The following is a 142715-nucleotide window of genomic DNA, read 5'->3' on the forward strand; positions in this document are numbered from 1 at the left end:
TTTATTCAAAAATTTGCTACTAGAACTAGAACTAACAGCAGGAACTAACTTGACAATCTTATCCGACGGATGCCCCATACGACGATGCCATAACTCAAATGTCGAAACCGCCGAACTTGACACCGCACATACTTTAGGAAGTCGCCGGAAATAGTAGAGTCCATCTATCCGTTCACCGCCTCCAATCAGGCTCCCCGAGAGTTGGTCCTGTATAGCACATAAAGAGTTAGTGAATTGTACATAACATGTAGAGTCATCAATCATTTTAGAGACGGAAATTAAATTGCAATTTAATTTGGGAACGTATAACACGTTTTCAAGAATTATTCCATCATCTAAAACCACTCGGCCCTCCTTTGTTGCTATGGCTTGACTACCATCCGGAAGACCGACAGGGCAAGGAGAGATGTATTTGACATCCATTAAACTAGATTCGGCCCCGGTAACATGATGTGAAGCGCCGGTGTCGATGATCCAAGACAATGAAGGATACTCACCCGTCATCGTATCTTGTTGACGATTATTAGCCATGGTTAGAAGAAGACGAACTTGTTCCGGTTGAAGCTCTGCCAATGCCGAGAGAGTATCTTGCGAGGGAAGAGGAGCACCAGTATCTAGAGCACCCACGACATTAGCCTTAGCCGTGGGTTTGGAAGAAGCAGCAGCAGCAGCGGAGAAGGGAGCAGCAGAGTGAGGTTGGGCAGCAGCCCTGCTGGGCGTAGAGCCCTGCTGACCAGACGCGGCAGCCCTCCCTTTCTTGCCATACTTTTCAATCCACCAATCGGGATACCCATGGAGCATGAAGCACCCAGCATTCTCGTGTCCAGCACGTTTACAGTGAGTACAATAAAGCGTTGTCTTGTCAACACGAGGAGCAGCTTGGTAAGGACGACGATCTTGAGGCAGAGCAAACACATGTGCCTCTGTTTTATCAGAGGAGGCACGTTCCCTAGCAATATTTCGAGAACGTTCCTCCTGTAGAAAAGCTTGATAGGCACGTTCAAGATTCGTAGGGGGCTGCTGTGAAAGGAGGTTCGTACGGACCAAGGCATATTTATCATCATCAATTCCAATCAAGAACTGATGCAATTTTTCCTCTGCCCGATCCGATTCGTATTTCGCAGCAACATCACAGGTACAATTGCCGCAAGTACACCCATGTGGTGGTTTGAGACGAAGGAGATCATCAAAATACCCCATCAAAGTAGTATAATAATCCTCTACTGTCATAGTTTTTGATTGTTTGCAATTAGCAATCGTAGTCCGCAATTGTTGGAGGCGAAGACCACTAGCCTCACAAAATCGCTTCTCCAAATAGTCCCAAAGTTTCTTTGCCTCCTCAAAGTAAGGGATTGAAGCCGCAAGTTTGGGGTCAATAGAACGCAAAATCCAAGACACAAGCATAGAGTTTACGGTATCCCAGTCAAGGAGTTTCTTCTTCTCTGGTGGTTTATTAATCGTGCCATCAAGGAAGCCGTATTTTCTTCGGGATTTCAGGGACAGAGTAATCGCCCTAGACTACGCAAGGTAGTTGTCGGGCTTCAAAACCACATGGGTAATGAGGTTACCAGGTTGGTCTCCGGCGCCAAGGTAGAAGGGGGAAGATGGATCAATTTTGCCGTCCTCCATAGTAGTCGATCAAGTAAGCAGTGATATAGAAAAGAGAAAAAAAAATAAAAAATTTCAGAGTTTAGAAATTAGAGATTAAAGTAGTGATCAGTAGAGATGATTAGAGATTAGAGAATAGAGATTAGAGAGAAATTTAGGGTTTAGGGTTTTAGATTGATTTTAGCTCCGATACCATGTCAATTTAGAGAGAATAGAGAGAATAGAGAGTTCTATTATGTATTTAGCGTATACACATATATATACAACCTAAGGGATTAGGGCGGAACATTACACCGGCCCATTAGCTATACATAGAATATAGTCCAACATAACTTTTTAACTGTGAATCGGTTTTTTTTTTTTTTCTTTTTTTTTTTTTACTAAAAACTCATTTACTTCTATTCCAAATTACTCATAATTGTAATGCTTTTCTTAATAAGGTACACTATTATTTATTGCCGTTGTAAGGGCCTGTTCACATTTACTTAACAGAGTTGTACTGAACTGAACTGAATTGATTGGAGCTGAACTGAACTGAATGGAGCTAAAATGAATATTTTTATGAGAAAAGAAAATTAGGAGCTGAACTGAACTAAACTGATTGGAGCTGAACTGAACAAAACTGATTATAGTTGAAATGAACTGAAATTAAGCTGAAGTGAACATGCCCTAAGTCTTGTAACACTTCAATAATATTATGTGCAAAGAAAATCTTCTTTTTACTAACTCGATACGGAGTATTAAACACAACATATAGAATTACAAAACTAACTAAATGATTGACGTGATTAACGAGAATAAATGCTTTATCCAACTTTAATGAAATTACACCAAACACGGCCTTATTTGAAAGAGTAACGAGTGGCTATAAACAAAAGAGGAGCTCGCTTGTTAACATTACTGATAGCAACGTTTTCAACCATGGGCCCATGGCTACCGTCACACAGGCTAATCCAACAAGCAACTTCCATCGAACTTACAGACATGATTCGCAACGACAAGCTCAACATTAATCACGGCAAATGACATCCAAGGGTGTAACTTTTGTATATATACATCCGATGTACAGTAATTTACTGTACATCGGGGGTCACTTTTTTCAAATTTAGGGTCACTTTTACAATTTTTGGGTAACTTTTATAAATAAAACATAAATAATTTGTAATATATGTGAGGATAACTTTTATTCATACGGAGTACTAGGGTAACTTTTTTCAAAAACTTTTGTATACATTCGGTTTACACTAATATTAGTATACATCGAGCACTATAGGGGTAACTTTAAGCCAATTTAGTGTAACTTTTTGCCTTTTTTTGGGTAACTTGGAACATAATATGATTTTTTTTATAAATCGAACAAGAAAAGTTTTATAAGGGTGATAAAATTACTTTCAATCACTAATAATTGAATTTTAGTCATTTAAAATGTGATTCTTTACCTATAAAACGTAGATTATTTTTATTTGTATTGGGTTACTTTTATACATATTAGGGTAACTTTTATTCATTTTAGGGGTAACTTTTGATCACTTTAAGAGATATTTAAAATGGATGTGTACACCCGATTTTTTTAAAAGTTTGTGAACTTTTTTTACTCATTTTAAGATTACTTTGTAACGGATGTACAATATTTATTGTACATCCGATTTATTTAAAAGTTTGTGCAACGTCCCCTTCAAATTGAATATGAGTAGTTAATGTTCGAAAATCTTGTTCCTTGTAGTACTATATATCTAGGAATCTATTAGGACGAAACTCTTCAGGTTCATCCCGAGTAATCGTATCCATATCATCCTCACATATACCGCACAACTGCCATTGCATCCAACAATTTTTCGAACCACTTGTTAGTTGCAGTATTTCATAACTCTAGGATGCCTAATTTACTCAATTATTATCGGCCATTCTACGAGTGAAGGTTGTGTCAATCCTGTATGTGTCAAAATTAGTACCATTGGATGTAGTATGTAATTTAGCAAACCATTTAATATAATTTACCAAACTTTGGTATTGTCCATTGGAAGAGCATCATTGTTCTCTTGCTGATATTCAAGCAAATTTTCTACTAAGTTTTGAGTGATTTTACTTCATAAATGATTTTAACCATGTAATATGTCATTTTTTTAGGATTATTGACCAACCTTTAGGTTTACGTTGCATAAATTACTCGAGCAAGAGCTAATCAAAAGCAGCCAGAGTTTTGCATACGTTTGGATAGATTTTTTTGGCACAAATTTCAGGCTTACTTTTTCCAGATTTAAATTTTACAACAATTTTTGCCCGGCCTAAAATAGCCCCAAAAACATGCTATTTTAGCCCAATGCCAATAAGTGGATTGATTTGTAACAATTAGCACTGTCAAAACGGTTTGACAGTTCGGTTTCGGTTCGGTTTGAAATCGGTTCGGTAGTTAATCGGGTCGGTTTGGAATCGGTTTAATTGTCTCACGGGTCGGTTTTGGTTCGGTTTAAATAGTTATCGGTTCGATTCGGTTTCGGTTTATTCTTAAGCGGTTTTAATTCGGTTCGGGTTGTAAACAGTTCGGGTAGTAAACGGTTCGGTGCAGGCGGGTTGCGGTTTGTTAACGGTGCGGTGTAAACGGTTTTTATCCCGGTTCAAACAGTTTCGGGTTAGAAACAGTTCGGTTCTTTTTTGGTTCAGTTTATAACGGGTTCGGTTCTTTTTCGGTTCAGTTTATAACTGGTTCGGTTCTTCGATAGTTTAACCACTTTAACGTTATTCATATCGGTTCCATTTCAAGTTTACTAAATTACGGTTCGGGTCGGTTTTCGGTTTCAAAAAATAAATTGTTATCGAGTTGTTTGGATTCGGGCAGTTAAATGGTTTTGGTTTGAAATTTGATAGTACTTGCTAACCTTTTGCGTTCACAAGTTTTATATAAAGTCGGTAAGTCGCGAGTCATTTCTTATTTAGACATCATATTATAAACAAATTCTCATTGATTTTATAAATACATATTATGTTCTGTTTCAAGTTTAGTCATACTGATTTTACTAGTTTATTACGAAGTAGATTATAAGAGTTAGTGTATTAATGTATTATTGTTTTACAATTAGGTTATTATATGCTTCTTATTTAATCATTTATATACTACGCATAGTATCATAATCATGATTTGATAAGTTCTTGACTTCTTGTGAAATGGAAATTTGCAATTTGGTAATTCGATACTTGATTAGTCAACAAGACTGATAATTATGACTCGTTTATCATTATATATTTTCATGAAATTATGAAGATATTACAAAGTGCTTTGATTTGTATAATGAAAGAAAATACTAATGACTAATTAACAAGGTAATATTGATTAGTTCAATCGATCATATGTACACATTATTAACACATGGCATCTAACCATCTCATAGTTAAATATTCGTATCATCGTTATTCGTATGTATTAGTACAAAGTTATAGACTCATTATTAGTGATCTTTTTAAATTTATCTATTTATACATTTTATTAATATAACGTTTTTATAATTTTTACGTGTATGAAAATAAAGATATACTAGTAGATGTTTTAATACGTGTCTTGGGCACTGATCCCGATCAAATGGGGCAAAAAAATACTAAAGAATTTAGGGAATAATATTTTTGTAGATGAATGTACAACACAAAAACACACACGGATCACCACTCTCAACCATAGATTAAAAAATCAATGGTTAGATTTTTTCTCCCACAACACACATGGATCACCACTCTCAACCATAGATTAAAAAAATCAATGGTTAGATTCTTTCTCCCTCAACACACACAGATCACCAATCTAAACCATAGATTAAAAAATCAATGGTTAGATTTACATGAAACCCTTTCTCTTTCATCTTCTTCTTCTTCTCGCCTCTCTCTTCTCTCATCTTCCTTATCTTCTTTCCCCCCCCCCCCCTCTTTTGATTTACCACGACCACCGCCAATACTATCAACCACCAGATGCCACAACACCGTCGTGAACAACACAAACACAGACTCTACATCAACATCAATGGTGCAAAACGACGGTTTTAAGGTCAAATTCGACCATAAAAACTCTAGATCTAGAGTTTTCATGGTCGAATTTGGCCTTGTAAACCCAATTCCGAGGTTTTGAGTGATCAAATTCAAGTATGTATCTATTTTTTTTTTAATTTTTATTTTAACTGTCCTTTTCGAATTTTTTAGAAATCTATGGTGGTCACTGTTGAAGTTTGGGTTTTGGGGATTTTTTTTGATGTTTTGTGTTTTATTTTTTTTTTTGGTCGGAATTTTTGTGATATTTTAGTACGTTAGGAATCAATTAGGTTTTGGTTTAGTTGGGTAGATCTGGGTTGGGGTTTAGGTTTGGGTTAGGTGGGTGGGTTACGGTTTGGGTTAGGTGGGTGGGTTACAGTTTGGGTTAGGTTTAGGTTGGTGGATCTGGCTTTGGGTTAGGGTTAGGTAGGTGGATCTGGGTTGGTTATGGGTTGTGGTGGTGGGTCTTTGTAAGTCGGGTTGTGGAGAATTGCGGTGGTGGGTAGGGTGGATTACGGTGGTGGTTTTAGTGGAGGGCAGGGTTTGTAAAAAATTAAAAAAAAAAAAAACAACCCCAGCCCCGTCCCACCTATGGCCTGAACGACCAATTAACCACCCCTTACGCCGCCCCGGAAATGAATTGATCAACTACAGTTGTTCGGTTCTCATTCTACCGATTTCCGTCAGCAGTTTCGAAAGTGATTATTATTTTGATGCTAGGGTTTTGATCGGAATCCCATTCATTGAGGTTATTTGCTGTAACTACACTTTGTTCTTTGCTTATGATTGATTTCTTTGATTTTTATCATGCTCGATCAATGTATGTCTGTGTTTCCAAATTGCCTTTTCAAGTTAGCAATTAGGTTTATGATTATGCGAATTGTTTTGCGGATGATTGTACTGAGTTAAGTCATTTCAATTTCTGTTCAATTTAGTTGTTGCTGCCTCTGTGTTTTCATCCATGTGGTATACAGTATACTAGAATTTGTGTGTTTTTTTTTTCTTCAGTATTTTAAGCTGTCTTTTTTGGTGGTGAGTGTTTATTTGTGTGGTTGGGGTGAGTGGTATTTTGTTGAGCTTGAAAATCTATTCCGACGAACCCTTTTCCGTCGGAATAGTGTTTCCGACGGAAATTCCATCGGAAAAGGCTGATTTTCCGGCAAAGGGTATTGCGACAATCGACTACGACGGAATTCCGTCGGAAATCCGTCGTTATTTGCCTGATTTCTTGTAGTGGTAAACGGTTCGATTTAGAAGCGGTTTGGTTCATAAACGGTTCGGTTTATAACCAGTTCGGTTTACAATTAGTTCGGTTTTTAAATGGTTCGGTGCAAGATTTGCTAACGGTCCGGTGTAAACGGTTTTTTTGCCAGTTTAAACGGTTTCGGGTTGGAATCGGTTTCGGGTTAGATACGGTTCGGTTCTTTTTCGGTTCGGTTTTCTTTCAGTTCGGTTTATATTTGGTTCGGTTTGTTAACAGGTTCGGTTCTTATACGGTTTAACATTATTCGGGTCGATTCGGTTTCGGGTTTACTAAAATACGGTTCGGGTCGGTTTTCGGTTTCAAAAAAATCGGTTTTTAATCGGTTCGGTTCTCATTTGGGTCGGTCGGTTTCGGGCAGTTAAACGGTTTCGGTTTGAAATTTGACAGCACTAGTAACAATGGTACTCCCTTCGTTTTTTTTTTTTTTTTTTTGCATTACTTTTCTTTTTGGAGTGTTTTTTTAAAATGCATCATTTTTATTTGATAACTTTATACTACTTCCTCCGTTTTCTTTTACTTGCAACACTTCCTTAAAAAAGAAATGTCACAATACTTGCAACACACTATAAAAAGAAAGTTACTTTAGGGAAAAACTATACTATTTCCCTTATTTAAAGCACATGACCCACTAAATTACACTCCTAACAACCACTCATCCTATTTTAAAGTTTATTATATCATGTAAACCCCACGCACCTTTCTTAATTACCGCGCTAAAGGGTGTGTTGCATCTAAAAGAAAACGGAGGAACAAAGTATATTATATCATTTCTCTCTCTTACATTAAACCCCAATCAATTTGTTTTATCATTTCTTTCTCTTCTAAGGTCCCACTAAAATAATAAAAATATCTATCCTCAATCACATACTTTCTCTTTCATGGTCTCCATCTTACTTTTACTATAATAATTTATTCACCCACTCACAATATTATATTACTCTCCTAAAACTTTGTGCAATCCAAAGAGATGCAAATAAAAAAAAAAAAAAAAAGGTGGAGTAGTATGAAAAACCAAAAGCCAACATCTCGGAGTCTATAACAAGGTTTCATCCTAAAATCAAAAATCAATTGTCTATAAAAGGAATATCCCACTTAGATTATAAACTAAAAGAGCTTTGCTTCTTTTTCAATTTGAAACAAACACTACTCACACTTACACGTACTAACTGGCCATTAGGGTCCTATTTGTGTTAACACTTTCCTCATTCTCTGTTGTATAAACGCAAACGTAAAATAACCCGCCTGCAGCATAGTATACCTTCAAAATCTCATCGGCAATAATGACATTATCCATAACAAATGTATCTCATCCGTTCTTAAGAATCATATATTGGTCGACTAGATAGAACCGTATGTCCAAGAATAGTTACATCCCACGAACGACCGCAATTACCTCACATAACTCTTACAGTCTCGACAATTCGATTCAATAATGGTCTCCATTCTGCGGGAAGTTGCTATACAATGACAACCATAAGTTAAACACATGCAAGTACTCTTCACTACTAAAAATTGGCCAAATTGCGACCGGCGCAAACGGTCGCAAAAAGTAGTGAAAACGGTCGCAATACATAATTGCGACCGTCAACGGTCGCAATACATAATTGCGACCGTCAACGGTCGCAACAAGGCGGTCGTAATTATGATGGTCGCAAAAAAATAATATTACGACCGTTTGACGGTCGCAGATTTTTAACGGCCGTTTTACCTATTTTCAACGACCGTTAAAAAAACGGTCGCAAATATTAAAAATTGCGACCGCCTTATGAAACGGTCGCAAATATTGAATTTAGCGACCGCCATAAGCCGTCGCTAAAAGTATTAAAAAAAACAAAAAATAAAAGAAAAAGACCCACCCACCCACCCTTAACCCAGATCCACCGTACCCAAACCAGAACCCACCTAAACCACGCACCACCACTACCCTTCTTAAACAACCACTACCCGCCTCCGCCACCCTCTACCCACCATCACCTTCGCCCACCTTCAACCACCAATACCCACCACCACCTACCCAACTTTAACCCAGAAAAACAGAAAAAGAAAAAAAAATCACCTACATAATTTTGAACAAAACAAAAATGAAATAAAACATCATCAAACAATCTATGAAATTCGAACAAATTCGAACAAATTCGAACAAATAAAATGCACAAAAATTATATAAAAAAAAATCGAACAAAAATTAAATAAAAAAAATCGCCCAAAAATGCACAAAAATTAAACCAAAAAACGAACAAAAATTAAGTAAAAAAATCGCCCAAAATTTATACCCAAAAAAAAAATTAAACCCACAACAATTAAACCCACAATTCGAACAAAAAATTCGACAAAAAAATCAAACAAAAAATCTATGAAATTCGAACAAATATAGAACAAATTCGAACAAAATTATGAAAAACTCGAAATAAAACAAAAATCAAAGGAATTCGAACAGAAATGCAATTAAAAATCGATAACAAAATCAAACAAACATGGAAATTCGAACGAAAAACGAATTTCAACCAAAAAATTCAAAAATAAACAAAATTTTCAGAAAAATAAACATACCTTTCATAATATATCTTCCTCTTTAGGTTTATATGGTCAAATTCGACCAAGAAAACTCCAATTCTGAAATTTTTAAGGTCGAATTTGACCATGAAAAACCATAACTCGTTTGTTGAAGAAATCCGAATACCATAATTTGTTTGTCAAAGAAAATACGTACACCAAAACTACAACTCTGAAAAAAATGAAGAAGAAAAAAAGAATGAAGATGGAGGGGCGTGAGAGTGAACAAAAATGGAGAAAGAGAAGAAAGAGATAGAGGAGCGTGAGAAAGAGAAGTAAGAAAGAAAGAGCAGGAGAGAGAAAAGAAAGAGGAGGGGTGAGCGGCGTGTGGGAGTTTGAAGTAGATTAGGGTTTGTGAATAAGGTATGCTTTTATACCGTATTTTTTTAATTAAAAAAAAGGATCTTTTACGACCGTCTCTTTGACATTTACGACCGTCTCAGAGACGGTCGCAAATTTTGACGTTTACGACCGTCTCTTTGACGGTCGCAAATTATGACGTTTACGACCGTCAGAGACGGTCGCAGATTATGACGTTTACGACCGTCAGAGACGGTCGCAGATTTTGACATTTATGACCGTCTCTTTGACGGTCGCAGATTATGACATTTTACGACCGTCTTTGACGGTCGCAAACGATTTATTTTAATTTGGAATTATTTTTAATTGTTCAAACATCCTAGCGACCGTCTAAAAGGCTAAAAACGGTCGTAAAACGGTCGCAAATTTGCGACCGTTGTCAAAGCAGTCGTAATATTGCGACCGCATAAAAAACGGTCGCAAAATATGAATTTTGCGACCGTTTTTCGGTCGATCGTAAAAAAACGGTCGCAATTTAGCTGAATTTTAGTAGTGCTTTTTAATTGACTCTTAAACGACATGTTAGTGTAGGAATGATTGACATTATAACTTACTTGGTCATGTGATTCTTGAATGTTATGGTAGTGCATAGACAATCATCGTATGTTGGTATTTATAACAGGCCATGAGTTGTTCTTGTTGGGAAAAATATGCCACAAATAGTAAATGCATGTGTTTGAACAAGAGATATTCCACACATTATTGTAGGACATGCAAATTTTAGTGTAGGACATTGAACCATAATATTAATAATAAACCTACAAAGCACCTATGATAGTAAATTAGTAACAAACCATTCCAACATCACTTAAAACTATTGATTAAACAGCATGCAATTAATTAACATAATTTAGCTTATGAGCTTGAATAAGGAGTTGCAATAACCATGAGGGGATCGCGCTTGTGAACTGCAATTCCCACAGTCTCAGTCATGTCAAGCTCCCCACATTCAGCTGCCACTTTCCAATCGAATTCGTAGACGAGATTTGCAAGCATAAGCTCAGCATTAACCATAGCAAAATCTATCCCAGGACAAATTCTTCTACCACCTCCAAAAGGAATGTACTTGAAATCATCTTGTCTTTTGAAAGAGAACGTACTTGTGTATAAGAACCTTTCGGGGCGAAACTCCATTGGTTCGTCCCAATAAGTCGGGTCCCTATGTATAGCCCATGCGTTTATGTACACATGAGTGTCTGCACCGATGTCGAAACTGTTGGAAGTTCTTGATATAAAACAAGAGTGTTGGGAAAAATAAGAGAGAAAGAGAGAGAGAAATAAATGGAAGGGGAAAAGTCCCACATTGATTGGGGAGGAAGGTTTTTCCTTGTTTTTATAATGTATTGCTTTAGCACTACTTAGTTGAGTGAGTTGGAGGTGTGTGTTACTCCACACACACACACGCGCGCGCGCGCGCCGAGCCGAGCCGGGTCGGGTCGGGCTCGGGCTCGGGCCTCGGGACTTGGGGTCTTGGGGAATGCGATGCGCGGGCGTGGGTCCTTGTTATCTTTTTGGAGAAATTTTATTTCCCTTTTCTTTGTCAAACAGAATATTCCTTTTTTGTCTGTTGGGTTTATTCTTTTCTGACTGTTGTGAGAATTAATCAGCCATTAATTCCTTGATTGTAGCTGACTGATTAATTCCTTGTTTCTTGCCTCAGTTGTTGACTGACCAGATTAATCTGGTCGTTTTCTTGGCCAGATTCTTCCCACCTTTCATGCTTTCTGTTTTTTCTCTTCACCCTATAAATATTCGGTGGTTTTCTTAGCCAAAACACACAACACAATCAGTCTTCTCTTTTCTCTAAACTTATCTAAATACATGTTCTTTCTGTTCTGTTTTCTGGGCGAGTATTCTGAGTTCCAGTCGGGTTTGTGAGTGCACATAAACTCCGGCGCCGTGCTTATCCTGGAGGGCGACCGCAATTGTCTACTGCACCGGGAGGTAGCGCGAAATCGTCTTTTAGGTCAGTGGTTCTCCACGACGCGGCTATTGTCAGTTTGGTTCACGCATCAAGAGATAAGTTATTTCTGGTTTATTGCTTATTAGTATAACAATCTAAAAGACGATTATGGCTTCCAAATTCCTTGTTCCTGATATGTCTAAACTAGAACCTCTTGATGGAAAGAATTATAAACGTTGGGCTGTTAGGATGCATTTTTATTTGGAGCAGATTGATGTTGCATATGTTCTTGATGATATTGTTGAACCTGTTGATAAAGATGATTTGTCTGAATCTGAGATTAAGTTTTCTAAGGATGATAGAACTTGTAAGGGCATGTTGTTGCATTATATGTCGAATAGTCTGTTGGATATTTATATGGGTTTCTATCATGCTAAGGATATTTGGGATGCTTTAGAGAAAAAATATGGAACTGATGATGCTGGTACTAAACGTTATTGTGTTAGTAAGTGGTTAAGTTTTCAAGTTGTTGATGATAAGCCTATTATTGATCAGATTCATGCTTATGAGAGTATTTGTATTAATATGGCTGCTGAAGGTCTGTCTATTTGTGATACTACCCTTGCTATTGTTCTTATTGAGAAACTCCCTCCCTCTTGGAAGGATTTTCGTAACCAACTCATGCACAAAAAGAAAGACCTAACCTTAGAGGAACTTGCTGCCCACCTCAAAATTGAGGAGGAAAACCGTATCAAAGACAAAACCCCTTCTGTTTTCCCTTCCTCTTCTTCTGCCAAAGCCAACCTTGTTGAACCCAAATCAAACAACCAGTCCAAAGCCAAAAACAGTAACCTTAAGCCTAATGGGAAAATTCAGAAGTACAAGTTTAAGGGAATCTGTTATGAGTGTGGTTTGACTGGTCACAGGGCTAGAGATTGCAGGGTCAAGAAGAAGAATGGGCAAAGTCAAGCAAATCTTATTGAGGATTCTGACGTTATTGTTGCTGTTGTTTTAGAAGCTAACTTTACAGGTAATGCTGCTGAGTGGATTGTTGACACTGGAGCTACCAGGCACATCTGCGCCAACAAGGACATGTTCACTACCTATGACAAGGTTGAAGGTGAAAATGTCTTCATGGGCAACTCAGCTTCTGCTTCTATCCAAGGCAAAGGGAAGATCGTTCTCGCTCTCACTTCTGGAAAATTGCTTACTCTCACTAATGTTTTGCATGTTCCAGAAATGCGCAGGAATTTAATTTCTGGCAGTTTGCTCATGAAAGCTGGACTGAAGCTCTCCTTTGATTCTGATAGATTAGTTCTTACTCGCAATGGGGAATTTGTGGGGAAGGGCTTTTGTAATGGGGGGCTTTTTACTCTTGATGTTAAAATTGACACTATGAATAAGAATGCTAGTACTTCTTCTGCTTATATTGCTGAGTCTATTGATTTATGGCATGCTAGATTAGGTCACGTTAATTTTGATTCTGTTAAAAGGCTTAAACACTTAAATTTGATTCCAAGTTTTTCTAAAACTGATTTTTCGAAATGTCAAGTTTGTGTTGAAGCCAAATTTACTAAGAAGCCATTTAAATCAGTAGATAGACAGACTGAAGTACTAGAACTTGTTCATAGTGACTTAGGTGATTTTAATAATCACGAAAGTAGAGGGGGTAAAAAGTATTATATTACTTTTGTTGATGATTGTTCACGTTTTTGTATGGTTTATCTTCTCAGGTCTAAGGACGAAGCTGAGGAAATGTTCCTCAAATATAAAGCTGAGGTAGAAAACCAGTTGGACAAAAAGATCAAGAGGGTTAGGAGTGACAGGGGTGGGGAGTACAGCCCTGACACTCTTAAGGCATTTTGTGAGCAACTTGGCATTGTTCATGAGACGACGGCTCCCTATTCACCCGAACAAAACGGTATAGCTGAAAGGAAAAATAGAACTTTAAAGAATATGATGAATTCTATGCTTATTAGTTCTGGGCTTCCTAATAACATGTGGGGGGAGGCTATTCTTTCTGCTTGTCATGTTTTGAACAGGGTTCCTCACAAGAAGCTTGACAAGACTCCATACGAAATATGGAAAGGTCGAGCGCCAAACCTGAAATACTTGAAAGTGTGGGGGTGCCTAGCAAAAGTAGGCATACCTAGCTTCAAGAGGGATAAGATTGGTCCCAAAACTGTTGATGCTATTTTTATTGGCTATGCTTATCAAAGTGCAGCTTATCGTTTCTTTGTTAAAGGTGCTAACAATTCTTATGCAGGTGGTCATATCATTGAAGCAAGAGATGCTGAGTTCTTTGAGAACATTTTTCCTTTGAAAATGTCTCCTTCTAATGATAGTGAATTGCATGCTAGTAGTTCTGTTAGTTTACCTATTGCTAATGCTCCTATTACTAACGATGATTCTGTTTTGGAGCCAAGGAGAAGCAAAAGGGCAAGAAAGGAAAATAGTTTTGGTCCTGATTTTATTACTTCTTATTTATCTGAATCTTCCTTAATTGATGATGATTTTGTGCATATTTTTGTTTTGGAAGATGATCCAAGAACCTATGATGAGGCAATGAGGTCAGTTGATGCTGTATTTTGGAAAGAAGCAATTGATAGTGAATTACAATCAATTCTCAATAATAACACTTGGGAATTGGTTGAACTTCCTAGAGGTTGTAAGCCCATTACTTGTAAATGGATCTTTCGGAAAAAATTAAAGGCCGATGGATCCATAGACAAGTATAAGGCAAGGATAGTGGTAAGGGGTTTTACTCAAAAGTTTGGCATTGATTATTTTGATACTTACTCCCCTGTTACTAAAATTGCAACCATTAGGACTTTAATTGCTCTTGCTTGCATTTTTGGTCTTGTTGTTCATCAAATGGATGTCAAAACTGCATTTTTGAATGGTGACTTGGATGAGGAGATTTACATGGTCCAACCTGAAGGGTTCGTTGTTCCAGGACAAGAGGAGAAGGTTTGTAAGTTAGTCAAGTCATTGTATGGGCTTAAACAAGCTCCAAAGCAATGGCATGACAAATTCGATAAGACTATGACTGGTAATGGTTTTCATGTTAATGAAGGTGACTCTTGTGTTTATTTTAAGCATGATAGTCATGGGTGTGTAATTATTTGTCTTTATGTGGATGATATGTTGATTTTTGGGACTAACTTGGATCGTGTAAATGAGACAAAACAGTTTTTGAGTTCGAATTTTGAAATGAAAGACATGGGTGAGGTAGATGTGATTTTGGGAGTAAAAATCAAGAGGACTCCAAATGGCATCTGTCTTAATCAGTCACACTATGTTGAAAAACTTCTTAAAAAGTTTGACTCATTTAATGTCGATCCAGTTAAGACTCCCTATGACCCAAGTTTCCACTTAAGGAAAAATAATGGTAATCCAGTTAATCAGTCTGAATATGCTAGAATTATTGGTAGTGTTATGTTTCTTATGAACTACACTAGACCTGACATTGCTTATTCTGTTAGTAGGTTGAGCAGGTACACTCATAATCCAAGCAGTGATCATTGGATTGCTCTAAGGAGGTTGCTTAGGTACCTTAAGGGTACTATGGATTGGGGTTTGCACTACTCCAAATTTCCTGGAGTTTTGGAGGGTTTTTGTGATGCCAACTGGGTATCCGATAATGATGAAGTTAACTCCACTAGTGGCTATGTCTTCACCCTTGGGGGTGGAGCCGTATCCTGGAAATCTTGTAAGCAATCTTGTACTGCTATGTCTACTATGGAATCTGAGTTTATTGCTCTTGAATTAGCAGGTCATGAGGCAGAATGGTTGAGGAACATGCTTGCAGATATTCCACTGTGGGGGAAGCCAGCTCCTTCAGTTGCACTTCATTGTGATTCGCAAGCTGCTATTGCTGTTGCACACAACCATGCCTATAATGGGAAGAAGAGACACATCCGTCTGAGGCATAAAGCCGTCAGAAATTTGTTGTCTGAAGGGGTGATATCACTGGACTATGTTAAGTCCGAAAAGAACATTGCGGATCCGTTAACTAAAGGCCTATGTAAAAAACTAGTTTTGGAAACATCGGAAGAGATGGGGCTAAAGCCCGTTGTATGAATTGTGAAATAATGAACTCCTACTCACTATGAGTTCAAAGGGGAACGTTATGTAATAATTCGGAAGCACATTTTCATTTTATTTGTCCATCTCTAGATGTTTGTTTTGTGCTTAGCTACATATGAGAAGGAGGTTGAGCATACGGCTCTTAATGAACCCATATCCATATTTTTGGAGGTGTGTTGTAGCTCACACTTGATGGAGTTCACCTACTTAGGTGTGGAAGTGTGGCCGCTTCCTATGAGTATTTCGTGGGCTTATACTCTAGAGCACCTATGAGCATCCAGGCTGGACGTATGGCCAGTATAATGCGTCATCTTTATTCGCGGAATTTCAGAATATTATACATGTTCAATTGTGTGGCTCAAAGTGACGGGTCCCTAACTCCCTATTGAGTTCAAGACGAAGGTCACTTGTTAGGTGAGGGATCATAGCTTGATGTCCACTATGTGTTAATTCAAGTCGCGAGACATTGACACTTATGCAATTGTTTTGTTTTGCCCAGAATTCATTTTTCCTTTCTTTCTTTTTCATATCTTCGAACCTGTGGGGGATTGTTGGAAGTTCTTGATATAAAACAAGAGTGTTGGGAAAAATAAGAGAGAAAGAGAGAGAGAAATAAATGGAAGGGGAAAAGTCCCACATTGATTGGGGAGGAAGGTTTTTCCTTGTTTTTATAATGTATTGCTTTAGCACTACTTAGTTGAGTGAGTTGGAGGTGTGTGTTACTCCACACACACACACGCGCGCGCGCGCGCCGAGCCGAGCCGGGTCGGGTCGGGCTCGGGCTCGGGCCTCGGGACTTGGGGTCTTGGGGAATGCGATGCGCGGGCGTGGGTCCTTGTTATCTTTTTGGAGAAATTTTATTTCCCTTTTCTTTGTCAAACAGAATATTCCTTTTTTGTCTGTTGGGTTTATTCTTTTCTGACTGTTGTGAGAATTAATCAGCCATTAATTCCTTGATTGTAGCTGACTGATTAATTCCTTGTTTCTTGCCTCAGTTGTTGACTGACCAGATTAATCTGGTCGTTTTCTTGGCCAGATTCTTCCCACCTTTCATGCTTTCCGTTTTTTCTCTTCACCCTATAAATATTCGGTGGTTTTCTTAGCCAAAACACACAACACAATCAGTCTTCTCTTTTCTCTAAACTTATCTAAATACATGTTCTTTCTGTTCTGTTTTCTGGGCGAGTATTCTGAGTTCCAGTCGGGTTTGTGAGTGCACATAAACTCCGGCGCCGTGCTTATCCTGGAGGGCGACCGCAATTGTCTACTGCACCGGGAGGTAGCGCGGAATCGTCTTTTAGGTCAGTGGTTCTCCACGACGCGGCTATTGTCAGTTTGGTTCACGCATCAAGAGATAAGTTATTTCTGGTTTATTGCTTATTAGTATAACAGAAACCGTTGATTTTGGCATCCTGCATTGGCTGTCGAAACACCAACAATGGAACTGGAGGGTGTAGTCTAAGTGATTCCTTAATCACTGCTTTTAGATATGGTAACTTTTCCAAATCATCTTCATTTACCTTTAAATTTGTGCTTTTGTCTCCAACAATTGTTCTTAATTCTTCTTGTAATTTTTTCATGACTTTGGGATGTCTAAGTAACTCAGATATTGTCCATTCTAGTAATGTACGAGTTGTGTCGTTGCCAGCAGCAAACAAATCCTGCATAATACAATCACATTGATAAATTGTTACATTGCTACGTAATGGCGTAGGCCTTGTTTGGTTGTAGGAAATATAAATTTATGAGAAATGTATTTATGGGATTGAAATTTTTACAAAACATGAGAATTAATTAAAGACTTGTTCTTTTCAACTTATTTTAGATACTTATAACTTTATTCTTGATAAATTCAGATCAGATCAGACCAGATCAGAAAGATTCATATCAGACCAAATCAGAACTTTTGATCATCATTTACTTTTCGTTAATTGCGTATTAAAAAAAATTTATAAAAATTACATACTACCTCCGTTAAACATTATTTGCAACGATTTGACATAAAGTAGAGAGGGAAAATGTCTAATCGTTGCAAATAATATGTAACGGAGGTAGTATTTAAAAAGTTCATGATGAGACGAATCTAACAAGATCCATTTTGATAAAATTTTTCTTTATAGATTAGTATAAAATGCGGTCAAAGTTTAGTCAAATTGGTAAATCAGATCAGATCAGATCATACCTTAAAAAATTCAGACCAAATTTACTTGTTTTAGGTGAAGAGAACAAGTCCTATCACTCCGCCCTACCTTAAATCACTCAAAATTTTTTTTGGATGAAATTACATATTTGCCCTCAAAATGTTTAAAAAAAATTGAAAGTTGTAATAGATGGAAGTTACATAAACTTAACCAAAAAAAAAAAATGTTTTTTTTTTTGTTTTTAATTTTATTTTGAAAAATACAAAAGAAGTTAATTATTTAAAAAAAACAATTTCTTATGTATCAACCAAATATGATCTTTGTATTTCCTACGATTTGTAACTTCATTCTCATACATTGTAACTTCATATGCAATCAAATGAGGCCAGTTTATAACCAATATTTCTATAAGAGGGATATTTTTATTTAGGAAAAGTCATGGGCATTTTGGAGATTTTGTGATATTAGTACATACTTTAATTACAAAATTGTTACAAATCGTCCTAAATTCATAAACTAGGAAATTTTGTAAAAAAAAAAAAAACTAGGAATTTGCATATACAAAAGTTAAATAAAATAATCCTTACCAATATATTGGCTTTAACATCGTCCATTGTGACAGCATTCTCATTCTCCATGTGAATCTCCAGCAAACTCTCAATACAGTTTTTAGCAACATCCTTTCTTTGTTGGTCATCAGAAGCATTTTTCTTAGTACTTACAAGATTTTGATGTTCTTGTATTAGCATGTCAAACGACTCATTAAACTCTTTTGCAACCCTTTCAACTCGACCATCTAAACCCGTCACTCTGTCCACCCAACTAAGCCAAGGAATGTAGTCCCCCACGGTAAAAACTCCGAGTAACACAATTGTTTCATCCAACAATTTCTTAAAATTGAAACCTCCTAAATTATCATTACTACTATACTTCCTTCCAAATGTTACCCTACATATTAAACCATATGTTTGTTTACTAATAATCTCACTCAACTTCACAAATGAAGATTGTGATGATTTCTTTATCTCTTCGACGATTAAAGCAACTTCTTCTTCTCTCATCTTTCTATATGATCGGACTTTTTTGTTACACAAGAGATGTGTAATGCAAAGACTCTTCATCCTACGCCAATGTTCGCCGTAAGGAGCAAAACCCACATCCCTGCACCCGTAGAATAATCTACTAGGAATGCGTAATTCAGGCCTATTGCAAAAGATCAAATCTTGAGTTTTCATGATCTCGCAGGCAGCTTCTGGTGTCGATACCACGAGGATTGGCTTGCTCCCGAAATGAAGCAACATGATCTTGCCATATTTCTTAGACAATGATGCAAATGACTGGTGTGGTAACTCTCCTATTTGGTGGAGGTTACCTATTATTGGTAGCCTTGGCGGCGAGGGTGGTTGAAGTTTTGCATTGACATATCTTGCAGAGAGACTCTTGTACAAAAAAAGTACAAAGATTAAACAAGGGAACAGGAATGTTGAAGGGTAAAAATAGAGTTTTTGCAAGAATTGTAGAATCAAAGTAAGCATTGTTGAATTGGAGATTTGAAGATTTTGAAATAAGAAAAAATTATCAAATGAACAAAAGTAGGCTTGAGTGCACCTACTATATAATTTTTTTGGTGAAGTTATATAAGAGATACTAGGTTGTATGTAAATTGTAAAAGTTCTTAAATGGCAAAATTACATTGAATGACGCAAGTTTTTTTTTTTTTTTTTTTTTTTTTGGTGTTTAGAGAGCCATAAGGGCGGGGGTGAGAATCGATCCCAGGATTTCCTGGAATTGGGAGGGAGCTCTAACCACTTGAGCTATCCCTCACTCTCATGACGCAAGTTAAATGTATACTACATTTATTGACACAACCTTGTCTCTAATTAAAATGACGCTAACTTGGTATTATACAGTAGTTAACATTTCAGTGTCTAGAATAAATAATTTTAATCACCAGAATTCAATAAAAGAATTTTAAAATTACTTTTAAAAAGCTAAAAAATGTAGTTTATTTATAATAGCAGTAATGCAAAAAAAAAGCTTGATTTTATAAGTAATACTCGGTATCAAAAATTCGAGCAATTAAAACCCTCTTAGTCATCGGAATGTCGTTGATAGTATCAATTTAGTTCCAAATACAAGATTGTGTTAATGATCGTAGTCGTGTTAAGTTAATTTACATTGAGTATTATATTGCCTTTTTAAATTTGAAAGATACTAGCTATAATAAGAACACATTATGAAAAGTGTGATATTGACTAAAAACAACTAACAATTGGAGGAAGTATTATATTTTAAATTTCTCTACGTATAGTAACTTTAGAAGGAGATAAAAAGTGAGCAAAAGAGGTCCATCCATTGATAGCTAAATGTATGCATGCATGCATGCGTGGATATTGTTTTGTTAATTGACTTTTTATTAAAAACAGGTTGTTGTTGTAACAAATTAAACTTCACATAATTTTTATTGAATGATGACTGAGAGTGATTGTCAATTATTAACATTAACAATCTAATTCAGTCCTAATTGGTTTCACTAATACTTTAATATACACATATATTTCTATAACTAATACTAAAGCAAAAATCACTATTAATTTCTTTTCCCTCCTAAACCCATTTAATTTCCCTCCTCTTTAATGTTTTATTTAATTTCCTCCCTTAATATTAGGTAGGTTCTCCTTAATTATTTATTTTAGATGATATTCTTTCTTTATTTTAAAATAATAAAACTTACCTCAGCTCATCTATTTTACACTCATTTGTATGACATTATAAAACTATGGATATTTTTCTAAAGGAAACTCTTAGTGAATTCAAAAATACTTTTTAATACACGGGTTAGTTAAATCAATACATAAGTTAATATTTTAATAAGGTTTTTTATGGGTATTTTAATTTTCCTCAAAAAATTTAGTTTTGATTTATTCATGCATGGGATCTTTTTTTTTTTTTTTTTTTTTTTTTTCTGTTGAATTAACGACAATTTTCAAAACTATAAAATAGAGTTGGCGATAATCACTATGTTTTCCAGCTTTTTTCGGATTTTTACTATGGTGGGACTCTTCCTATAATTGGTCTTGGTCTTGATGAATCAAACGCTTTAAAATCTGGCAAAATATGACATACTTACATTAATGTTTTACCTGATTTTGGGGAGTTATGCTACGAGTACATTGTTAATTGTTTATACTAATTTTTCTTAAATGAACCTGGTCCACAATAACATTATTGTGGACCAAAGTTGTCACGTGACTTTACTCAGCTGGCTGAGTTTACTCTCCTCTCTGCCTCTCCTCTCCTTTCCTATTTTCTTACATATTAATTGCTCCAAATTACCAATTTAATTCTTTCCTTTATTTTGCCAATTACTCTGACATTTTCTCTCTCTTCCCTTCTTCCATTTTCTCTCTCCTCAGCTCGAGCTCATCAATGGCGAGAACCAGAGGAGGTGGTACATTTCAACGAAAACGCGGCCTCCGTTCTTCTGCTACAAAAGTCGACGAACCACAACCTTCAGGTAATCTTCGTTTATTTCTTTTTTACTGCAATATTTAGTTGATTAATTGTTGTTTTCTTTAACTGAAATTATTTGGATCAATTTTGTATGAATTTTCGTTCAATTTTGATTGTTTTTTGTTTTGTGATTCAATTTTATTGATAATGTGTTGTTGTCGATGATTATTTGTGTTAATTTGAACTGGTTATTTGTTGTTTTTCTCTAATTTCAACTATTTGTATGAATTTTTGTTTTAATTTTGTTTTGTGGTGAAGATCTAGGGTTTTGCTATTTTCGATTTTTATTTTCTTTCAATTTTATTGTTTCCTGTTTTTCATTCAATTTTATTGTTAATGTGTTGTTCTCGATTAATATTTGTGTAAATTTGAGTTGATTAATTATTGTTTTTGTTTAATTGAACTATTGTTAATGTGTTGTTCTCGATCTAGTTTTTTGTGAGGTTTGAATGTAATTTTGATAGCAATATGTTTCATGTATGATTTGTTAATTGTGCTTTATATAATAATTATAAAAATTGTTAAAGGTTACTATAATATACATTTTGATTTCTTTTGTATACAAATGTTGTCAAAGGATTGAAGAAGAAAACTAGAGCTAAAAAGAAAAAGAATGCTCCTGAACAAGATGTTTCCAGAGAGCTTCATGAGCATCAGGCAACTGGTTCACCTTCGTCTCGGCAAAAGAGAACTCGAGAAGATGAACCTGAATCTAGCGTTCGCGCTACTGCTCTTGTACGTGTTAAGAGGCAAAGGACAAGAACAAATGCAGTTGAAGCTGGTGGTGATGTACCTATGTAAGTAACTTTGTTTACTTTGTAGTGTTCTGAAAAAATTAGATTCAACGTGCATGTTTGTGTGACTTTGCGTTATTATTTCTATTTTGCAGATTGCGACCATTTAAAACTAAATGTAGGCCTTTGCAATTGGTTGACTTGATGTCTAACTTTACTGATGCTCAAAAACTTTCTGTGAATGAAATCGGCTTTGGAGGGTTATTATCATTGAAATTGAAAAGGAATCCTACTAGTATGTATAGGTGGCTAATTGACTGTTTTGACTATGGTAGCTGCATGTTTTCAATAGACAATAGTAAGGAGTTTGTGGTCACTGAATATGATGTTTATGACGTATTTTGCCTTCCTTTGAACCCTAATAATGTTGAGGAGATACCTCGATCTGCTAATAAAAGTAATCCTGACTTTGTTTTCAAACATAATTGGAGGTTGAATTTTGGGTTGGCAGATGAAAATGACCAAATTCCACTTAATTTGTTAGAGGATAGGATACCTACTTTAGATCAAGGTGGTGATGAGTTTAAGCAACTCTTTGTTATGCATGCAGTATCCTCTTTTCTGGCTCCTACTTCTAACCGAACTGCTGATCTTAGGATTGCTAAGGCAATTGATGATGTTGAACAAATTAAAAATTTGAATTGGTGTAAATATGTTCTTGAAAAACTGTGTGAAGGTGTTAAAAGTTACCAAAAAGGAGAAATTCAAAACTGTTGTGGTTGTATTTTGATGTTGGAGATTATTTACTTTCATAGGTTGAGATTTAGGAATGTTGAATTAAGTACTTCTTTACCCTTAATTCAACATTGGAATGATGAGTTGATTAGGGACAGAATTAAGAAGGAAAAGTTGTCGAAAAGTTTTGGTTCAGGGATTTTGCTCTGTGATGTGTATCCTGTTAGTCGTAAGCTGAATTTACAGGATGCTCCCGTATGTACTACAGCAGGAAGTGTGGGAAATGTTGAACATGTTAGGGAGGGTAATGATGGTACAATACAGTTTAATCTCCCACCGGGTTCTATGTCAGATCAGGAGATTCATTCATCTGCTATTGATGTAAGGAATTTCTGACTTTTATTCCTTTTTTTTTTTTTTTGAATTATTGGATTTGATTTCAATATTTATACATGATTTTTTAATCTCTTTGCAGCCTGTTCATGAACAATTTTTGTTCATGAAAAGAGATATGAATGTGATATCTTGTTTTTACAATGACAAGATAAAGGAGATTCTTCTTTCACGCCACAATGAGATTCAAAATGCTACCGGTGTTAATGATTCTCAGGATGATCGTTTTTTTTTGGATCCTCAAGTTCAATCTGTGATTGATGAGATCTCTGAACTTGCTATTTGGGTGACAAAAATGCCCGAGGTGTTGGATCAAGTTTCTGCATTTGAGCAAAACAAGACAAATGAAGGAAGGGAGGAAATTAGGGAGGAAAATAGGGGAACTTTACCTGTGATTGGCTTTGAAAATATTATTACAAATGGAGGGTCTAGGTGTTCGATTTCTTTAAATTGGAAATCTGATGAAAGGCTTATTGTTATTTCACACTTTTTGAAGTCAAATAACAAGGAAATGAAGCTATTGGATCCATTAGTCTTAGAGATTGTTGACTATTGCATTATCAATGATTCTTGTTTGCCTCCTAAGTAAGTAAGCTTTTACTTGATTACATTGTTTTTCTTTTATTTTTTTATTTATTTACGAAACACTTTTTTAATTCTTATTTTATATTCTTTGACACAGTGAACTATTGGTATGCTTTCATGAAAATCATTTGATTCAAAGGCAAGAGTTTTACACATTAGGAGAGCCTTCTGAAATCATGAGCAGTAGTATTTTGGATTGCTGGGCGTTGCTTCTCAATGAAAATCAGAAATTTGTTAAGGATGGACCTCGAAAATTGTACTTTGGTTCTTCAATTAGTGTGAGTTTTTTTATTATTTCAATGTTTATACATGTGTTTACTTTTCACTTATTTTTGTATTTGTTTAAATGTTATGAAGGTTACAATAGTAGAAGCTGCCTGCAGTGATGACAATTCACAACTAGTGGACAATGTATATCAAGAATTGGAGGAGTGGATGAAAATAGCTCATGATTTTGATTTGTCAGAAGTGGAGCTGGTAATACTTTCTTTTTTTGATGCTATGATAATATAGTTCCTTTTTTTTATGTTGTAGTTACCTTTATTTAAATGAGAGTGCATATTGTAAAATACTCTTAGAAAGTCTACATTATAAATTTTTTGTGACCTTAATTATCAGTTGATAAAGGGTGCCATTTTTAGTTTGACATTTTCAGAATGAATGAATGGTTTTGAATTGAAGAGTATCAGTGGGTGCCATCACTGGCATACTTTATGACTTTCAGATATATTCTCTATGAATAGAAGGGGACGATTTTAGAAATGCACTTATCCAACTCTTCGCCCTTTAGCTATTGATTTGATTTTGGCTGATCTTGTAAACAGTTGCAAGCTTGGTTTGTGACCTTAATTATGTGTGTTTTGGTATGTATTAACTCCTATATGTAACACTTAACTACTCAAAGAACCCGTGTACAGAAAAATAATTTCAAATAAGAGAATTTGAGGGAAGAAAAATAATTTTGCTAATTATGATATCTTTGTTGCAGATATTTTTACCTTGTCTAAGTGGCAATCATTATTGCTTATTTGTGGTGAATTTGACTCAAGGAAAAATTCAGTTTATTGATAATCTGAATTATGATGAGAATGGTCGTAACTTCTTCAAAAAGTTATCTAGTTTCTTGGTATTACTTTCTCACTCTTCCATATTTTTACTATATTCTTGTCTAAAGGTTTTTACAGTGAGTTTTAGTAATTAGGATTTGGACAAATGTGACTGTGATCTGATTATATGATTTTTTGGTAGTGTGATATGATCAGTACCTTCTTTGATCAAAGACTTACTCAATCTGGAGCTATGGTTGACTATGCTTTGGAGTTTCCTACTTTGAATTGGAGATCTAGCAAAGATAATTCAGATTCTGGTGTTTATACTATGATGAGTATGCTTTTATTCAATGGAGCTGATGAGTTTAAATGTGAAATTTTAAAAACAGTTATGATTCTATTCCTTTTAACTTATTTCTTTTATTTCTTTTAATTAATATCACAATATCTTATATCGATTATATATTTTTTTTAGGCTTCAAATAGGAAGATTCTCCGGGTTCAAATTGCTGCATCTTTACTGTTATCTGATATGAATGAAGCTAGATCAAATGTAATTGGTAAGGTGGCTGAATTCAAACCTGATAGGCAGCATCTTTCAAAAGAGGTTGAAGAAAGAAGGAAGAAAGAGATTGAGCAGAGGAAGAATAAGAAGAAGCAGACTGTAGACAAGAAGAAGAAAGGAAAGGCTTAAGATATCATAATTTTCTGAAACTAACCAAGGAAAGGCTTAACATTGTGAAACTGATTTTTAAACTTAGTTGTTATCATAATTTTTTAAACTAAGCAAAGTACTTTGAAGAATGTATAGCTAATTAGTATTCATTCAACTTTTGTGTAGGTTATTGAATGAAGAATGGAAAAATATTCATTTTGTGTAAACAAGCTTTTGCCAATATATTATGAAAATGGTATATTGTTTGTTTAATTCAATTATTAAAGATCTCTGTTATCTTATGTCACTATATGTTAAAATAAAGTCACTATATTATTTATAAGGTCATTGTTTGGTTCAAAAAGGTCACATTTACCATAGATCACTATATGTTAAAATAAAGTCACTATATCATTTATAAGGTCTTTAGTTGGTTTAATATGTCACTTCATTACCATAGGTCACTATATGTTAAAATAAAACCACTATATTATTTACAAGGTCTTTGTTTGGTAATAAAAGGCTACTTCCTTTTCAATATTTTATAGTGTCAAAGGTATAAGGACTATGTTTTAAATTAATGGTAATTATCATAGGTCACTATATGTTAAAATAAAGTCACTATTTTATTAATAAGGTTACTATTCTAAATATAAAGGTAACTAAGTCAAAATTATGGACTATGTTAACTAATGGTAATAAACTAACAATATATATAAGGGTATTATATAAAGATTACTATATTAAAATAAAGATCACTATATTGTAAAAAAAGATTACTATTCCAAGAAGTATATACCTCAAAATTAAAGGTTACTATGTTAATCATAAAAGATACTATAATAATCAGTATTTAAGATTTAAGCATTTCAATTTCTTGATTTGTTATCTGTTGATCACAGGAAACATTGAAACAGCTATAACAACTAAAAGGAGCCTTCTGTGTAGGACCACAAACTACCAATTAACAACAAGTTTAGAGAAAAAAGGTTTGTGTATAAGGTATTACAGTACTCATGTGCTTTATTCCTTGTTTCTTTGAAAAGCAATAATTACAATTAAGATCAAATCAAAAGACATAATACTATAACAAAGGACACTATGTCAATCATAAAAGACACTATATCATAAAAAAAGACACTATATCTTAAAAAAAAAGAAACTATATAAGTATTTAAAAGATATAAAGTTTCCAAGAATGAAATTACAAATAAAAGGTAACCATGTAACAATTCAGGTTACTATGATAAAAAATATTAATATTTGGTGTCTTAAAACTATCAAAGCATATACTTATTATTAAAATTTGGTGTTTTGGCACCAAATTCTCTATGTTTCCTCCTCTTCCCCTTTTTCATGTAGTCATAGCTTCCTGGAATCCTTTTATTTGATTGGCCTCCTTTAGTTTTTGCACGATCTGGGTCTAGTACTTGAACCACATTAGACGAAGTTGCTTCTGAATTTTCTTCTACACCTGTAGTGTTCTCAGAATGGTTGTCAGTTGACTTCATAGCAGAAATAATCTCATCAATTGCACTTGAATCTTTTGCATAGCTTTCTTCTAACACTTTCCTTGCTTTTTCAAACTTGTGGCTCTGAAGGATTAAACTATAATACTTCCTCACCATGTGTAGCCGCCAGGGTGTGAAGTTGTTTAATGTCCCCTTCTTCCTTTGCTCTGCCTCAATACTCTCCCAAACTTTATCCTTAGCCACTTTAGTCCACCTGATAGATATGTATTGCTCTGGGATTTTTTCAACAGAATGCATGTGTAAGATTCTAAGGCTATGGAAGCATAACCAACCTGACTCTTCAAAATTCTTGCATGGACATTGAATTGTTTGGTTAACAGGATCATAAGTTACTGCTTGAGTTGTGCCATCTCTGCCTTCAAGGTACACTTGGTAAACCATTTTGTCTCCATTAATGAATAGCAGTTTAGTTTGTGATCCAATGGCTAGGTTGAATTCTTCTTCAAAGTCCCTGAATAATGTATGTGTATAAACCTCAGCAGCATGTTTTAGTAAGGCAGACATTGGATAGCTTGAAGTAGGAATTGATTTTATGCTATTGAACTCATAAAAATCCTCATTCCTTCTCCAAGTCTTCACTGTGTTCTGAAATATGTTGTAGAATTCTGTCAAACTTGTTTTCTTGTTTGCTTTGAATCCCACTGCATGATTTGTGCTCTCACTTCTCTGTGATGACAAGATTCCCGCGGAGAAAAAGTCCTTACTTAGAGCTGTTGACCACTTGTGCTTCAGTGAGTATAACCTTTTGAACCAACTATTGTTTTTCAGTTTGTACTTTGTCATCATTGAATCCCAACATACTTCAAACTGAGCTTCATTAATACAACCACTCAAACATTTCATGAAAGCAGCTTTGAATGTATCATCACTCTTCAAAACTCCAAATCTTGTTACAGCATTTTGAATCAAGTGCCATAGACATAATCTATGTCTAGTATTTGGAAATACCTGCACATTTTTATACAGTTACTAGAGTTTTAAAAATGGTTACTGCATTTAAAATAGAGGTAACTAAATATAATTTCAGTATAAACATATTTATATGTAGTGGTATTCAAAAAGTTCCTTCAAAAATAGAAATTACCTTTGGTATTGCTTTTGCCATGGCTGCATCTTGGTCCGTAAACAGTGAGACAGGACATTTACCACCCATTGCCTTTTTGAAGGTCTCAAATAGCCACACAAATGAATCCGTGGTCTCATCACCAATAAAAGAACAAGCAAACATAGTGTTCTTCCAGTGGTTATTTATTCCTACAAAGGGTGCGCAAATGAGGTTGTAACGATTCGTCCTATAAGTGGTGTCAAATACAGTGACATCCCCATATATTTTGTAATCTTCAAGCATCATGGAATCCCTCCAAAACAAGTTACAAACCCTTCCTTCTGTATCCAACCTTACTCTGAAAAAGAAGTTAGGGTCCTCAGAATAAGCTTCTTGTAATTTATCACAAACTACTTGAGAATCTCCTCCTTCAATAGCCTTTATTTTCAGTTTATAACAATAATTCATGTGGTCTTTCACTGTATGACCAATAGCATCTTCTCCTCCAGCTTCATTTGACATGTAATTAAAGGATTCCATAGGTCTTAGTCCAGATTCTTGCATGGCCTCAATCGCTTGCCCTTTAATTCCAGTCATTGCACGCTCTGAACGGTGGAAATGATTCCATTGTGGTCTAGTGAGTGGATGATTGTGCACCAACACATGCTGAACTATCTCAAATTGCCCCTCCTCATTCAATTTTGCTATTATCAAAGCATTACAGTTTGTCCTTGTTATTGGAACTCTCCTACTTTGTCTTGTTTTTTTTTTAACTGAAGAACTCTCTTCTGTCAAGAGTTCTTCTGGAATTTTTTCCTTCTTTTTACCAGAATTTCTTAGTCCGGCTGCAGAACATACAAAGAACTTTTTGGTGATGATATCTTTAGTTCCAACTTTGCTTGTTTGTTTTGCTTTTCTAACACTAAAACCAACAGCAGCAGCATGTTGACAATACAATTCATGTATTTCCGCAAGTGTTGCTCGAGTTTCTCCTACTAACCAACCACTAATCTCATCGTTATTACTTGCACCTGGTATTTTTTAAAAAAATAGATCACTATACTATCACTAAAGGCAACTATGCTACTTAAAAGTGGCTTTGCATGTCAGAAAAGCTTTAACAAGCATCATATAATTACCATGTATTTGTTTTAAAAAAATAGATGACTATACTATCATTAAAGGCAACTATGTTACTTAAAAGTGAGTTTGCATGTCTATAAACCTGTAATTTTCAATCAACATAAATTACGCATAATCGCATAATTCACAGTTGCATAATCGCATAATTCACAGTTGCATAATCGCATTGCATAATCGCTTAATTCACATTATCAAATTAACAAAATACCTAAACGCCTAATTTAATTTTCCAAACAAACAATTGCATAATCGCAATTCAAATTATCACATTCTAAAATTAATTGCATATAAATATATCGTATAATACCTTGAGATTGCATTAGAGGTTGATTTTCCTCATGAACTTCATTCTCATCCTCAGCTTCAATAATAGTTTGCTCTTCATCTTCAACAGCTTCGTTCAGATCGAAATCGATGACATTGATATCAAAGTTTTCTATAGTGTCCCGTATACTTTGGTTTAGATCCATTTCAATTGATTTTATAGAAGAATTCTCCATAAATTTTGAAGAAATTGATTGATTAGTCTGAAAATAAACCCTAGAATTGAGTAGAAGTAGAAGGAGAGAAATGAAAATTGGAGCTCTGGGAAAGTTGTTAATGGCGTCGAAAATAAGGCTTGGGAAATAAGTTAGTAGGCTGTGGCAGAAGAGATATTAGTAAGCTTGAGAAACAAGTCAGAGGGCTGGGCTGGGTTTTGTGGCAATTGGCACGTGAGACCATAAGGTCCACAATAAATTTATTGTGGACCAGGTCCACCCAAGAATTTTTGTGTTTATACTACCAATTGCCATCTAAATCTAACAGATACATAATATAGAGTTTCAGACTCTGAGATGAGTAGCTCAAATGTAGTCTCCAAGAAGGCAAGAACATGGTATTTTAAGAAAACTTCGTGTAGTACTAATACCTGAAACTCTTGCCCTACATTTTTCTCTATCTTTGAATACACACAACATTACCTAATTTGTCCATGCATTAATGAATGATTATTTGTGTTCCTACGTTGATATAGGAACCATTTAATCAAAATATCAACTTTTGCAAGAATTGAGAATCATACTCATCCTTGTCAAATTTGTGCAAAAGTAATTATCTATATGTTGATTGAGATTTCAAGATTTTAAAATGAGGGAAAACTTATTTGACTGCATGCATGTAAAGATTTTAAATCAATGAGAAGTAGTGCACATGAATTTGAACAAGTAACAACTAGAAAGTATTGCTTATTTCAAATTTCAGTTACATGGTAACTTTAGAAGATTAATAACAATGATTCTAAGAGGTCCATCCATTGATGGCCAAATGTATATGCTGATATGCATGCATGCATGGACATTGTTTTTGATGTTGACTCTTAAACAGATTTTTATTGCAACAAACTTCACATGCATTTAGTTTTATTATAAATTAACTTTTTTCAAATATAAATTTTATTGTGGGATCCACCTGGTTAGTCTGATCTTGGTCTACATTTTTTTATTGTTATTATTATTATTATTATTATTATTATTATTAGAGGAAAAATCTTGGTCTACTTGATAGACCACAAGTTTCACAATGTGGCAAAAGTATGACACCAAGCCCTTACATTAACGTTTCCCCTAATATTAATTTGGAGAGTTAATTACTATGAGTAGCTCAATAAACTAACTCATGTTACTTGTTTTTACTACCAAAAAAACATCTTGTAAGTAATTTAATGTTGTGGTAATTATAGTAAAAGAGCATATATTACAGCATTTGAAATCAATGGAACAAACCATTGCAACCAACAGCTTTTAAATGTGCTATATTCCAAGTTTATTTGATTCAATTACATTCAGGACTGCCTCATTTACAGGAATAAGGAGTTGCAATAACCATAAGAGGAACTCGCCTGTGAATTGTTATACCAACACTTTCAGCCATATCTAACTTCCCACATTCTGCTCCATCAGGCAACTTCCAATCAAACTCATACACGAGATTCGCAGCTACAAGCTCAGCATTGATCACAGCAAAGGCTGTTCCAGGACACATTCTTCTTCCCGCTCCAAACAGGATAAACTGAAAATCATGTCCCTTGAAATCATATGTTGTAGCATTTCCGTTTAGGAATCTCTCAGGATAAAATTCCTCAGGGTTTTCCCAAACAGTCGGGTCTCTCTGAATTGCCCACGCATTGATAATCACTTGTGTCCCTGCAGTGATGTCAAACCCGTTTATTTTGACATCCTGCGATGGCTGTCGAAACAATAACAAAGGTGCAGGAGGGTGTAGCCTTAGTGCCTCCTTCATCACTGCTTTTAGATAAATTAGTTTCTCCAAATCATCCTCACATACTCTGCGATCTTTACCTCCAACAATGCTCCTAATCTCTTCTCGAAGTTTTTTCATAACTCTAGGATGCCTAATCAGCTCACTCATCATCCATTCTAATAGTGTGAAAGTTGTTTCAGTCCCAGCAGAAAACATATCCTGCATCAAAACAGAGTTAGGCCCTGTTCACTTCACCTTAAAAAAAAAAAAATATAAAGTAAAAATAATTTCAGTTCAGCAAAAATAAGTTAACCTTAGTAAAATCCAGTAACTTTAAAGGAGAAATATAATTCCGATTCAGTAAAAATAATTTCAGTTCAGCAAAAATAAGTTAACCTTAGTAAAATCCAGTAACTTTAAAGGAGAAATATAATTCCGATTCAGTAAAAATAATTTCAGTTCTGTAAAAATAAGTTCAATTCAACAAAAAAAAGGTGAAGTGAACGAGACCTAACTAGTAAATAATGAGACCTAGCTAGTAAATAATCTAAGGGTCAATACGATAATGAGCTAGATCGAACTAGTTTACCAATATAACGGCTTTGATACAGTCTATTGAAATAGCATCCTTGTTCTCATTCTGATATTCAAGCAAAATGTCCACAAAGTTTTTTGTATCCTCTTTCATACACTCAACACTAATGCTTAGAGTATGATGTTCGCGGATTACTGTTTCAAGGAACTCATCTAGCTTATCTGCCACCTTTTGCACTCGACCATCCAAACCCTTTACTCGATCAACCCAACTTAGCCAAGGTATAAACTCTCCCAAACTAAAAACCCCAAGTAGTTCTATAGCTTCATTTAACAGCTCCTTAAAATCAACACCTCCCCCACGATTACTACTATACTTCCTCCCAAATGTTGCCCTGCAAATTACATCATACGTATACGTCACAATGATCTCACTTAAATTAATCACAGAAGAATGGGACTCATTTATCATTTCAACCATTAAACCAGTTTCTTCTTCTCTTATGTTTCTAAATGATTGAACCTTTTTGTTACTCAAAAGTTGCGTAACGCACACACTCTTCATCTGCCTCCAATAATCTCCGTAAGGAGCAAAAGCCACATCTTTGTAGTCATAAAAGAATTTAATGGCAGCACCTGATTTAGGCCTGTTAGAAAAAATCACGTCATGAGTCTTCATGATTTCTCGAACTGCATCTATAGATGAGACGACAACAGTAGGCCTGCTGCCCAAGTGAAGCAACATTAGCTTGCCATAACGACGAGACAATGATAGAAAGTCACGGTGAAGAGACGCACTTAGTCGATGAAGGTTTCCTATGATTGGCAGCTTTGGCGGCGAGGGTGGGAGGTTTTTTCTGGTGGCATGACCTCTAGACGGGACATTGTATAAAATGATTACGAAAACTACGAAAGGGAGGAAAAAAGGGTAGAAAAATAGAGCATGCCAGAAATTTGTAGGCCAATTCAACATTGTTTCTATGTAACACTCTTGGAGTGAAGTGCAGTAAGGTATAAAGATGAAGAGGGTATTACTCTGTAACCACTATAAATAGAAACTTGAAGAACTAAGGGAGAAAAACTTTCCATATATAGATTGAGTCCCTCTACTATGGGGTATTCACTCGGGGAAGATACAAGATGAAGAGAGTTTTGTTATTATTACCGACTATTGTAGACACAATATCTTCTTGCTGTCGTGAATAATTGAATATCGCTAATTGATAATGTATATTGCATGCATTGACAGTGTAGTTGTGTAATCTGTCATGCTCCATAAGTCCATATAGTAGTTCATCCATCAGCATCACAGAAGAAGTATTTTGCGGAAGAAGGCGGTCCAAATAAAAAAACAAAGATGGGACCAAAACTTATGGAAGTAACAGATTAAACAAATAAAATTAAAAATCTGTCAATTGAGGTCGGTCTGGTCGGATATGGGTTTGCTTGGCTTGGTAAATCATTCATGTCATATTACCATGAACGATTGACCATAAATTCGTGATCATAAGCATAATCAGGACTATGTAATATGCATTATCTGTGAAAGTGGTGCCACAACTACTAATGTGAATATGTGATTGTGCCTATAACAGAGAATTGAAGTCAGGGCAATGCCACAAAAGCTAAAGGCTGGAGGGTTGATAAGGAATGCAAGAAAACATCCAATATTTCCAAATTTGACATTTGTTTACAGACATAAAGTGATCCTACTATCCTAGTGTTTGAGCCATGTCAACTAGATTGAGCAGAGAGAGCCCGTGGGACGGCTTTTCTGCCTTGGTCTGTGTTGACAGAACAGAACAGATAACAACAAATTTTATTCAGTAACTCACAAATCCTAATTAGATTCTCAGAGCAGCATTATTGGTAATAGATGGAGCATAACTTGGCCATGCTTTCATAATCACCAAAGTTGAATACAACACAAATAAAACACGAAGATAAATAATTGCAAATTATTGCCATATAAAATTAGATATATCAGATGTCTAACTCTATACGTATTCTATTCCATCTAGAAATCTCCAGTCATAATCATACATTGCATTATTGTAATCAAGACCTCACCATCAATTATTGTATATTCTATTCCTAAATATCTTTTTTGTGACAATCTATCAGGGTAAGATAACTGGGGTTCTTCCCAAAATAATTGGATCTACATTGATTGCCCGAGAATTGATAATCACTTGAGTTCCCACAGTACTGTCAAACCCATTTATTTTGATCTCCTCCAATGACTATAGAAAGACCAACACGGTTCTGTAGGGCCGGTGCAGCTAAAGTTCATCCTCAATCACAGAACGTTTGTTTCTCCAAATCATCCTCACATGCCCTATTAGGCTAATACATGTGTCATAGTCTTAAGTGTTTTAGAACTGGATTGTACGGTGCTGTCTTGCCTGGCAAGGTCGCTAGCCTTGTGCAGAAAAGGGTCTCTTGGTTTTTGGAGCAAGAGCAAGAACTTGATTTACAAGTAGCACAAGACACAACACAAGCAGGGCTGATGAATTCAAGGTTATGAGTCTCAAATTAAATTGGGATGCTTGAAAGACAAGTGATGGCATAATATCTATATTGGCCTAACAACACAACATGAATAAAAAAGAAAACAACGGGAAGGAAGCTTTAATTCTCATTCATAAATCACCACTTCCTAAAAAGTTTAATGTATTTTGGAATAACAATTTAGAATGATAAACACCAACTTCTCTACTTCAAAGTCAAAACATATGGCAACATCACAAAGACTATGTATTGTAGTTGCTGAACGCAAAAGGTACATACAAATTCAGCCGACTAAAGTTGCCTGGGCAATTGCCTCCTAAGTAGAGCTGAGAGAGCCTGTAGGATTTTCTTCCTTGGTCCCTGTTGACAGAACAAGACATGTAAAACACAACTTTCCATTCACCACAATCATAAAATATAATACACTCGAAGTGACATAATTGGGATGTGATAACAATCTATTTCAACCAAGTATTTAACATTCCATGTGACTACATGTACATATTTTGCTAAAAAGATTTTTAAGTACAATACCATCAGAATTCCCAGATCTTTCAGGTCTTTTTCACTCATCAGCTTCAACGCTGACATATCTACCTGGATAAGGTGGAATGCGATCCTCATCAGTCATCAGTATGTACAATTAAGTTCAGATAATAACTGCGGAAAAGAACAGTATAAAAGCCATTTCTCTCGAGTAAATAGACTGAAGTAAAAAGGAGTTTAAGCAAATATATGGCCTCAGTATAACTGACATATTACATATTTTACAGCCAAACTAAGCTATCCTTTCAACTTATTGTGATTAGTTAGCAAGAAACATAGAAGCAACTGTCATTGCTTTTAGTTAGCTATCTACCTTTGTAGGCATGTTTGTTTCCATCGTTCATTTCGATGTATAAGAGGCATGAAGGGAGGAAGGCTATTTGATTTGTTGGCTATTATGAAGATCTTGCATCTAGAATTCTAGATACAACTATTTAGCTCAATAGAGGGATTCTAGATTCATGATGTACATATGTATATATACACAAAAAAAAAAAAAAAAAAAAAAAAAAAAAAAAAAAATTCTTTCTACATAAAACTGTTGTTGACTACTTCAATTACTCATAAAGTCATAATCCAACCACAAATACACTAAGCCAGATACATCAACCATATGAGAAGGAAGATCAGATAGATTGGCAATACCTCCTCAGCCCGAAAATGGATAGCATATTTCCCCAAACCAAGTGAATTCAACAGCCCTGCAATAGTAACAGGTGCCTCAACCTGCATAATAGATCGAAAATAGTTTGAGCATTAACATAAAGTCACAAACCTAAGCACTGACCTGATCAGAAAGCAAAAAAAGCTCCCCATACCCCCAAATAATTAAAAATAAATAAATTAGCATTCACATATTGTTTGAATAATCTTATCCCAACAGCTTCAGAAATCCAAACTTTAAAAACATAGAAGAGTTGTGAAACACAACAGAGTTGATCCTATCACTCAGTGGTTTCCTCAAATTTTAGATAGAATTAAAGCAAGCAGAAAAGAGATTACTATTACCATGGACAAACTTCTAGGCAGGAATGCACTTGGTGAAGGAATAGGAGCCATAGGTCTTGCCCTTTCCGGATCCATTAATGCCCCCGTCTGCACTGGTACAGTTGATCTAGGCGGTCCAGGAAACATATGGCTATAAGCATGTTGACTACCTAGAGGCCTAATTGATCTTATAGATGTTACATTTTGTAATTCTGTTTTATGAGTTGGTGGTAACAAACAGCCAGAATTGTATGCAGGCCTTGTAGGGGATCTTCGTCTTAAATCATCTCTAATCACAATAGAAGAAGAATGTTCCGATGAGCCCATGTAAGCTAAGGCTCTAGCAGCTTCTCTATAAGGATCTCTCTGAAAATGCCCATCGCTTTGAGATTGAAGGCCACACTGCAGCTCATTAGAGCTTATGTATGACCTTGCAGGTGCACCAGAGAATTTTCCTTTTAATTTTCTCCTCTTCTCATTTCCACGAGCTGTGGTATGATTTTTACTGGATAGCCTCCTCCATATCAATTTGGGACGGAGATCATTTCTTTCGAGGTGAAAACCTTCAAGATAATTAAGATAATAAAATCATTAATGGATAAAGTATGTTCTATGTAAGCCGTCATATATTAGTGTAATTGTTACCAATTTTACCATCATAATCCACATTCTCTTTAACAATAGCTCGCAGTCTGCAAGTAACAAAATAGTAACTGTATCAATAAACTAACAGAAATTAACAGACTACACACAATAAACAGAAACACATTGATTCACTGGCCTCGAAACCACTTCATAATGAAAGCATGAAATTAAAGCCCTGAGATATAGTGTTACTTTAATTTATTTCTCCACACATTTAAACACTAAAAGAAACACATATATAGTATCAAATAAATTTCATCTTTCATAAGAGAACACCTCTCAAAAACCATCACTGAAAAGTAAATAATATGACTCAGCTATGTACTACAGAGCTTGTAGATTGACTATTTAAAAATATATTCACGTTAGCATCCCATATTACTGTATGTGATCCAGCCAAACCAAGAAAAAACCATTGGACTTCCACTGTGTATATTATACATTAGTCCCAAAGCTTCCAAACACAAAGATAACAACAACGGTGAAAAATCAGAATCATCTCAACACCATAAGAGCAACCCTTATGGTTGTAGTTAGGGACTTGCTTGCGATTTTCAAGAGTTCTTAGCCAATAGCTTGACCATTGGAGCTAGAATATGAAATTAGCTTGGACAGAGGCGAGATATTAATTGAACCTTCAACCTATTAATTATGAAATGATGCCTTAACTACTAGAACATCTCTTGTATAATTGAATTGTAATGCTTCAAGTCTTCAACCATTCGAAAGTATATAACCAAATTCATCTAAGATCCTCCATAATAGAGTGAGATTGAACATTGTGGTTATTACTAGCAAATGGTGAAAATAATAGCACTAGCAGAACCAAATAGAAGTGTATATTAGAGATAATTGAAATCTTTATGATCAAAATATATACTTGATTGTTCATGATTATTTAACATCTTACAGAATTGTGAATGCATTCATATGCTTCAAATGAGAAATGAACTTTACATTTAAACATGATTAAATTTCTGTCTAAACTTGGGGACAATGGTTTCTCCCGTCCCACTTTTAAAGCCACATTTCTGTTTCAGAATGTCTTAAAAAAAATAGTACACTGGGAATTGATGTGTAGATTTCGTATCACAATAATAAAACAAACAATGGTACTTATCAAATGTACAATTGTGGTTTTTCGAGTAAATTCCATACAGATGACATGTAAGTGATGTAATAAAATGTGACACGTAACGACAAAATGAAAGAATATAGATGACATGTAAGATGTAACAAAATGTAACACGGGACAAAGGAATACGTAACAACAAAATGAAAGAATGACAAGTTAAAGTAAAAGAAGTAAACCTTTTGGAGTGGAAAGAAAGAGATTGAGTAAAATCCGACCTTTTCCTCTTCACAACCTAATCAGAGTAATGACAATTAAAAAGTTACAAAATCATCGAATTTAGCCAAAATTAGAACAGAATAAACACAATAAAGCAGTAAAAGGAATGCAATTAGGGTAAAATTAGAGAGAGAACGAGAGAATACCTTACGAGAGCGGCCAAGGGTGATGGTGATTTGAGGCGTTGACATAGTTGTAAAAATGTAAAGAAAGAGAGAGCGTCAAATTAGAGTATATTAGTATTCAGTTGACATCAGAAGTTCTGCAACAATCTAACTAGTTTTCAGACTCTTCACTACTTTTGGAGTTTGGTGGCATTTGGACTGTTTTTGGCAAGGTCTCTTTTTATACTCTATTTATTTACCATTAGATCGAGGTATTCTGTATAATTTTGATCATTAATGCTTGTACGTATATTACTCCCTCCATTTCAAATATTTGTTGAACGTTGGTTATTTGGTTATCAATTGTAATTTTATGGAAAAAGTAGATGTGACATAAGAGATAATAGGATATTATTTGATTAAAATGTACGTACGAAGTTGTTAGAAGCGATAATAAGAAATTGGGCTTACATGAGCATGTCACAATTGACCAAAGGGCACCGAAAGAAAGGATCTTGGTTTACATATCCAACTTTGTCATTGGGATTAGATTTTGATGTTGTTGTTGTTGTTGTTCTTTCTCCTAAAGAAAAACTCTTGCCTTCTTGAGTTTAGAAATCATTTAGGCATTTAGCAAAGAATAATTATTGACATATTGTGTGTCTGGTACATCTGAATGTCAATGTACTTCTACATTTTTCTAAGATAAGAATAGCAATTATATTGTTGTTGACTCGATCAAGAAGTCTATAGAAATACTTCTACATTTTTATCAAATGAAAAAACCTCTTTAAAAATATATTTTGGAATAATTGATGTATGACTTTTTCTTTCATAATACTCCGTATGATATGATGTGATATCATAAAATCAAACTCAGATACACGAGTATGGCTATATACCTTGATAAGGCTTAGAGTTAGAGATGACAAGGCTCTCCAAAATAGAGTATATACAGGCAATACAGCATAACAGAACAACGATTATTGGCATCCTCGTGATAATACGTAATGTACAGGCCTACTGTGCAGTGGCTACACATAATAGGCTTCCGCTCATATAAAATCACACATTCGAAGTCACTTCCCGAATTTCATCCAAGGTGATAGTCTGGAAACAACATAGCAAAATTATAAGAAAACTTAATGAGACCAGCATATTCAGAAAATATAAGCCTTCTTGGAAGAACAGCATTTAGGATGTTAGGCTAACCTGATCCTTTCCAGCAAAATCATTGTCAGGGGTCAGGAATAGCATGCAGTGGCACTCTTTCCTGTAAAATTGTCCAGTTCAGTTACTTATAAGCTATCAGCAATGAGCTCCTTTTGTTAGATAAAACAAATATAAACAAAATCCGAGGGATTATCATGATCGAAAGACAAGGTTGATCCACACAGAGTGACCATAAACATAAACACCACCACCTAGAGAAACATAATGACCAGTTGAGCAGCAATTAGCCAATAAGGTAGTCTTTCCTTATTGTATCCTAAGTTAGAGACGTGAACACGAGAACATAAATTGCAAGCAACTAATACCATAAAGGCATAAATCACCACTTCCCAGCCCTCATTCCCTTCAATAATAGGACACGAAAAGAAGACCCATGATCATACATTTCTACATTTGCATTATATCTTTCAGTTGCCACATGTTTGGAAGCAACTTCTTAGCTTCTACCACTCAGATTATCTTTCTCAGTCTCCAAACAGTATATGCACACCTTCAGCACAACAGCATGGCATCAAATCAAATCCATAAGCAGTTCTTTCACTTTGGGATACGATTGGTTTGACTGTTTGAGACATTATCCTCTTAAACACAGCAGCAGCATATTAGATAAAGCCACGAGTGTTTAGCAGGCATAAATTAGCTGGTGAATATGTGGAAGCTGGCCCCTGAAGATTAATCTTTTTAGTTAGGAAACTAGGAATACTGAAGTTCATCATTATAACTTTTTCCAAGGAGATTAGAAGGCGGTAGGAAGAGAACTGGCTGTAGTAGATTCTCTCACAAAACAGGCTATGATGAATCAACACAGCTATAATTATCTCTCCTTTCTACTTTACTGCTAATTAAAAACAATTGGAGGTATGAAGGTTATCAATTCAGTATCGTCCACTGTCATTGTGAAGTTGGTCCTTTTAGAAATCTTACACCATTCTATTTCAAAAAGGAATGTCGCAATATTCACTTAAACCTCTTTGGTAGACTTAATTAATCGCCTTCAGTCCCCAAATTCCCCATGACCACACTTAAGAGTAGAGACAGACTAACAATACTCACCAAAAATTAAGAATCGAAATCAGAGCATACAGAAATTGCCTATTTAAAGCAATATAATTTGTGACACTCTTAGCTCAAAATGAATACACAATAGCCACTGACTGGAGGTATGCAGAACATCTAGACATTCAATGGAGGGTGGAGCTGGAGTCGGAGCCATAGAGGTATCAAATGCAACACTAAACTCAAAAGTTATAAAGCAGAGAGACTGACAATACCCACCAGAGTCACCACCATACACATGCATGTAACTGAATCTATCACATTCTAACAAACTCTTGAATAGACTACACACTATAGGCAAGTCTATCCTTAAGTCCTTAAGCTATAAACTTGTCACTGTTGTCAGTTAAATTCCCTTAAATCCCTTCACTCTGCACTGCACTGAACTGCACAGATGCAAATTGGTATTTTGGTGCTAGTTAAGTACAATCTCCCTCTGACCCCTCCACTATCAACCTCAGTATGTGAAAAATATGAGAATTGAAGCGTCTTGAGTTACTGCATTATTAACTCTTAATGGAGTTGACAGAATCATATGTATGCTCCACAGGTTAAGCAGGCATCACTTTATGCAGAATCATACCTCTCCCTCATAGGCACACATGGGCAATTCCAAAAACCTTGCTTGGCTTCAGCTTGTTTGTCCTCATAATACCTGAGCCACAGTAGAAATAATGTAACATCAAAATATAAACAATCTTGTGAGAAAGTAGGAAAGCTCCATGAAAAGGAACAGTACTCACCGACATGGACATAGGGGGGCACCTAATGTCTCCCTGTGTTCTGCTAATCCCTGTAAGCATCCAAACAAGAAAGTTACATAAAAGTTTTAAATTGCTGAACAAGAAGCAGTGCGCCTGTGGAGAATTTTACATATCAGACCAGGAATTGTGCTTTTGCCCAACAGATATCTGACCAGATAGATGAAACAAACCTTTTGACATATACTCCTCCAATTCGTATAAATTACTTCTAAAAAATTTCATACATTCTCGTTTTTCTATAATGATCCTTTAGGTAGCTCATCTAAAGTACAACCAACAAGCAGCATCGAAAAAATTGTCAGATCTTTACTGAAACACCAAATATAGTTCAAGATCCCTAGTTACATTTCTTGACGAGAAATACAATTATATTTCACACACTAAGTTGACTCTATTGAAAGTGGCTCATAATCTACAATCTACATGAGTACGTGGCAATGATGGCATAGCATCTTTGATTGACAATCCGTTCATATTGGAAGCAAAGCTCTACCTAACATTATAAAACCTTCAACAAACATACTATGTATTAAATTTACCACCCAATTCTTATGTGGTTTCCATAGGGTAATAATTATTTTCTTAAATATAATTGTGAAAGAAGTACCACATAAACAGAGAAAGTAAACATGAAATATAAGAAGGCAACATTTACCTTGATAACAACAGCAGTGACACTTTTATCAACACAAAAGTATGTATCAGATTTACGACAGAACTGCTCAGAGAATTTCCTCATTACTTCAATAGATTTCTCCGAAGGATCCACTGAAAAACAAGTTGAGATGTCAAAAAGTAATTCTAACTAGATGCTGAAGCAACTAAAACAGAATGATAGAATACTGAAAATAGGTAATCTTCAAATACTTTGAAAGAACTTGACGAGCATCTCATCAAAATGCACAATCCTAAATGGTATTAGTTTACAGTATATGCAGCTCATGATCTTAATCCTAGCACACAAACAATCTTCTCACTGTCTCACTCACTCTTGAGTGTTGAAGCCACTCCATGAATTTACAAAAAAAAAATGTTACAACTTCTAACATATACAAGTACCATAAACCATGTTACACGAACAATATTCCCATGTACGCGTCAATGGGAACTTCAAGCTCCATGGCATACCAAAAAAGAAGGATTAATTGTCTCATTTCCAATTCCCACATCATCAATCTCATGAAACAAGAGAACTTGCTTGCCTACAAGGCGCCTACGCCTAGGAAGTTACTACATCTCTTATTCATCTATCACACAAAATACAACTTGCCCATCAATTGTTTCACTTAGTATGAAATAAGTCATACACTAATATTATTGCAGACATACCCTAAGAAATTGACTTACCAATTAAATACAAGAATAACAAAATTTACTTCCATTTTCCATGAATCACTCATCTTCCATTACCCATGAATTAAAATTCTTACAAACAGAAGTTGATTAATAATTTATGATATACAATAAATTCAGCAAACAATAACAACCAAAAACAAACTCAATTGTTAATTACTCTTCTATCCTTCTCAAATCTCCATAACTTTTAGAGACCCATAAATTAATACTCAAAATTTATATAACTTTTATCGCGCAAATTAACGGGAAAGACTTTTAGAGACGAAGGGAGTATCAAACAAAGTCAACATAATTAATTAATAGAAACAAAATAATTATGAAAAATAAATTAAACAAAAGAGAAAAAACAATTAAAAAAAATTAATTAACCTTGAGCACGAATAACACGGGAGAAGCGTCTGGAAGAAGGAGAAGGAGCAGGAGAAGAAATGGGAAAACTGTATGCAGTTGAAGCTTGAAGAGCTTTCATGGTTGCTTACTTACTATTTTTAGCACTGTAATTTCCCTGATTATTTTATGGATAATTATAAACAATTATTTGGAAAAAAAATAAAATGTGAGAATTTTGGTTTATTTTTAAAGATTGGATAAAAAAGATTGTTAATGGGGAAAATAGAAGAAATTAAACTGCGCGCCACTCGTTAGAAAATATCAGTGAGACTCTGATAATATATTTGTGGTTATTATTAAAAGGAGAAATTAGTGAGCCACTCGGTTGGGCTTTGGTTGTTTTGGGCTTTTTGTTTTGCGATATTGATTTGAATATTTGTTTTAGGCCCAAAATAAAAGGAACAAAAAAGTAATTTAGCCTCTTTGATAGACCCAAAAAATATTCATGAGTAAAAATGCTGAAAAATGTTACTACTACGTACATATAAACCCAATAGACTGCAATTCTAATACTACTACGTATAACAATTGTTCAATTCTGTATAGATGGTAGAGGTGTCAAAATTTGACGAAATACACCCAGTTAAGATTTCGACTTGTATGGACACAATAATTTAACATACTCAAGATTAAAATAGACTTGATTTGACTCGACCTTACAGAATCAAACCGAACATCTAAATTGACACCTTCAATACAAAGTACGCATCATGCTTCTTTTCTTCCCCGATTCCCCCTCTCTATGTTTCATTTTGTCCATTAGCCAATTGTTGGTTGTTCATAGCCCTCTTTCTTTCTTTGACTCCAAGTTTCCCTCCAATTATAAATATTACTTCCTCTGTTTTTTTATACTTGCAACACACCTTTTATCACGCTTATCGATGAGGTGATTAAACTAGGTAAACGATTGAAATAAGCTATGAAATTTAAACTGTAGCAACTCATCTCTTTCTTCTTATAGGAGTTAAAATTTTGTAAATCAATTTATCCGCTTACCTAGTCTAATATCTCCCTTAACATGCGTGCCAAGGGGTGTGTTGCAACTAAATAAAAATGGAGGAAGTAAATACATAAATTTGGGCTGTAAACAAGCTAATATTTAGCAACATTTAAACAATTCAATAAGGCCTGTTCGCTACAGTATTGTTTTTAGTTTCTAGTTTTTTGTATTTTCAGAATAATAAACCAAAAAAAGTGGTTGTTGATTATCTAGATTACAATATTATGATTTAAACCAGTTTGATTAAATTTTAATTCTTTAAATGATCGACATATACTATGACTTTCAAAAACAAAAAAGCAAAAAATTGAAAACTAAATACAATGATACCAAATCGGCCTTACATTAATACTTTCTTTGTTCTTTTTTTTCTTCCAACTGAAAAGATATTAAAGAAAGAAGTGTACAATTTGTCAAATTGCAAAAATACTTGGAAACAAAAGTGAAGATAGATTTTCAAATTAAAGATCAACGTAAGCAAAATTGGAGCAATTTATGTGTAGTAAATTGCAAAGAAGATGCATGACGTGCATACATGGGAGTGTAGAGTGTTGTCCGTCTCAACAACCCACACAACTCACCATTTGCCTTGCTTTTTTTTTTTTAAAAAAAAAAAAAAATTTAATTTTTTATTTCAAAGAAAAAGCTATGTTCACAATATATCAATGAAAAAGCAATGTGCATTTCATTATTATATAAACCATACAATGACTAATTCCAATTTAATATGAAGTATTCAAAGACTTAAAATTAAAATATTAATCAAAAAATATTTGGTATAATCGAAAAGGTATATAGGACGGTAGTAAGATGAGAACATCAAGTTAACTCGTACACAATTCCGATCCATTAGGACACTTCTCGATCATAGCACGTTACAAAGTTTGTAAATAATTAAAGTATTAAAAGATGAGCATCACGATATAAAGGAATTGTCTCATATCTAATTGTTGGTGGATTATTCTTTCACAATGTCCTCATCAACTCTTTATCTAATTAAGGAGCACTTTTTTTTTGTTTGTTTGTTTTGAATTATCTCTAATTATGGGCCAAGCTACATTGTAGGAAAATCGAAATGAAAGGTAGTCAAATATATATAATTCAATTATTCAAAAGCTATGACGACTACGTTATTGCTTGTGTCATACCAAAGGAGTTTCTATGCATGTCGTAATGTTACTTTTTTCCTTCATATTTAAAAGGAGACTTTATAGAATTATAGCCATATCTTTAGCATCACAATAGAATGTAGGTTTATCTCCAATATTCATGTACTAAAACTAGCTACGTCTTACATGTGTCTAATTTAATACTATGCATTATAAATTAATTTAAATAAATGATTATATATATTATATTCTTACGTAGCTAGTATGTTATCTAATTAGTGTCCTGGTGTGACAAGGTTAATAGCCATAAAAACTTAATTTGCCTTGCACAATATACACATCCCCATCCTAATAATAGACATTCTTACTACGGAATACACAGCTCATTGTTTCTTAATTAGATTGTATGTGTTAATTATTTTACTATTTGATAACATAAGCATGATTTACGTATGATAACTAACAAGGCTAGAATATGATAACTAACAAGGCTAGAATTGAAGTAATAATTACTCATAGTTAATAATAAATATCTAAAATTTAAAATCGTATCTCATCTGCATCAGTAACTAAATAGGTGACTATGAGCGTGACGCTTTATATAAAAGCAAAGCTAGATGACTAAGATGAGCAAGATTTTCTTGGGAAGTTGACCAGACTGTATAAATAATACAATATAATAATATGATTCTCATTATGATTTGCTTTCATTTCATGAAACCACTTCCATGGTAGCAAAAAAAATAAGTCGAGGTGTTACGCAAAGTTGTCGCTACATGTCGACATAACATAACTATCAACTAAAGCAAGATCTATCTTAATTATAAGTTATAGTGGAGTCAAGATTATCATATTTTGCATCAAAACGGCAAAAAAACCATTCATTGCATACTTTGTTCTTTCAGTTGAAATCAATAATTTAATTTCTTGATTTCAATTGAGTGTTGCCACATATTTGTCTACCCTACTAGTATTGAAAGAAAGGGTATAGTATATTCTAGTGGTGCAAAATTAATGTGCCACTAATTTAAGTAATGATTGGACGAATTAAGTAGAAGAATTAGTGCATTTCAACATAATTATGTGTAAGAATGTCTTAATTTCCACTCATTTCATTAGATTGAGGATAAATTGGGGACAAAGAATGTATTTTCAATGATACTTTGTCATTTATAAGTCTTCATTAAGTTATTATTACTACCTTTATTCTAATTTAATGGCAAAAGTTTGACTTTGAAAGTCAATGTTTGTTAGTAACATTTTCAAAAGTACACTTGAGTTATGATGAATATCTTCCCTAGATAAATCTACAATGTACTACTTTAATTAGAAAGAATTTTTTTTTTTATCCAATTTAATTATATTGGATCAGGGCTACCTAAAAAGTAAAGAAGTTTCATTCCAACTTTAGGTATTTCCTTCGTTTTCTTTTATTTGTCCCATTTAAAATCTTGATAGGTTTTAATAAAATGGCCTGAAATCTAGTTATTAAATTGTTTTTCCATACCTCCCCCGCCCTTGATACGTAGCATTTAATTAGTATAATCATCATACATGCGGAAATAAAGGAGTGTGCGAAGGAGGCTCGGCAAGGGTGGGGGAGGGCCGGTTAGGGGATGCGGTGGGGTGGCTAGGCGATTCGGTGGTGGTAGAATGGGTGGTGGTATGGTGGTGGCTTAGGAAAGGGAATGGAAAACTTTATAGAGGGGCCGGGGCATATACATTAATTTTAAAGACTTTGCGGGAATTGGGAGGGCAAAGGAATGGAAAAAAGGTATAACAAACATCATCAAAGGGAATAAGGGCAGTTGATTCCCTTATCCTCTGATGAATACCCTCAATAATCAAACGACCCCTAAAAACATCGCTCCAATTAACCTATCTACTAGATAGTGAACACAATTACCAACGAGCTGAGATCTTACCTAGTGGAAATGACTTATGGTGTATGTACATATTACAGGTTTAAGGCCATCTCACTTATTTGTAATATAAATTGTAATACCTTTGTGGTTCATTTAAATTTTAAAACAAAACAAAAAAAAAAAAAAAAAAAAAAAAAAAAAAAAAAAAAAAACATGTGGATTGAACATCAGAACATGCATAATGCATATTTACAGATTCAAGTCATATTCTAACCTGTGCAATCAATCAAAACTAGATGGATAGTTTTATACTTCAAGCTATTCTTGGAAGCTTTAAGGTATCAGGTTACACGTAATGTTATAACTTAATGGACCACATGCCCTTTAAAGCTTGAAACTTTAAATTGAAATTTCTAAAATATTTTGGTTATTCGATTATATCTCAATAAACAGTAAAAAAAAAAAATGAAAATTATCATGAGCAAGTAATGTACGTATGTACTTGCTTATTAAGACAAACAAACTGAGAGTTTTGTGATTGAGCTTTTCTGATGCGTATATGACTATATGTTCTGCAACAACGCTGCGTAAACACTTATCACATGGAGAGAAACTCTTGAGACGACAAGATTAACAGCCAAATTACAATTTAGTTGTTGTTAAGCACTTAATTAAGCTTACTAATTACTACGTATAAATAATCATTGTATACTCTATTATTAGATCATTTTACTTAACTACTATTTTTTTTTCTACTTTTGTATATGCAATATGTATAGTCGTTTAACGTAACCATCAATAATACCCAAAATGAATTTGTTACAAATGTGCATTGTACGGGTCAAATAACTAGTCTGCACATAAAATATGTATGTAACACGTAACTGTTTAAAGTCGAGTATAAGTGAGAAGGATGTTTACTCTTTATATCTTCCCACTAGTTTTAATGAACAAAAACTGAATAGAATGTCCACTAAAACAATCAAGTAGCTAGTGCACTTCCTTCTATGTCGTATGTTTTTTATGGGAAATGAACTGTAAAATTTTAAAGCAAAAGGTAAGACGTACATATCAAGTTGATGAACCCCCACATGTTAGGGTCCAAAATAAAACCTAGCCTTGTCACTTGTGTTCAATACAATGGTGTACGAAAGTTGTTTTATTGCTTGTCCTAATTAAGCTTCCTTTATTTGTGGATTTAGTCTTGAAAAGGAAAACCAACGGAAAGTTTTTAAGCAAAATTTCTTTATTTTATGGTAAGAAGTCTTTATCGAGTCAAAATCTCTCACAAATTAACCCTATTTGAGTTAGTAAATAAGATCCTTTAGAATTCTCTCGCAAATTAACCACATCTGAGTCAGTAAACAAGATCCTTTAGAATAGCAGGAGACGGCCGGTGGAAGAGGGTGGGGGCCGGAAGTCTCACCTTCAAAGAGCCCTCGTGAATTTAATCCTATAACATCATACTTGAGAGATGCTAAATTAAAAGTTCCCACTAAGTTCTATATATGCTAAGTAGTGGATACATAAACTACTTTATTCATCTTTTTTTCTGGCTTGGAATTTGACATATTTTATCATCAAATAATTAATGTTGTGATGTACGCTATCAAGCAAGAATTGAAATGATAATACTCCGATCCCTATCATTTTTGTTTTATGCTGATATTATTGGTAGATCGAATTATCGAAAGGTAGCTTTGTTAAGGATGATATAATCTTCAATAAAATCACAATCATGATTGTCAATCGTTACAATATGCATTGTATCACCTTATTTGATATAATAATCCAGGATTAGTAATTTTCTTTTGTAAAAAAGAATGCAAAAAAACATGCATATCACCTTTGCTTTCATTCATCTTCCACATTTATCCTTTAATTTTATTTAATATATAAGAACTCAATCATTTTTCTTTTCACCATAAAAAAATCAAGGGTTAGCTTAGGTTACAACTCTTGCAAGTTCAATAATCATTATACAATAACAACATTAAAAGATAGACATGAAATGTGTCATTCAACTATATATTTAAGTAATAAGAAAAACAAGCCAATTCAATTAGCTTTCGTTCTTACAATACAATAAATATAATTAGTGCTGTCAAATTTCAAATCAAAACCGTTTAACTGTCCGAAACTGACCGACCCAAATGAGAACCGAACCGATTAAAAACCGATTTTTTTGAAACCGAAAATCGACCCGAACCGTATTTTAGTAAACCCGAAACCGAATCGACTCGAATAATGTTAAACCGTATAAGAACCGAATCCGTTAACAAACCGAACCAAATATAAACCGAACTGAAAGAAACCGAACCGAATTGAAAAAGAACCGAACCGTATCTAACCCGAAACCGGTTCCAACCCGAAACCGTTTAAACTGGCAAAAAAACCGCTTACACCGAACCGTTAGCAAACTGCTACCCGTTTGCACCGAACCATTTAAAACCGAACTAATTGTAAACCGAACTGGTTATAAACCGAACCGTTTATGAAAACCGCTTCTAAATCGAACCGTTTACAAACTTTTTTATATAATTAAATGGATTTTTTTTTTTTTGACGGGAATGTAATTAAATGGATTAAATAATAGAAATCTTAGAATATTTTTTAAAATAGCAAGGCAAATCATTCATTAAGGATAATTAGTGTTCACAAACAAGAGCAAAACAAGCAGGCTCAGGCCCTGCCTCAAAAATATTAGCAACACTACTGCCTCTAGTCATGTATACATTTGAGGTGATGAAACCAAATGAACAAAAAGCTTGTAATATTAAGTACCAAGGCTTGGCTGAAGGCGTAATAAATAAAATTAATTCATAGAGACTATTAAGCATATGATTACATTGATCAGTCTTAATTATCAGTCTTGTTGACTAATATAGTATCGAATTACCAGATTGCAAATTTCCATTTCACAAGAACTCATCAAATCATGATTATGATACTATGCGTAGTATATATAAATGATTAAATAAGAAGCATATAATAACCTAATTGTAAAAAAACCATTTAACTGCCCGAATCCAAACAACTCGATAAACAATTTATTTTTTGAAACCGAAAACCGACCCGAACCGTAATTTAGTAAACTTGAAATGGAACCGATATGAATAACGTTAAAGTGGTTAAACCATTGAAGAACCGAACCAGTTATAAAGTGAACCGAAAAAGAACCGAACCAGTTAAAAACTGAACCGAAAAAGAACCAAACCAGTTATAAACTGAACCAAAAAAGAACTGAACTGTTTCTAACCCGAATTCGTTTCCAACCCGAAACTGTTTGAACCAAGATAAAAACCGTTTACACCGCACCGTTAACAAACCGCAACCTGTCTGCACCGAACCGTTTACTACCCGGACTGTTTACAACCCGAACCGAATTAAAACCGCTTAAGAATAAACCGAAACCGAATTGAACCGATAACTATTTAAACTGAACCAAAACCGACCCGTGAGACAATTAAACCGATTCCAAACCGACCCGATTAAATATCGAACCGATATCGAATCGAACCGAAACTGAACTGTCAAACCGTTTTAACAGTGCTAAATATAATACATTTTATTATCTTTTAAGTTTACAAGGTGGACAATGTGATCATGCACGCAAATATTTTACTCTATCATGACAACTTTAAACACTTTCTCACCTATGTTGAATTGAAACCATGATGACCTAACAACATGTTTTGAAGTGTTGAGTATGATCACATGACTTGGTGTGTGCACCACACACTTCAACTTGTGCCACGCGCCGGTGTAAACACAAAATATGTAATGGCAATTACAATACACACACTTTTGCGTGTGGTGCATGAACAATGAAACATATACGCTAGCTACAACTATGAGAATACGCTAGGTATAGTAAATTAGTAATTAACATATTCTTCATAGGTTGTTACGATTTTGCCTAATAATCACATGTCTAAACATGTTTGAACTTTCTGTAATTGTGGCGAAGTCAACTTGATGAGTAGCCTTAATAACTTGATAAGTAGCCTTAATTAAAACATACTCAGTCTTATCAATAACACCCTTATTTAAATTTATCTAAATTTATTTATCATATGAAGCTCGCTTTGATCTCGGTCTCACGAAGTATATATTAATTTTTGTACCTCCTCATGAACCTCTTTCCCACCCCACCCCCCCCCCCCCCCCCCCCAAAATAGATATCCATGTCACAAAAAAATGGAAAAAGGAAAATTTGTGCATAAAGTTTTTTTTTTTTTTTTTAGTGGCATGTCTACTAATCCCATTACATAAGGAAACAAAAAAACTTTACACCATTTTTTTCATGATCACTAATGGGTACAGTGCGCACAACAAATATATAATGGAAACTTTGGCTACCAAATAGTCTTAATTGTTTTCATGAAATTTCAGAAAGATTAAGGAAGATTAATGATGATATTGCTACCTATTAATTGGAGGTTTTTAGTAAATTCTACCACATTATTATAATTTTATTATTCTTCTTTAGTTATCTTTCTCCATGGCAGGAAGACAGAAATCTAGAGCCCTCAACAAACCATGCATCATGCTTATAGGTACTTTACTTTGTCTTTAATATGGCATTTCACTTGGACAATGCTCGCAAAACTATTAATCATCGTGTGTTACAATAATGTTCAATTTTTACGAGTAATATACTATCTCCTTTACATATTATGTGCAACTTTTGGTTATCATTTGTGAAACATAAAATATTCAAAAGTTGCACATAATATATACTACCTCAAGTCATGTTTAAATCATATGATTGGAACTGGCTTGTTGATGTAGTTGTATATTAGAAACTCGAGTTCTTATTTGATTCATTACAATGTTATGCATGTGGATGTATGTGTTTACAGTGATTGCGGGCATGGAGAGATTTGCATTCAAAGGGGTGGCATCAAATTTGGTGACATATCTTACAGATATTATACATATGAGCAATTCAGCAGCAGCTAAAACTGTAAATAGTTGGTGTGGACTTACATCTATTATGCCACTCTTGGTGGCTCCTCTTGCTGATTCTTTATGGGATCACTACTCAACAATATTGGTATCATCGTTATTCTATATTCTGGTAAGTTCTCTACACATGTTTTAATACACAATCCTTGTGACGAAAAGGTGTAGTGTAGCCCGAATCCCTTTGTCTTGAGACTTTTGGCTCATGTTTAAATTCAAATGGCAATAGGAGGGTAGATGTGAGCTTAGAGGTGTTTAAGTCGTCATGAATTAAAGGTGACGTGAAAGATTTTAGTTTAATTAGCTACGAGGGTTTGAGAAATGTCACTCGTATTTTGACTTATTAGTTGAATTACGTACTTTGGCTATTTTTGTAGTTGGAGGATTCGAACACCCAACTTTTTATAATAAAGATAGTTACTTAACCATCTAAGCCAATCATAAACTATGTTATTAAAATGAAAATAAATGCATATAATAATCACCAAATCTAATTAAAGTAGCAAGCTGTGCAACGCCTGGGCTACACACTAGTTACTAATTAAGCACACCTCATGTAATTTGATTGGTTTGTGTCTGTGAATTGAATGCAATACAAATATAGAGTTCTTCAGTTCTTCCATGTGTATTGGAGAAGATTTTGAGTGATCAACCTAACATATTTTTAGAAGTTCAACTTTTCTCAATGATGATAAGAAATCTCCACTATATAAAGGTGTTACCTAAAAATATAAAATTACTCGATAATTATATGGATTCACATCATACAGAATGTTAGATATTGGTGCCTTGGTGGTGTACACGGCAAAATGCACTTTTTTTACCCTGATGAATTGCAAATGTGTTCTACCCAACTTTTTTTGGGTAAAGATAGTGGTATAACAGGCATAACGTAGATGGAATTTGATAGATTTTGAGTATCATCCTAGAGACTAACCAACTAAACAAGTTTACATCTACGATAATAATCTTAATCATTTTTGAACAAATATTACACTAGTATATGTGTTGTACGAGTATAATGAATCAGGTTGCTTTTAGCTTTTTATTATATACTCCGTAACATACTATCACAGAAACTTGGAAGATGATTTTTTTGCTCTATAAACGGAAAACTGTGACTCATAATGAGAGTGTCGAAATTATTTCCCTATTAACTTTCATTTGATTTCATATTTCATCTCATAATTAGTAAACATCTATAATTATTAAACCTCGAGTTATTCTAATTATATACGGAGTACTCCTTAAAACGTCTTTAATTATTAAACATCTCTTGCTTTGCTTCCAATCCCCCCACTCACCTTTTTTTCCCTTTTTGCTTTGGTAAGCTTCTACTAATTTCTACTCCTTTGCCCCTACTTAAAGGGCCTTGCAGCATTAACATCAACTACGTTCGAATGGGCATGGCCAGTGAACAAGAATATCTCCAATGCCTTCATGTTTTGGTCACTCTGTTTAATATCGCTCGGCCAAGGAGGCTACAACCCTTCCTTGCAAGCCTTTGGAGCGGATCAACTCGGAGAGGAAGAAGACTTGCCTACTGACCAAACAGACCTTAAAAAATCCAGTAAAAGGACCCTATTCTTCACTTGGTGGTACTTTGGTGTTTGCAGCGGCAGCCTATTGGGAGTCTCTGTAATGTCATATATCCAAGACACTTTAGGATGGTCTCTAGGCTTTGCTGTTCCTACCTTGGCCATGATCGCGTCTATCATCTTGTTTTCCAGTGGCACCAAAAGCTATACATTCAATTTCGCAAATGATCACAAGGTTGATAATCATAGTCCGATCAAGACTACGGTTGATGGTCTAAAAGCTGCTATATCAAGGGTGTTCAGCTGTGGCATCGGTGAATCCCATCGCAAAGTCGATGTTCCAGAGTTGGAGTAAGTTTCTTCTATTTCCATCAAATGCATTACAGTAAATTGAGTAATCAAAGAGATTTTCATTTAATAGGTACTCGCACTTGATAAATCAAATAATCTTTCATTTTTCCCTTCCAACAAAACAGAATTTCTAACAATAATGGTCTTTGTTTTGCCTCTTTCTTAAAGGCTGCAGGAAAATCAAATCTCAAGCCAAAAGTTAGTAGGAACCAAAGAAGTTGATGAGAAACCTAGTAAAAGAATTCGCCTTTCTGACAATATTAAGGTATCACTAAGGCTCTTACCTATTTGGACCATGTTGCTGCTGTTTGCTGTGATCTTCCAACAACCAGCCACATTCTTCACCAAACAGGGCATGACGATGAAACGAAATATAGGCACCAAGTTCAAGATACCACCAGCAACTCTCCAAGGAGCCATTACTGTCTCAATTATCCTCCTGATGCCCTTGTATGACAAGATTCTCGTCCCATGTACGCAAGTTATCACCAGAAATGAGAAGGGAATAACCGTCCTACAGAGAATGGGGGCAGGAATGGTCCTTTCTATCATTGCCATGGTGATTGCCGCCTTGGTAGAAGAAAAGAGACTCAGGACTCCATCCTTGACTATATTTTGGTTGCTACCACAATACATATTACTAGGCATATCAGACATCTTCACTGTTGTGGGCATGCAAGAGTTCTTTTATGGTGAAGTTCCTGTTAAGATGAGGACAATGGGAATAGCCCTGTATACTAGTGTGTTCGGAGTAGGCAGTTTCCTTAGTGCTATGATGATATCTTTGATCGAGATCTTCAGTACAAGGGGAGGAAAGCAGAGTTGGTTCTCAGATGATATGTCGAAAGCAAGGCTGGATAAGTACTATTGGCTACTAGCTATATTAAGTACATTCAGTTTGCTGGTGTATATAATTTTGTGTAGATTTCACAAGAGTAGGAGTGATTTGGGTGATGAAAATGATGTATAAAGTTCCGGTTTATAGTAGTGACTTGATTGATGAAAACAGTTTATAAAGTTCTAGTTTATCAACTCTTCTCTCACTCTAAGCTGATCTTGTTACCAAATATAATCCTCTACATCAGACAGACAGGTGATTGGAATAAACAGGTTACTAATAACAGAAACAGTGGCATTGTGAGAAACTGTGAGCACAAGAAAGTGCATGACTAAATTTCTTAAGCAATCCTTACTGCAAGACAAGGGAATCGGGCTAACAGAATAGCAGACACAGATGGAATCAGAGGATACATGTAACAGGTGTATCGTAAAATTGACACCTGGTCAAAATTAGAGTGCCGTGACAGTGTGACACCATCATCATAGCATGAAAGTAGCAAGATGATTAGCTGTGGTTCAATTCACACTATAAGATTGGCAAGTCACCCAAAGCTCAGGTTATCAAAGAGAGTCAAGCTGCCCAAAGCAACAATTACAGCAGAGGAAAAAATGGCAAATGTGCTCGCATAAGGGAATAACACCAAACATCGTGATCTTTCCACATATTCCATATCATTTGACCTTAACAAACAAAACATAAAAAATTGTTTTGCTGATGATGAACTAAACATGAAAAGACAAAGTAATCGTTGAATTGAACAGCTATACACACTAAACAAGAATTATGCCACAATAGAAAGTATAATCCCATAGGACTATAATATTAAAGCTTTCTTTGATCATAATATACAAAACATTTTATGGCTAAAAAAGCTCCAAAAGCACTAACAAAGAATGAATGTGAATACTTCATAACACATACCTATGATCACCTGATACAAAGATAACAACCACAGCTATTTTCCCCGAATTCGAAGGCATAATTTCCTTTCCCACTCCTTGTAAGTTGCAACTCCCTTTGTAATCTATGTGTATCTTCTATCTTTCGCATCAAAGAAGAAAACTCTTTTCGTTTACTCATACGAGCACCAAGTTACCTAGCTCACTGAATGAGAGCCATGACCATTAACACCCAACTCCACAGCACCATTCTCCCTTCTAAACCCTGCACTGCCATCTTCTTGTTTAACCACATCATTGCCACCATCATCGGAATCCGAATCCAAAGTAAACGTCCCTTGATTCTCCACCCTTACCACCTCAACACCGATAGGCCGGTAACTCGAGTAATTACCCTCTGCAACAAACCTTCTTCCAAAACACGAATACGCCCCACAAATCACAGTAACAAGGAAAGCAAGATGACAATTGAACAAAAGCACAGCAATCGCCCCACCACGATGAGTATCCATATGACCATTACAATTAATCGTAAAATTCCCTCTACTCTTATAATGCAAAGCACAATTATTCGCAATCAAATTTGAAAAAAACGAAAACCCCATTTGCACAGTCCAAGTTCCCTTCAAGATCAACCCTAACCCACGACCCAATTTAGGGATTCCCGAATTTGGGGAAACCAATTCAATCATAGTAGAAAACACACAAATTGCAATCGGAACAAGCATTAAATCATAATAACGATTCTCAATTCCATCAGAATCCTTCAAATGGAGATGAAAAAGTAGAAACTCTTCAAGAAAAGCGAAGAGAAGGATCAAATTGAGTAACGGGAAAGGGAAATTGAGCGATTTAGAGAAGAAATTACAAAGACCCAGAAGAGAAAACATGAAGAAAAGGGAGGAAATCGCGAGTACCTGAAGTTGGAGGGTAGAACCGACTTTGTCAAAGGAAGAAATAGCGTCGAAGAAGGAGAGAAGAGAGTTGATGATGAAGAGGAGAGAGAGAGATGCGACGGAGATAAGGGTGATTGTCGAGAATTTGCGACGGTTGTTGGGTGGTTTTTGGGAGGAAGAGGAGAGAGATTCCCAAGCTCCGAGGAGGATGAAACTGCCGCCGGCGAATGCCATTGAAAACAACCCCATTGAAGATTGATGGGTTTTCTGGGAAATTGGAGTTTGGGATTCTGCAATGATCAATCAAGAAATGAAGATGGAAGAAAGTTGAGAGATTGGAAGGAGGTTGGTCAAAGGAGAGAGAGAGTGTGGAATGAATGTAGATGGAAAGTCCCCGGCTGCTGCAACCGCTGCTGTAGAAGAATTTTCACTTCCCTCTGGTGTCCGGTTTTGACAAAATTGACTTGAACAAGTATGACTGTATGAGTTGTATCGAGATCAAGGAGTGAAAAGGTGGTTAGTCATTTTAACCTCGAGTGGCATAGATTTGATTTCAATGGCTCAACCCTCCTCTCTTATGGTTTATTGTATATAGAAAGTATGAGTTGTATTATTACTCGCCTAAAATACTTAATCCGAAATTTGAAATTTTAACCTGCATCATTTGGTTTTGACCATGATCGATGATCACTCTATTAAACTAGCTCAATTCAATATTGAACTTTAGCTTATTAAGTACTCTGTAATGGGCATTGGAGTTAAGTAGTATTCTTTGCCCAAATGTTAATCAACTTACTTAAATGTAAAATGTATTGTATCAATTTAAATGTCTTAAGTGAACACTTCTCTTTTACAATTGTGACGAGCAAAATGGGTTGGCTAGCTATTGTGTAAATGTGTATACTCTAATGTGACATCATTCGTGATTTATTGCGTAACTTATGAAATAAGAAGTAATTGATCACAAGAATTGTTTACTTCTTTGGGAAAGTTTAAGGATAATAGTCTCTCTTTTAAACATTAATTTAAGTGTTCAAGCATCAAATAATATTTTTGTTATCCTAAGTACAATCACATCACACAAGATGATCACACTTCAACAGATTGCATGCCTCCAATACCCTTTTCAATCAATTAAGCAACTAGCATGATATTTTCAATTAAAGTCACATTTTGATTAAATTTCGTTACCGTTATCTATCTTTATCACTTGTCAAACACGAATTAAAAGTTTTTGCTTTAAACCCTCAATTAGGCACCCAAAAATACTTTCTTATCAACAAAATTATCAAAACAAATTTGCAATTACATCACGAAATAGCACACTTCAACGCAATGTCAAACTTTTACCAATTTCACTCATTTAGGCAACTCCTATCATCAACATCTTAATTGATTTAATCCCACCTTAATCATATTCCTTTTCTATATAAAAGCAATTCAACTCTTTAAAAAATACATAAAAGTAATCCAATCTCCTTCTTCCTTCATTATCAATGGAACCCATGAAAATGACAAAATTTCCAATCTTCAAAGCAACCTCACTCTTCTCATATTTGATGTTAATGGTGTTGCACTTCCAGTTTAGTGTTGAAGGGCGCTTATTATTTTCTCTTTCCAAACCAAACCCCAATGATGCTGCTGCTTACGCTCGTTGGTTGGTTTCCCAGAATTCTTGGGGTGTTCTCAAGTATATTTCTCTCTTTTTTTTTCTATCAATTTCCAATTTTTATTGTTAATTGTTTACTGGGATGTTTTTATTTCTGATTGCAATTGATTAAATTGAAATCCCCTTTAATTTTTGTGTCTTTGATTATTTGGGTTTTTATTCAATCTGTTTTTATTGTATTCTAAATGGGTTTGTTTAGATTAAGGACATTGGTATAATCATATGGAAGAATTGAATCAAATTACTTAGATTGGTGTTGACCAATTTTGGGGAAGTTGGTTTTTTTGGATTGGTGTTGTGGTGTAGAGGGAGTCACTGTAATGTAGTTGTGATTCAATTCCATGTCTTCGAAAACGTTGACCAACTAAACTAGTACACATCCACCAGAAGACGAACTTGAACGTTAGCGTTCATCTTACTAAAGTAGTAGCTATACCCTCTTATTACATTCAGTCATCACAATGATTGAAGTGAACTAGTGAAGCATCTAGCTTTGCTGGCCTTGATAAATGAAATGTAATTTTTTTTTCTTTCGATCTTTGAATTTAAAACTGAAAACTATTATCTTTTGGTTTTATATTGTGTTTATGTGATCAATTCAAGGTGAAAGTATCTATTGAGGTTTAAGCTAACATTTTCCTAAATTTTTTTGCAGTACCATTTCACCAGATTTAGGAGGAGCACCTTTTGGGTATTCTCTCTTTCCCTACCTTTGCGTTTTATTTCCTGTCCCTCTTTATAAGTTGTGTCGGGTTTCAATGCTTAAGTCGGTTCTGTCTATCAACGTCATAATTGCTTATAACATATAGGGCATTGTTTGTCTGTTTGTTTAACTCTGAGTGTTTTGATGTCATGGCATCCATTTGGTTCACGTTCTTGCTACAATTAGTTGAGTTATTAAATTTTGTTAGATAATCTGGTTTGATCGAGCCTTCAGTGCTTCCGATGTGATGGCATCAATGTGCTAGTCATGGTTTCTAATGTCTTGTCAATCAAATTTCAATATATGTCCCACAATCCACAAGACCACATATCAAGTTTTTCAGGGTTTACCAATGCATGATCAATTTAATTGCTGGGAGTCTTATACTTGCCGCATTAGTGCTGTATGTTGTTGAGTCTTGGTCGGCAACAATGTGCTGATTAATTTGACACACATTCATTAAATTAACACACATTAGCAAATTTTCAGTTTTCACATAAAATTTACCCCAATTAATTATCGAGTAGTCTTTGTCCATTACAAGTACATTCTTAAGGAGATAATAGATATCGTTTTATTTCAATTTGTGAACCCCACAAACTCTTTCTGAATTGGTTTTAGGAATTATATCTATTAATTTAATTAACATTATGAGTGTCTGGATTGTGCTTGTACTCTTGTAGGAATGTGGTTTCATTTAGTGATGGGCAGCCAGGCAAAGGTGCAGGTGTACCCAATTGGGACTTGTGGAAAAACAGATCCTGAAAATCCCACTTGTGCAAAAATTACACTTACAGGAAAGGTGTGCTTTTCTTCAGTAATTTGTGGTTTTAGCGTTTGGTGAATTCATCTGTAAGATTGTAATGTTGTAGATTTCAGCTTCAGATCTGGCTTCGAAACTTGGCAGTGGTTCAATCTGAAAGGCCAGACTATGTTTACAATTAGTAAATTACATGTGGACGTGTATGAATTATTAGGATATTAGTCTAATATGTAATTATAAGCAGTATTGATCAGAAATACATGTGCAGACTTATATGATTCACTGCCTTTGTGATCTTTTTCAGTTGAAACTGGTTGATGCAAACTCCAAAGAAGCAGAATTTGGAAGGTCTGCCTTGTTCGCAAAGCATTCTGAGATGAAAGGTAAATACAGACATTTTTTCTGTTATCTACTTCATATTTGAGGTAAATGAAATTCTTTTTTATCCATCGGCTGGTAATATTTTTGATGCTAACACAATGGTTTATGTTTGAATAGGTTGGCCGGAGAGTCACAATTTTCAAGTCTACAAGCTAGATATTGAAAATATATTTATGATTAACTGGTTTGGAGGTCCAAAACCTCTTACTGTTGATCAATATTTACAATGGAAAACGTGAGTGAATTTGCTCATTCTTTTCTCTGAATAAAATATACAAGTATTCTGTGTATATGAAGCTCTAATCAGCTGAACTGCATAAATCTCATTTAATTGTTTTGTTTGTGCAGGCACAAATTGGCAAACTCTTTGTAAATTCATGCATTGCGATTCCGTTTCTGATTCAGGCATGTTGTTTCAATTGTAAATGTCAAGGGTATATAAAACATTGTTTCTGATCAAAGTTATTAAGCAACATGTATGTATAGTTGTATACTGTCTGTTGTAATTTGTAACCTGCTAATATGTATGTACATTATGAAAGTGGTATACACTATCAAGTTCATGTAAGTACTAAATTGGGTATACAGCAATATAATGGCAATTGGTACATATTTTAACCACTTTCTTCTATTTCTAAATAAGTGACGTTTAAGGTTTGCACCCTTTTTTTTTTTTTTTTTTTTTTTTTGACAGCAAGAACAACAACATAAAACAGCAGATCAAATTGTAACAAATTTTATATGCTACTAGCTTTTCTAGAAATCTCAGATAATGCTAACGTTTTTCATTGGACTTGATCGCATGTTTTTAGCAACATCTAAAGTCTAAAACCTGCAATCTGAGAATATCTTGACATCCTCCTTCCCTCTGCCTTTTGCTTTCTGCTTTCAGTAGTTGAAGCTGTGTTGCCGCAATTAGATGTTGAGTTTCTTTGTCTATCTCAATCATAAAGTAGAACCCGTCCAATCGCCAGTTTCTTTTATTTGTTTTCCATGATCCATCAGCAAGTATCTAAGTCGAAAAGACCCTGTTAGTATAACACTTAGGCTTTTCCTGGTTACAATCTTCTACTGAGTTCCTCAGTGCTGAAGATGGTACATTTTGGTTTCCCAAGCTCTCAATTGAGCTCTTAGTACATATTGGGATTCTCAGAAGTACCCTTAAATCTACAAAATACTCATCTCATTTCAAAATTTTTGACGAATCTACAGAGCCTGGGAGACTGTTTCAAACTTTCTCTTTGAGCTATTAGGCCTGTCTTCCTTGTGAAGTAAACTCATATAATTTCTTATCCGGCCTGAAATAAAGGCTGTAATACTGTATTCCAAAACACAGTAACATTCAGATCTGAGGATCTCTAATGTCTTGACATTGTCCAGTCCCTAAAAGACGTTTCTCATCTTCTGTAATCTGACTGCAGAAATGGCATGATGATACCAGGATATTCCGCTTCCTAAGATTAACTTTGACTGGCAGAACCCTTTGCGTAATCTTCCAGAAAAAACGTTTCCTTTTCAGGAGCATACCTAGAGTCCATAGGTATTTCCCAAAACTGTTGAGCCATCCTTACATAAATATTGATGTTGGTTCCCCATTTGGAAAGGGTGAACAGATTTAGCAGTCATCTGAATCCACAGTTGGTGTAATATGAGCAGCCAGTATAATCCTCTAACCACAACTTATCTTCTAAAACTCTAGTGTTTTAACTAATATGGCTCGAAGTAAGTGCTTCCATTGCATTTGACTTTGGCTAGAATATTCTAAACTCAGTAGATATATGGCAAGTAGCAAGTCTTGCAAGTTGCAACCACATCACATTAACAGCTAGATATATATAATTAAAGACCATAAGATTCAATGTTACTTAAAAAGGAAACCAGTACCCATCAAAACGTTGTTTTTATACGAAGCAATAGTACTGTGTATCTTGCATTGCTATCAGAAAAGTGAAATGGAGTTGAAAATGAGAATAACAAGAACATCTCCAATTGTCAGAGCAACTATTCTGCTAACTCATTTGATTTTGGTGTTGCATTTGAGTCTAAGTGTTGAGGGGCGTTTGCTGAAGCTTTCTGTCTACAAACCAGACCACACTGACATTGCTGCCTACGCTCGTTGGTTGGTATCCCAAAACTCTTGGGGTGTCCTCAAGTAATTCTCCCACTTTCATTCTTTCAATAGATTCACCTTATTGTTGATATTCGTTTACGTTAAATACTTTGTATATGTTTTCTGATTGCAATTTGACTCATTTAGATATCAATTTCTACTTCCCACTCCTCTGTTCATCATTTTGGATCTTATTCAATCTGTTTTCTCATATTTTGTGTGATTTTATAGTGTTTTACTACTACAACATTAGGCAAAGAGATCCATCCAGTCAAAAAACCACCTACCCTAGGTGCGATCTTTAAGTTGAAAGATCTTCTATGTTATGCGCTTGTGTATTAGATTGTCCCCGTGTTAATAGATGGTCCATTTCTAATTATATGAGATTTTTTTTTTTTATTGGATGGACATTAGCTATACTATAAAGTTCACAGTCTTCTATTTAATCTAGTACATAGTATTTAGCCAATTTGATGCACAATTTTTTTTCATAATTTAAAAAATAGGTACTGTTTGTGTTTGTTCTATTATGTAATAGAACAAACGAATGAAGTAAATCTAAAATTTTTGAACATGACTAGAGAGAATGAGTTTGAAGTTTGGTCAGCGGTTGACTTTTAAAAAAATTCATGATCAACCGTTGACTTTGATCCTTCAGATTTAGGTTCTCTTCTTTGGCATGCAAAATATGTCTGCTCATTTGGCAGTATCAAAAGTGTTTGTTTTTTACCTTGCGTTCTTGTAGTTGAAGTATGTCAATTATCTATTGTAAATGAAGCTAATGTGTTGCTTTCATGTTTTTGACAGTACCATTTCCGCCGATTTAGGAGGATCTCCTTTTGGGTAATCTCTCTCACCCCACCTTTTCCCCTCTTTAAGGTGTACATTGTACACCCGGATGTAACATGTATACCATACACCCATACTCAATTTTTGCTCATTTAAACATTTAGAGCTCTCCTAATTGAGTAAACGGGCTAAGAATAATCCCTTGAGTGACACAATACACCCGTGTGTACAAGTATAATGAACATTTCCTTTGCCTAATGATGCCTTGTGCCTCCAATGTGTTTATCACAAATTCACGATGTTTTTTCTCTGTTATTGGAAGATATATCATTCTTTTACAAATTGACAAGGCACAAAAACTCTATGATGCTTGTTTTTGTATATTATCATTCTTATTAATTGTAACAATGATGTTCCTACATGTAGCAACGTGGTTTCGATTAGTGATGGACTACCTGGCGAAAGTACAGGCATACCATACTTCTACTTGGCAAAATATGATCCCACCACTGCAAATGCTATGAAGGACCAAAGATCGTCACTAACAGTAAGCGAATACCCAATTGGGACTTGTGGAAATACTGATCCTGAAAATCCCACCTGTGCAAGAATTACTCTTACAGGAAAGGTATGCTTATCTGTAAGACTGTTAGTGTATATTGTAATGTTTGTATGTAGATGATGTTCTGCTACTTGCAACAATTGTTCATGCTCGACCTTTGGTTTTACAGTTGAAACTAGTTGATGCAGACTCTAAAGAAGCTGAATACGCGAGGTCTATCTTATTTACTAAGCATCCTGAGATGATATGTAAGCACATTTCTTCTACCACACACCCTTATGATCATAATCCTGCAGTAGTCTGACTTATATTTTCTTGTAAAGGCTAACAAAGTAAGTGTTTTATGTTTTGATCAGATTGGCCGGCGAGCCACAACTTCCAGGTCTTCAGACTAGATATCGAAAATATATTTATTCTTAACTGGTTTGGTGGACTAAAACCTCTTACTGTTGATCAGTACTTGAACTGGAAAATGTGAGTAAAACTTCTGAAACATAATTCAGTTGTATGTTTGTACCTCATCTCTATGAACTCATACGCCACTCGTTGTAAATGCAGGCACAAATTGGCACTCTCCTTATAGATTAATGCTTGCATTGGCATTGGGGTTACAGTTCTGATTCTCAATGTATTCTTTCTTATCACAGTTGTGCAAAATGTATTACAGTGTATCCTCTGTTCTAAGGTTCTTAATTTTATTTTCTTGTAAGAGTTGAATTGGTTGTATACTGTCAAAGTGGTAATTTCTGATTAATATGCTTTCATAACACTCCAATCCCCATAATTTCATGTCTTAGTACAAGCTTTCCTTACTCCTAAATTATGTGTAAAAAATGGTGGGAGCAATGAAATTTAATTTAGAAATTCATCTGGTTGAGTCACCAAATTACCTTCATCTCTCCTCGAAACAATTTAATTCACGCCGCCTTCAATACAAGATAAATACAGAGTAGTTACAAGTAATGACGCGTCATCTCAAGGGTAAGACTCAACTAAAAATCCACGCACTAAAATACCTGCTCGTATTTTTTTTGTATTTTATCCAAGCATATGTTATTAGAACTTATACTTAAAGATTATATTTCTTACATGAGTAGCCTTTTATTTCAGAATAATTGACACATCCAAACTTGATACACGTATTGATGCACTGAATAAGCAATAAGGTATATATATAAATGAAAAGTAAAATATTGTTAGATACATTTCTGGCTAAATTTCCAACATTGACTTACCCAATGCATGACCTTTGAGAAAGCTTTTTCCTATGAGAAAAGAACTTTTAGGTGGCTATTGAGTAAGCGCGGACTAGTTTTCAAGGTGATAAGATTATTTTCACTTAACATAATTTTAATCAAGCAAAAAAAAAAAAAAAATTAAAAACCGAAAAGAACATGGCCTCACATATGGAGTACAAATGAATAAGCTTTTACGCTTGATTTGATTTTTTTGATATGGGAAATAATAAAGCTTCTCATAGATAAGTGATGAAGCTAATTAAATCCAAAACTCATATTACATACTATATACGAGTAGCATGAAATAAGAGTATTGATAACATAACGAGCTAGCGACTTGGAGATATACCATCCTAGTCTCACTTAATTAACAGATACGTAGATAGATAGATAGATAGATAGATGACCGCGCATTCCAAAAGAGATGGGAATGCATATAGTTGGACATTATACATTTATAGACACAATCCAGCAGGATAAGGTGATCACTTTATGCCCCCGCAACAAGGGGTGAAGAATGTACAAGGATACCCATATGGAACGCAACGGAGAGGATTGTTAATATTATCAGCAACAACTTCTTGGATTATCATGTTTGTTGGAGAATGAGGATTTAGTATGGGTTCAGCATTTGTAGCAACCATCATTATTGCTACCAATACTAACAAACTTATCACCTTAGAAACCATACTTCTTTTCTTTTTTTTAATTTTGTTTAATGTGAGTTTTTGATGATGAACAAGGGATGAGGAGGACAACCCTTTTATAGAGGAGGAGCTCATCAATAATACTCTCTTCCCCCCCCCCCCCCCTTTTTTTTTTATTAAATATACATATTTCTTAGTTGAGGGATAAGGGGTGTAACCGTGTAAGGGACTAAGGGTTTGTTCTCATTGACTGAAATGAGCTGAACTGAGCTGGAGTGAATATTTTATAAGAGAAGGAAATTAGGAACTGAAATGAATTGAAAATAATCGTATGAGAACAAGCCCTAAGGGGGGACAGTTCATTGTCGTTAGAGGTGATTATTGGATGGGGTAGTCCATTGGCAAAAGAGGTGGGTCACATATTAAAGGGTCTTGATCCTTTTTTTTGGGTATTTAGACAACAAAGACGAGTGATGAGAATCAATCTAAAGATTTTTTGAAATCGGGAGGAGAGCTAGCTTTAAGCCTTTAACCACTCACCCCTTCTACTTTTGAATGGATAGGGTTATTATTGGATTTGATGTTAAAGGGTCATTGTTTTATTGACAACCCACTAACTTTAGTTGATTGGATGATAACTAATTAACTATTATTGTAGGGTCAGCCGGTCAACATTAATTTGCTTGGTTAGTTCATTCCTCTCTCTCACCTCTTTGTATCCTACCCCAAATTATGTTGCTCTAAATCTTTTTGTGGTGGTGGGTCGAAATGCCACGGTGGTGGGGCGGTGGTGAAGAAGGTGGCACTGCTAGTAAGGCAGCATTAAAAAAAAAAAAGGTTTTAAAAGATCACATTATCGGCACGAGGGTGGTCGGAGAAATTAAACAACATTGAAGGGTAGCCTTTAACAACATTTTTGTTTTAATAGGTAGTTTTACAATATTTTTTATTAGGTAGTTTTTCATAAAAGTGGCTTTTAATAGGTAGTTTGTGACAAAATGTCCTTTTTTTTATAAGCTAGAGTCAGATTTGGACATTTGACGAGACACAACTTTAACCATCAATATTATTTATTGAAAGATGAGTAAAAATTAAAAAAAAAATAAATAAATAATTAAAAAAAAATTAGCTTATAAAAGTAGACATTATGACAAATCCAATTATGTGATCATATTTATATATTAGTAGGGTAGTTAACGCGTGCGATCCGCTCTTCATGACTAGCAATATTCGGGAAGCTCTTTTGGTTTGGCTTTACGTTATAACTTTAGTTGTTAGTAGCATTAATGAGGAAAAATATTTGAACAAATATTTTTTTTAGGCATATAAATTTCTGTACACTATTCTTCAATTAAAAAATAGCTAATTAACATTAATTGGGGCAATTAAATAAATAAACATATTTAAGAGTATAATTGTCTAAACACTACGCTTTCCAAATGTCAACGCATGTTTTCAACGATTAATATCTCTAATCATCAATATTGTGAAGCTGTAAAAGTGGATGATATTTTATTTATCAAGACGATTTAAAAAAGATCTCACATTATTATATTTTATCGTTTCCATAAACTACAAAAGTGAGATTGTAGTGTGTAAATGTGAAACGGTTTCTACTAAAAAAAACGTAGAAAGTAAGAGTTAATGAGATTTGTTTTAAAATTATTATAAAAACATGAAACGCATAGATCTTTAGGAGAAAAAAATAATACTCCCTCCGTCCCCTTTTGATAGTCCCTTATGGACAAATTTTAGTCCCAAAATGTTCACCCCATTTCCTTTTTCCAACAACCATTAATATTAAATTTCTACTAAAATTCTCTCCAATTTACAATAATATTTGTGCAAATTTAACTTTTCCATGTAAATTTTGTTTTCCCATATACTTTTATTACTTTATCTCTCTACTTTTTTGCATACCCAATGTCAATTTACTTTTTCAATGTACTTTAACTATTCTTATTTGTGTTTATTAATTCCCGTAAAAAATGCCCAAAAGGGACTATCAAAAGGGGACGGAGGTAGTATTAAATAAAAGAGAAAAAAAAAAAATCAAAACTCCTACAAAGAAGAGACAAGTCACATGTATAACTGTAAAAGTCAATTCAATTAAGAACCTGGTAGGGCAAGAGTGCACGACTACGGACTACCAGTCTACCACACAAGGACCTGGTAGGGCACGGCTACCCCACACACACAGTGTTTTTTATGGAGTAGTAAAATACTTTTTCTGTTTTTTAATTGTTGCAAAATTTTTTTCACGGTTTTTAAGAAATGTGGGGTTCACATGGTATAATAAACTTTTAATTAAGATGAGTGGTTATTAGGAGTGTAATTTAGTGGGTCACGTGCTTTAAGTAAGTGATACATTTTTTATCTAGAATAACTTTTCATTTATAGTGTCTTGCAAGTATTGTGATAATTCCATTTTAGGGAAGTGATGCAAGTAGTAAAAAACGGAGGAAATATATACTTGCAACACTTCACTTTTCACGCTTGTCGATGCATTATTTCAATCGTTTATATCTTTAATTAGCAATATGTAAAGAAATATAAATGTTAGATATTAAAATAGTATAAACCGAGACGAATCTAACAAGATCTCACATGACTATATTTTTTCTTAGCTATAAAGCATCAAAACTAGTCAAAGTAGAGTATATGAATAATGTAAAAGTCAAACTGTTGTAAGTATAAAAAAACGGAGGAAGTATAATGTGCATAATTATAACCAGATTACTACAGAGTAGTAGCCTAGTACTACGGAGGTAGTATAATGTGCATAATTATAATTAATCACTAAGGTAAACTAGTATTTTCTACGTAGCCTATATTTTTCTAAGCTATTTTATTGTACAAACCATATTTTATTCTTTCTTTAATGGTAACTTTTTGGTTTTCTTGGTAAGGCTTGCACATTTTCTCTTTGAGTCTCATTTAGAGGTGATCAAAGTTAGCTTGATCTGTTGGCATGGCCTGATTACGGGTAGGTGTTGGGCAGAATTTTTCGGCCCAAAAATTTATTGTTTTGGGACAGGCTTGGAAATGCGTTTTTAGGCATATTTTGTAGAGTTGTTCATGGACAGTCCGACCCGCTAGGCCCGGCCCATCCGGCCCGTTAAATTTTGGGCTTGGACACCTTTATTAAAAACAAATAAATTAATGGACGGGCTAAGCTCGGCCCATTTGTTGAATGGCCGGGCATGGACAATGATAACTATATTCCAGGCCGGCCCGTTTTGTAAATTATTAACTAATATTTTCTTAGAATATATATATATATACAAGTACAAATCATATACGATACTACGAAGTAGTAGTTACTAGAAATCTAGAAGACTATACCCCTAAATCTAACATCTTCATCTTTTCGTTACTTCATAGTTCATATCATACATACTCTTTATATTTTAAGATTTTAAACCATCAATAATTACAATAATTATAGGTTGTAAATTTTTAAGAGATAAATTCACCGAAAATAACAAAAGTCATTAGCCCCGTTAGTCCGTGGGCAAGCCCGGCCCGTTTAAGAGGGCGGGTATGGACAACATATTAAGCCCGCTAAAATGGGCTTGGACTTGCAAATCAAGCCCGTTGGAAAAAATTATAGGATTTGGCCCCGGCCCAAACCCGCAAATGAGCAGCTCTAATTTTTAGGCTCACAAGAAAATGGCCCGAAAAGCCCACAAGGCCCGACCATTTTGGAAACAAAAGTTCCGGCCCGACCGGCACTGACCCGAAAAATGGACTTAATTTTTCAGTTTCAGTTCGGCCCGCCCAATGACCACCTTTAGGGCCTGTTCTCTTACGTTGAAATTTAGTTCAGTTCAGTTCAGCTGAGTTCAGTTCAGTTCAGTTCAGCTCAATTCAGTTCAGTTGGGTTCAGTTCAGTTCAGCTCCTAATTTCCTTCTCTTATAAAATATTCAGTTCAGTTCAGTTCAGCTGAGTTCAGTTCAGTCAGTTCAGCTGAGTTCAGTTGAGTTCAGTTGAGTTGAGTTCAGTTCATTTCAGCTGAATTCAGTCAATGAGAACAAACCCTTAGTCTCATTAAAGTTTGTCTCATTTTTCAATTCAAATTTTCACCAAAGGTTGTAAGACTTGTAACATACCAAAAATATCTAAATTACTACTTCACCCCTAATTACAAAATTTTTAGGTCTACCATTTTTCCCTCTCATCAATTCTATTCCACACCATAGAGTCATAGTGCAGACAATTGGAGATGGAGGGAATATTTACAAACCATTGTTACCCACTTCCCCCAATGGTAAGAATTCAAGATCAACAAAGTATGGCACTATAAGATTACATAAGCGATATTTTGATTTACGAGTTTAATTTGCTTCTGCATTCAATCATTCATGACGTTTATCAGATTTTCAAGATCTGGGCATTGCTAATTTTGGACAATTATGGGTATGTTCAAGTCAATTTATTGTACTTTTCAGTTCTAATTTTAATAATTTGATTATTGCAATGCCAAATTCGGTAGGTTTGATTGAAATTGTTTAGGAAGAGTGTTAGGTTATCTTTGTTTTGATCATACAGTAATTTGATGTAATCTCTTTAATCTAATATTAAATTCTCGGAAACTATAATTTATTGGTTGATTGGGAGCATTTACAGCTGAAATGTGATGTTGGCAGATTTTTATTACATGATTTTTGTATATTTTTTTTTAAAAAAATTTCATGTTATGATGTCTAAATTATTTTATTATGATTTGGCCAAGTGTTAAACTTAGACCGTGTCCAAGTGTCAGACGTGACCATTTTACGAAAATTTTGCGAAATTTTGTTCTAGTATGAAGTATGTCATATTGTCATGCCTATTCCCAAGCATATATGAAGTAACCGTGTCTAAGTGTCAGACGTGACCATTTTACATTGTTATGATATGAGTGTCAAGTAACCAACTCTAATTCGGCTAGCAGTGTGATAATGTTTATATTTTATTGCTCTTTTCGTTTCTTAAAGATTTTCGTATTTGAAATATCTTAGCTAAAGAGTAATAATGTAGTTGAATATTAAATTTTTATGATTATATTTGGCATTGCATGATCAAAGTTTTTTACATTGAAAGTTAGGTAATAATAGATAGAGACATCTTTTAGAAATGGAGGGAGTTCAGTGAGATACATTCAGTGGTTGTGTACTAATTGTACTTTGGATAACTGACTCCTAAATGACTAGTACTAGGAAATTGGCTAGGTAGTAAATAGACCACCATAATCCTTAATTCTTCTATTCAATTTTTTAAAATAAATTAAATTCCCAACATCAAAGTTTTTTAGAGAAGTTTTTGGTGGCTTTTTTTTTGTGGGGAAAAGTTGGGTTCTTGGTGAAAATGTAGGAAAATCAAGCTAAATGACATTGAACATACTTAGCAGCTCTTGTTACTAAAATTCACATTCCATTCTTGCATGGTTACTAATTATTGCTATATGCCATAGAATGAGGCTGATTATAATCAACATGTCACATTATACTGAGTACATAAACATTAACAGGATATTTGGATGTTGGACACAACTGAGTCTTATGTCTTCTGCATCTGATGATTCAAATGTTGATTCTTGATTCTCTAGCAATGGGAGTGGAGGTCGTAGCCTAAGTACCTCCTCGATCACTGCTTTCAAGTACTTCATCTCTTTCAGATCTTCTTCAGGCACCATTGTGTTTTTTGCTAACAATTCCCCTTACCTCACTTTGCAGTTCATAACTTGGGGATGTATCAGCAACTTTTTCATTACCCATTCTAGTGTTGTATAAGTTATATCGGACCCAGCTGCATACATAGCCTTCATTGAATACAAAAGTGATTTAACAATTGTATACAAATATCACAAGCTTATGCCAGAAATTGCTGAGGTACTTCCTTAATTATAAATATGTGTTGCACTTAAAGTTTTTGTACGCTTTGTTTGGCTAGATTTGTGATAATTTTTTTTTTTTGTCTTGAAAAGTAAATTTATCTGTCTTTTAAAGTGACACGATATGTTGAACTTCCATTATATTCGTTGAAATTTGACCTTGTATTCAGATTATATGGGTTTATGTGTTGGTATCGTTACCATTGTAATGGCTTTAATTCTGTCCATGTGAAAAGCAGCTATGTTACCATTCTATGGGTTTATGTGTCTTTTCTTTATGAAGGCTGCCCTACACAACACATTGCTCGAGAGCATCATAATATTCTCACTTGAGTTGTAGGGAAACGCTCTGATGTATTTATCATTTCAACCACTAGACTGACTTCCGATCCTCATTTCTAACCTTCTGAATAGATTGAACTTTTTGGTTACTCGAGGGTTGTAGGACACATATGCTCCTTACCTGCCTCCAATATTCCCCATAAGGTGAAAAGACTGTCTCTGCCGTCATAGATGATCTTGTTTGTAATGTGTGATTGAGATCTGTTGGAGAAGATGATATCATGACTCATGAGTCCTCATGATCTCGAGTGCTATGACAAGACAAAAAAGGAGGTAGTGCTTCTGACGTGAATTAAAATCACTTCTTCATATTGCTTGGACAAAGAGTGTAGAGAGCAGTGTGGGGAGCTTGCCAAGTTGGTGTAGGTTGCCTGAGATGGGAAATTTTGTTGGGGAGGGTGGCAGTTATCTGCTTCAGCCAGAATTTTTATTTAGAAATCTATAGGTGATGATTAAGAAGAGTAAATACCGGAGGTAGAGGGATGGAAACAAAGGTTATTTAAGAATTGAATAACAATGGACATTCTTTGAGTGTTCTGTTCACCTTGTGTGATAGCTGTAAACCCGTTATTATTATATAGAAGGAATCAAAGGAAGAAAAGGTTCAGGAACTTGATGGAATTTGTTAGTCACATTCTAGTGTTTATTTCATTGTATGTATTAAAGTGTCCATACCAGTGTATGTATCCAGATTGGAATTGTATCCAAGTCTTAGGTTCCTCTATGTTATGAAATATTCTGCATGTTAGTCCAAGATGAAGAATCTACTCTTTCAATTGTCCATACTAGTGTCCTTATGTGTCAAGGATCCTACCTGGATTTGTCAGGTTAAATGCAGAAACTGAGTACTATGGTAAGCAGTAGATGCTGTTAACTATTTTCAGAGTTTGTCTGGATTTAGAAATTGATCTGGCTTGAGATATGATATTACAGGAAGGAGAAGAGTGAGGAATGAGTGGTGGCAGTATAGTCATTCAGTGTAAGGATTTTTAGAACAGGGAAAGGGACAGTGCGGTCTTGGACATTTTAGGGCCTGAAGCAAAAACTAAAAAGAAACCCTAAACATTCGAAGACATATTTTATACATAATTCAGCTACCAAATAGTTTACCCCTTATTTTATTGTTGGATTATCATTTTGAGTTATTTGATTATTTTACGGTTACGGTATTGAATTTATGTTGGGCACCATAAGATTTGAGATGAAGGAGAAGTGAGTAAGATAACTATTGTTGACATGGTCATGGCCTTGTGGGTATGATTAGAAAGAATAAATAGGAAAATTCTACGGACGAATACTTCTCATATTTATCTGTTTTAAAAAAAATAAAACTATATTTTATTCAAAGAGGTGAGCCCCTCAAAAGTGGGCCGTCGCTTGGGGTGCTCCCCCTTATAGCCTATTGAATATTACTACTAGTTAGTACGGAGTAATATGATTCAAGTTGTGAATTTTTTTGGCTCATATCTTGTGAGTTCTCAACCTCAAAACACATAAGCAAAAAAGCCTCTCTAGAGAGAGAAAGTTTTAGAGTGAGAATATCCTCACACATTCCGTCTTTTACCTAGGCTATTCCTGTTCTATTTTCGCTTCTAACTCCTCTCCTTTATTTCATCTTACTGTTCTTAGTCTTTCTCATAGTTTTAACTTTCCTTTATTTCCTTCCCTAGGTTTCTTCGTCCTAGTTACTGTTCAAAGTTTAGTGTTTCATCAAAAAAAAAAAAAAAAAAACAAAAAGAACACACGAAGACAGAATTTCTCAAGCTTCATACTCTCAATCTTCACTTTTTAGTCTTTACTACAGCTCGTACTTGTTAGTTTTTTAAGATGCCTCATTATATTCCTACAACTTTCGTCTATCCTCATATTATTGGGGAGGATTTCATTCCTCCACCTCTCTTAGAAGATGAAATAGACTTGGATTGGAATTGCTGTGTCATTGGACGTTGTTGGGACGATAGAGATGATTGGACTCCTATTATGATTCAGCGTCTTGTCTCGAGGTTTTGGCACTTAAGAGCTCCGGTTCGAGTCTATCCTTATGGTAAGGATTATATTTTCTGTTGTGGTACTCAGGAAGACGCTGCAGAGCTTGACTCTAGGGGTTGGGTGCACTTTCGTGGAGGTATGTTTGTCCTTCAAAGATTCCGGGCTCACTCGGTTCCTCTTAGTCTTAATTTGCATCTCGTGGATTTATGGGTTCAAGTGATCGGACTTCCAGTTCGTTATTCACCTCCGGCGGTGGCTTCCACTGTATTATCTCATGTTGGTGAAGTAACTATGGTGGATGACACTCTTGGTCAGTTTCCTATTCCGAATCCTCGTGTTAAAATTCTTGTTGACTTATCGTTACCCTTGATTCCTGGCTGTTATTTTCCAACTATTAATAATCAAGTCACGTGGGTGCGATTTAAATATGAGGGTATATTTAGATTCTGCAAAAAGTGTGGTTTTGTCGGGCATGGGAAAGAATTTTGTGTGTCGGAACAGTCCTCGATCAACTATCATCTAGAAGCCCGCTTCCGTCAGCTTCACGACAACGGTGTTCGTGTGCTATATGGTCCTACTGATACTAATTTATATTCTAATGCGCTTCGTGGAATTCGTCCTTCTTTATTTTAATAACTATGATCCGGAGGATCCGATGGAGAATTCGGCTGATTCTCATCCTTCGGACTATGATAGTGGAGGTTTGGGACTTCCGTTAGCTTCGGATGATACTCGCTCGGGTTCTACCTCACAAGATCATGCAATGGCTGACTCTTTTCCAGGTTTATCTCCACCGTCGGCTCCTGGTGTTTATTGCAGCCGTGATCATGAAGTTCGCCGTCAATGTTTAGGCGGTAATCGCTTTCTCTGTGAACAGCTGGAGACTCATGACCAGGTTCATGCAAGCCCTCCACGTTTCTCGCATGCGTCTGATGAAAAAAGATCTCGCTGGCAGCACGGGGCTAATTGGAGATCAGGTTCTACAGATGGCAATCCATCTTTATCATATCAATCAATCAATCAATCAATCAAAGCCTTAATCCCAAAAGTGGGGTCGGCTAACATGAACCAAATTTGATTATTCCGTGTAGTCATCAACATAAATCTTTCTCCTCCATCCCTTACGATCCAAAACTTCATCCTCACGTAAATCCATGCACTTCATATCCTTCCTCACTCCTTCCAACCAAGTCATCTTTGGTCTCCCTCTTCCTCGTTTAATCCCTCCATGGTCCCACTCTTCCACTCTTCGCACCGGTGCACCCTCGGGTCTCCGTCTTACATGTCCAAACCAACGCAGACGATTTTCCCTTAATTTATCTACAATGCCCGCCACACCTACTTTCTTGCGAATAACCTCATTTCTGATTCTATCTCTTAAAGTGTTTCCACACATCCACCTTAACATGCGCATTTCCGTAACCTCCATCTTTTTAATATGCTCTTTCTTAGAAGCCCAACATTCTGTACCATAGAGCAACACTGGTCTTATGGCAGTCCTGTAGAATTTTCCCTTCAACTTTAAGGGAATGCTGCGGTCGCATAACACTCCCGTGGCCGCTCTCCATTTAAGCCACCCTGACTTAATCCTGTGGGTCACGTCTTGATCAATGTCACCATTCTTCTGGATGATCGACCCTAGGTACTTAAAACATTCACTCATGGTCAAATCCTTTCCATCTTTATCATACTCACGTGATAATTGGAGGCGATTTTTGGATTACTCTGATCTTCATGGTTTATCTCTTTCTTCAACTATGGGCTCTGACCCACATTCTCCATCACAACACCATGTGGGCCGCAATTCAGATTGAGCCTTGAGTTCTCGTATCATTTCTTCTGAAATCAGTTCACTTGTGCACAATGGGCATGAGTGGAATCGGACTGATTTAAATTCGACTATGGGCTGGCCCAATTTCAATGATGACCCATATTTTCGGGGGTATCATTTTATTCCGGATTCGGATTAAGTCGTACCCGACCCTACTCCATCTATTCCGAACTTCTCTCCTCCACCAATGGGGCCGTCTGGCCCAGCTTTCGAAGACCCGTTTGGGGCGGGTCCGAGCAACTGGAACGACGAGCCTGCAGCAGCGTCGCCATCTCCAACCTTGTCCTCGTCTTTTCCGGTTGACAGTTCTGAATTCTCCGGCTATGTCGCTGATTCCTCTTCTGGAGCGTTTGAATTTCCTTCGGCTTCGGACTCTCAGCACCATTTGCCTGCAGATTATGCCTCAAGTGAATCGGATTCGATGGGCCCTAATCTTGATAATGGGTCGTCGGATTCTGCTGTCCCTATGGAGTGCTCGCCGCCTTATTCGCCACCCTCATTGGAAGTTGTGGTGTCTTCTCCGCCCAAAGCTCATTCACCTCACTCCTGTTCTCCTTTGCGCAAAATGGGGAGCAAATTAAGGACTTATTCTAGCTTGAAGCTTCGCAAGAGTGGTGAAAAAATGTGGGAATGGGTCAAACAGAGAGGTCCTCGAAAGCGACAGGGGGGTCGATCTCTCCTTCAGCTCCTCCTTTGCCATCTGACTTGCAGCAAGATTCTCATGAATCTTCTTGTCTTCCGTGCTTCACTCCGTATAAAAAACGCAAGGCTATAGTTGATTCTTTTTCTCATGTTTTCTCTGAGGGTTCGGTGACTTCCCGGGAAAAGTCACCTAATTCGGGATGAAGATAGCTCTTTGGAATTGTAGGGGTTTAGGACAAGCGGACTCCCCTAAAATTCCTTATGTTAGTACCTTAGTCCGCTCTCAAGGTTTAGATATGGTTTGTCTTTTAGAGACGATGTCCTCTGTAGATAACGTAGCTTGTAGGTTAGCATCTTTGTCCTTTTTGGGTTGTTGTGGCATTGATGCCGTAGGCCTTAGTGGTGGTATGTTTGTTTGTTGGTTTTCTCCTATGGGTGTCACTCCTGTTTATAGTTCTCAGAATGTAAATCTTTGTAAATTGGTGCATGGTGATGAAATAAAGTTTGTCATGTTTGTGTATGGCTCGCCTCATATTACTAATCGTTTGGAGATTTGGTACTTGATTAGTAATTTATTAGAGTCAATTTCAAATGTAGTAATCATTGGTGATTTTAACCAAGTAGAGTATAGCTCAGATAAAATAGGAGGAAATTTTTCTATTCCAGGGCAATTGGATTTTATGAATTGGCGCGTAGGATTGGATCTACTCGATGTTCCTTTTTCTGGACCACGTTTTACTTGGACAAATAATAGATTAGATACCGATCCTATTTTTGAGCGCCTTGATCGAGCTTACGCCTCTTCTACTTGGTTTTCTAATTACCCGGATACTAGACTTGTCCATCAACCTATTCTTTTTTCTGATCATGCTGCTATCATCCTTTCTGATGTAGTTTCTGTAGATTCTGTTAAGCGTCCTTATAAGGTTGAAAATTGGTGTCTTTCTGCTCAGGCGGTTCATGAGATCATTGTTTCTATTTTCTCTTCTTTCCTCCCTGGATCTCCTATGCTTGTTCTTTCCCGGAAGTTATCTCTTTCTCGGGATCGACTTCTTTCTTGGTGTATTTCCCATAAAAAGATGTGGGGTATCAATTGGAAACAGTTGGTCTGTGATGTTGAGCAAGCCGCTCAATCTCTTTGTTCTAGAATGGACCGATGTTTATTCATTTCCACTAAGAATGAAAAGATAGCTGAAGCACAGACAGCTTATTCCTTTTGGCAACAACGAGCTAAGGTTAAATGGGATGCCTTGGGAGATTCGCACTCTCGTCTGTTGTTCTCCTCTGTTCAATCAAGGAAGCGCAAAAATAAAATTCTTGGTCTTCGGGATTCAGCTGATTGCTGGCATCGTGATTCTGACTCCATTGCCAAAATAACTGAGGAATTTTATTTGGGTTTATACTCCGCGTCTCCTGATGCTTCAAGTTTCAGTTCTGATTGGTGAGAAAGTCTACAACTGCCTTGTCTTTCTCCCTCCCAATGACAATTTCTTATGGCACCTTTTTCTGCAGAAGAGATTCGTCTTGCTATCTTCAGTATTGATGATAACAAGTCGCCGGAACCTTATGGATTCCCCTCTGCTTTTTTCAAAACCTTGTGGTCTTCTGTGGGGCCTTCAGTGGTGACTGCGGTTCAACATTTTTTTGCTCATGGTTATATGTTGAAGGATTGGAATCGCACCTTTTTAACTCTGCTCCCAAAGGTGGATAATCTGGAATTCATCTCCCAGTTCCGGCCAATTGGTCTTTGTAATGTCATCTACAAGTGTGTCGCAAAGTGCCTGACTGGTCGGTTACGACAAGTTCTGCCTAGTTTGGTGGCGGATTATCAAAATGCTTTTGTTCCTGGGAGGCTACTATCAGACAATGCATTAATTGCACATGAAGTTCTGTCTTACATGAATAGGTCTAAGGCAAAGAAGAATTTCTATGCGGCGCTTAAGCTGGATATGAATAAGGCTTACGACAGGGTTAGGTGGGCCTTTCTCTATCGGCTTCTTCAGGCTTATGGATTTCCTCCATACTGGATTCATATTATTAGCCAATGTGTTTCTACTGTCTCTTATCAAGTTTTGGTTAATGGGAATCCTCTTCCAGCTTTTCAGCCTAAGTGTGGTCTACGCCAAGGCGATCCATTGTCTTCCTATCTGTTTGTTGTATGGAGATCTTCTCGGCCATGCTTCGGAAAGCCGAGAGGGAATCCCTTATTAAAGGCATTTGTATTTCTCGTGGAGCTCCACCGATCTCTCATTTATTCTTTGCTGATGATTCTCTGTTATTCTTACAAGTTACTCCTGAGGCTTGCACAAATCTTACAACTCTTTTGTCGGAGTTTTGTTCTTTGTCAGGTAATTAATATTCAGAAATCTTTTGTCAAGTTTAGTCCTAACATCCCTTCGGACTATAAGGATTTTCTAGCCAAAAGTCTTCAGCCGCAATGTAAGTCTACTATGGGTTCATATTTGGGTCTTCCGGCGGGGTTTGGACGAAGCAAGGTTGCAGATTTTAGCTTTCTGGTTGATAAAGTTGTTCAACGTCTTTCGACTTTTGCTTCTCTTGGTCTTTCTTCGGCAGCGAAATTGGTCATCATCAACTCAGTCATGGTAGCCTCTTTTAATCACATTTTATCCTTCTTTAAAGTTCCTCCTTCGATTTGTTCCAAGGTGGATAATCTTTTGGCCCGTTTCTGGTGGAAGACTGATTGTCATTCTAAAGGTTTCGCTTTGCGCTCAAAGTCTCTTTTACATATGCCTAAAGGTATGGGAGGTCTGGGTATTCGTCGACTCGAAGCTTTTAATTCTGCTTTGCTGGCTCACAGGGTAAAGTCGTATTCCCTAATCAAAAGTAATTACCTAAGCCCTCTAACTAAAGTAGATAGGGAAGTAGGGTCGAATCCACAGGGAAACTGGTCTTTCTATTCCTAATTAATTAATTTAATCTAAATTATTAAGGTAACCAATGGGGCAAATATGGCTTGTAATGTGGCTAATAAACAACAAAAAGTCAAGGCAACAACATGAGTAGCAAGAAGGGAACAAATGTATCTAAATAATTCTGAAGGCTACCTAAAAGAATGAACGCCTTCGTCCTCCACATGTGCATAATAGTGAGCCATGAAACACTACTCATAGTTGCAAACCAATACTCAAATTCATTGACATACCAGGAACTAATCACACATTCCTAACCAAATCAACTAGTCAAGCACTATATTCACATGTAGTTGGACAAAATTGACGCAAGTTAAGGTTTCAAGGCAATCAAATATCAAATCATGATCAACTAATCCACAATATTTATCATCAATAACCAAGAATCAAAATAATTTCGAAAAATTTTAATCAAGGGGCACAGGGAAGTATGATTCATAATTCATTCTATACTAAGCACACCAAAAGAAAACAAAAAAAAAAAAAAAATAAATAAAAAGAGAGAGTGAAAGATATACCATACAAACACGAGAACCTCCCCCCAAGCTAAATTGGACAATGTCCTCATTGTCTTAAAGGGAAGCTAGTAGTCAAGGTGACTACTCTTCATCATCACCACATCAATGTCACCAAAGCCTCGAGGATTGCAATGCATCTCTTTGGAACAAATTTGGGCAAAAATGAAACAAAGTGTTAGTGGGAAAAAGTCTAAATTTGAGTCAAGTGCACTATTCTGATCATAACTTTTGATCTATAAATCATAATGCAGTGATTCTAATTGCATTGGAAAGTAGACTTGAAGAGCTTTCCAACGATAGGTCACACTCCAAAATCCGATAAGAAACGCAAAAGTTATGGCCTGTCGAAGTTGAGCAGTTTTGCTGACGCGTACGCGCGCCCGATCGGGCGAGCTCAGCCCGATCGGGCCCGTGCTCCTAATTCGACCAGGCTGATTGCTATTACTCTCTGCCCAAATATCTTTTGTACTAGTTCCTCTTCTTCTTTTTCGCTCTCTTGATCAAAACCTGCACAAAAAGGTGCTCCCACAAACATAAGATATACTCTCCTTACCCCTCTAAAACAAAACAAAAAGAAAACACACAAAAAAAAGAAAAGACTAAACTAAAAAAAAAAAAAAAAAAAAAAAAAAAAAGAAATACGGGTTGCCTCCCGCAAAGCGCTAGTTTATCAAGGTCCCGCTCGACCATACTATTTCTCTCAATCGGAAGAATTCAATGCCTTGAGTAACTTATCAAACGCTCCTGCAAACATTTCATTGGGCACTAGATAGGGCTTAATTGCAAGCACATTAATCCCTACAAAGAAAAGGTTAGGAGCACATAAAGAGAACTCAAGGTAATAGGAAAAATCAAAAGAAAGAGATGAAAATACACCACAACCTTCTACTTCCTCCGAAAAAAAATAAGAATTAATAGAACGAACATGGAGGTAGTCATTGTCTTTATCATCCAATAATGATTTGAATATTTTACCCTCATGAATAACCTCATCATCAACAAAGGAATTTTCAACCACCGTTTCTACAACTAATGATTTTTCAATCACTAATTCGTCAACCAGTGAATTTTCAACCACAAATTCTATAACGGGTTCTTCATCCTCAATAACATTCGTATTATTATAGTGTGCATAGACTTTTTCATCAAGAGCCTTCCAATAACTTTCATTAGCAACTAATCTTTTTCGAATATGATCGTATGTTAATGGAAAGACTCTAAAATCATCAGGAGCACGCACAAAAAACTCACTATAAGGGCATTCAGGATTTTCATGACAAAGACGTTGACAACAACAGTAGTCAGGTGCTGCATAAAAATCATATAATTCTTGTAGTGACATGAGCATGGATATTTTCAACTCATAAGGAATATAAGGGAAAAAAAAATAATAATTTAGACTCTAATAACAACTAGAAATAAAAATAAAACCGTTTCCCCGGCAACGGCGCCAAATTTTGACAGGGTAAAGTCATATCCCCTAATCAAAAGTAATTACCTAAGTCCTCTAACTAAAGTAGATAGGGAAGTAGGGTCGAATCCACAGGGAAACTGGTCTTTCTATTCCTAATTAATTAATTTAATCTAAATTATTAAGGTAACCAATGTTGTTGTAATGTGAAACTATGCTATGGAGATCAAGTTTAGGGAGAAAATCAATAATAAGAAGGCCTAGGGTCATAGGTTCACCAATAATTAATATTCCGGGATAAAACATAACTATCAATCAATCAACATTGCACAAATAACATGATTAAGAGGCTCTCGCAATTTCTTAACCAACATAGATCTAACAGGCTCTCGCAATTTACTAGATCTAAGTTCCTATTGAAAATAGCCTCTAATATCAAATTAACATCTGCTCGATTCATCAATTCAATATTGCTAAACGTTCACAATCAAATTACATCTGCTCGATTCATAATCTAATTGCAAAGAATTAAAACAATTCAATAAGAAATTATCATGCAAGGTCAATAATCAATAATAACAAATTATCCCTTCATATTAATTATGGATCCCCATAAACCCTAGAATTAAACTACTCGGACATAATTAAATCTAAAACATGCATAATAATAGAGTAAGCCATAAGGAAGTTGAAAGGAAGAAAATACTGAAATTAATTAAAAATAGAAATCATACCAAGACGGCGAAATTACAAAGTAGTCGAGATCAAAAGTAGAGTAGAGAGAAAAGTCTAGAGAGAGAAAATATTAACTAGAGAGAGAAAGTGAAAAAGAAAGAGTAATAATAATGAGGAAGAAGTTCTAATCTTGCCTAATAAAATTACATTAATACTAAGCAAGAATTATCCGCTAAAACAAAACAAATCGGAAATCAAATTCCCTAAAAATCTACACGCGCCCGGCCGGGCAAGGGGCCGCCCGACCGGGCCCGCTTTTCTCCTCTCTGGGTACTTCTCGCGCCCGTCCGGGCGCGTGCTCCGGGCGGACTACTGCTTCGCCCCGCCCGGCCGGGCGCACCTCCGGGCGGAGAAGGTGGTCCTTGGGCGAGGCTTTTGGGCCTCGAATCGGAAATCCCTTGGGCCTCCGAACTTGGATCTTCATAACCGAGCCCTTAATCACCGATTTGATCCCTCCAATCGGCCTTGGGCTATCAAACGGGGTCGCGGTCTTCCAAGCCCGGGAAATTGCTCCAAGTACGCAAATTCCTACAAAACTCAAGCAAAACTACCAAAGCACTGGAAAACACAAATTAGTAATAAAAGTGGCTCGTAGGAGCCAAAAACACTACTAATTACGACCAAGGGACGGGGATAAATATATATATAAAATGAACACATCACTGGCTCGCCAATGTTGGCGGATTCAACAGCATCCACAGCTGCTTCTGTCCAAGGTTTTGTCAGCTAAATACTCGTCTACTCGTTACTCGCAGTTTCGCAGGCCTCCGGGTTCTTCGTGGGGTAGCAAAGGGTTATTGCATGAGGGTTATCTCAGGGTATCGCATGGAAGGTTGGTTCGGGATCTCAAGTTAGTATCCTTCGTGATTCATGGATGCCTGGAGATCCGATTTTCTTTCGCCAAAATTGTGAGGCACCTCTTCCGTCTCATGTTTCTTCTATCATTAATCCGCGTTCTTACGCGTGGGACTCTTCTTTGGTCCACCAACTGTTTGACTCGGCGACAGCTTGTCGCATTCTTGCTTTGGATCGGCCAAGCAAGCCTATGGATGACTTCGTTTACTGGAAGTTTTCTAAAGATGGGACTTATTCTACAAAATCAGCATATGCCATGATGTTGGATCATCTCAACTATTCTAGTGGTACTTCATTAGTACATCCCTCGTGGTGGATGAGGTACTGGGGTTTACCCCTTTTGCCTAAATTGCTTTGTTTTGGTTGGAAGCTCATCTATGATGCTCTACCTATTGGAAGTATTTTGCAACGTCATGGCATCCCAGCCACTTCTACCTGTCTCTTTTGTCATGAGGATTATGAGACTACAGGTCACCTTTTTCGAGATTGTCCCTTTGTTTATAATCTCTGGTTGTCGGCTCCTAATATTTCATCCCTAGCAATCAACAGGGACATCTCATTTACATCTTGGTTTACTGATCTAGTGTCAGATTTACGTCATTCGAAGTCGTGGGAGACTTTGGTTACTTTATTCTCCTTTCTTTGGTCTATCTGGCTAGCTCGCAATCACAGGATGTTTCGCCAAGCTGTCATCTCTTCAGCCTTTGTTCTGCATCTCAGGATTTCGCGTCATTCTGAGGCATGTTCTTATAAAGATTCGGTCCACTCTTCTAGATCTGGGTCTAGATCTAGAATTATCTCATCTCCTGCTTCGGCGCTTCATTTCCTCCGAGGAAGGTCTCGGACGTCGACTGATATTTGTTTGGTTTTTGATGGAGCTTTTGACTCTCATGACTATTCTGCAGGTGCAGGATGGATTTTCAGATCCTCTAGTTTAGACAGGGTTTTAGGAGGTGGATCTAGAGCTTTTTTGGCTTCCTCGGCTCTTCAGTCAGAGTTACAAACTTGTCTTTCCGCTCTCAGAATGGCTAGACGTCGTGAGTACAGGAATCTGATTATTTATACGGACTGCTGAACCTTGGCCTTGCTTCTTCATGGTAAAGGATATCGGGATATTTCTTGCTTTTGGTTGCTTCAGGACATCAAGGACCAGCTTTCTTGGTTTTCTTCCTGTGCAATCCAGAAAGTTCCTCGACAGTGGATTAAACCGGCACATTGGTTGGCAACTCAGGCTCGTCAGCGACGGATTTTGTTTTGGTCCTTTTGATTTTTTCTAGTTGTTTGTTGTTTGTTTTTTTTTTTGTTTTTTAGTTCGTCTTGTCAAAAAAAAAAAAACCTCAAAACACATTATATTATCTCGTAGTGTATGGTTGTTTATTATAAACACGTGAGTCATCTTACTCGAAGCTACTTATCGTATTTAAAAATGGCATGTTTCATGAAATTGACATATTAAATAATTTTTGTCAATTTGTCTGATTGCTACTTTGATATGTTCTATTATGTGGGACAAGTTATAGGAACTTAAATGTATTTGTTTCATGAAGTTATAAACTATTCAACATTTGTAATATGTATAGTACCATAATTTACCAATATGTAAACTATTCCAAATTTGTAATATGTACCATAATTTACCAATTTTAAAGAGCTTTTAGCTTATTTTGTCCAATAAGATGTTTGACCAATTACAAAAGCTAATATGGGTGTTTGACAAATGGCTTATTAAAAGAGCTTTTTGGGCTCAAAAAGCTCTTTTTAAGAGCTTTTTAAAATTAGTTTATTGTAAATTAGCTTTTTGTCTCTTAAATACACTAAACAACTAACAATTAACAGCTATTTACCAAACATTTTTACACAATCAGCTAATTATAATAAACAGCCAGTCAAACCAGCTAGTCAAATCAGCTATATCAATCAGCTACTCCCGTTGTTTTTAAATAATTGCTCCATTTCTCCATGCGCGGAGTTTTAGGAGAAATTGATGAAAGTAATAAAATATGGAGGTAGTAGGACAAATGGAAGAATAAAAAATTGTAAAAAGCAAAAGTAGTTGAGAAAATTGGAGGAGAGAGAATATAAAATTAATAAAATGTAATTTATGTTGGGTCCATTAGGTGAGAGAAATGAATTAAATATTGTATAAGAATTCCAAATAAGGCTGGGAATGGAGCAAGTATTTTAAAACGGCCGGAAAAGGAAAGTGGAGCAAGTATTTAAAAACGGAGGGAGTGCCAGCTAATTACCAACAGGGCCTACATCGTTGTTCGCAAGGGGACAAATGAACTTGACAATTTAGGTAGTATTATCTATGTAAGCTAGTGCAGAAATTAACAGCTTTTGATACCAATAGACTAGAAATAGCTGTGTTAACTAAAAACTCCTCATGATAAATAATGATATCAAACTTAGTTTGACTTCTTGCTTGGGAACCTGTCATCATCAAGAATGGAAATATGCTTACCTGTACTTTATCGGGCGGGTTAAGCTTGATTGGTTGCTATGTAGATACTGAGATGCTTATGGGTTTGCAACATTGGCTATTGTACCAATTGTTGTTTCCAGGGAAATGAATTCATTAAAAAATCTAAATACAGGCACATTGGAGCGGGGACACTTATGGAAAGGCCCTCCATTTCTTCCAAAGTCACTATCTCTAAAAGGTAGCTTGAGATCAGGAGGAATCAGCTAAGGAATTGACTGGGTGAAGTCATTTTATTTTTATTTTTTAAACACGACACCAACATCATTATTACCCTAATGCCTCTGAAGAGGCTTCATCATAGCTTAATTAAGGGACATCAGAAACTTTATACTAAGAACATAATCATGAACAGGATTAAAATAAACTACGAATAGGACATAAATAAACTAGGACATGGAATTGATATTGTTGGATCATTGATATTGTTGGTCTACTGTCTTGAGCATCTGATGATTTCTATGTCGATTCTTTATTTTGTATGTGCAACATGTTCTCAGCTGCAAGAATACAAAGTTGCAATGGCCATAAGAGGATCCCGTCTATTGATTGTTATGCCTGGGTTTTCAGGTACTTCAGAAGTCTCGTCTTCTGCTCCATTGGCTGATTTCCAATCAAATAAGTAGACAAGATTAGCTAGCATGAGCTCAATTTTGAATGAAGCAAAGGGTATCCCTGGGCAACCTCTTCTGCCAGCTCCAAAGGGAATCAACTGGAAATCCTGTCCCTTGAAGTCTACTGAAGAGTTCAGGAACCTCTCTGGACGGAACTGCTCAGGCTCTGCCCAATAATTTGGGTCTCTCTGTATTGCCCATACATTGATGATTACTTGTGTCCCCGCAGCAATGTCATACCCATTTATTTTGGCATCCTGGGAGGGATACCGAAACAGCAGCAATGGGAGTGGAGGATGTAGGCGAAATACTTCCTTGATCACTGCTTTCAAGTACTTCAGCTCTTCTAAATCATCTTCAGATACCATTGTTTTTCCTCTAACAACTCCCCTTACCTCATCTTGCAGTTTTTTCATGACTTGGGGATGTCTCAGCAGCTCTGTCATTGCCCACTCCAGTAGTGTGTATGAGGTGTCGGACCCAGCAGCAAACATATCCTTCATCAAATGCAAAACCGGTTTTGACTTTGTAAGTTTTAACAAGCTTAAGCTGAATTAGCTGTGCTATTTTATTTTGATTATCTGCTTTGCAAAATTTATGTGGAATTTTTGTTGGTGATCAGACTGATCACTATTGGACTATTAATATTGACTTTCTATTGTAAAATATCTAATTAAAGTGGGAATGAGGGAAGTAGTAGGAATCCTTACCAGTACAATGGCTTTGATGTTGTCCATGGAAAGAGCATCTGTGTTTTCCCTCTGAACATCCAACAAGATGTCCACAAAATCTTTTTCACTCTCTTCCTTTTCAATCTTTCGATCTAGATGCTCTTGGACTACATGTTGAAGAAATTCATCAAACTCTTTTGCGACTTTGTCCACCCTATTGTTCAAACCAGTGAGTTGATCAATCCAGCCAAGCCAGGGTATGAAATCTCCCATACTGAACACTGCCATGACCTCTACAAACTCCTTTAAAAGAAGCTTAAAATTGGTTCCCACTTCTCCAGCATACTTCTTTCCATAGGCTGTCCTACACAACACACTACTTGTGTATGCTATAAAAGTCTCACTCAAGTTTACTGGCGATTGTTCTGATCTCTTGATCGTCTCAATCACCAGAGTGACTTCTTCTTCTCTTACTCTTCGGAAGGATTGAACCTTTTTGTTACTGAGCATCTGTAGGACACAGATGCTCCTTATCCGTCTCCAATATTCTCCATAAGGTGAAAAGACTATGTCTTTGCCATCATAGATTATCTTGCTCGTGATGCGTGATTTAGGTCTATTAGAGAAGATAGCATCATGGGTCTTCAAGATCTCGCAAGCTGTGCTTGCAGATGAGACAACAAAGGAAGGAGTGCTACCTAGGTGAATTAACATCACTTCTCCATATCTCTTGGACAAAGAGCATAGTGAGCGATGTGGGAATTTGCCAAGTTGGTGAAGGTTGCCTAAGATGGGCAACTTAGTCGGGGAGGGTGGCTGATTTTTGTTTTTCAAAGGATTATTATTTAGCCATTTGTATAGGAAGATCAAGAAGAGTACGAACGTTAGGGAAAGGGGATGAAAACAAATATTCTTTAAGAACTGAAGAATATTAGACATTTCTTCAAGTGTTCGGTTTCACTTGGAGCGATTTGAAGCTATAACTTGTAGCTTTAATTTATAGTAGGAATGCAAAGCAGAAGTTTAGGAGCTTGAAGGATTACGTGACAATCGTGTTAGTAAGGATATCTTTAAGATTTTAAAAAAATCATAATGGAGCAATCAGCTTCTAGAAATGAATATGTCAAACTTGTATTGATGGGTTGTTTTGAAGAACTCTAAGTTTGGTCGAAGTTCCATCATTTATTTGTATTATTAGCTTGTCAAAATCATATCCTTTCCTATCTAAAAAAAAAAGCTCATCAATTCATCCAATAAAATTATCTAGATATCAAATTAAGTCAAAAGTAATATATGAATAGTGTAAAATTTTAAATGTTAGCATTCAAAAATACAGAGTGAGTATGAAAATATTTGAACACTTATGTAAATATAAAAATCAGTGGGACCATTCCTTTTGGCGACCTTAAAAACATATCTCATGTTTGATGAAGAAATTCATCTTTCTCGCCGAATGCCTCCCAGATGTACGTGGTCATCGTCACCTCATTGGTAACAAACTAATCACTACCAACCAAAAAGTTGGATTGCATTAGATATTAAGTTCGTAGAAAGTGTTGATGGGGTGATGGTGATTTTAGTGTTGTTGGCTTAGGTGTTAGAAGGTGTTGATAGTGGTGGTGGTGGTCTGACTTTTGGTGGTTGTGCTTAAGTGTTAGTGATGGCAAGTAAAAGTGGGAGGAAATGAGGGTAGAATGCTATCCAAGTTAATTTTAATTGATCCAAGGATATTTTGGTCATTACATATAACGTTATGATCAAGTAGTATTACAGTGGCAAATAGTAACTAACTTTGTAATGGAGGGAGTACATTTTCTACCCACGGTTGTAATTTTGCAGATCTAATAACAACATCAAAAAAAGGACAAGGACAAAAAAAGTCTAATGTGATTGATTTTCTTTGATGTGGTCCAAGTGGTGTATGATCTTCTAAATGTGAATGGTTTTTGGATAGATTATACATTTGCGCAATAAATTTTTTTTTTTTTTTTTTTTTTTTTTTTTTCTGGATTAAGCTAGGCTTGCTTGCTTTTAAAATTGTGTTTGACTTTTTTAATCATCATACATAAATCTCAACCAAACACGTATTCTTTCTTTTCTTTTTTTAATTTGATAAAAAGACAGCAAATCCTTTACTTGTTCTTTTTTGGGAATTTTAATTATCATAATCTTGATTTTAGTATGGACAGAATTTATTGAAATTATTTAGCTAAGAAACTAACTCTACACTGCTTATATGATGAATATATAATCATATATTTTTGTCTTTATGTAGAATCATGTCGGTTCAACTTATTCTTGAAAAGTACATATAATGATTCTTCAAAAAAAAAAAAAAAAAAAAAAAGAGTACATATAATGATGAATAATAGGATTAATTTAATTTGATATATCTGAAAAGAACATTAAATGATGAATAATATGTGGTTCCCTCTTTCTGTTTTATACACCCTCATCCCTTTAGATTTGCCTCATAGGAGACTTGTTATTTTCTTAAGTTTAAATTTGATGAAAAAGAAAATGGGTGGGACTAAAATGATGTATGTGGGAGTAAAGTATTTGTCTTTTATGCTATTTATGGTATGAGGCAAAGTCAATGAGACATCTTAAATAGGAATATGGGAGCAATATATGTTGACATGTTGTGAAGGAGTGCAAGTATAAGACTGCTGAATATTTTAACTTTGTAGATGGGCTTATATGTGGGGTTCATACTTTGCTGGTTTAATCAATTAACAAGTGTAGGTTTTGACAAATGATGTGTAATATGGATTAAAGAATGGGTTTAATATATTTTACTAAGTAACAAGGGATGAAAGCAATACTAATTTACAGAAATGTCCCACTATCTATGTTACTCGTATTATTTTCATCATTTTCTGCAGTTGGTGGACTATACAAGAAATTTAATTGCATCACATCGGAGCTAGTTCATCTCCTAACTTTTACTCTCTTTATCCGGCATTGAACCAGTTATGTGATTGCTAAATTCAGAATATAGTACATGTTTTGGATGCCAATATGCCATTACACCTTTCATATGTGTGGATAACCTTAACATATTTTTTGTCTTGTTTTTGACATAGGAAGAAAACTCTGTATTACCCTGACAAACATGGATATGTATTATAGGATTGAAAAGTGGAATGAAAAGATGCATTGTAGTTGTATTCTCAGGGATTCTAGAACAGGAGACTGGATATGGAATCACTCTTCTACTTTAGTGCATCATAAGATTTCATAACCTTACAAGCAAATGCTCTGTATTAATTAGAACATCTGTAACCGTGTTAATGTGCAGAACAAATCGCATTATCTGAGGAGATGAAAGGATATGAACGAAAAGGGCTAATGTGACTGCTTCACGTTGACATGGTCCAAGGAGTGTATGATCTTCAAAGGTGAGCAGTTCATGAATCATAATATAAGCTATTCTTTTCCGTCTTAGATGAATTGCTTCTGAACTTGGATCATGGTTGCTTGCTATTAGGATTGTGTTCGACTTTTTGATCTACAAAGTTAAAATTTCAACCAAACTTGAGTTGTTATCCTTTTCTTCAATAAGATCGTGGGAAAATTCTTATTTAATTCAATTTTTAAATTGACGATAGTGTAAAATGGCATTTTTTTTTTTTACACCATCTAGATTTAAAACTCCAAAGTAGCTTATGTGATAAATATATTATCAAGATTTTCGTATCTATGTAGGATCAAATTTGACTTAATATACTTGAAGATGACATTAATTAATGAAATATATGTGGTGTTTTTATTTTTTATTTGTTTTGGATTTTAATATTAGCATAATTAAGTTACACGGTTTCCATATTTGGCTGTTTTCTAGAACTAGCCAGATGATGTTTTGGTTTCCCAACTTGTGTAGCAAGAGAAAATTATTGTTTTAGAAGTCATGCATTTCCGTGCCGACGTGCCGTCCCATATATGTTGAACTCTTGAGGACTTTCTGCAATTTATTAGTTATTTTATACGTAGTATTTATGTTCATTCTGCTGTGAGAATTGAATAGTTTTATTGATTCAATAAGTGTTCATAGGAGTAATTTCTCACTAATCTCCACTCTATAGTACAAGGGTTACAAAACAAGAACCTTAGCTTCAATTTGTTTTTTCTCAATCTGTGTTTAAATAACAAATAATCCTTAATGGGTATTTGAATCCCTGTTGTATCGCGTCAAGATAGCTGGTCAACATGTACGTGTGGAAGATGACACGAACGTGCTAACCAAAACATAGCAATTCAAAAGCTACTTACCACTTTTGGATACCAACAGTCTGTTCTAGTCAATTCACACGACTCATTGCAAAACAGCCCTAAATTCCTCGTTTTTTTTTATTGAGATTAAGCTTATGTCCAGTCGTTGACGTTGAAATCTCTTGATACAATCTCTCACCTCCAACCTGAAAAAAAAAAAAAGAAAAAGAAAAAAAAAAGAAAAAAAAAAGATTCAGTGATATGCCTATTTATAGTTGACCCATTCAATTCTTCCCTGCTTAAGATAAGCAATTTCATTCCTTAATTAGCTTCTACGTGAACACTCGATTGATTTTCGAGTCATATGTCAACATACTTCCTGAGTGAATGACCAATTATTCAAGTCTAAGAAGGCATTTTTGATACAATGCAATTTGTCATCTTGGAAAGGATTGGGTATAAAAGCAATTGAAGCCCTGAATTCATGCTGAGTATTCTCTATGCATATAACTAGAATGCTGACTAGTGCACTAGCAGTCTGCTTCAAGCCAAAAATTGTTCCATAGTTTTTCTTGTCCATCAGATATTCTGGAAAAGTTCACTACTACATATTCACAAAAATATGGTGAATGTCTGCAAATTGAGAAGTTAAGTATAATTGATGGTAGGATATATACTTAAAGGTTGTGGTTGATTAGACTATGGATTATGTTGTGACGGGTAAATTGAGGCTTAAGTGGTTTGTGCATGTCATTCAAAATTGATGGCATGGTGAGTAGATGTAATATGTTTGGTGCTTATTGAGGAGGAAGCAGAACCTTAAAAGAGAATAATTTTCCTGGAAGTCAGAACCTATTTTGGAGATCTTCCTTTTGGTTGTTAGACATTCTAGTATCTTTATTTTTCACGACTATCTGGTGACTACTCTAGTTGCTGCTGTTTTCAATTGCTTCAGAATTTTCGTTGCTTTCATTCACTACCGAAATTCTTATGTTGCCAATTGATACTGGACTGGTGCTACAGTGTTGGAATGTTGTTTCTGCTTCTACAAAAATTGCTCTCTCTGAGAATGTGTATGCATTTAGCCCTTGGCCCACTGTACCTTCACTGGGTAAACTTCGAAAATTATGTGCATTTTACCTTCCCTAGACCAGTGTTGAACTCTATTTTTGGTCATCAATGTTCAATAAGACAGCAAGGAGTTAGTTTCCATTTCCTTCGTCTTGATGGAAATTTTATAGGTTACCAAGTAGCTTAGAGGCCATGGCCTGAATTAGGAAACAAAAGGTGGGGGGTGGCTTGAGTTTGTTGGACTACTTGTCGTAGTGAGTTTCTTTCAATTAAATATTGCTTACTCTCTCTTACACCTGTAGGTGTGCCTGTGTTGTTACATTGTCATTGCTTATTCTAGCCCTGTGCAAAATGTGCCTGTTGCAGCATCAAACGTGCCCTGCTTGAAGCTTATATAGATGTCTATGAGACCATTGCAAATGCTAGCTTAGTTCTGAGTATTTGATTAATAAGACTGGAAAACATGAAATTATGCTGTTCAGTTATCTTGATATACTCTGTACTACTCCGAATGGTAAATCATGTTATCTGGTGTTATTTTTTTCTTAAAAACAATGGTGACATTACACTTATGAATTCTTTGTCCTGTCCCTCATCACTGGTAGCTGTTTTTTTGGACATGCAGGACCTTTACACACAAGGAATTTATATGGCAATGGACGATAAATTAATGTTGAAAGACCAAATGTTCGGAAGGTACATGTTTTCAGTAAATCTCTATATTCAATATCAAATACTTCATCCGTTTCTTATTTCTTGCAACATTTGCCATTTTGGGATGGTTCATATTTTTTGCAACAAACTTATTATTTTCCTTATTTGGAAAAATTTTTCGGTCAAAATGACCAATATACCCTTACTAAAAAATTTTAACACATAATGCTACCCATAATAAAAACCCATTATAACCTCAATCTAAATTGATTATCAATTAAATCACACCCAATTAATCAAACCCATTGTTTTTCTCTCTCCTCCTTCATCTATCATTCCATCATCTTCATCTATCATAATCAAAGTCCACTTTCTCTCTCCTCCTTCATCTATCATTGCATCATCTTCATCTCTCATAATCAAATTCCAAATCACCTTTTAGTGGGTTTCAGATCTGATTGGTGGGGTTGGTGGCGTGGGTCTGGTAGTTTCGTGGGTTGGTGGTCGTGGGTTCCGTGGGTTGGTGGCGTAGGTTGGTGGTCGTAGGTTGGTGGCATGGATCTGGTGGTTTCGTGGGTCGTTGGGTTGGTGGCGTGGGTCTGGTGGTTTCGTGGGTCTAGAACTAGGGATGTCAGTGGGGCGGGTCAAGTAGGAGACCCGCCCCATCCCCGCCCCACTGGGGCGGGGATGGGGATAAAAACCATACCCACCATGGGTGATGGGGCGGGGGTGGATTTTAAGTTGTACCCGTCCCATCCCCGCCCCGCCCCACCCGCCCCACTTCATACCCGCCCCATCCCCACCTCATACCTACATCTATATATCTTTTAAAGCAAAATTACATACTTTTATACTATTTATAAAATAATTACTTGAAATACTAGTACAATATTAATCTACTTTGTATGACACTTATATTATACCACAAAAATGTGTGTAGAATGTTTTATTTTATAATTCGTATTAATTATGTAAGATTTTTTATTTGAGATACGAAGATTAAGTGGATCTTGGGTGGGGATTAGGCGGGTCTTTGGTGGGGATAAGGTGGGGATGGATATCCAAGTGGGGGTGGGGCGGGGATGGTTTTGGAGTTGTACCCGGTGGGGCGGGGATGGGGATGAAAATTGGACCCGCCGCGGGGATGGGGATGAAAATATTAGGTGGGGATGGGGATGGGAATGCCAACATCCGCCCCGCCCCGCCCCATTGACATCCCTATCTAGAGCCGGTCGTTTTCGGTGGTGTTGGTGCCTTGGTGGTGTCGGTGTGTCTAGATCTGGTAGTGTCGGTGGTCTAGAGGGGGTGGAGGAGGGGTTTTGGTGGTTTCGTGGGTTAGGTGGGTGGATTTGGTGTGGTGGGTCTGGGTGGTGGTTGTGGTGTCGTTGGGTGATTGTGGGTGGTTTCTGGGTGGTTTCGTTGGTGGTTGCTTTTCGTTGCGGGTGGTTCTGGTGGCGTGTGTGTTCATTGGTGGTGGTGCTGAACTTTTAGTTATTTAATTAATTATTCGCCCTCTCTCCTTAATTACATTATTAACATACTTTTACTTTTTATTAAACATGCTTAAAATCTTTTGACTTGGGAACTGTGCAACCCCCACAACAGATTTTGACCATAAAAGATAAAACACTCACCATAGATGGCGCTGTTGCCATATCTCTGCAGTCATAATACGGTCTTCATGATTACCTTGGTTGCTTTTGTTTAAGAATTAACAATAGTACTCCGTAAGTTTTTCTGCTTAGATAATGCAGTGTATAAGGTCACCATAGGTTAGCCTGATTATTTGAGGATAGGGAGAGTGGAACCTGTGGGTGAAATCAACTGTGTGGCTCAAGGCCTGACTTAAGAAAGGCTCTTGATTAAAATCCCTGAGACTAGGTTTTTCATTAAAGTCCCTACTTGCTTAATAATTTCTGTTAATGTGTGGTTGTTGTTGTGAAGTGCTTATTATACATCTGCAAGTTTATTGTACTTTTTTTTTTTTTTGAAACCATATTGTACATTTAATTTTATGGACCAAAATGTGTCAATTGTTCAGAATTATTATGGAAAATTGGATAGTAGGACATTACTCTCTGCCCTATCATTCTTACGAGTTCAGTACAAGTCCTTAAATGAACCTGGTTCACACTAATTTATTGTGGACCACTAACATTAGAGAAACTATGATTGTTTTATTAATAAAAAAAAAAAGTCACTATAATAAAATGAAGGTTAGTATGTTGAAAATAAAAGTCATTTTGGTAATATATAGGCTTTAAGAGGTTAATTTTTTTAATGAAATATTTTATAAGGTCAATATTAATAATAAAGGTCACTATGTTAAATTAGGGTCATAACGTCGTACTTCAAGTTCACAATAGTATTAAATGTTATACAACTTTTAATAAAGGTTACTATGTTAAAAATAAAGGTCACTATGTTTAATATAATGTCAGTTGCGTGTGTATAAACCTCGGATCCACAATAATATTATTGTGAACCAAGTCCACGCAAGTATTTCTGCGAATTCAGATAGTATCAAATTATGACAATGATTTGTCATGACAATTTGAGAGCTGGAAAATTTTGGCACGATAAGAACAGTTTCTTCGCCTTGTAATAATTTGGGGTGATATTTATCATCCTCACCACAAAAAAGTAAAAATTAAAAATTTAAAAAATAAAATGGTGAGAATTGCTTCATGTAATTATTTTATAAGGAGAGAAATAAAATTTAAAAAGAAAAGTGGTCCCAAAAAGTTGCCAACGTGGGTTAAAAGAATACAAATTTGTATTATTCAAAAAAAAGGATTAAAGTGAAAGTGAGAAGAAATCCATGGAACATCCTTATACGGAAAGTGGGAAGAACTTTACGGGACAAAGGAAGTACGAAGTATTGATGTTTTGCAGTTATACACTTACTTCAATATGATGGACAACAACTATTTTTTGCTGGTTATCTTAACTTGTTACAATATGAGACTCACAGATCAACTAGTCCAGTTAACTCCCTTTCATAATTTAGTAGCATATATAATTAATTACTGATAAAGATGTGGAGTTTTTCAGACATATCCATTGTTTCACCGTTGACTCCAGCAGGCAACTTCCAATCGAACTTGTGCACAAGGTTTGCTAACACTAGCTTGATATTAGCTATCGTAAATGATATTCCTGGGCAAATCCTTCTTCCCCCTCCAAATGGAAGTAGCTCAAAATGCTGCCCTTTGAAATCTATTGAAGAATGCAAGAACCTATCAGGACGAAACTCCTCAGGTTCTTGCCAAGTAATGGGATCTCTCTGGATTGCCCAAACATTGACAAAAACAAGAGTCCTAGCAGCAATGTCATAACCATTTATCCTTACTTCTTGGGTTGATTCACGAGGCACCAGTAATGGAATTGGTGGATGCAGCCGTAGAGTCTCCTTGATCACTGCTTCTAAGTACTTCATTTTCTCCAAATCATCCTCAGTTATATGATCTTTGTCACCAATTTCTCTGACTTCTTTTTGCAGTTCTTTCATTACTCTAGGATTCCTCAAGAGCTCTGTCATTGCCCATTCTAATAAAGTGTAAGTCGTATCAGTTCCTGCTGCAAAAGCATCCTGCATAAAAAGGATCAACATTGAGAGCTCATTCATAATCTTTAATATCTCTGTTTCTTATTTTGGTGAAAGGTAAAGTTATACTGTTAGTAAAGATCAAAAGCAAGAATGTACTTACCAGTATCAGAGCTTTGATGCTCTCTCTTTCAAGAGTAAAACCAGCTGAATTTTCCTTTTGAACTTCAAGTAAAACGTCTACAAAATCCTTAGTTTCATTATCGTTATCATTGTAATTCCCTGTACTATCTAAACGATCCAAGTGCTCGTTGAGTATATCTTCCAATAGCAAATCGAAACTTTTTGCAACTTTTTCTAATCGTTTATTCATACCATTGAATTTATTCACCCAAGCCAACCAGGGTATAAAATCTCCAACATCAAATACTCCAAGCAGCTCCGCAAACTCCTTTAAGACCTCCTTGAAATCAACATCACTTTGCTGATTTCCTCCATATTTTCTTCCAAATGCAACCCTGCATACTATATCATTCGTCAAGACCACAAATAAATCACTTAGATTTATAACTGATGTGTTATTTTGCTGAATCTTTTGCATAAACAGAGCTGTTTCTTCATCTCTTATACCTCTGAATGACCGAACTCTTCTGTTGCTCAAAAGCTGAAGCACACATATACTCTTTATTTGTCTCCAATATTCCCCGTAAGGAGAAGCAGCAATATCCATGCTGTTGTAAAGCAGCTTATCTCTAATGCTAGACTTAGGCCTGTTAGAAAATACAGCATCATGTGATTTCATGATTTCTTTTGCTACCCTTGCTGACGAGACTATAAGTGTAGGTTTTTTGCCCAAGTAGATGAGCATAAGCTCACCATACCGGTCAGACAAAGCCTGGAGAGAGCGGTGAGGGTGCACTCCCAGTTGGTGAAGATGTCCTAGAATTGGCAATTTTGGAGGAGATGGCGGTAAGTTTTGGTAATTTGAAGAGTTGGTGGAGAGCCATTTGTAGAGGAAGATCATGAAGAAGAGTGAGGGGAGAAGGAATAAGAGGGGATGAGTGTGAATTGAATTTAGGACATTTTCAATCATTTGAAGAACACTAGACATGTTCTTGAGCTCTACAAGTTTACTCAATAATTTGTGTGTTTGATGGCTAGCTATCTCGATTATTTAATTTAAGTGGCCATTAAGGTTACCTTGCATGGCTTCCGATCCCTACGTCACTAAATTTTGGCATATTAGGGCAATAACAATAACAGGTTTGTCTTCATACAATTTTGAGGTTTGTAGTTAGACAAACCCATTGTTGTCGAAAAAATTATTAAAAAAAAAAAATAGTCACTACTCCCTCCGTTACTTTTCATTGTTTACGCCTTAACTTTTGTGGTCAATCTTTATAAATTTTGACCATAAAATCATAAAGCTCATTATAATAAACATGAAAATCATATGATGTAAAATCTGGTTAAATTTAGCTAAAAAATTATTCTTATCATATTAAATTTTTAGAATTGTTACTTGTATTTTATTGAATAGCTAGATTGGTGGTTAAAGATGTGCATTGAAGATTGTAAAATTCAATGTTTAAAGAATAAAATTGACGGAGGGAGTATGTTGCTTAAGATATTAAAGGATGGAGTATCTAAAAGTCCAACGTTGTTATTTACTCCCTCCGTGTTTTTTTAAGTGTTACACTTCCTTTTTTGGCAAAAAACTACATTGAAATACTACCTCCGTTACAGGTTATGTGCAATGATTAGTCGATTAGACATTTTCCCTCTCTGCTTTATGTCAAATCGTTGCACATAACATGTAACGGAGGTAGTATTATATCTCTCTCATCTCAAGGTCCCTACCCAAACCCAATACTATTTTTTTATTATATATTTCCTCTCACATTTATTACTTTTCAATAAACTATTAACCCCACTATCTTTCTTTTACAATTTTTTAATACTCCAACTACCCCACTTACCTCTTATTTTATTTAAGTCAATTAAATTGCCTAAAACTATGTGCCGGTCAAACTATAACACTTAAAAAAACACGGAGGGAGTAAAAAAAACGAAATATACAGTTTAAATTATTTCATTGGCTTAAGCCTTAAAGTCGTTGTCTAAATTTTTTTATGTTCAACTGGTAATACCTTTGACTGCCTTTTGTACGACCATCATCACTCATGGTATAAAAATTTATACCACCCCTCTCTCTACCACTTTCTCACTCCTCCACATCATCTATACCATAATACAATATACTTTCTCCGAAAATCATCTTATCCATGGTATAAAAAAAGTTTACCACCACTCTTTCTCTCTCCTATATGTATTAATTATACAATTAATTTAATTATAATTATAATTTATTTTATTATTGGAAATAATTAATTAATGTTTGTAAAGTTAATTAAATAAAATAAGTAATTTAGGTAGCAAAAAACGAATTTGAAAAAATATATAAAACTATATCAATATGGGTGTCTATGTGTAGGTCTTGAAAAATTATGAACAATGGTAATTTTTTCATAATTATTTACTATATAATTATTTCTTAAAATGCAATTGAAAAAAAAAAAGGTACATGATAACCAGGCCACGTTGGTTCATGTTACACAGGGACCAATGCATTTTTTTACCATGGGATGGTATATACCATCATATGGTATAGTTTTACACCACCATTGTAGTAAAAATTTGTAAGTTTTTGATGAATTTTTACACCGTGGTATAAAATTATACCACGAGTAGTGCTCTACGAAGTACTGTAATATATTGGCCGCCTTAATGCGTGGATCACACGTCCTTACATTTTTGTCACTTTCAATGGTTATGCCAAATTTGCTATCTAGTTGATCCATAAACACTAGAGATTATCAAATTTATTTTGTGTTCTTTGGTGAAGATGTGGATAGCTACAATATATGAGATTTTTTTATATAGTTATCTTAAATTTTTTAAGAGATAGCATTTAGATTTGTGCGTCTTGTGTGTAACCAACTAAGGCCCTGTTCTCTTATGTTGAAATTCAATTCACCTCAGCTCAGCTCTTAATTTCCTTCTCTTATAAAATATTCATTTCATTTCAGTTGAGCTCAGCTCAATTCAGCTCATCTCAATTTTGTCCAGTCCAGTCAATGAGAACAGGCCCTAATCGTCTACATTATATTGAAATATTTTACAACAGTCGTTTGAAATATGACTGCCATAATGGTTTTTTTTTTTTTTTTTTTTTTTTTAAATGATTGTATAGTTCATATTTGACATATTTTTACCAAGTAATTAATTATATTACTTTAATATTGGTACTCCGTATTAACTAGTATTATCAACATTTTTTTGATTTATCAAATTTTAGTTTCATTTATGTTATTTTTATTTTATAGTTTCTCAAAAAAAAATATTTATTTTATGTTGGATCAAAATTTTCAAAATTTATACTTCCTATTTCCAAAGAGTGAAAAATGTAATAAAGGGTCTGGTTGTGATGTTAACTCGTTTTTTGAATGTAAAGGGTTTTTATAAAGAAGTTTATGCTCTTTATGTCTTTATTCGATTTCAATTGTCCTATGTGCTTGTAATTATTACAATTGTTGTTTTGTATTAATATTTGTAGCTTTTATTATAATAATGTTATGTGCATTTGTTCTCTACGTATATGCTTTTATCACATTAAATTACCAAAACATTCCCAGTTGCATTTAGAATTGCATGTAACCGAGTGTATATTCTAATTTGCAAAAAAAAAAATGACTCTTTATAATTAATTATATCAAATAACTTTTACAGGGAAAAAAAAAAAAAAAAACTATCTTAGGAGGTTTTTTTTTTTTTTTTGAAGTGTAAATTGTGGGGAATTTTTTTTTTGGTAATTTGTATTTAGCAAGGCTGTAATTAGAGGTAAAATAAAGTCTGTAGAGATTTTTAGAATTGAAGGTTTGGAGAGTTGTAATTGAAATTCAGAAAACTAACTCCTCTAATTGTTAAGTGTCCATGTTAGCCTAGTGTACTCAATTTATAATACTTCTATCATCTTTTTTATAATTGCAATTACGGTACTTGTTAAATTTGGAGCTAGTAACATCTTCTAACATGAAGCTAGCATATGTTGATGTTACTAGCAAGTTTATCTCATATAAGATCTCAAGTAGTGACTAGTGTGAGTAAATGAGCAATACTTGACAGGCTAAAGTCATATCACCTAATCAAAAATAATTACCTAAGTCCACTAGCTTATGCAGATAGGGAAGTAGGGTCGAATCCACAGGGAAACTAGTCTTTCTACTTCTAATTAATTAATATAGTCTAAATTATTAAAGTAACAAATATTTGTTGTGATTATAAATTATACTACGAAGATTATGAGTAAAGAGAATAATTAAGGAAGAAATCAATAATAATAAAGCCTAGGGCATAGGTTCACTAATAAACAATATTCCAGGGTAAAACACAATAATCAATCATCAATGCATTAATTAATCAGATCATAAAGGGCTTTCGCTACGTATTACAATCACAGAATTAATTTACCGGTATTAAATCTCATCTCTCGAATCTCGACCTAACCATTTATAAATTAATCTGCTTATTGAAACTAAGCCTAAACATCAATTCTCATCTCTCGAATCTCGAATCAATGTTGCTAAGCTCATACAATTAAACTTGGCCAAATCTAATTGCATAGCATTAAAACAATCAATAGGAAATCAATTAAGCATTAATAATCAACAATCATAGAATTACCCCCTTCATATTATTTATTAGATCCCCATAAACCCTAGAAGGAAGACTACTCAGACATAATTAAACCTAAGCAAAACATAATAATTAAACAAGACATGAAAGAAAAATAGAATGAATAAAATACTGAGATTAATTAAGAGAGAAATCGTACCAAGACGGCGGAATTGCAATAGAGTTGAGGAACAAGAAAGAAAATAAAAGTCTAGAGAGAGAAAGTTGAGTAGAGAGAAGGAAGAGAATAAAAACTAGAGTAAGAGAATTATGAAGAAGTCCTAATCTTGCCTAATAAAATTACATTAATACTAAGCAAGAATTATTCGCTAAAACAAAACTGAACGGAAAACACTAAACACCTAAAACTACACGCGCCCGGTCGGGCAAGGGGCCGCCCGACCGGGCCCGCCTTTTTCTTCCTCAAATGCCTTCTCGCGCCCGGTCGGGCAGTGGCTCGCCCGACCGGGCCCACCTCCTTTGCCTCAGATATCTTCTCGCGCCCGGTCGGGCGCGTGCTCCGGGCGCGGGACCCTTCAAGATGTTGCTCCGCCCCGCCCGGCCGGGCGCGCCTTTGGGCGGAGAACCTGGTCCGGGCCGCTTCTCTTGGGCCACCAAAACCTCGATTGGGCCTCTTTTCCTCGGCCCAATCCGAGTTTCCTCCTTGGATCTTCATACTCGAGCCTTTAATCACCGATTTGATCCCTCCAATCGGTCTTGGGCTATCGAACTGGGTCGCGGTCTTCCAATACTTGTAGATGCTCCTCGGAAAACCCGGGAAAATGCTCCAAGTACGCAAATTCCTACAAAACTCAAGCAAAACTACCAAAGCACTGGAAAACACAAATTAGTAATAAAAGTGGCTCGTAGGAGCCAAAAACACTACTAATTACGACCAAGGGACGGGGATAAATATATATATAAAATGAACACATCAATACTCACCCTATTCTTGCTTCTCTTCTCTGTTTACGTTCGTGCCCCATCTTTAGCAACTGTAATACATTGTTAAAATTTAGCATGTTACATAGTGTCTTCGTATTTCTACTAGGCACTCAGGGTGTTGTAAGGAAAAGTTGTCTTGCTTGTAGCTTGACGTGATGACGTCTTTACAATTAGAGAAATTGGAGAATGTTAATAGACTGATTTAGTGTAAGGAGAACCTGCAGGGGACATAAGATTTACTCCCTCCGCCCACAATTATGTGCAACAAAGGGGTATTATTTTTGAGATATAAAATATTCCATTGCACATAACTGTGGGCGGAGGGAGTATATGGTTTGTCTAGTTTACAATTTGTTAATTGTTACAGATGATATGAAAAGCTGCTAAATATTTTTTTTTTAAGCCAGTTAACTGACTGTTGCATATGGGCTGTCTATTGGTAAAGGTGTGGAGTAGCAACAGCAAGAAGAGGAGTTTTCTTGTGTGTAGTGAGACCAGGGCCTTCAGACATGTCAAACATTTTGCCATTGCCTCCTGCAGGCAACGTCCAGTTGAACTTATGAATAAGGTTTGCTAACACGAGCTCAATATTAGTTACTGCGAATGATATTCCTGGACAAATCCTTCTACCCCCTCCAAATGGAAGCAGCTCGAAATCTTGGCCTTTGTAGTCTAGAGAAGAATTCAAGAACCTCTCAGGACAGAACTCCTCAGGATCTTTCCACGTAAGAGGGTCTCTCTGGATTGCCCAAGCATTAACAAAAACAAGAGTCCTAGCAGCAATGTCATAACCATCGATTTTGATATCCTCGGTTGATTCACGAGGCACTAGTACCGGAACAGGTGGATGCAATCGTAGAGCCTCTTTGATCACCGCTTTCAAGTAAATCATCTTCTCTAGGTCATCTTCGATTATGTGATCTTTGTCTCCTGCAATTCCTCTTACCTCCTTTTGCAGTTCATCTTGTACCCTGGGATCACTTAAGATCTCTGCCATTGTCCATTCTAGCGCAGCGTAAGACGTATCAGTTCCTGCTGCAAATGCATCCTACATGAAACAATTTGGTGACAACATCTTAGAACCTCAAGACTACCATAATCTTGTTCACTTATTGTCTGTTTTTTGTTCGTATGAAAGAAGACACTCTAGTAGAGGGTCAAATGTACTTACCAGTATCATAGCTTTGATGCTATCTCTTTCAAGAGGAAAACCAGCTGAATTTTCCTTCTGAATTTCAAGTAAAACATCTACAAAATCCATACCTTGGTTCTCATTCTTACCACCATCACCAAAAGTTCCTGCTCGATTAAGTCGATCAGAGTGCTCGTGCTCTGTAAGTATCTCTTCCAGTATCATATCAAAGCCTTTTGCAGCTTTCTTCAATCTTTCATCTACACCATTAAGTCTATTCACCCAAGACAACCAGGGTATGAAATCCCCAACATTGAATATCCCTAACAGCTCCTCAAGCTCTTTTAAGACCACCTTAAAATCAACACCATTTTCCTTATTTCCACTGTATTTTCCTCCAAACGCAACCCTGCATATCACATCATTGGTGAACAACTCTAACATGTCGCTCAAATTCATAACTGAACCATTTTTTTGCTGAATTTTTTCCATTAACAAAGCTACTTCTTCCTCTCTGACACCCCTGAAAGACCGAACTCTTCTGCTGCTCAAAAGGTGAAGCACGAAAATACTCTTCTTCTGCCTCCAATGTTCTCCATAAGGGGCAGAAGCTACATCTTTGCAATTGTAAAGCAGCTTTTCATATGTGCTTGACTTAATTCTGCTAGAGACTGCAGCATCATGTGTTTTCATGATCTCTTTCGCTACCCTTGCAGACGAGACTACAAGTGTAGGTTTGCTCCCCAAATAGATCATCATAAGTTCACCATATCGCTCAGACAAGGATTGCAGAGAGCGGTGAGGGAGCATGCCTAGCTTGTGAAGATGTCCTAGAATCGGCAATCTTGGCGGAGATGGAGGTAAGTTTTTAGTTTTTGAAAAGAAGGTTGAGAGACATTTGTATAGGAAGAATAAGAACAAGAGAGAAGAGAGAAAGAATGAGATGGGATGCATGTAAATTGAGCTCAACATTTTCTTTACCATTTCTTGAGCACTGCATATATTCCTCATTTTCTGAAGGGCAATTTTTTTTTTTTTTTTTTCTGTGTGATGTTTTCTTAAGGATATACTTGGTCTTAAGTAGCCATAAATAGATAAAGATGGAAAATATCAATTTGGTATCCTGTTGCATGCTCTACATAATTGTTAGCAAACTATGTAATTTTGTCACATGTTTAAATTGACAGCACTCTATAAAACCTAATTCTACCCAGCTTTTTGGATACAAGTTGCGCTCTCCGTTTCAGAATAATTAGCATAGTTTGACTGTATTACTAAATCAAAATTATTATATAGTCATAAAATCATACTCCGTGGTACACTAATTTTTATTAGCATATTTGTACATTTATTAATGGTCAAACTTGTGTGTATACAAGTATGTCCGATTATTATTCTAAAACATAGACAGTAGTAGATTTCAAATCTTTTTCTTATTTAGTGGTAGTTATATGACTTATATCATGTAAGCTGATTGTAGCCACAACTTTTGGTTATTGCGGTGTATTATTATGTAAATCTTGTTATTTGTACATGTTCTCAGCAAAAAATGTTGTCGGCATTGACATCTTGACGACAACATCTTTGTGGTCACTATTTGTATTGTTGTGTTATGTCATATTGTGTAGTTTTTGATGATAAAGGAAAGTTGCTATTGCCATTGCATTGTAGCCTCTCCTCTGTTTGATATGTGTCCTTGTACAATCTCTCTATACGGTTTTCGTTCTTAGCCTGACTTATTTCCTGCTGCTCTGTTTGCTCAGGTCCCATCTTTGGCGACGTTGACATTCACCGATCTATCTCTTCTGCATAGCGTTTAAGCTGTTCTATCAAGACACAATGACTCAGAAAGGCTTATACAGCTTGTTATGTACAGTTTGGTACATAATAATAAATTGAGGTAACAAAAATTTAGTTTGTTTCTAATTTTGTATGGATTGTCTATTTGAATGTTCGTAGTAAAATATCTTCACCCTCAAGTATATGTTAAATTTCCCTAAAATTTCGCCTTCACTCGTCAATACCTTCTGAATAAGCATTACTCCCTCCACCCCCTAATAAAAGTTTCATCTAACCCAATTGTCTTGTTGTGCTGCTTTACAACAGGCATGTTAGTTTTGTTCACAATTTACACACGTTGAAGCTAGTTAAGTGTAACTATTGAGTAGTAGGAGGTCACAAGTGATCAATTAGTCAAAGCTAACTCCCTGTTTTAGAGGATTGTTCTTATGTATAGTGAGATCAGTGCGTTCAGACATGTCTAACATTTCAGCTTTGACTCCAGCAGACAACGCTCAAATGCTCAATTGAAGTTGTGCACAATGCTTGCTAACAAAAGCTCTCTATGAGCTACCCAATCGAACTTGATCTTCTACTATACTACTCAAAAGCTGAAGCACAGAACTCTTCGAGCATGTTTGGTATAGTGTTTCTAAGGGGTGGAAATAGAATCACTTAACCGTTCCCATCACGAAGTGTTCTGTATCGTATTAGAGGTAGGATAATCATTACCACCAATTTGCTACCCCTCAATCCTATGGTAACAAAATTGTTTCCCTTTTCAATCCTTACTTTATACTAGGGATTCCTTTCCTTAGGCATACCAAACAACACTTAACAAGTTAACATTACCCTTTCCTCATTTTATTTTTTTCTTTCTAATTCCTCTCCTATCAGATTCATACCAAATATGCACTTCATGTATTTCCAATATTCTGCGTTAAAGGAAGCAGTACGGTCCTTGTGGTAAACGTACGTCTGTTGGAGTTTGTCCTATATCTATTTTAAAGCAATAGTTTGTTCCTTGTGCTAAATGTACCTCTGTTGGAGATTAGAACATCGTGTGTTTTTATGACCTCTTTTGCTGCCTTTGCAGAAGATGCTGTAAAGTGTTTGGTTATCTAAATCCATGAGAAGTATTAAATTCCTAGTAGGAAATTTAGGTTTGATGAGTTTTTTGGTTTAGCATGCGCGAAATTGGGGAAATTGTTATTTAGCCTTTACGAATTTCATCTTGTGGCCAACCAAATACTAGTAATTTTTTTCACTGAAATGTAGGTTTGTTCCTCAAATAGATCAACATAAGCTCATGATAGTATGGTGAGGTTTGTGAAGATGTCCTTATTCAAAACTGTTTTACTGTTTATGAATATTGGATATTGCAATAATCTGATATTGAATATCTTCAATCCAATCCATGTAGCCCAAAGATACACATATGACCATGCTTAGAGGGTTATTGAGGAAAACCATAATTCTTGGATTGTATCACAAAGTATTAACATTTAATGCTATACAAATAAAGGCTTGTTTCCGTAAGTACTCCATCCATTCCATTAAAATTGTCCTAAATGATCATTTTTGTGAGATCTTTTCGGGTCAAATAGTGGGACCAAGGGAGTATAAAAAAATAAAATTGTTTCGGTCAATGGCTCAAAGCTAAACCATATTTTATCATGTATCAATGTATGGGATTGAGGAGACAGAATGAGAAGATTATGGTATTGCAATCTCATGAGTCATCAGTCTATGTTAATTGAATATAAATTTCATACTGCAACATTCACATGAAACTTTTGGTGCATAAAAGTCATCAACCCCCATGATACTGCAACAAATTTTGACTTGAACAACCAAATCTACAACACCTTAAATTCTTCCCCTTCTATCTCTCCTGTTAATATGTCATCAAAATTTGATTTGCTACATGTAATTTATGAACCAATGAATTGAACTACATTAGAAGTCACTCATATCAATAATTGTTTGTGGAAGTGAGCCTCTCCGCATGTTTTCTCACCTTACGGTAGGTTCTTTTAGCTAGCCTGAAACATTAACGTCCTGTTTGGTGTAGATCGAATAACTTGTTGAGGTAACGAGGATCAATTTGTCTAAAATTTAATATGGAATTTCTTATGTACATCAGTACATGTGAATTTCCATGTAATGCATCTTCACCCTCAAATATACGCTTACTGTTTATTAAATTTCAAGTGATAACAATACAGAACTACAATGACATAATCAAACTAGAGATACATTTATATTTGATTCCTTAAGTTTTCTAAACTTTGGACATATGCATATACAAAGTACTATTATACATTCAACTGTATAACTACGACTGTTGCAACCTGAAGGTGATTTAAAAGCAGCTATATTTGTAGTAGTAAGTAATAAGACTGATCCACTAAACTAACTCCCTCTTCATACTAGAAAACATGTGGAGTAGCAACAGCATGAAGAGGAGTCTTCCTATGTATAGTGAGCCCAGTACATTCAGACATATCAAGTGTTTCGGCTGTGACTCCAGCAGGCAATGCCCAATCGAACTTGTGCACGAGGTTTGCTAGCACAAGCTCGTTATTAGCTAACGCAAATGTCATTCCTGGGCACATCCTTCTGCCACCCCCAAATGGAATCAACTCGAAGTCCTGTCGTTTTAATTCTGTTGAAGAGTTCAAAAACCTTTCAGGACGAAACTCCTCTGGCTCTTCCCATGTAGCAGGGTCTCTCTGTACTGCCCAAGCATTAACAAAGACAAGAGTCCTGGCAGCAATGTCGTAACCATCTATCTTAACATCTTGGGTTGATTCTCGAGGAACTAATAACGGAATTGGTGGATACACCCGTAGAGTCTCCTTGATCACTGCTTTCAAGTACTTCATTTTCTCCAAATCTTCGTCAGCTATGTAGTCTTTGCTTCCACCAATTTCTCTTACCTCTTTTTGCACTTGTTCCATGATTCTAGGTTTCCTTAAGAGCTCTGTCATCGCCCATTCTAGCACCGTGTATGTCGTATCTGTTCCTGCTGCAAAGGCGTCCTGCATGAATTGCAGACAATAGTTTAGAACATAAAGAATTATTCTTGCATAGTCTTCCTTTTTTGTATATTTGGTGAAAGCTGTAATTTTAATTGATGATTGATGAGAACAAAGAAACTTTTGGTGATGCAAGTATAAGGAAATTAAAGAGGCATACCATAAGAAAACCTTCCTTGTAAATCAAAGAGACGAAAGTTGTTACATTAGGGGAGTATAAAACTTACCATTACCAAAGCTTTGATGCTCTCTCTTTCAAGAGGAAAACCGGTTGAATTGTCCTTCTGCACATGAAGTAAAACGTCGATAAAATCCTTTACTCCATTCTCATCATCATTATAATCTCCTGCTCGATTGAGTCGATCAGTGTGCTCTGTAAGTATCTCTTCCAATAACAAATCAAAAGTTTTTGCAACTCTCTCTGCTTTTGAATTCAAACCATTGAATCTATTCACCCAAGCCAACCAAGGTATAAAATCTCCAATATTAAAAGTCCCAAGCAACTCCACAAACTCCTTTAAGACCACCTTAAAATCAACACCGCCTTGCTGATGATTTTCGGTATCATATTTTTTACCAAATGCAACCCTGCATACCACATCATTCGTCAATCCCATAAACATCGCGCTCAAGTTCACAACTGATCCATTACTTTGCTGAATCTTCTCCATCAGCAGAGCGGTTTCTTCCTCTCGTATACCCTTAAAAGACCGAACTCTTCTATTACTCAAAAGTTGGAGCACAAATATACTCTTCATCTGCCTCCAATACTCTCCATAAGAGGAAGCAGCAACATCCCTGCTGTTATACAGCACCTTATCATTTATGCTAAACTTGCCTCGATTGGATATCGAAGCATCATGTGTTTTCATGATCTCTTTCGCTACCCTTGCAGACGAGACTACAAGGGTAGGTTTGCTCCCTAGGTAGATCAACATAAGCTCACCATATCGCTCAGACCAAGATTTGAGAGTACGGTGAGGGAGCTCACCTAGCTTAGGAAGGTGTCCTAGGATTGGTAGTTTTGGTGGAGATGGAGGTAAGTTATGAATTTTCGAAGAGGTTGTAGATAACCATTTGTATAGAAATAAAAGGAACAAGATCAAAGAAGGGAAAGAAAACGAGAAGGGATTCATGTAAAATGACTCGTTTAGTACTTTCTCTAACATTTTTACAACACTATATTGACAACGCTGGTTGGCTACTTCGACGATACACCACTAAACTCGAAGTGTTGTTACTCAAAATCAAGATACATACACAACTTCTTGACTTGTTGATTGAATTACGTAGTATTATAGTGCTATTTATAGGCTAGTTTTTGCTATAACATACATACAAACCGACTTATTAATGGTACATATGCCGTCTACCTTAGCACACCCAAATAAAGCTACAAATTTTCTTCATAGAATTTGCCATAAATTCTATGCTTGAAAGTCTATGATTGTGGCCGTTTGGGACACCCAAGAATCATTTAGTGTTGAACTCTTGCGTGTTCGATCTCCACGTTTCACATACGATAGGAAATTAAGTGTGAATACATCAAACATGGTATGACTCTAGGAGCTGAAGTGACCGCAAGTTCGGAACCAACAAGCGGACAACCCCCTTAAAAACAATATTTTGACTCGAAAGAGTGTAGAACTCTGCTGATTTAGTCACATTAAAAATTCCGACAATGAAACGGGTAATTCGTATGATACTTCAAACAACATTATCTCTTCTTCATTGCTATGTTAGTTGTTCGATTTTGACCTCAACAACCAAACTCCATCTGTTTGTCTTATTTTATCATCAGCATTAAAGATGTGTGATGAAATGATGAATCCTCATGCCGTCTATATAATTTACATCCGTTTGTGACTCTCAATACACTCAGGAGTAGAAGTGTGCATTTGGTGTAAGTGTCATATGTTATTTAAGATTATTAATTTTAAACGTAGTACAAGTACGTACTAATATCAAGCCGATTAAAAAAATTTATTAGGCTAAGTACAAGCTCGTGTTAGAAAAAGTCAACTACATAGTATGTTACAAAGTTGCAAGTATACAATGATTACCATGATAGGTGGATAAGTCCAATATTGTTAATGTTAGTCTTCTTTCATCTTTTTTTCACGTAGGATAATTATTATAGCTTACATAAGAGTCTCTTCTCTATTTCTCTTGACAATTGATTTGATTATACTCCACACCAAAATATGGATTTAGAAACCCAAAATAAAATACTTTTCTTATCCATTTATGATTCTCTATACAAGAAAAGTTATAATCTAATGTCTAAATTTAACTTTAAATTTCCATTAATATATAAGAAAAAACACAATTATGTGTAATATTGCATTTTAAATTTTTTTTTTTTTTTATTAGAAATATAACATACAATGATATACTAATATTCTACGTCAAAAAATCTCTTTGATTGTACATCTAATCGTCAATTGCAAATGTTGTCCCTTTTTTTTGGGCGGTGTTGGGCTCATGTGTGAGACTCATAATCTGGATAGGCAAATATATTGTCCTTGTCAAAAAAATTGATACTTCACATTATAGCAACCACAAATTTATGTCATTTTTATTATCAAAGTTGTTACTTAGTATTCGTGAATTTCATTTAATTTTTTGGACGGTTTAAACTTATCTTCATGCTATGATGCCTTCGATTTATGAGCACATATATAATCGCTATGGAGTATAAGTTTAGCTTAATTTCAACAATTAAGTTATCCACTTATCCTACCTCAATAATACTCGTTAACTAAATAAACTTTTCTTTCTTCCTTTGGTAGAACTTTGAGAGAAGATTGAGGGGAATTAACAAGAAAGAAATAGATAAATAAAGATTATAAAGTCATTCACTTCATTAGAATTAGGCAAAATTAGTGGAATCGCACCCTTAAAGGTGGGACTCCCGTATTAGTGCCTACGTATAAGGAATTTCTCAAACTGCCATATTGGTGTTAGTTAGGCAATATAAAATTCGTTAATTCCTACCCCTAATCTTATGACGTCTGCGTATCTTATTTCCTTCTTTTCTATCAAATAAAATATTACAATAGACAAAGGAAAAAAAAAATACTCTCAACCTCTCGTTGTATCCGATTAAATGTATTAGGGTTTGTTCACATTTACTGAACTGAATTGAATTGATAGGAGCTGATCTGAATTAATTGGAGCTGAACTAAACTGAACTAAACTGAGCTGAACTGAATATTTTATGAGAGAAAGAAATTAGAAGCTGAACTAAACTGAACTGAACAGATTGGAGCTGAACTGAACTAAGCTAATTGGAGCTGAACTGAAATTAAGTTGAAGTGAACAGGGCCTTAGTTTTATTTATGTACTATTCACAAACCAACCATAATTGGGATTGAGGGATAGCTCAAGTGTTTAAAGCTTTATTTCCGATTTTCAGGTGAATTTAGGATCGATTCTCATCACTCGCCTTTGTGGGTCTCTAACTACAAAAAAACAAAAAAATAAAAAACAAAAAAAATCGTATCAACCATAACTTTGACTTGATTTATACTATTATATAAACTACAAACATAATGTTCAATTCTTTACTAGATTAGTCACAATTAGGGCTGTTTATCGGTCCAACCGGACCGACCCGGATTGGACCGAAGTACCGAACACCAAAAATTAAAATTTTAAGAACCGATGACCGGACCGATTAAGTTAGGACCGAACCCGGACCGGACCGCTTTGGACCGATTTAAGTATTTTTTAGAAAGAATACTAAATTTTTAATAAAGTTAAAGAGAATACAAAAAAAGTATTGGAAAAACTATATTGTAATGTCATTTTTACGCCTTTTATTGTATGTTTAGTGCAAAAAAACTTATAAGTTAAAGTTTTCTAAGCTTATTAAGAATAATTTTAACCATTATTTAAGGTTTCACACATATTTTTAATAAAAAAATCAGTCGGTTTTAGACCGGACCAGACCGAAGACCGGAAAAATAAATTTCAAGACCCGAAGACCGGACCGAATTGGACCGATTAATTTGGTCCGGTGTGGTCCATTTTTTCGGTCTGGACTGATTTATGAACACCCCTAGTCACAATATAGCCTTATTAAACTTAAACAGCCTTATGAAAGCGATGAATAGCTTAGTTGGTTAAAGTTGTTCTCTCAATTTAAGTGGATCCTAGTATCCTTAACAGAATTGGCTTTTACGAATTATTGATCTGTACTTGAACTTATAAACTATTGTTACATCAGAATTCAGATGTCATTGTGGCTTTATCTACATCAAGTTTAAATTTATCTCATACACGTGGAATGCTTTGTAAATTAAACAACTTGAAAAATGAGTCACTTAATACCTTAGAAGAAGTTAACTATGGACACAGTAATTAACATGACTTCATTTTGACATAGACCCACCTGATCTTATCGAATTCACCTAAGTACTCAAATAGACACCTTTGAGTTCATTGTTTGTTCAGAAGAATGGAGATAGAGGAGAAATAAGACTGTACTTCCTCCGTTTTTTTAGTTGCATCACTTTCCTAAAAATGAAGTTTAAATTAGTTGCATCACTTTTTTTTAACTAATAAATTCATTCTATCTGTCTCCTACCACATGAGCCATATTTATTTTTTTTTCTCTCTACTTCAAAATTGTCTAAGAGCCTGTTCACTTCAACTTAAGTTCATTTCATTTCCTAATTTCCTCCTCTTATAAAATACTCAGTTCAGTTATGCTAAGTTCAGTAAACAGAACAGGCCCTAAATGTCCGTGAAACAAAAATAATGCAACTAAAAAGACGGAAGAAGTAGATATAACCTATTCTCATCTCATCAATTTAGTACAATACCTTACTCGTTTTAGACACGACCCGCTTAAGCACAAGATCCATTAGCCCAGCCCATGCTTCAAACGGGCCAAAAAAAAAGTTTCAATCCATAAGTCATTAATGACCTTAACTAGAGTTAGAATAACATTAGGAATATGCGAACCTAATTCCAACCCTAGTTGATAACACCTTTAATCACAATTTTCTAATCTCAATTATAAAAGCAACAACACAACGTGAAATACACAAAATCCAGAAAAAGTCAATCTTTTAAATCCAACAGTAATAAACCCATCCACGTGTACGCCCCCGATTTCGTCTCTCAACCGCCTTACCAATCTCATCGGATTCCCCTATAATCTTCATCTGTGTTAGGTTAGGGTTTTTTCTCACCTCAATTTTTCCCCCAATTCTCAACTTTCTCTCTCCTCAATTTCTCTATTTCTCTCTCTTCAATCGACTTTCTCTCTCATCGAAATCGAAGCTTTTTGCAATGGAAACTGAACGAGTTACCGAGTTTCCTATAACTCACCTGGATCGTCGTCCCAGAAAGCGTCCGCGTTTGGGATGGGATGTTGCTCCTCAAACTCCCAAGGTATACGATTTTTTCTTTTTTTGATTTTGATTTTATTGTTTTCGTTGTTCTTTGGGCTAGATCTGGTGAAATTTTATTCGAATTGTATGAACTTATTGATTTTATGTGTGATTTTAATCTGATTTTGATTTGGATCATTCTTGGTAGTTTATTGTATTGATTCAATTATATTTGTTCAGATCTGTTGTTTTATGCTTGTTTGATTCGCAAATTTCTGGTATAATTATGAAATTGAAGTTTTTTGGTACATGTTTTTTCAAGAATTCATATGATGTGTAGCTTTTGAAATCATGGATTGGTGGATTTTGTTGAATTTAAATTATATGCAAACGTTTTATTTTTCTTTGATGAACTTGAAAGAAAAGTAAAATTTCTGATTTTTATTTCATGCTTGAGGAGATCTTAATCAAATTAATGTTTTCTTATTGCAAATTGTTGATGGGGTCTGTTTAAAAGTGATAGCTAAGATTTATTATATTAATTTGGTTCTTTAATTTAATCTCAACTGTTATGAAAAATGATATATGGGATAAATATTTGAAGTAAAGTAATGAAACAAGAATACCCAGAAAATAAAAGATGATAGGGTTTTGTTTTTTTGTTAACTTGAGCGAAACATGGATGAATGGCTGTGTGTAGGCTCCGATAGGTATATTTTGTGGACAAGAGATTGGGAATGTTTCAAGCTTTGCACCGTCAGCTGCACTTTCGGAACATTCTAGTTCCCTGTTTAGCAAGGGAGTGGCAAGAAATGGTTCTCCCCCGTGGAGGGAAGATGACAAAGATGGACATTACATGTTTGAGCTTGGAGATGATTTAACTTCTCGCTGTAAATACACTCTCCATTGTTAAAACTGTTATTTTACTTTGTGTTACTGGTTTGCTTGTCCTAAGTAGATATGATGGTCATTCATCACTAATATTTAGTTACGAATTAATAAAGTTAAAGGTCGTATTCAATTTGGCTTTGAGTATTCCATACTTGGTGCTAATATTGATGCAACTTTAAAAACATTAGGCACTATAATTGGGAAATCAAAGCATTTGTAGACTAGTATAGCAGGGTGGTTCAGATTTATATTGGTACATGGTATTGATTGCTTCTTTTATGTCTTTTCAGATAAGGTCCACAGCAAAATGGGTGAAGGTATGTATAAATTGAAAGGTTTATTTATGAAGGTTAGTGCTCTTTGTGTTACGAAATCTTATGCGAATCACATTTGGCCTCAGGTACCTTTGGTAGGGTATTGGAGTGCTGGGATCGTGAGAAGAAAGAAATGGTGGCAATAAAGATTGTACGTGGCATTAAAAAGTACCGTGAGGCAGCAATGATTGAAATTGATGTTTTGCAACAGCTTGGTAAACATGATAAAGGAGGCAATCGGTGAGTTCTATTTCTGTTTTGCATTTGCACCTCTGTGCTTGCTGCCATTGATGGCACTGTCACAGAGGCTTTTTAAGTTTGACTGCAGTGGTTAAATTGTTTTGTTCCTTGCAGTTGTGTGCAATTACGGAACTGGTTTGACTATCGTAACCATATCTGTATTGTAAGTATATAGTTGATTTAGAATGGGTTTCCCCAATTACACATAAGTTTTGGGGTTAAGAAATCATTGGTGAATTGAAATGATCTTAACAGGTCTTTGAGAAGCTTGGACCAAGCTTATACGATTTCCTTTGCAAAAACAATTACCGCACCTTTCCCATTGATCATGTCCGTGAGATTGGAAGACAACTGTTGGAGTGTGTAGCATGTGTGTACTAAAATATATCTTCCCTTAGTTATACTGATTTTGTTGTTATCTTCCGGGCATCTAGTTCCTTAGGCACATCTTTGATTTCCCTTTCCCAAGATTATATATTTGTTATCTTCTCGGGGAAGACATCATAAGAAATCATTAACTGTCATGTCTGGGTTTTGTTTGGTTCATGACATTGAGCTTTTTGGAAAATGTTGCAGTTATGCATGACCTTCATCTTATACACACTGATTTGAAGCCTGAGAATGTGCTATTAGTCTCACCAGACTATGTTAAGGTCCCTGATTACAAGGTCTGGTTTCGGCACCTTTTGTGTTGCATTGGTTAACCTTTTGTGGTTCTGTTTTTATTGTATTGCATTTGATGTGATGTTTGGTACATGTTATATCTGCTGTCCTTGCACCTACTTGGTTCTTAATAATCTTTGACATTGAATGCAGGGTTCTTCTCGATCACCCAAGGATAGCTCATATTACAAGAGAGTGCCCAAGTCAAGTGCTATAAAAGTCATTGATTTTGGTAGCACTACCTATGAACGTGCAGATCAGAATTATATAGTGTCAACTCGACATTATAGGGCTCCTGAAGTTATTCTTGGTACAGTTCTTCTTACATTGTACTGAATGTTTTCCCCAATCCTGTGTGATTTTACTTGTGTTACTGAGATACTTTTTGAAACATGTAGGCCTTGGTTGGAGTTACCCATGTGATGTTTGGAGTGTTGGTTGTATCCTCGTGGAACTCTGTTCTGTAAGTCTGCCTTCTTGATGTTAATTATAGATCCTTTTTTTTTTTTTTTTTATGAAATATCTTGACCTTGTATGTCTTTTTTTTAATCATAGGGAGAAGCCTTGTTCCAGACACACGAAAATTTGGAACATCTTGCAATGATGGAAAGGGTGCTTGGTCCATTGCCACAGCATATGCTTAAGAGATTAGAGTAAGTACCAATCCTTTTGGGGAACAAATATAGTAGATGTGGGGTGGGGTACAATGGTAATGTGGGGCACAGTGGGTGATGTGTTTTACTCAAAAATATTTAACTTTGCATATTATATTGGCAGTCGGCATGCTGAGAAGTATGTTAGAAGAGGTAGATTGGACTGGCCAGAAGGTGCAGCTTCTCGGGAGAGTGTTAGGGCAGTTTCAAAGCTGCTACGACTCCAGGTATTAACATGTCGATTATTGCATGATGGCACTATGTTTTTGACCTGTTCTTCTCTTGTGATGTGTTTATCATATTGTTAATTTATGTTTGTTTCTGTTTCAGAACCTTGTAATGCAGCATGTGGATCATTCTGGTGGTGATTTCATACACCTTCTACAAGGTCTGCTTAGATACGATCCATTGGAGAGGCTCACAGCTCGTGAAGCTCTCCAACATCCATTCTTTTCTCGTGATAATCTCAGGCGGTGAAATGTACAAATCTGGTGCTATCTAGTTTAAAGAAGAGGGAACTTGTTATCCATCAAGAAAGTAGTGAAGATATACTTCTTGTGCCAACTCTTATATTCTAAAAATTGCCAAATGATGGATTACAAGTTCTGCTTGTGCTGGTCGAGTTTGTATTCTAACCTATCCTTAAGGCACAACATGTCTCAAAAGTGTATATACTTTTTTTGGTCACAGAGCTGTAAAGAGTATTGTTGTATTGATTTTCACTGGAGTTTGGTAGTTGAAATAAAGATTCCCTTAATATCTGCATTTTGTATCGCCCCCTATTTTAATTTTTAAATGTTCCATCTCATGGAGATCAAAGTTGATGTTAGTCTCTTCAGGCTCTTCTAGTATTTCTTCGATTGTTGTTAAAACGGCAAATTGTTTCTAATCAAAGCAGCTCTTGCAAAAGAGTATTCAACGGTTAACCCAACAAAATTAACAAAAATGAGTCAATATGCAGATGTTATCTTTGAACATTGGAAGGTCCTTTGTTGCAAACTTGCAATGTACATGCAACTATGAACTATGCAAAGATAGTTGAAAATTGCAGTATATGCTAGCTTTAGGTGCCCGAAAATTATTTGCTAGGTTGCTCAGAAGTAACTTTTGATTGGAGATGATTTTGTGAAAACGTATTCAAAGAATCTGTTTATCTAAGGTTCAAATCATAGTTACTACTTTTAGCTGCTACAATTGCAGTTGTTAATCGGATGTTCTACATGCTGTAATACAAATCAATCACTACGATAAAATTATGATAGTTTCGTCTAATGTGTGTTTTATGTAATCAAACTGTTCCTCAATGTCTTGTTGCTTTAAAATTAAGGAAGAGTAGGGCCCTAAGGCTCGTAACAATCAAGCTAGATAAGATCATAAGGATAAACTTAGCAATGGATATATTCTGTAATAAAAGTGCTTTAGTAGTTTTCGACCAAGCGTTTCATTGGGGAGCTTGAGATAAGCATAAATGTCAACCATGGTTGAAAGTTTTTGCTGTATATATTCCCTCACACAGTGCAAGTATGTTCATTGATTATGATTAACAAGTCGAGAATTGGTTAGTTTTATTCCAATCGCAACAATATTTACTCAAGCTCAAATTTGTCTAACGTTTAATTTTTTTTTAGGTTTTGTTAGAACAATATAAAATTAAATTATCTAAAATCCTATTACAAGCTCTAACCAAAAAATAAATCTTTGTAGCTTACAGCTTACAAGTATTATTATTACTTCAAAAACTATTATTTATTTATTACTACAAGAACATTTTCGAGTGATATGATTTGGTCATAATTAATTCTCGATAGTTGTTCATCCCTATTTTATATTTACAAATTATTAATATTCGATCAAAGTGGGGAATTTAGGATCTTTAGCCATAGTCCATGGAAATAAAAAGTCTTCTTGAAACTGCAATTTGATGTGTTTCATTATATTCTCTAGTAGAAAGGAAAAATATTAAATCAGCTCAGCTATACTTTGAAGCACAAAATTTCTCCAAAAAGCTATGCAAAAATAACAGCACAACTTTTAAAATATAAGGTTCTACCGAGATTTGAACTCGGGTTACTGGATTCAGAGTCCAATGTCCTGACCACTAGACCATAGAACCAATTTATGGTAAAATTTACCGCAGATATTTAAGAATAATTTACCTCGTATTATGCTCTCAATATTATTAGTAGAAGGGTTGTTACTTGTTAGTTTGTTACAGTGTTTAGGGAAGTACGAGTAGTTAGTATTGAAAACAACAAAAAAGAGTTTTATGTAAGTGAACAAGCTGGGCTCTTATTGTCTATTGACAAGCTACCCAATTATGTCCATAAGATTCAAATGGCTCAATTTATGCTTGAAAGGATGTTTATTGCATTGGTTCATTACTTCATTTGCCCCCAATTTATCACATCTTAAATTGTTTGCAACCCTACTACATCTCTAAAAATATGGGGGGTCCGATATTTATGAAAAAGGAAAGAATTTTAAACAAATTATGTAAATAGAAAAATACTTTTAGATTGACTATAAGAAGAATTTTGTTGTACTACTTGAATACCTTTTGTTTGTGGTGACTGCCTGACTGGTGAGTTACTTGATTCTATTTGGACGACTTCAGATTGAAACGGGAGCATTAGTTTTATCAATGGACTTACTTGCCCTATCTAGGTGGTCCTTCAACATTATCTCAAAGAATAAAATGGCAGATGGAATTTTGCATGACTAATTAACTTTATTCACCGAGAAGGTTTTGCGTGAGACAGTTTCACGTGAGTCCGGTTTATAATGCACACACTCATCCCCCACCCACTGCCACTGCCTAGCCACTTAAGAATTTTATTTTTTTCTGTTTGTATGACCTGAGTCCGTTCTACACAATACTTTCCCTTATTCACTATTTATAATAGGAACATACACAAATTATTAGTCCACAACAATTAAGGTTTTGTTTTGAATTCTATATACTTTGTAGTAAAATTTATTCGAATCATTCTAGAGTTCATGTGAAGTCGTCAATTTAAAAAATTATGTAATTTGGACATTTAAGTTATTTAGAATTTATGCTAAGGTGAAAGATGGGTTGGAACTGATTAGGTTTTGAATATTTGATAAACTTGGTTATCAAAACAGTAAAATAAATACTCCGTATGTCGGTATGTAGTACGTATTTTGTATGGTTTCTGCTTTATTTTTTCAATTAAGGGAGGGTACACAAAACTAAGACAATATTCCCTAAGATTGTGTGTAAACGGTGTTTTTTTTTTAAAAAAAAAAAAAAATACAAAAATCATTTATTGGCATAGTTGATGCCTTAATAGACTTAAATATATTTTTTTTATCATTGAAGAAGATTATGTACAAACATCACCTACGAGGAGAAATACCTGAATAATCAAGATCATAAAACCAAGACGTTGAACAACCTGCTTAATTTTAAAATTGCTTTTTTAGGCATTTAGCCAAAATAATGAAACATTATAAAAAAAGACTAAGATAGTCAATGTATTGATTATATTCTACTATACAAAAACGTCATATTACACTAAAATGGCATGTTTAAGACTTTGTTTGTTGATGGAAGAGAATCTAACCATGAAATAAGCCATTCTACTTCTACCATATAAATTCAACGACTCCCTTTTTTCCTCAAAGTTTTCCACAAACGATGCGCAATACAATATGCAGCAATCGATCAAGGGGTCCACATCCACCAACCCAATGCAATTTGAAAAGCTCATATTCGTTTTCCTCACTCTAATGAAGGCATATCAGCATATGTTTGAAGATATGTTAAGGCTATGTTTGTAATTAGAGTTTTGACCAAAATGAGCTTATTAGATCAAGTTAGAGGTTTGACTACAAAAATTATCTGAATTGATTATTTGGTAAAATAGCTTATTTAAAGAGCTGATTGGGGCAAATAAGCTAATTTGTAAAAGGCTTAAAAATAGAGCTTTTTCAAAAAAAAACCTTAGTCGAGATCGAAGATACCAAAAAAATACCGAAACCCTAGCCTCCTTTTCTCTCTTCTCTCTCCTAAACCTAGACTCCATTGTCAATTTTAAAGGGGCTTCCATCGGATTTCACCGGTGGAAAGCCCCAATCTTTATTTTCTTTAAAGCTTTTTGTTTTAGGTTACAATAATGTCTCCCTCGAAAGAAAGGGTTTATCTCTTTCGAAAGACAAGGTTTTTTCGATCTCCTTCGAAAGACAAGGTTTTTCGTACTCATTCGAAAGACAAGGTTTTATTTGTGCTTAATTTGGTCTCCGGTTGTGTGGAGCTACTATTGATTATGGCTAGGATTCGGGTTACGGAATCAGCACAAGAATTTACTTTCTTACAAAATTGTGAAGCGAAAACGGAAATCCACTCAAAAAGTTGTATGAGACAACGAATCGAGAATATGCCGAATTGTTATATTTATGTATTTGGATTCTTAGCCCTTCCCCGATTAATTCTTGTTTGATTTTGTTAAATTCGTTTTCATTATCGTTCATTGTCAATTGTAGATGCCGTATGGCTTATATTAATGAAATTTAGTGTCCATTAGGACTTCTTTCAAAAAAAAAATAAAAATAAAAATAAATAAATAATAGAGCTTTTTCATATTAGCTGATTGAGATATGGTTGCAAAATGACACTCTTATCCTAAAAAGTTACTCTAATTTACATTGTCAATGCCTTCAAAAAATAAAAAATGTCAATGTCTAAAATTGTCATTTAATGTGTTCAACTAACAAAACAGCTATATCTAATCCGCTAATTTTACCAAACAACTTTATACAAACAGCTAGTCAAACAAGCTAATACAACCAACTAGTCAAACCAGCTAATGTAATCAGCTTCCGCTAATTACCAAACAGGCCCTAATTCTATTCTAACTTGTTAATTCTTATTTGTACTCCATCTCTAGCTAATTAAACTACTGTATTACTCTAATACAGTAATACTACTACGTTCCAACTTCCAACTAATGATTAACCGCGACCACCTACACCTATGTTCCTTCTGTTTTTGTTTTGTTTTTTTTTTTCTTAACAAATTTATTTTATTCCATTTTGGGCAATTGATTTTTGCTCATATGATTAATTTGCCATTAAAAAAAAAAAAATCAAATTTTCTCTTTATGTCTTCTTCTAAAGTACGACAGGAATAGTAATCGCCAATTACATTTACAAATAGAGACACAATAATTGCTATATACGGAGTATAAGGCTTTAGAAAAAAAAACCAAGAAACTTGGAGAAAAAACCATAATTTAATTCTTACCAAATACACTTATACAGAGTAAGTGAGTAACGTATTGATGAATTTCTAAAGAATGAAATAATCATTCTGATAAGATAAGTCTAGGAAATATAATTCCAAATAAGTTGTGAATCTTGTGATTAAGATCAATGAGAAGTTGAGAACTATTGTGTTTAAGGGTCTGTTCACATTTACTGAACTATGCTGAACTGAACTGATTGGAGCTGAACTAAACTGATTGGAGTTGAACTGAACTGAACTAAACGGAAATGAATATTTTATGAGAGAGGGAAATTAGGAGCTGAACTGAACTAAACTGAACTGAAATTAAGTAAATATGAACAGACTCTAAATTTAACTTACAACCAAAACAAGCTCAGAAGATCATTACAATACTATTTAAATTAGTAAATCAAGTGAATAGAACACGACACAAAATAGATTATGGGCCTGTTTTCTTCAGCTTAATTTCAGTTCAGTTCAGTTCAGTTCAACTTCTAATTTCCCTTCTCTTATAAACAATTCATTTCATTTCAGTTCAATTCAGCTCAAATCAGTTTAATTTAATTTATTTCAGTTCAGTAAATCAGAACAGGCCCTACCACGATAAACCCCAAAAATAAAAAAATAAAAAAAATAAAAATAATCGAAAAGTGAATAAAGTACCCATAGAAGTGGGGACAATGGAACATTCATTCATCCCTTTTCGCGCGTTTGTCTTGAATTCCTCACCTCACACCTTCACAACACAACACAACACAACACCATAGACCATACCCTCCTCCATTTATAACCGTCTTCCTCTGTTTTCATCTCCATTTTTCTGCCATTTTTCCCGCTTTTCAAGGTTTTCTCTCTCCTCCCAACCTTCAAGGCTTCAACCATGAATTCCCCTGCTACTTCTTCTTCTTCCTCACGCTTCTTCTCTTCAATCCCTTCTCTCAAACCCCCTACTTCATCCGCCATTACAATAGCTCGCTTTCCTTTTTCCAATTCTACCCTCAATTTCTCTCTCCTCAAAACCACCATAAACCCTAATTCATCCTCTGCATCCTTCGTTTGCGCCGCCGCAATCACCTCGACGCCGCTGAATGACACCTCCGACCTCGCTGCATCGAAATTTGATAGGTTAATTGCAGAATTCCGTCCGTTGACTGACCCCGTTGACCGGGTGAAGCATCTATTGACTTACGCGGCGAAGTGTCCGCCGTTAGATGAGGAGAATCGGACGGCGAAGAATCGTGTGATGGGTTGCACGACACAAGTCTGGGTTGACGCGAAGCTTGACGAAGAAGGAAGAATGAGATTCATGGCGGATAGTGATTCTGAGCTGAGTAGAGGGTTTTGTGGGTGTTTAATCTGGGTTTTGGATGGTGCTTTTCCTGAGGAAGTGTTGGATTTTAAAATTGAAGATTTAGGGTTGTTGAATTTTGGGGGAATTTCTGGGGGAGTTAATTCTAGGGCTAATACTTGGTATAATGTTTTGATTAGTATGCAGAAGAAGACTAAAATTCTGGTTGCTGAAAAAGATGGGAAGGTAGTTGGTGAGCCTTTTCCTTCTATGGTTATTTCAGCTGATGGGATTACTGCTAAAGGTAGCTTTGCTGAAACGCAGGTAATCTTTTTAATTACGCTTTTGTTTCAAATGATGTAGACGGGATTTGATCCGTATGTCGCAGTCTTTTTAGTGTAATTTCCAAACGCTTTTATCAACTAAACTAGTTGTCATCCACGCGCTATTAATTTAGTGATATAGGAGAGGTAATTCCAGTGTGCAATCAAGATTTGATTTTTTATGGTCATGTGTAGTGTACTTGAATAGTTTAGTTGGTGGAATGCTGGCATGCTGCTGATTTAGTTGATCTTTTGGCTGTGGTATTTTGAATTATGAAGACAGTAGTTTTCGGGTTTTAAGAATTGTCAGTATAAATTGTTTGTTAGGCTGATCTGCTGTTGTTAAGAGTCGGTTCATTATCAGTTTGTTGATCTTATGTATTGGTTTTTATTGAAACATGATGAGTAGGTTATGTTTGTATGATGAAAAGAAGAAGACAAAGACGCTCCTACACTTATGTATGTGTACTTTGTGTAGGAATAAATTTTCATCAGATTACTGCAAGTTTTATGCATGTATGAATTTGTGGAGTAGATTGAGAGACATAGTCGAATTAGGCAAACTAGATAGACTGGAAAGTTTGCTTGAAGGATGGGTTAACCTTTCATTTGATTATATAAATGCATTTAACAATTCAGTGATTTGGATTTGGTTTCAATCTGATTTAGAGAAAATTGGTAATAGTCAGAATATTGTGATGTTATACTGCTGTATTTAATTTGGTTTCCATTTGGAGGTTCAAGTTATGGACTTATGACTCCTTGTTAGGGTATCAGTTGATGATTGACGAAATTCCAAATGAAAGACTCCTCCTTTTCGCTTCTTGAATTTTTGTATAACTCATTACTCTTTAGGTTGATCTGCTGCTGTCCAAAATTCTTTGTATCTATCCTCTATAGAAAATTTCCAGCATAATTATGATACTGTTGATTTGATTTCAGGCAAGATATTTGTTCCCTGATGAATCACAAGTCAATGATCTTGTCAAACATCTCAAAGAAAAGAACATTGGAATTGTTGCACATTTCTACATGGATCCTGAGGTCCAAGGTGTCTTAACTGCAGCCCAAAAGCAGTGGCCACACATCCATATATCAGACTCATTGGTTATGGCTGATAGAGCTGTCAATATGGCTAAAGCTGGATGCCAATATATTGCTGTTCTTGGTGTAGATTTCATGTCGGAAAATGTTCGTGCAATCCTTGATCAGGCTGGCTATGACAAGGTAAATCTGACAAGTGCTGTCTTGTCAAATATTCCTTTATTCTATGTACCACGAGAGACTGTTTTATGCTAAAGCTAAGTTTAAATGTGTTGAAAAATTAGAGGGTAATGGCATTGTAGAAAATTGACAATAACCGTAGTCTGCCAAAAAAAACATTGTTAATGACCTTGTTATTTGTGCCGTGGTTTTCAAAATTCGATCAGCCCCTATCTTCTTGTAGCTGCATTGTTCGATTTCAACTCCACACAAATGCAGTTATATATGTTTCACATTAAATTAAAGTAATGTTTTCTTACTGTTCAAAACCTTAATTTTATGATTGTTTTACACAGGAATTTTCTGTCAATATGCTTCCAACAACATAACTCAATGGTGAATGCTTTGTACAGGTTGGTGTTTACAGGATGTCTGATGAACGAATTGGTTGCTCATTGGCTGATGCTGCAGCTACAACAGAATACATGAAATATCTTGAGATTGCCTCTTTGTCGCCACCTTCACTGCATGTGATCTATATTAATACTTCATTGGAGACAAAAGCTCATGCTCATGAGCTTGTGCCAACAATAACATGTACATCTTCCAATGTGGTGCAAACAATTTTGCAGGTTGGCCTAAATGCTAAGTAATTATTACTACTGCTGCAGAGCTGCTTGTTTCTCTTTACTTTTGATATATTTTTGCTGGTCCTCTATTCTATACTTCCGAGGTAGCCTTATTGGATTTCCCCTTTCATATATGAAAAGTTTGTTGTTGCCTTTTGTCCCTTAATTTATTTGGATTCTAATTGCAGTTCTGTGTTTCTTATTCCACATCTCCTTTCTCTTTCTTAGGCATTTGCACAGATTCCTGACCTGACGGTGTATTATGGACCGGATTCCTACATGGGTGCCAATATTGCAGAGTTGTTTCAGCAGATGGCATTGATGTCAGATGAAGAAATTTCAGAAGTACATCCACAACATAACAGAAACTCAATCAGATCTTTGCTTCCACACTTACAATACTTCCAGGTGCTTGTTATACTTTGAGGGCCTTTTATAAGACATAATACTGATGATTTAATTTCTGAATCTTCTTAGGTGTAAGCTGTTATGTATGATACATTGAACAATATCACATTGCTGCTCCATTGAAAAAACTAATTTTAACCCCCTATATGATCAATCCAATGATATCAAGTTTAGACAGAGATCTAATGAATCCGAGTTCAAAAAAATTATTATATTACAAATACACAACTAGCATATCTGCATAGTACAATTTTGTCCGGATATTCTTTCATCCATAAGTCTTATTGTGCTTTCATAAATGTAGTACAAATGGCTGCTTTTTATTAATCTGTGACAATCTTTCTGCACCAGGATGGTACATGCATTGTACATGACCTTTTTGGACATGATGTTGTAGAGAAGATAAATGAGATGTACTGTGATGCATTCCTTACTGCCCATTTTGAGGTCCCTGGAGAAATGTTCTCTTTGGCTATGGAAGCAAAAAGACGAGGAATGGGGGTAGTTGGCTCCACCCAGAACATATTGGATTTCATAAAACAGAGACTACAAGAGGCTTTAGATAGAAATATTGATGACCATCTTCAATTTGTCCTGGGGACAGAATCAGGAATGATTACTTCCATTGCTGCTACAGTGCGTGCAATGTTGACGTCCACAAAACCTTCTCCGGAGAGAGCTGATATAAATGTTGAGATAGTTTTTCCTGTATCATCAGATTCAGTATCAAATACAAAAAATACTTCACATGGCAGCTCTAACTCAACAGGAGTTGAAGATCTAGTAAATCTTACTGTTGTACCTGGAGTTACAAGCGGTGAAGGGTGCTCCATCCACGGGGGATGTGCATCTTGTCCATACATGAAGGTTAGTATATCAATCCTTTCACTGATGTTTTTTGTTTGCAATACTACCCTAAATTTTCTTTGAACTGTTATTTTCTGCGCAAGCTGGTGGTATTTCAGATACGCATATATATGGAGGTCAAGTGTGTAAGATAAAATTTGTGATTATTTTGGCTGAGACCTTTCTGTGATTCTTTTTCTTCTGGGGTAGTTTACTTTAGATTTGTTCCATCATAAGTTTGCAGAACCAACAATTTCTAACCTGATCTGGTTGTTTCCTTGCTATGCCAGATGAATTCTCTCAGTGCTCTTCTTAAAGTTTGCCAAAACCTGCCAAATGATAGGCATGTTCTCTCTGCTTATGAAGCTGGAAGATTTAGTTCTCAGACAGTGAATGGAAGATCAATAGCTGATGTTGGGTGTGAACCAATTCTTCACATGAGGCACTTTCAGGTTTATTACTCGTAGAATTTGTACAAGTTTCATTATGTTAACATGTCATATCTGAAAATGTTTGGTATAGTCTATCATATTGATTTTGATGTATCTACAGGCTCAACGAGAACTGCCAGCAAAGCTAATTCATCAGGTTTGCCGATCATCTGTAAATATGAAGCCAGCATTATAAGATATAAAGAACTTTGTCATGTACTCATGTGCGGTGGCTGTCAGATAGGTGCGGCTGCTCAATGGATGGCCTTATATCCAATTTTGTCAGATGATTTATATTCAACTCGCCATCCCTAAACTTGTGACTGTTGCTTGGTTCGGAAACCCTTCCCCTTCCTGTTGGGTTGGTAGTTGGTACTAGTGTTGATTATTGTTACCTTAGCTTAAAATAGTCCAATCTTAGAATTCTAGGAATAGAATGAGAGATATGCCGGGCAATGTGTTGTACATATGATTAAACTCATGTCTGAATTATCAAATACACAATTCTGGGCATTTTCCCCAATAATTAAAATTTCTCAAGATTCTAATGCTAAGGGAAGTTATCACCCTATTATTGAAACAGGAAATTTTCACTTTGGATAAGATCATTCCTACTATTTTTTTAGATTGATGAAGAATTTGTGGTAAAATATATGAGATTTGAAACCCTCAAATAAATTATTTTAAAAAAAGAAGAGAAATATAGAAAAAGGTATTAGAGCCAACTATTGAAAACAACAAAAAAGAGTTTATGAAAGTGATCAAGCTGGGCTCTTAATGTCTATATTGACAAGCTACCCAATTATGTCCATGAGATTCAAATGGCTCAATTATACTTGAAAGGATGTTTATCTGCTACTTAATTATTAGCATGATGGTCTAATTTAACTAACCCTCATTAGTCTCAATGTGCTCTGAAATTTTAACTCAAAACATATCTTTTAAAACATCATGTTTTGGTTGTAAGTTCTACTTTGGTATTTGAGCTCAACAAATTTGTTCAATTTTGGGAATCAAAGTTATCTAATTAATTAACGGATTTTCTGTGAATCACTACTCCCATTTACTTAATTACTTTGCACTTTTTGTAAACAACTACGGAGTACCATTTAAGATGTTTTTTTCAAAAAATTACCATTATTTGAATATTTATTCAAGTACCACTACCATTTAATGGTAATGGTTACAAAATCGTCTTGTAGGGCCCACCTTAATCAAACCCTAACTAGCCAACACTCTCCCACTGCACCAGTCCAATGCCAATACATGACATGTGGGTTATTAAATATTAGTATTGATGATGGATTAAATGAAATAATTGGACCACTCATTATAATTAATTATTTCATCACATTGTGGATACAGTTGCAACAATAATAGAGCTGATGAGTAGTAGTGTTTCCTATAAAAAACCGAGGGACAAGCTAAGAATAAAACTACACACACAAATAAAAGTATTACTTAATCGATCATCCATGGAAAAGATGAAGAAATGTGGTTATCTGCTACTTATTAGCATGATTGTGATGAGCACAACTTGTACTGCCAGCCGTGAAATCAATGATGGTATGTCCAATAATCGCGATAACCATCCTCATCACTATGATCAGCAGCCCTTGCTGTCACTTGTTTCAAACATCATGCTAGAGGGAGCTGGAGCTGCTGTCGACAATGCACTGAGTTGCACACCGGCCGGTGGATCCTGTACAGCTGGTAGTGGTAGTACTGAGTGCTGCCCACACCAAGCATGCCGGTTTATCTATAACAGGTGCGAATGGTGTCCAGGAGTTGGTGATGGGTGCGGTCTGACTTGGGATTGTTGTCCAGGCCTGTCATGCACTAGTAAATTATCTGGTACTTGCTACTAAGAAAAAGCATGACTATGTATATGTGTGTTTATTATTGTGTACTAAATTACTACTCGTACTATATTGGAGTAGTAAAATAAACTCCTAGCTCATAAGCCTGGATTGTATTGTCTTGTCTTGTGGAATATACTACACATGTATACTACACAAGACTACTTCTGTTTTAAGTACTTAATTATATATGCATGCTGTGTCTTTAATTTGTGTATTTGAACTATATTTGTTTTAATTTAGCATGCGTTTGACTGTTTGAGATTGCAATGCAATTGTTAGGAGGACGGACATAATACTATGAATAATGTGGTTGATGGACCTTTGAACGAAAACTATTTCTAAACATGAAAGGTATGCATGGTAAGATGTAAATTTCATTACCTAACATAGTAAAAATTGGACCCTGAGTATATTTTGTCTTGAACTACTATGGATCCCTCAAAAAACAGTAAGTAGAAATAAGGTAAACAGAACAAGACCTTAATTAATAACCTGATTATAACTTATATGAACTGATTCGAACTCATCTGAACTTATTAGACTTGAAGCTTATTTTTATAAAGTGAAGAGAACAAACCCTTTAGTGAACGACGGTATGCAATTGAAATAGTTTTAAATTTGACCGCCTATTAAAATATCCCACTTTGATTAATGTAGTTAATTCATGAAAAATGAATTCAGGATCGTAACACTTTTATTAGTATCAAATCATATTCCAATCCTAAACTTTTAACCCAATTCTACATAATTTTGCATTAACGAAAGATCATATTATATTTTACGGTGTCATATTCTGTTAGTTTAAAGGTATCATGAAATTCATTTGACATCCACACATGTCATAAAAAATAAGATATATTTCATTTATGAACGTGTTGATACCCCTGCTTATTGGTTGGATTACAGAATTATTGTTGCTACTATACCTCACCCAAGTTCGAATCCAATACAAAGCTATTTTGAAAACAAATTCCCAAGTCATCTAATTTGGGAAAGACAAATGTACACAATTTTTTTTTTTGGTGTTTAGAGAGGCACAAGGGCGGGGGTGAGAATTGATCCCAAGATCTCTTGGAACCGGGAGGGAAGCTTTAACCACTTGAGCTATCCCTCACTCTCACAAATGTACACAATTATGATAATGTAACATTTACATTTTTAAAAAAAATTTAATGTATCAAACTCGTATTTGCAAAATGATAAATAATATTCGTATACAATATATATTTAGTTACAAACGAACAAGTGTTTTGATACTTCCTATCTTTTGTACCCATATCTTACAAACCAATTTATCTTACAAACCAATTTAATACAAGACATCATATGCAAATACGAGTTTTAAAATAACCATAACGTTGAAAAAAATATATAATCTGAACAATCTAAAAAAAACAACCAGAAAACTTCTTCCCTTAATTAACCAGTACACGTCAAATCAAAACAACTCTAGCTTAGTGATCAACACCAATCCTGCAAGCCACTCTGATGATAAAAAATGAAACCAAATAAAAAAAAACCCCCAAATTTAAGGATGTGATAATCAATCGTTGCGGTGGATCAAACCTCAATCAACCCAAACCTTTTTATACAGGCAACTTGAGCACCAATTATTCAACACCTAATAAGCAATTGCATGCTTAACAAGAATCCAAAAAAAAAAAAAAAAAAAAAAAAACCTTTATATTCAGCCAACTTGATTGTTTTCAACCAAAAAAAAAAAAAAAAAAAAATATTGTTGATGAATCAAACTGATTAATGAAAGTTTCAATTTAATCAAATATAAATTTATTGACAAGGATTAGTTACCCACAAATCCTTGCTTGAAGGATGTATTTATTCACAAATACTTTCTTCCCACTTTGTATAATTGAAATTCAAATAGCTATGTTCATTGTAAATATTTTTGGGGAAGAAGATAAATATGCCTAAGAATTAATAATATTGTCTAGGAAATGAATTTCGTATTATACATTAATTGCCAACCTACAGTTTGGCGCCCAAGTGAAAAGAATTCCACCAATTCCCCTCCTAGGCGGTGAATGGCGAAAATTTTTTCCCCCGGACGCTTCCCTCCTCTATTTTTACTTTCCCTCTTAAACTAGTTGAGTTGGCATGATTATATTGGTGGTGTACAAAAGAATATTGAGTAAAGCATAAATACGGTCCATGAACTTTCGTATTTGTGCACTTTTAGGGCTTGTTCTCTTACGTTGAAATTCAGTTCAGTTCAGTTCAGTTCAGTTCAGCTGAGTTCAGTTCAGTTCAGTTCAGCTCAATTCAGTTCAGTTCAGTTCAGTTCAGCTCCTAATTTCCTTCTCTTATAAAATATTCATTTCAGTTCAGTTCAGTTCAGTTCAGCTGAGTTCAGTTCAGTTCAGTTCAGTTCAGCTGAGTTCAGTTTAGTTCAGTTCAATTCAGTTCAGCTGAGTTCAGTCAATGAGAACAGGCCCTTAGTCCCTCAACTTTCATTTGTGCACTCTTGGTCCCTCAACCACCACTCTTGGTGTTTCTGACCAAAAAGTTGAGGGACCTGCCTAGTCAGCGAAAGTTTAGGGACTATGACTCATAATTTATTTTTTTTTTCTTTTTGTCAAATTTATATTTAAAAAGAATCTTTTTATTAGTTTAGGTATCAAATAGTTTATGGACCTTACTTTATTTTACTTTCTTTTCTTGTTTTTTTTTCTTAAAAAAATTTGTCTTAAAGAAATAGGAAATGGAAATATAAAGAAAGAATTAAGGAAAAAGGAAATAAAAAAGAAATAGGAAAACGAAAATTAAAGAATTCTTTCAAAAAAAAAAAAGAAAATTAAAGAAGAAAAATGAAGAAAACTAAAATAAAAAACAAAGGAGTGGTCAGCCTCCTCTTCTACTATTTCGGTTTGGCTGCTCTAATGGTGGAGAATGGAGATGCGGGAAGGTGGCGCAGTGGTAGGAGCTGCGGTTGCGGCGAGGTGAAAGGTGACCACAATCGAATTTTAATTAATTTTTTAGTTTAATTGGATTGTTTGTTTTTTTTTTTTGAGGGAGTTTAATTGGATTGTTTAGTGTTTGATGAGGATGATCTAATGAAATATATACTCGTATAATCCAACACTTGATCCTACTCTTTACGAGTATGAAGTTCATTTTTATTGTTCCTAAATCTTCTTTGTCAAATTTGTATTATGATTTATTGAATTCATCTTTATTTTTAAAATTGATTGAATGTGAAGGAGATTTATCCGAAAATCTCATCATTTAGTACATAAAATTGAGGCAAATTAGATGATATGTGTAAATCCCAAAGTAAAAACGTCACAAATTAAGTTAATTTGATCTTGAGAATTCTTTTGGATTTTCCGTCAAATTAACGGTCTCATATTCAGATAATTTATATATATTTGTTTTAATTTGACATTTAATTTAGAAAAAAACAAACTATAATAAGTTATGGTCCAACCAAAAAAAAAAAAACAAATTTAGGAAAAAGGTTCATTTTTAAATAAAAATCTAAAAAAAAAATAAATAAATAAATTAGTGCGTCATAGTCCCTAAACTTTTGCTGACTAGGCAAGGTCCCTCAACTTTTTGGTCATAAACACCAAGTATGGTGGTTGAGGGACCAAAAATGCACATGCGAAAGTTGAGGGACTAAAACTGCACAAATACGAAAGTTTAGGGACCATATTTGTGCTTTACTCAAAGAATATTGTACACTAAGTGTACCCCCAGTCTTTTACTTAATAACTATTGTAATTATTCAAAATAATAAATTATTATCATTAATACAATATTATTTATTATTATTATTATTGAATATTAATTATTATTGTTGTTATTATTAATTATTATTTTAAAATAGATCGAGTAGAGTATAGCAGAGCTGAGCTATCAGCTCTAAAGAACGGGGAGGGCTAACTCCTACAAGCTAAGTTTACGTAACCGTGTCCGATCTAGGACCTTAACTTTTGTATTCATTATTCATGAATTCATTAAATATTAAGTGATTTTTGTGGGTCTTTTCTAACTTAATATTGAACAGTTTGTCCACTCAAAAAAATATCATGAATCACAATAATGAAATAAAATTATATCACCACACCAAAAATACTGTTGTAACAGTCGTCGTTAATGGAGTTGAGTTACTGCATTAAATTTCCTATCTTCTTTTTTCTATAAAAGCTAAGGGCTGAACGAAAAACTAAAAACTAAAAACACACACAAATCACTATATTTTCTTTGTTTCTTTTTTTATGTTTAACACTAAAATTTATGCACTATTCACATGTTGTACCTTGACTAATTTTAAAAATTTATAGTTAAGGAAAAAAAATACAAGTTATGTGGAATTTTGTTAGAGTCGGATCAATTTATACTTTCTTAATATTTTTATTTTTTAATTTTTATTATTACTTGATAATTATAGATTGAAATATTGCATTGGCATAAGTGTGAAGTGAGAAGGGTTGTAAGTAAAAAGAATTATTTAGTGATTTTTTTTTTTTTTTTTTGACAAAGAATTATTTAGTGATTATCTATGGAAGAAATGAACTTATGAAGAAATTTGTTTATCTGCTGCATATAATTAGCATGATTGTTTTGGTAAGCACGCAGTAGGGCAGCTGCCCGCAATGAAACCGATGATGGTTTGTCCATTTAATTATCATGCTAGAGGGAGCGGTTAAGTCTTGGCGCATAGCATCTATTGATTTAAGCGCATATAAGATGACAATTTTACAAATTAAAAAGTACTATTCAAATAACTTCTACTTTAGTAGTACATTATACATGCATAATGGTACTTTTATGTACCATTAGAGAGTCATCTTTTTTCAGAAGTTGAAACTTTTAGGATGATAAAAAGTACCACTACTATCGAAATAGTCCACAAAACATACTATTCAAACAAATTATATTTTAGTGGTACATTATACATGCATAATGGTACATTATAATGTACCACTAGAGAGTCAGCTAATTCTAGAAGCAAAAATTGAATCAGCGAAAATTACTTCCTTACCCTCCTATTTACATAGCTCGCCCATAGGTGCTATGCGCCCAGAATCACTCAAAGGGAGCTGGTACTGGTGTTGCTGTCGACAATACGCTGATCGAGTTGCACTGCGGAGACTATTCCACTATACACTACTGCTCGTAGTAGTCTAGTACAATATGATATATGATGTACGAAATAGTAAAATAAAGCCTCATTATCATGTCTTGAGTATTTTTTTTTAAACGGTAAGACAGGGGGTTCCCCTACCCTATCACAGGATTGGGGGATGAGGATCGAACCCCCAACCACTTGGAAATGAGAGGAACCATCCCTCCATCTCCTATGTCCTCTTGTCTTGACGAGTATACTACACATGTATTACAACTTTATGAATAACAGTTTGCTAATATTGTACACATTGTAATTTTGTCAATTTTAAGGTGTCAAATTTATTTAAATAAAAAGATAATATTACCATGTCATAGTATCTTAAAGGTCTCGGAGAATGTAAGTAAATTATTTTGCTTTCTAACATATATAATTGTCAATGTTGTATGAAATAGTAACCCTAAATAAGCTCATCACACCGCTCGTAATGAAGTTTGTTCTTCCCCTTCTAACCATTCTTTTAAATCTAGGTCGTATCAAGTGGCATAAAAGGAAATACATCAACGGATCTCTCCATCCATCCAAGGAGAAGTCATTCTAGTGTCTCTGATTATTGGGTTAAAGTTATTAATTCTCAAATATTTTACCGTTACTCCCTCTAATTGTTACTTAAGTTCTTCTTTTATCCCTTATTATTTGTATCATTTAACCCAAAAGACTCTCACATAAAGTGAGCTCATGGTGCAAACAAAAGGGGACTGAGAGAGTAATATTCTGAAAATTTAGATTTCATAACTCAAGCAATGTGTGCTGCCCATGTTGTAGCTTAGCCATTTGTTGTCTTGTTTACTCTTCCCAGAGTTCCCACACCCTAATTTATTTTTAATAAAAGCAAAAAATTGAGTCGACCTGAATCAAAATCAGCTATTCTAAGGACGTCTCGTAATATTGGAGAGATTCATATACGCCGAGGAACAAGGTGCATCCAAACGTGGCCGAGTGTATGTATATAAAATTTTGTTACGAGTAATAAAAAAACACAGTTGTTACTTCTGCCATAGGCCCCGTGAACTCTCTAAAAGTCCAAAAGTTGCATAACACGATCATATGATCATATCGTCCTACATCCTCTCTTTAGCATAACTTCTTTCTTCAAAGTTGATCGATTGATCTCTCTCTAGCATTGCCTGTCACAAATTTTAAGCATTACAAAGACACAGGTAAATTCTTCACCTTTGTTCATCATTTAATCTCCCCGAATTAGTTTTTGGGCGTATTAATTTTTACTTTTTTATTTCCCAATTTCTGTCTTTGCTTTGTTTGATTCACTATTACATTTGCAATATTTATAATGGGTTCATTACAATTAGCATTTATTTTGTGAAAATTTTAATTTTTGGGGCAATATTTATCAATAGAAGCTTTAATATTTGGGATCAAGTAATTTTCTAGGGATTTAATCAATTGGGTTTTTTTTGCTACTTCCCAAAAGATTAATGTGTATTAATCCAATTTGGGTTATGATATTTTTGCGATTAGGCTTAATTGTTGGATTGGAAATTCGCTTAAAACTTCAATTTTAGATGGAAATTGAAGTTTTTTTTGCTAAATGTATAACGAGTTTACATTATTGTCAGCTTCAGTATGAAGCTTTACCTGGCAAATTTGTAAAATTGTGTAAACAAGGTAATAGTATCTTGTTTGTTGCTAACATGTGATATTTCACTGAGCCTAGCAAGAATAATTTAGGGATATTTTAGTCAAGTTATCTTACCAATCTTTCCTTCTTATAATCAATGTTGCTGTTTTTGACCTTTGGGTCTTTTCCTTCCCCAAAACAAATCAAATGGCAGCCTTTAATGTGAAAGAAGGAGCTCCCGAGCTCCGTTTTAGTTCTTTTAGTCTTGAGTTTTTGAAGAGACTACTACATATAAATTTAAGGTGTGGTGATTATAGGTTATGAGCAACATGAAAAAAGTTGAGGAACAGAACTAAATGCAGTTTTTGTTTGGCAGTGTGAAAGCATGAAACACTTTTATGCCTTTTGTCCTCTGAACATCATTGTCTGAGTCCTGTTTGTTATCAGGAGCTTTTCTGGTTACACACTTCCATCTTTCTTACTTCTTATGTTTGTTTATAAAACTATATTAGGGGACTATAATCTGTGTTATACTGAAATAGATTGTGAATATGCAAGTGTTTGAGTTGGAACTCATGAAGAGTTGGATATTCATGTTATGTGACATGTTCATCAGGTGTTTGTCAAGTTAGCTTTACTAAAGAATCTCAGTTGATGGTTTGCTGTTAAAATTGCGAGAATTTTTTGTATCTATGGCTCCGTTTATTTTAGTGGAAAGCATTATCTTGGAAAATGATTTTCATCCATTTTTCCATTTTCCTTTGTTTTTTAAAAGGGTGGAAAACAAATTTCTCATAGGTGGAAAGTTATTCTTTAAAGATTTGCAGAGAAGTTATGCCACATTTTCTTCTTTACTCCTCACTTCTCTATTTCCTCTCCTCTATCCTCTCCCTCTCTTTTATTTCCAATTTTCTTTTTCTCATAAAGCTTTCATATAATCAAACAAACAAAGAAAAACTCTATTTACTTCATTGAAAACTGTTTTCTTTAGAAAATGATTTTCCATGAAAAATGTTTTCCATCAAAATGAACTGAGCGAGCCTAAGTTGAAAGTTTTCCAAGTCTTTAGAAGTATCATATGGTATACCACACTATATCATTCCTAATCAGAGGTTCAAATATTTCCAAAATTTTTCTTTTATAAGTGGATTGAGGTGGTTTGCATGTGTCTCTGATTCAAAATATGTAGAATAGTTTATTATTTGGAGCAACTGAGAAGCGGTTGACAGCTTATTGAAACAATTCATTTTGTCCATTAGAGTTCAAGCTGAAATAGGCACAATACAAGTTATAATATCAGATATTGGGGAAGACAATTTTGTGCATGTCTCGATGTCAGTGCTTAAATGTTCACTAAGGACTGGACTTTTGGGGAAAGCTTGTATCAAGCATAAGCACTATGATGTTACACTTAAGATTAGGTGAAGGCAAGGATTGATTATTTTGTTATACTTGTATTGAGTTTGAGAATCCAGGACATTATTTTGTCATTCATCATCTAATCATACAATATATGGAGACAATGGAGTACTTTCAAATTGCAAGAAGTTATTGATGCCTTTTGGTCTAGGCAGTTATAATATTTGCTAATTTTGCTCACCTTCCAATGGTTAGATGTAGTTTGTAGCTTTTGAACTCGTTTTTTTATGGTGACAGACTATTACTTTTGAGCCTTGTAAAGATTGTCTGCCTACAACAGTGAATACCCTACACATGTAGTTTCTGTCTGTGGCTCTGTTCCAACTTTCAAGCACTTTCTGTCTGTGGCTCTGTTCCAACTTCCAAGCACCAGTTCATTTGATATTATTATATGACAAAGTTGCGGAGAACTGTTTCTGAGTGGCAGTTCTTCTGTGTTCAACATCGACCGTCCTACTTCCTGTTAAGATTTTCTTATCAAATCTTGTTTTATGCTCTCATTCTGACCAATTTCAATTCAAATTACCTATAAAGTTTTATACCCCAACCTCCATTCACTCCAGGGTCCTCCCCTGCCACCCCATTGCCTTTCCTTCCCCATATCTCAATAGTTTATGTTATTTGGATGCTATTTTTGTCTATGTATTATGTTTGTGTAATAGCTTACATATTCAGCATGTAGACTTGTATATCAATTACTTTGTATTTGTTATCTCTTTCTTCCCACTCCCTTTCTTTTCCTCTTTTTGATATTTACAGAGTAGGAGTTCTAATTTTGGCTTTCGTCATTTGTTAGGTCAATTAGCTTTTGATTGAATGGGGTTAATCACTGCTCAGGGTAAACAGCCCCTCTTCTCATTTGGAGTTATATCAGATGTTCAGTATGCTGATATTCCTGACGGTCGCTCCTTTCTTGGTGTGCCTCGATATTATAGACACAGTGTACTTGTGTTAGAAAGGGCGGTCCAGAAATGGAATAGCCTCCAACATCTTAGTTTTGCTGTCAATTTTGGCGACATTGTTGATGGATTTTGCCCGAAGGACCAGTCTCTAAATGCTGTAAAGATGGTTGCTTCCAAATTTGAAGAATTCAATGGCCCTGTATACCACATGATTGGCAACCACTGCCTTTATAATCTTTCTCGTGAAACGCTACTCCCATTATTGAAGATTCCTAGTCATGATGGTAGCGCTTATTATGATTTTTCACCAACACCTGGCTACCGATTAGTTGTTCTTGATGGCTATGATATCAGTGTAATAGGCTGGCCTCAAGATCATCCAAAATCAATGGAAGCTGTGAGATTTCTCAAGGAAAAGAACCCGAACTCAGATAAAAATAGTCCTGTTGGACTCAATGATCTTGAAAGAAGGTTTCTGATGTTCAACGGAGCAATTGGAAGGGAACAGCTGGAATGGTTAGATCAGGTCCTCCAGAATGCAACTGATCTGAAACAGAAGGTGATTATCTGCTGTCACCTGCCTCTAGATCCTGGCGCAACAACACCTGAAGCACTTCTATGGAATTACAATGAAGTGATGGATGTTATACACAAATACAAGTGTGTAAAAGTCTGCCTTGGTGGCCACGAACATAGAGGGGGATACTCGGTTGATTCCCATGGGATCCATCACCGTGTTTTCGAAGCTGCCCTTGAGTGTCCTCCTAATTCGGATGCATTTGGGTATGTTGATGTGTATGACGATAGAATATCACTTGTTGGAACCGATAGGATGAAGAGCACAGATATGGTGTTTGATTCGTGACTTCTTATTGTATGCTTAACGTATTCTTTATCTAACAAATTATTCCTCTTCCTCTTCTTCCTATACCATATTGTTACGTTTTTGTTAGATTCGATAGCTTGTGCCTTATGGTCCATGGATCAGCTCTTCTGTAAATGAGTTCGTTGATGGTATTACCTACTGCAGAAAGTTTGGTCTGACTATCAGGAATAAAAATTATACTGCTATTTTAGTGTCTCCTGCATGCTTAAAATTGTTATGAAAACTTCAATGAAACTATTTTAACATAACAATGTTCAGAATATTGGTTACTGGTATGATCAAAGTTAATTTACTAATAATAATACATAAATTTTTGTATGCGGCTGGCCACATGGTGCGGCAGGGGTTACTTGTATGATGTTACTATAGGTGTTACTTGTTTCTGGGATTACTTGTATGGGTGTTACTGGTTTTGTCAGGGATTATTTGTAGGTGTTACCTGTATTCTGGGGTTACTTGTATGGGTGTTACTAGTTTTGGTCAGGAGTTACTTGTAGGTATTACTTGTATTATGGGGTTACTTGTATTGGTGTTACTAGTTTTGGTCAGGGGTTACTTGTAGGGTGTTATTGGTTTGGTACGAGATTTTGGTCTGGGGTTACTCAACCCATTCAAGTGTTCCATACAAGTAACCCCAGAATACAAGTAACATTCTACAAGTAACACCTACAAGTAACTCCAGAAACAAGTAACCCAGAATACAATTTTTTTTTTCAAGAGTTACTTGTACGATGTTACTGGTTTTGGTCATGGGTTACTTGTAGGGTGTTACTAATTTTGGTCGGGGTTACTTGTAGGGTGTTACTGGTTTGGTATAGGGCATACGTACAAGCAACCCTTGAACAAGTAACCTTGAATAAGTAACTCATACAAGTAACCCATGCATACAACTATACAAGTAACCCTTAAATAAGCTAGTAACTCATATAAGTAACCCTTGAATAATTAATCATACAAGTAACTCTTGAATTAACTCATACAAGTAACCGGAATAAGTAATCCATACAAGTAACCCCTTAAAAAAAAACAAGTAACCCCTAAAAAATACAAGTAATCAGTAACTCATGAAAAAAATAAAACAAGTAACCCCTGAATGATACAAGTAACCCCTGAATAAGTAATCCATACAAGTAACTCTTGAAAAAAAATATATAAGTAACCCCTAAATAAGTAATCATACAAGAAACTCTAAAAAAAAAAAATACAACACCTGAAAAATACAAGTAACCCTGACAATACCAGTAACTCTCATTATTTTTGCTGACTTAGCAGTAGGCCACAACATGTCGCCTGCTATACTAAAAAGGCACTGATAATAATAATAATAATAATAATAATAATAATAATAATAATAATAATAATAATAATAAATTAAAGTGTTGCGATTAAAAAGATCCACTTTCTCCGTCCTTTCGTATACAAAGCCTTAGAAAGTAGTAATGTCGATAAAATTCAACATAGGTCTGCACTCTCTGCAGTCTTGGTACCGAATTTATTAACATTCACCATTTAGCTTAAACTTCAATCAATTTTTTAACTCTCACGCTAGTAGATAACTTGTAACTTGGAGTTATATTTTTAATTATTCGGGACATGCAAAGTGGATATCTTTAATTACTTTGTATAAGTAAATAATACTCCGTATGTATAATTTAAATTGTTAATGTGTTAATTACTAAGAGTCTGTTCACATTTACTTAATTTCAGTTCAGTTCAACTTCAATCAATACAGTACAGTTCAGTTCTGCTCCTAATTTTCCTCTCTGATAAAATATTCATTTCAGCTCAATTCAATTCAGTTCATTTCAGTTCAGCTCCAATCAGTTCATTTCAGCTCAGTTCAATAAATATGAACAGGCCCTAACTCAATATGAATCTATATTATTATTAAAATTCCAAGACAAGGAGTGACTTTTTGCCATTTGTCAATTCTTCTTTGTCATTTCGCCACATCACTTTAAATCTTTTGCCACATTATTATTTTTGCAATTGTATTATTGTACTTAAATGTGCTTGGTTTATGCCTAAGAATAATGATCAATTGATGAAATATTGATTTAACTTTAAATAAAGAGAAGATGTTACTTGCAAACCAATAAACTAACCATTATTAGTATTTAGTTTGGTCACAATTGAATAGTTGAATTATTAAAATGTTTTTAAATTGCTTTGACCCATTTAATTTGTAATATGAAGTATATGTAACCAATATGTATTCAATATATTTATCCCTATAAATTAACTATCCAAGGAAATGACACACTAAACGGTTTAAACCTGGCCTCTTGGAGAAACATTTTACTGGGTCAGTATTGTGCTAGGTGAGTATTTGTTTGCTCTACCTTACTTGACATGCAATGGATATATATACTACATAGTTTGCACACTTAACTCATATTTTTACGCTTTTAATAAATCACTCCAAATTAATTGTGGCCTATATATGTTTTAAGCTATAAGGAGCATTTTGGTTCGATGATTGTGTAATATGTAGGATTTGCTATATTTTAATATGAAATTCCAATGGTTGATTTTCTTTATAGTTCACTCAAAGTTCTCAAAGTTAGTGTGCGCAAATTTTTTTCATTATTCACTACTTATGCTCAGTGGTTGAATATTGGTCTGATGATTATTTGTGCATCTAATTTGAAACGATATTACATTTATTTTTTACAAAAAAAGATGTAATGTATGTAATTATTTGTCATGTAATTGAATATGAGGAAGAAAAACAAGTCCAGGGCATTGCTCGGGTCACTAACTAGTTGAAATAGTAAAATAGATGCCAATTCAAGTTACATGCTAGCTTTGCGTGAGGTGATATAACTAACATTATTTATATCAACCAAAAAATAATAAACAATGTAAACTATATTTAACATTTGTGAATTATGATGCCATAAGTATAACATATTGCCAAGTTGATGATTGATACAGAAGAATTATTAATTCACATACTGCCAATTTGGCATAGGCATAGTGCCATCTGCTTGTTGGATATACCGCAAATACGTAAATATGAACGCGTATAATACGGCCAAATAAAGTACAGTACGTAAATATGGACGCGTGGAATACGGCCATAAAAATAATAATAAAAAAAATTTTAAAAAAAAAAAATACTAGACGTTTCTTAGCATTATTTAAACATTGAACCTTCCAGTATGACATTGTGATTGTCACGTTTGTCTCTATATTTCTTTATGCCTCGAAATATGTTAATATTCTCTTCTTAATATTATCATTTAATTAATATTACAAATTTGAGATTTACGCAACGATTTTTTTTTTTTTTTACTGATTTACATTTCTCATTCTTACACACCAAACTATCTTTCCACATCTTCTTTCATGTGCATGCATGGAAAGAAAGATGATTTGAGAGTGAAAATGGGGACTTTGGACAAACCTACGAATATGCAAAATGTACAAAATGACTTTCTATAGTTATGAATAATAAATATATGAATTTATTTAGTTATGAATTATATTCAAAGATTTAGAGAACATACGTACCCAATTCTTGGTGATTTATACTCAAGGACAATTCATTTATTAAATCCACATAAATTTTAGTGACAATTAACTACTATCAAATTTTAAATTGATCAATGAAAATAAATCAGTGAAAAGTTGCAAATACTCCTTATTTAGTACTTGTAATAGAGACAATATACCGAATATTGAATATATTAGGCTAAATCTTGTATTATAGGTGTTAAATTATCCTTTAGCCCCCTTTGAAATTAAAGGCGTTCAAGATCAATAAAACTCTCCCATTACTTATCTATAAATGTGCTAACTCAAATCATCGGTAGTAAACCACGTAATGTGTTTGTGTTTGTTGATTTCATTCCTCCATTTTTCATGCGTTTGTTGTAACATCTTAAACTACTGAAAAAAGTGATGCCAGCAATATTTTTTTTATTGTTCCAACTATTACGATAGTTAATCTAATACTCCGTACTCTGCATAAAATTAAAGTTCCCAACCCTACAATTTTTCCCATCATACATGTCTAGACATCAATTGAAGAAATGACTATGAGAGTAATAAAACTATAGGAGCTAGTAGAATTAATCAAACAATCATAGAATATATAGAAAAATCATTACTTAAAAAATTATTGGTTAAAACTTGTTCTTCATATAACCTTTCTCCAAAACTCTTAAATTTAAAATTTGACATAATTAGCAAACAACATAAGATATAGATTACACATATATTTATATAATTAAAAGACGATGGTGTAGTTGAAGCTAGAAGCCTAACACACAAATTCATCAAATAAGTTCCTCACAAATTAATGAAAGTAAGAGAAACACCAAACCCTTGGTGTAACGTTTTTTCCCTTAGGTTGCCCTCTTGGCCTTTTTCTTCTCCAAGTAGAAGAAAAACGCTAGAGAAAGAACGGAGAAGGCGGAGAAAATAGAGGCTGCGATGTCGATAGAGGCGCTACGACCACTTATACTCTTAACGGACAAATCTAGACCGGTGGTTTGTCCGTAGGCAAGTTGTTTGCCATCGGGGCCGTCACGTACGTACACACGGACGAAGTAATGTGCAGTTGGTACGTCCTTCTTAACAGTGTAGGTAAAAGAGTCACTTGATGAAGTGAAGTCTTTTTTAACAACTAGAAATTGGCATGTTTTGTCTCTAGCCAATTCATCTTCTGTCTTCCTCCATGGTCTGTCTACTTGGCTCTCGGCTAAAAAGCACAACTTCACCTCTACTTGTTTGTAGGCCGAAGTGTCGAGTTTTGATACGTTACGATTTAACCCCCATGTCACTGTTATTTGGTCTTTCCCTGCCTTTAGATTCACTGTTTCAAGTAAAGATTGGGTCAACAATAAAATAACAACGTTTTGTGTTTTAGCAGACTAAATGATTACTCCGTAGTCAAATTCATACTGAGTAAATATGATATGTTTAATTTTTGTGTATCATGGTGGTATATTTGTTGTTATTCTAAAGACCAATTTGTCATTATCATATCTTTATAAATTAGGGGTTTCTCATTAACTAATACTCCATATCTTTATTAGTGTATCAAATAAATTATGCTCAA

At 35.1% G+C, this 142715-nt stretch overlaps 14 protein-coding genes, 1 long non-coding RNA gene, 1 other non-coding gene and 3 pseudogenes across 20 annotated transcripts in view; 7 read left to right on the forward strand and 12 right to left on the reverse strand.

Annotated features, from left to right (window-relative positions):
- Positions 1-10651: 10651 nt before the first annotated feature.
- On the reverse strand, positions 10652-19464 carry LOC145616746 (cytochrome P450 736A117 pseudogene; annotated as a pseudogene).
- A 7122-nt stretch (positions 19465-26586) lies between these two features.
- LOC145618003 (protein FAR1-RELATED SEQUENCE 5-like) lies at positions 26587-28948 on the reverse strand. The gene is made up of 2 exons (XM_081672778.1): positions 28210-28948; positions 26587-28073 (listed from the first exon to the last, which is right to left on the reverse strand). Exons 1-2 carry the CDS (start codon positions 28765-28767, stop codon positions 26874-26876), a joined length of 1758 nt encoding a protein of 585 aa, XP_081528904.1. The 5' UTR covers positions 28768-28948; the 3' UTR covers positions 26587-26873.
- A 2145-nt stretch (positions 28949-31093) lies between these two features.
- Positions 31094-33061, reverse strand: LOC145616747 (cytochrome P450 736A117 pseudogene; annotated as a pseudogene).
- Positions 33062-34668: 1607 nt separating this feature from the next.
- Positions 34669-38949, reverse strand: LOC145616272 (uncharacterized). Of its 2 annotated transcripts, XM_081670967.1 has the most exons (7): positions 38275-38949; positions 38089-38144; positions 36787-36824; positions 36154-36695; positions 35791-35871; positions 35134-35196; positions 34669-34959 (listed from the first exon to the last, which is right to left on the reverse strand). In XM_081670967.1, the coding sequence occupies exons 1-7, from the start codon at positions 38317-38319 to the stop codon at positions 34891-34893; spliced, it is 894 nt and encodes a 297-aa protein (XP_081527093.1). In that variant the 5' UTR covers positions 38320-38949; the 3' UTR covers positions 34669-34890. The 2 variants fall into 2 exon arrangements, with proteins under 2 accessions (XP_081527093.1, XP_081527094.1); XM_081670968.1 differs by lacking the exon at positions 34669-34959 and having other exon boundaries at positions 35142-35259.
- Positions 38950-39092: 143 nt separating this feature from the next.
- LOC145616273 (ferredoxin-thioredoxin reductase catalytic chain, chloroplastic) lies at positions 39093-43264 on the reverse strand. Its single transcript, XM_081670969.1, has 6 exons — positions 43011-43264; positions 41941-42053; positions 41265-41314; positions 41105-41176; positions 39445-39505; positions 39093-39342 (listed from the first exon to the last, which is right to left on the reverse strand). The coding sequence occupies exons 1-6, from the start codon at positions 43108-43110 to the stop codon at positions 39298-39300; spliced, it is 441 nt and encodes a 146-aa protein (XP_081527095.1). The 5' UTR covers positions 43111-43264; the 3' UTR covers positions 39093-39297.
- Positions 43265-51331: 8067 nt separating this feature from the next.
- On the forward strand, positions 51332-54894 carry LOC145618586 (protein NRT1/ PTR FAMILY 5.9-like). The gene is made up of 4 exons (XM_081673361.1): positions 51332-51564; positions 51871-52088; positions 53342-53862; positions 54031-54894. Exons 1-4 carry the CDS (start codon positions 51510-51512, stop codon positions 54830-54832), a joined length of 1596 nt encoding a protein of 531 aa, XP_081529487.1. The 5' UTR covers positions 51332-51509; the 3' UTR covers positions 54833-54894.
- Positions 54895-55432: 538 nt separating this feature from the next.
- LOC145618587 (uncharacterized) lies at positions 55433-57054 on the reverse strand. Its single transcript, XM_081673363.1, has one exon. The coding sequence runs from the start codon at positions 56745-56747 to the stop codon at positions 55800-55802; it is 948 nt and encodes a 315-aa protein (XP_081529489.1). The 5' UTR covers positions 56748-57054; the 3' UTR covers positions 55433-55799.
- Positions 57055-57876: 822 nt separating this feature from the next.
- On the forward strand, positions 57877-60388 carry LOC145618588 (uncharacterized; annotated as a pseudogene). Its single transcript, XR_014107950.1, has 6 exons — positions 57877-58188; positions 58823-58858; positions 59554-59672; positions 59938-60016; positions 60132-60249; positions 60363-60388. The product of XR_014107950.1 is annotated as an uncharacterized LOC145618588 (transcript).
- A 1578-nt stretch (positions 60389-61966) lies between these two features.
- LOC145616748 (uncharacterized) lies at positions 61967-63720 on the forward strand. The gene is made up of 4 exons (XM_081671485.1): positions 61967-62166; positions 62932-62967; positions 63340-63541; positions 63655-63720. Exons 1-4 carry the CDS (start codon positions 61967-61969, stop codon positions 63718-63720), a joined length of 504 nt encoding a protein of 167 aa, XP_081527611.1.
- Positions 63721-69550: 5830 nt separating this feature from the next.
- LOC145617792 (uncharacterized) lies at positions 69551-92631 on the forward strand. 2 transcript variants are annotated; one of them, XR_014107794.1, is made up of 8 exons: positions 69575-69631; positions 69740-69780; positions 70874-70977; positions 71079-71234; positions 85542-85883; positions 85993-86113; positions 89558-89657; positions 92165-92631. It is a non-coding gene; the product is annotated as an uncharacterized LOC145617792 (long non-coding RNA). The 2 variants fall into 2 exon arrangements; XR_014107793.1 differs by having other exon boundaries at positions 69551-69780.
- On the reverse strand, positions 84946-87434 carry LOC145617791 (cytochrome P450 736A117-like). Its single transcript, XM_081672541.1, has 2 exons — positions 86296-87434; positions 84946-86082 (listed from the first exon to the last, which is right to left on the reverse strand). Exons 1-2 carry the CDS (start codon positions 87193-87195, stop codon positions 85468-85470), a joined length of 1515 nt encoding a protein of 504 aa, XP_081528667.1. The 5' UTR covers positions 87196-87434; the 3' UTR covers positions 84946-85467.
- Positions 92632-95107: 2476 nt separating the features above from the next.
- Positions 95108-96878, reverse strand: LOC145617275 (cytochrome P450 736A117-like). Its single transcript, XM_081671972.1, has 2 exons — positions 95904-96878; positions 95108-95785 (listed from the first exon to the last, which is right to left on the reverse strand). Exons 1-2 carry the CDS (start codon positions 96849-96851, stop codon positions 95216-95218), a joined length of 1518 nt encoding a protein of 505 aa, XP_081528098.1. The 5' UTR covers positions 96852-96878; the 3' UTR covers positions 95108-95215.
- Positions 96879-100590: 3712 nt separating this feature from the next.
- On the reverse strand, positions 100591-103617 carry LOC145616432 (cytochrome P450 736A117-like). Its single transcript, XM_081671146.1, has 2 exons — positions 102591-103617; positions 100591-102467 (listed from the first exon to the last, which is right to left on the reverse strand). Exons 1-2 carry the CDS (start codon positions 103560-103562, stop codon positions 101853-101855), a joined length of 1587 nt encoding a protein of 528 aa, XP_081527272.1. The 5' UTR covers positions 103563-103617; the 3' UTR covers positions 100591-101852.
- Positions 103618-105248: 1631 nt separating this feature from the next.
- On the reverse strand, positions 105249-108615 carry LOC145616434 (cytochrome P450 736A117-like). The gene is made up of 2 exons (XM_081671147.1): positions 107599-108615; positions 105249-107374 (listed from the first exon to the last, which is right to left on the reverse strand). Exons 1-2 carry the CDS (start codon positions 108538-108540, stop codon positions 106763-106765), a joined length of 1554 nt encoding a protein of 517 aa, XP_081527273.1. The 5' UTR covers positions 108541-108615; the 3' UTR covers positions 105249-106762.
- A 3947-nt stretch (positions 108616-112562) lies between these two features.
- Positions 112563-116239, forward strand: LOC145618611 (serine/threonine-protein kinase AFC2-like). 2 transcript variants are annotated; one of them, XM_081673386.1, is made up of 12 exons: positions 112563-112774; positions 113414-113603; positions 113895-113921; positions 114005-114158; positions 114273-114321; positions 114414-114528; positions 114735-114826; positions 114975-115131; positions 115220-115284; positions 115377-115474; positions 115599-115701; positions 115805-116239. In XM_081673386.1, the coding sequence occupies exons 1-12, from the start codon at positions 112673-112675 to the stop codon at positions 115949-115951; spliced, it is 1299 nt and encodes a 432-aa protein (XP_081529512.1). In that variant the 5' UTR covers positions 112563-112672; the 3' UTR covers positions 115952-116239. The 2 variants fall into 2 exon arrangements, with proteins under 2 accessions (XP_081529512.1, XP_081529513.1); XM_081673387.1 differs by lacking the exon at positions 113414-113603 and having other exon boundaries at positions 112580-112774.
- A 1276-nt stretch (positions 116240-117515) lies between these two features.
- Positions 117516-117587, reverse strand: TRNAQ-CUG (transfer RNA glutamine (anticodon CUG)). Its single transcript has one exon. It is a non-coding gene; the product is annotated as a tRNA-Gln (tRNA).
- Positions 117588-121564: 3977 nt separating this feature from the next.
- On the forward strand, positions 121565-126410 carry LOC145617992 (quinolinate synthase, chloroplastic-like). Its single transcript, XM_081672769.1, has 7 exons — positions 121565-122334; positions 123276-123560; positions 123950-124168; positions 124394-124573; positions 124925-125440; positions 125710-125871; positions 125972-126410. The coding sequence occupies exons 1-7, from the start codon at positions 121603-121605 to the stop codon at positions 126044-126046; spliced, it is 2169 nt and encodes a 722-aa protein (XP_081528895.1). The 5' UTR covers positions 121565-121602; the 3' UTR covers positions 126047-126410.
- A 7462-nt stretch (positions 126411-133872) lies between these two features.
- Positions 133873-137825, forward strand: LOC145618346 (manganese-dependent ADP-ribose/CDP-alcohol diphosphatase-like). The gene is made up of 2 exons (XM_081673122.1): positions 133873-134021; positions 136656-137825. The coding sequence occupies exon 2, from the start codon at positions 136676-136678 to the stop codon at positions 137624-137626; it is 951 nt and encodes a 316-aa protein (XP_081529248.1). The 5' UTR covers positions 133873-134021; positions 136656-136675; the 3' UTR covers positions 137627-137825.
- A 4142-nt stretch (positions 137826-141967) lies between these two features.
- The window catches only part of LOC145618540 (high-affinity nitrate transporter 3.2-like), a 1396-nt gene continuing 648 nt past the window's right edge, over positions 141968-142715 (reverse strand). The window contains exon 2 of the mRNA XM_081673312.1: positions 141968-142469. Within this exon, the coding sequence (XP_081529438.1) occupies positions 142000-142469 (470 nt within the window). The 3' untranslated portion in view covers positions 141968-141999. The remainder of the gene's footprint in view (positions 142470-142715) is intronic.

Source organism: Chenopodium album, chromosome 26 (assembly GCF_948465745.1).
Source record: "Chenopodium album chromosome 26, dcCheAlbu1.1, whole genome shotgun sequence".
Lineage (NCBI taxonomy): Eukaryota > Viridiplantae > Streptophyta > Magnoliopsida > Caryophyllales > Amaranthaceae > Chenopodium > Chenopodium album.

Coding starts and splice junctions, on each gene's coding strand:
- LOC145618003 (XM_081672778.1), bottom strand. CDS start 28,767: ATGACTGGAATTAAAGGGCAAGCGATTGAGGCCATGCAAGAATCTGGA. Junction 28,074..28,209: donor TGGCAAAAGCAATACCAAAG/GTAATTTCTATT, acceptor AAAAATGTGCAG/GTATTTCCAAATACTAGACA.
- LOC145616272 (XM_081670967.1), bottom strand. CDS start 38,319: ATGTCAACGCCTCAAATCACCATCACCCTTGGCCGCTCTCGTAAG. Junction 35,197..35,790: donor TCCATTTTCGGGCTGAGGAG/GTATTGCCAATC, acceptor CACCTTATCCAG/GTAGATATGTCAGCGTTGAA. Junction 34,960..35,133: donor AAGATCTGGGAATTCTGATG/GTATTGTACTTA, acceptor TTCTGTCAACAG/GGACCAAGGAAGAAAATCCT.
- LOC145616273 (XM_081670969.1), bottom strand. CDS start 43,110: ATGAAAGCTCTTCAAGCTTCAACTGCATACAGTTTTCCCATTTCTTCT. Junction 41,177..41,264: donor GCCCCCCTATGTCCATGTCG/GTGAGTACTGTT, acceptor ACTGTGGCTCAG/GTATTATGAGGACAAACAAG. Junction 39,343..39,444: donor ATTTTGCTGGAAAGGATCAG/GTTAGCCTAACA, acceptor TGTTGTTTCCAG/ACTATCACCTTGGATGAAAT.
- LOC145618586 (XM_081673361.1), top strand. CDS start 51,510: ATGGCAGGAAGACAGAAATCTAGAGCCCTCAACAAACCATGCATCATG. Junction 51,565..51,870: donor ACCATGCATCATGCTTATAG/GTACTTTACTTT, acceptor ATGTGTTTACAG/TGATTGCGGGCATGGAGAGA. Junction 53,863..54,030: donor GTCGATGTTCCAGAGTTGGA/GTAAGTTTCTTC, acceptor TCTTTCTTAAAG/GCTGCAGGAAAATCAAATCT.
- LOC145618587 (XM_081673363.1), bottom strand. CDS start 56,747: ATGGGGTTGTTTTCAATGGCATTCGCCGGCGGCAGTTTCATCCTCCTC.
- LOC145616748 (XM_081671485.1), top strand. CDS start 61,967: ATGGAGTTGAAAATGAGAATAACAAGAACATCTCCAATTGTCAGAGCA. Junction 62,167..62,931: donor AACTCTTGGGGTGTCCTCAA/GTAATTCTCCCA, acceptor TGTTTTTGACAG/TACCATTTCCGCCGATTTAG. Junction 63,542..63,654: donor GAATTACTCTTACAGGAAAG/GTATGCTTATCT, acceptor AGTTGAAACTAG/TTGATGCAGACTCTAAAGAA.
- LOC145617791 (XM_081672541.1), bottom strand. CDS start 87,195: ATGTCTAATATTCTTCAGTTCTTAAAGAATATTTGTTTTCATCCCCTT. Junction 86,083..86,295: donor ACATCAAAGCCATTGTACTG/GTAAGGATTCCT, acceptor CATTTGATGAAG/GATATGTTTGCTGCTGGGTC.
- LOC145617275 (XM_081671972.1), bottom strand. CDS start 96,851: ATGTCTAGTGTTCTTCAAATGATTGAAAATGTCCTAAATTCAATTCAC. Junction 95,786..95,903: donor GCATCAAAGCTCTGATACTG/GTAAGTACATTC, acceptor CTTTTTATGCAG/GATGCTTTTGCAGCAGGAAC.
- LOC145616432 (XM_081671146.1), bottom strand. CDS start 103,562: ATGAGGAATATATGCAGTGCTCAAGAAATGGTAAAGAAAATGTTGAGC. Junction 102,468..102,590: donor GCATCAAAGCTATGATACTG/GTAAGTACATTT, acceptor TGTTTCATGTAG/GATGCATTTGCAGCAGGAAC.
- LOC145616434 (XM_081671147.1), bottom strand. CDS start 108,540: ATGTTAGAGAAAGTACTAAACGAGTCATTTTACATGAATCCCTTCTCG. Junction 107,375..107,598: donor GCATCAAAGCTTTGGTAATG/GTAAGTTTTATA, acceptor CAATTCATGCAG/GACGCCTTTGCAGCAGGAAC.
- LOC145618611 (XM_081673386.1), top strand. CDS start 112,673: ATGGAAACTGAACGAGTTACCGAGTTTCCTATAACTCACCTGGATCGT. Junction 114,322..114,413: donor ATCGTAACCATATCTGTATT/GTAAGTATATAG, acceptor TGATCTTAACAG/GTCTTTGAGAAGCTTGGACC. Junction 114,529..114,734: donor ACTGTTGGAGTGTGTAGCAT/GTGTGTACTAAA, acceptor AAAATGTTGCAG/TTATGCATGACCTTCATCTT.
- LOC145617992 (XM_081672769.1), top strand. CDS start 121,603: ATGAATTCCCCTGCTACTTCTTCTTCTTCCTCACGCTTCTTCTCTTCA. Junction 123,561..123,949: donor ATCAGGCTGGCTATGACAAG/GTAAATCTGACA, acceptor TGCTTTGTACAG/GTTGGTGTTTACAGGATGTC. Junction 124,574..124,924: donor CACACTTACAATACTTCCAG/GTGCTTGTTATA, acceptor TTTCTGCACCAG/GATGGTACATGCATTGTACA.
- LOC145618346 (XM_081673122.1), top strand. CDS start 136,676: ATGGGGTTAATCACTGCTCAGGGTAAACAGCCCCTCTTCTCATTTGGA.